This window comes from Cryptomeria japonica, chromosome 11 (assembly GCF_030272615.1).
Source record: "Cryptomeria japonica chromosome 11, Sugi_1.0, whole genome shotgun sequence".
Taxonomy (NCBI): Eukaryota; Viridiplantae; Streptophyta; class Pinopsida; order Cupressales; family Cupressaceae; genus Cryptomeria; species Cryptomeria japonica.
The window spans coordinates 613,354,658-613,498,836 of NC_081415.1; positions in this window are offsets into that span (position 1 = coordinate 613,354,658).

A 144,179-nucleotide genomic window follows, 5' to 3' on the forward strand; every position below is an offset into this window, starting at 1 on the left:
CAATTGATGAATCAATGATGAACAACTAGTACCAAACCAGTACTGAGAGGGGGGGGTGAATTAGTACAAAAAAAACTTTTCCTTGAACTAGTTTGACTGAGAACCCTGCACTTTCACTGGTAAGCAATAACACCAATCTAAACCAGATTACTACCGGTTAAGCACAGTGAAAGTCATAAACTGGTAACTCAGCTTTCCACACAATCTAACATCTTATTTCCACTTCACCCATATACATACACTTGTAATACTACAATAGAAATGTAAAGACTTACTGGTTCAACATGCTTTACCACTTAACAAAAAATAACAAAGCATCACACATAACACACATATTTTTCATGTGGAAACCTAACTGGGAAAAACCACGGTGGGGATGAATACCCACAAGCTATTCTTTGAACCTTTTTGAAGTCCGCTCTGTTAGGAGCCTAGTCTGGTTAAAGGCTATTACAATAGGTTTTGTTAGGAACCGATCCTGCTAGGGATCACTCGGTTAATGGATGGCTAAATACCCAGTTAAAGGTTCAACCCTATTAAAGGTTACCTTGTTAGAGGATTTTTAGAACTCAATGATTTTGAGTCACCCTGTTAAAGGATTTTACAGCAAGCCAGTTAAAGATACCCTATTAAGGGATTTTCCAACTATTGAAGTGGTTAGAGGTCAACAGGTATTACAATGATCTGGTAACAACACTCAATACCAATGCAGATTCGCTTTAGTTCCTTCCTTCTGCACTCACACTCTGCAAGTATCTATTCTCTTATGTGGTCAGGCAAGAATCACGTATCTTTGCACTTAGATACACACACAACATTTGCCAACAATCTCAATATGAAAAACAACATTGACCTTACAGGAAATAGATAGGTTTGTAGCATAAACCTTAAACCCTAAACATTTAGGTTAAGCAATTCAGTTGGTTCAATCCTGACCGTTGATCATATTGCATTGATTACAATAGTCTTGAATAGATCTCAAGACATTCTCCAATGTTCGTTCTTCACTGCTTCTTGGAGGCTGATAACCCATCACGCATTCTTCACCATTTATAGAGACTTCACACATTCTTGAGGTAGATAGGATCAATCTCCTTCATGTAAGATCCTTCATGCACAAAAGGCTGATGTGGAAACACAACCTATTCTTCATTACAATGCTAAGACATCACACAATGTCATCAGTTGAATCACATAGCCATAGAACACTTCAACTGGAAACCTTGAAGCTAAGACTACCAACTGGTAGTCATACCATATGAAACCTTGATACAAAACATTCCATATACTGGTTCACATTCCAATATACCGGTTCACTTGGACAAACATACTGCTTCACTTTTTCACATATATCGGTTCATTTCAACATACCGGTTCACTTGGACAGCCACACTGCTTCACTTTTTCACATATACCAGTTCTCTTGCAAGTGCTTACTTCAATATACCAGTTCACTCTTCATCATATTAACATCAATGACAACATATAATATCATCATGTCAACATACTCTGCACATATGCCAACAATCTCCCCATTTGGCATTGATGGCAATATACAAAGATATCTCTGAGCTTCACATCTTCTCCCCCAATACTGGAGATTGTTAGGAATCCCACAGATACTGAGAGGGGGGGGGGGGTGAATCAATATCTAACCGATAATTAGAATTTCTCAATTTAAAACATGTAGAACATATTACAACAGTGTACCGGTATGCAAGAAATAATGCAATGAATAAAAGCATCCACATGAAAAGCACACCATAACACAAGGATTTAACGAGGAAACCCAGTGTGGGAAAAACCTCGGTGGGATTAGTGACCCACAATATTCACTTGCTAGCCAATAAGAGAATATTACTTACAATAGGGGCCTACACATGTAGGAAGGCCAACTGCCTAGAGCTCACTGCTCAATGGGAAGTCTCACTGACTTACGATGTGGATTATACAAATCCAATAACTTGTACTTCTTTACAATAGCATCTATAATGCTTGATCCAGTACCGGTTGCTGCTCTGCTTCTTACATAAACCCTTTAACCTATATTTCGCATAATAGGTCTACCTTAATATTTTTCTTTTTTGCTTACATCACTTTCTTAACTTTCAAAATGTTTACAATGATCTCTCTTATATATAAGAGTCATTTTACAACATGCCACATCGGCTTACAAAGTTTTTACAATAAAAAACAAAATATAATATACCCAAAATCTTGTCGGCCTCTATGTCGGTATGCTTCCTTTCTCTGTGCTAGTGTTGGTGGTCTGAGTGTCGGTGTAGAGTGTGATCTGCTGATGCCAGTGCACTAACTTGTCGGTGTAATGCCTTGTTGGTATAATGTCTTACCGGTGCCATAGGATTGTAAGGTTGCCATCAATGACAAAACCTTCAATCACATACAATGTCTCATTGGAGTGTGCATATGCCAACAATCTCCCCCTTTGACATTGATGGCAACACTCATGAGAAATTTCAAAAGTGTATCCAAAAATTATCCAAAAATATGAAGTCCAAAAATGTTACCAAAAAAATGTGTGTGCTCCCCCTAAGCATATGATTTCTGTGATGTTGAATTTTCTCATCCCACTACTCCCGCTTTGGCATCAATGACAAAGGTTGTCAAGATGTCAGTAGAGTTTGTAGTTTCAACCTTGTAACTAGGTAGTTACAATTTGAAATAGATTGGCCAAAATCAAGTTTATACTCTCCATAAACTTTTTACTATCTCTTATTGTTGTCTCTATTCTTTTAGCTATACCGATGAGATGTTGCAAATGCTCTGGCGGTGTTTTCTATCCCTGTATCAGTGCCTCAGATATTTCCTTCCACAATGATGCTAGATAGTCCAATCTTGGACTCAACTTTAATCTTAGATGCTTTGCCTTATTTACTATTCTCTCCTTTTCTCTTTCCAATTTAAGTAATTCTTCTTCAAAATTTGTTATCCTTTTCTCAAAAACTGATAATGTATTAGGTGAGTTAACAAAATTATCAGCAAGTTTATTGATTTCATCCTGTACCTTGCTTATTTTCTTATCTATGTCTACAGTCAAAAACTTTGTCTTGCAGGTGTCTTTGTACAGAGTTTTGTACTCTTTCAATAAATTACATAGTTCCGGTAGAAGTGTGTCAAAATCTCTAGTACACTTCTTTATTTGCTCATCAAAGAATCTTTGCTTTTCAATTTCCAATTTATCCTTCAGTGTCTCTTCCTTTATTTTCTCAATGTTTTCTGAGATATATTTACACAAGGTATCAAGTTGTCCTAAAGAATCTTTATTGTCTATATTACAGTTAAGACCAATTACCTTCAAAATTGGTATGGTGTCATCTATTGCCTTGTAAGCTTGTGAGCTGCAATCTGTTATTTTTTTAATTGAATCTAAGAGTACTTCAGTCACATTAGTTGAATTGTAGCTTGATGATGAGGAACCTACATTCTGAATACTGCCAGTGGAAGTAACCAAGCTTGTATTGACCTCTGGTAGGTCTGTTTGTGTTTTATTTCCTTAAGTAATGGTTTGTGTACTTCACCAGTTGTCGGTGGCACTGTTTACTCATGAATATATTCTTGTTGTTTTTCCTGTTCTGGACCCTTTTGCTCTATTTGTTTCTCTATTTGTTGCACTGTCTCAGTCTAAGTCTGAGTTTCTACCTGTTGCTTTTTGTCATCTTCTGGTTTCTTTTGTGTGTTTTCAATTTGCTCATCTACCAGAGGCTCACTAGCCATGTCGGTCTTATCGGTTGTATCTTTATCTACCACAATGTTGATCTTTTGAGTATCAACATCCACTATATATAAGACTTCAGGATTAGGATTAACATCCTTTACATCCATACTTTCAACTGCTGGTTGATCTTCTGTAGTTTTTATCGGTGATGTAGAAGGAGGCAGTGGGGATAAGTTATCTTTAACTTTTATACTCAGAGGTCCACCAACCTTTCCTTTATGCTTGTCTCTTTCCTTCTGATATACCTTTATTGGTTTGGGGTTTTGGTATTCTTCCTATTTTTCTTTTTCTACTAGGAAAATGTCCCATGCATTTTCTGTCTCTTTAGTCACCTCATTAACTCTTCTAACCATTAAAACAATGTGTTGGTGTGTAGTAGAAAATACTGACCGGTTGGCTTCAACAATTAAGTCATCAATTTATTTGGGTGAATTCACTGGATATACAGCAAGTAGCTTTTCTATCTTGATTTTTTTGTCAAGTTCTATTACTGCTTGTCTCCTTGCTTCCAATCTTTTGAATAGTTCATCTAGTACTTCATCTACAACTTCCATCAAAAATTTCTTATACATGTCCATATGTAATATAACACTATTTTCTACTTGTTCTTTTTCATCTGTTGTCAGAGTGTCATATAGTTTCTCTATATTCTTCAATTTCCCTTCCTCTGTAATTTCATTCAACAGTATGTCAAGAGGGGCCAAGTCCTTATTTGTCCTCTTCTTCTTCTTGGGTGTCAGTTTCTTCTTCTTTGGTGTAGCCTTTCTTACCAGAGATCTCACTGCTTGTTGTTTTTGTCTTGTCCTCCTAGGTGAGGGTGTGGTTGCCAGTGAGGGATATCTTTTCCTTACAACTCTCTTGAAAGTTGCAGGCATGTCACTCTCCGAAGAAGTGCCTATCGGTGATAGATGAGTCTCAGGTTGTGGAGCTGCTAACTCATCCTCTGTTATACCAGTTTTCTTTAACACATCTTTTTTAATAGCCTTTGCCTGTCTAGAACCTCTTCTCACAACTACCTCAACCTTTTTCACTCTTTTATGAGATTGTATTTGGCTTTCAATAGTTTCTGCACTACCAAATACTTCTTCCTTAGGTTCTTCCAGAAATGCTTTAGCATATGTTTCAATTATATGATCATCTGTTTCGTAGCCCATCTCTGTTACCCAGATTGTCCTAGGGATGATTGCTTCCATCCAGAACTCATCCTTTTTTTATTACAAAACATATTTCATCCTTATATATGTCAACAATATTTTGTGATAATCTGATTCTTTTCTTCATTTTGGCCTTAAGTGTTTGAAAGAAATCATGGATATTGTTTTCCTTATCTTCTCCCATATTATTGAATAGTTCTGTTAGTTGTTTACCTACCGGTATATCATATCCAAGTTCTTTGTAGCCTATACCGGGAACCTATTTGGTTATATGTAGCATCAGTCATACTAGTAGATTTCCAAACCTGAAAGTTCCTTTCTTGTCCTTCTTAATCTTACCTAAGTTGTCAATTAATTCATCCTTTAACCACTCACATACATCAATCTTTGCATTATCTGTGACCATGTCATAAGCACTCTTAATGCACAGACTTGACACTGAATTGAGTCTGCCTGCATGAGTTGCCTTATATCTTAATATCATGCTGATAAATCTTACATTAGTATCTTTTACATCATTGACTCTTAAGAACCTTTTATCAGATGTGGCACCAGTTAACTGAGTAACTAGGTCATTGGAAACCTTCTTAGTTTTGTCTGGCCTTTTACCGATGATTGGTAACCCTGTGATAGCTTTCACAGCTTCCTTGGTGATTTTGTGAATTGCATCTAACCAGAAAAATTCACCATGTACCCTGCTTAAGACTATCCTAATCACATCCTTGGGGAATTCAGGAATGCTAAGGATCTCTGTAAATCCTAGGGTTTCAATGATCTTTGTTCCAGTTTCACATTTTCGGAGTTATCACATATGATAGTTTTAAACATGTTTTTAATCTCTTCATCTCCTAGTTCCTCAATGTTGCAGTGAATGTAAATTCTGGGGTCTTTAGCATAAACAATTCCTTTAGGAATTTGAGAAAAAAGCACCTAAAGTATCATCTTTCTTTGCTACTTTGGGAACTAATTGAAATATGGGCCTAGGTCTTTTTATAACTTTGACAATAGTAGGGTTTGCTATATATTCAAGTGCAGAGGTGGATGCCATGATAAAATACCTTTTACTGCCTTTAGGATGGATGATTGTTTGAAGTGTTCTTGCCTCTTGCTTGAAATGCCTTAGCTCAAAATCTTCACGCTCTTCGTAGGTTTGAAATCTCAGTGAAATGTAATGGAGCCAAAACCTCAAATTTATAGTGTTAATTTGCCATCTACCACATTAAATGCATGTTGGTTAAGTATACACTTAACATTGTCTGCCGATAATAAGTAATTTCCAACTTCTCATCTCTAACCGAGGGAATAATAGCACGTGTCATTAGATTGTCAAACCCTCAAGGAAACTATCTTTTATTCGATGAAGAACTTTCTGCCAGTGGAGCATTACTCTGTCTTGCCGGTGGAGCATCACTCTATCCTGTCGATGAAACATTGATTGGTTCTACCGGTGGAGGAGTATTCCCAATATTTAGATTAGCTTTTCTGATCCATTGTTTTGAGAATTCTTGCTTAACCTCTTCAACTTTTTCTTTACCCTTCAAGCTAGAACTTTTGTTGTTTGCTGGTGATCCTTTGCTTCTACAGAATTTTGCAATATGCCCAATCTTGTTACATGCATAACAAGTCACATTATTCTTTTGAATAGCTTTCCCATTACCTATGCCGGTTTGTGTTCTACATTGATTAGATAAATGTCCAAATCTTCCACAAACATAACATCTCACATTCATTCTACAATTCTCACAATTATGACCAACTTTGTTGCATTTAGAAAATTGACCGGTTGCTGTGTTGATATTTTGATAACTTCTAGATCTACATTCATTTGCTCTATGACAATACTTATTACAATTAAAGCATTTTCCATTGAATTTATAAGTATTAGGTTGCCTTACCGGTTTGCTGTGATCCTGTGTGTTTGCAATATCGGAGCTTTCTTCGACTTCAAAGCCAATTCCAGAAGTGTCACCTTTAGGTTTTTGATTCTTCAGCAAGGTGCCAAGTTCCTCTGAGCTTTTCTTGAATTTTTCTTTATGTTGATTTGTAGTTTCTAGTTCCCTTTCTAAGACTTCTTTCTGCCTCATCAGTTCATTGGAATCATTCTGAGTATGCATCAGATCTGTCTTCAACATGTCATTTTCATAGCTAAGTCTTGTGTTCTCATTTGCTGCATCACTTAGTCTTCTGGTCAATTTTTCTTCATTCTTCTTCCTATCTTCAATCTCTTTACAAAATCTCATAGTCATATCCTGCATCTCATTCTTTGTAGTTATGTTCTTCAGTTTCAGCTTGCTTAACATATCATTAAGTGATTCCTTTTCATCATTCTCATTTTGCATCTTTTCACAAAGTTCTCTTCTCTTGTTTCTTGCAATAGTAAGATTCTGTTGGAGTTCTTGAATGATATCCTGAGCTGCTTTTAGATCATCTTCTAGTTTGATATTTTTCAATTTCTCTGCATCATAGTCTGAAAGAGCTGCTTCAAGTTGCTTCATCAAATTTTCCATCTTTACCAGTGTCAAGATTTTCCTCAAGTTGTTAGGCTTTTGAAAATAGAGGACCAAGCTCTAATACCAATTGTTAGGAATCCCACAGATACTGAGAGGGGGGGGGGTGAATCAGTATCTAACTGGTAATTAGAATTTCTCAATTTAAAACATGTAGAACATATTACAATAGTGTACCGATATGCAAGAAATAATGCAATGAAAAGAATTAAAAGCATCCACATGAAAAGCACACCATAACACAAGGATTTAACGAGGAAACCCAGTGTGGGAAAAACCTCAGTGGGATTTGTGACCCACAATATTCACTTACTGGCCAATAAGAGAATATTACTTACAATAGGGGCCTACACATGCAGGAAGGCCAAATGCCTAGAGCTCACTGCTCAATGCAAAGTCTCACTGACTTACAATATGGATTATACAAATCCAATAACTTGTACTGCTTTACAATAGCATCTATAATGCCTGATCCAATACCAGTTGCTGCTCTGCTTCTTACATAAACCCTTTAACCTATATTTTGCATAATAGGTCTACCTTAATATTTTTCTTTTTCGCTTACATCACTTTCTTAACTTTCAAAATGTTTACAATGATATCTCTTATATGTAAGAGTAATTTTACAACATGCCAAGTCGTCTTACAAATTTTTTACAATAAAAAGCAAAATATAATATACCCAAAATCTTGTCAGCCTCTATGCCGGTATGCTTCCTTTCTTTGTGCCAGTGCTAATGGTCTGAGTGCCAGTGTAGAGTGTGATCTGCAGATGCCGGTGCACTAACTTGTCAGTGTAATGCCTTGCCGATGCCATAGGATTGTAAGGTTGCCATCAATGACAAAACCTTCAATCACATACAATGCTTCATTGGAGTGTGCATATGCCAACACAGATATCTTCTCCCCCAATACTGCAGATATCTTCTCTGCTTCACATCTTCTCCCCCTTTGACAACAATGCCAAAGTGAAGGCATAATCATCTATGTTCTACTATGTTGCTCCCCCTAAGGAGTAGCATCCTTCAACACACCAATCCTGAGAAAAATATATCAATGTAAGTCCTGATTGATGTGGAGCACACACCTTTAATTCACCTCTTGAAGGGGTAGCACCCCTAATTTACCTCTCAAATAGGTAAAGGTAGCCTTCGGTAGAGGCTTGGTGAATATGTCTACTAACTACTCCTTACTGGAAATATGTTCTAGTATAACTTCTTTGTTCTAAACCTTTTCCCTTAATAAATGATACTTAAGCTCAAAGTTCTTGGTTCTAGAATGTGAAACCGGATTCTTGGAGATGTTAATTGCACTTGTGTTGCCACAAAATATACTTACTGATTTAGATACAAGAACTTTGAAGCCATTTAATACATGCTTCATCCAAATTGTCTGGGTGCAGTTCATAAATGTTGCAACATACTCCGCTTCTGATATAGACTGAGAGATACAACTTTGTTTCTTACTCATCCATGAGACTAGTCTTCCACCAAGAAAGAATGCACTACCGGTTGTGCTCTTCCAGTCGTCCATATTACCAGCCCAGTCAACATCTGTAAACACTTTTAGGTTGAAATCATTAGTGTATGGATACCATAATCCATAGTCAATAGTTCCCTTTAGATATCTTAGAATCCGATTGACTGCTACCAAGTGGGATTCTCTTGGGCTTTTCTGAAACTATGCAGCAATGCCCACTGCATGTGCAATGTCTGGTCTGCTATGTACTACATAGTGCAATTTACCAATCATTGATCAGTATTCCTTCTCATTTACCAACCCTCAGTCATCCTCTTTGGATAATTTACAACCGGTTACCATCAGTGTACCAACCGGTTTGCTGTCTTCCATGCCAAAGGTCTTCAACACCTCTTTTACATATTTGGATTGAGTGATAAAGATTCCATCTTTCATTTGTTGAATCTATCATCCAATGAAGAACTTAAGCTCCCCTATAAGTGACATCTCAAACTCCTTTTTCATCTCATCTGCAAAATCATGACCCATCTTGTCATCTCCTCTAAAGATTATGTCATCAACAGATACCTCACAGATTAGAATCTGATCTCCTTCTGACTTCAGGTAGATATTATTATCCTCACTTTTTCTCTCAAATCCAATCTTCACAAGATGGGAGTGCAAGCATTCATATTATTCTCTAGGTGCCTGCTTTAGTCAATACAAGGCCTTATGTAGCCTACACACCATGTCACTGTCTTCTGATAGGGAAAACCCATCTGGTTGCTCTATATACACCTCCTCTTCTAGTATTCCATTCAGGAATGCACACTTTACATCCATTTGATATATTTTGAATCCCTTGAATGCTTCATATGTAAGAAGCATACAAACTCCTTCCAATCTAGCTACTAGAGAAAAGGTTTCTCCATAGTCTTCTCCTTCTTCTTGGGCATATCCTTTACACACCAATCTAGCTTTGTTTCTAACCACTGAGCCATCTTCACTCAGCTTATTTTTGAAAACCCATTTGGTGCCAATGACATTTTTCTGCTCCGGTCTGGGTACGAAAGACCATGTACCATTCTTTTCTATCTAGTCAAGTTCCTCTTCCATTGCCTTGATCCAATCTTCATCTTTATGTGCCTCTGAATATTTTAGGCTCAAATTCAGAGATCATGCAAGAGTTTTCTCTGATCTTTTTTCTTGTAAGAATTCCTCCATCCTTGTCTCCTATGATCTTCTTTGGATCATGATTCAGCTTTACATACCTAGGAATGATCTTAGTTGTTTCCTCTTGCTTTTCTTCATCATCCTCATCTCCATCAGTATCAACATCTGTTGGTGTAGGAGCATTGTTACTGGTGCTTGGCTGTTTTGCAACCGGTTCCCAGAAGGTTACTACCAGTTCATCTCCTACTTTCTCATTGTCGATTTCCTCATATTTCTCAGAGGTTTCATCAACTCTAACATTGATGCTTTCAACAATTCTCTAATTCCTATTGTTGAAACATTTGAGATCTTTGCTCTTTGTGGAATATCCTAGGAATATTCCCTCATCACATTTAGCATCAAACTTGCTCTAATGTTCACTCCTCTTGATATAACATCTACTACCAAACATTTTGAAGTAGCTTACCACTAGTGTCTTACCGGTCCAATACTCATAAGGTGTTTTGTCCTTACCCTTTTTGATGAGTACCTGGTTCATTGTGTAAACTGCAGTGCTCACTGCTTCTCTCCAAAAGGTGTGAGCAACCTTTCCTTGGATCAACATATTTCTAGTTGCTTCAACCATAGTCCAGCTGTTTCTTTCTGCTAGGCCATTCTGCTATGGAGTCTAGGGGGCAGATAATTGCCTCTTGATGCCATTCTCTTCAAAGTATTTGTTGAATTCACCAGAAGTGAATTCTCCTCCTTGATCAGTTCTTAAGCACTTAATCCTCTTACCGCTTTCTTTTTTTACAAGTTCTCTGAAGGCTTTAAACTTTCCAAAAGCTTCAGATTTGTCCTTCAAGAATGCGACCCACATCATTCTTGAGAAATCATTAGTAAGAATCATAAAATACCTATCTCCCTGCACACTCCTAGTTTCCATAAGACCACACTGTAGAGCTCCACCCCGATCAAGCTCTGGTTAACTCGGTTGACCAGGGTTGACCTTATGAATAAATGATATAATTCAATAGGATGGGCTATGATTAGATGGATAGATTGGTGAGAAAATTAATTGAACCAAGTTATAGAATCATTTTACCTTGAGGTGTACATTTTGATGTGTTAGGGATACATAACTTTATATGATTCTAGAATAGGATAACTTTGAGATGATGTATGCCATTATTGGATTTGCAGGACTTTAGTGTGATGATAGAAATAGGATGCATGTCTTAGGTATGGATCAAAATTATGAGGATTATGATAATTGCTTATGTGGATTTATTTGGATATAAGATATATCGATTTGTTTAAATGTAAATTGTATGCAGAGTGTTTCATGTGTATTCTTATTCATGAGTTTAATATTATATGAGGTTATTTGGAATTACTAATGTGTAATTGAGATGCGCAGGAAAATTATCCATGTGACCATGGCAATATTATGGAGAACCAAATCTAGACCTATGTACGTTCGTAAAGCCAGGGGTTGTCTATTTGGAGAGACAACACCCCGTATGTATCATATTTTATTTGTAATAGTGAATGATGCATGTGTGTTAAATTTTATTTATTTAAATCCAACAAGAGACAATTTCCACATGTAATTTTGAAATGTATTTTATTGTGTCACTTGACATGTGTTGATTTATGTCTTGAATTCTGACTTGTCTCTTGAAGAGAGTTGTTTAACTATAGCTTTTTCAAACATTTGATTTTGGTTCTAAATTTCCTTGGGTAAAGAGTCTTTGGAGTGGTCAACTCAGGTTTGACCCGAAAGTTAACTTCATATGGGTTTATAAGGGGTCAAATGGACTCCTAGGGGTAGTTTAGAGGTGTTTTCTAAAGCCCATAAGGTATACCTTTGGGTTAGGAGTATTTTTAGGCATGTGTCTACTCCCATGTGACTGTTTAGTCACCCCCAAAAGTGGGTTTTCTAAGATGTGCAAAAATTCAAAATTAGAAGGTGCCATCTAGGTTAGATAACCTTTCCTTTTGCTGAGAGATCCTTTTTGATATTTTTCTTACTTTTCCTTTTTTCAATTTTGGAAACCTGTGAGAACTCTCACTGAGGTCTTCTTAGGCAAGAATGAGAGATTTTGTGGGTAATCACCAACTCTCCATTTTTGGAGACTATGCATTTTGAAAAGTTTGGCTTTTGGATTCAAAATTTTGGGCTAAGTGTGGAAGGAAGATTTGTGGATCTGGCCTACTCATCCTCAAACTATTTCTAGCATACCTTTGGGTAGATTGAAGGTTGGTTCATCTCTTTGTTTTTATGTTGCATGTTTATGTTGAAAAGATTGCTTGTATGTAGAGTTTGTTTTCTTGTATTTTCCTTTGTGAAAATTATTTTGTGTTCTACCTTTTATTTCTTGTATGCATTTTCTATGTATTGGGAGTAACGAGGGCCTTCTAATCTTGGGAGAGTAGGATGGTCTTGAGGGTGGTAGAATTTTGACAGCCCTCGAGTGAGAGACTCTCTTTATGAGAGCGAACTAAAGGGGTGTATTTGTGACCCTTGTTGCATGGCCTGGTTTGTGCATTTGGGGTCATAAGGGGAGAAAGTATGGCATGAATGCCTTGGGGGGCATAAGGAATGTGGGGTTTATGATTTTATGAAATAACTTTCTTTGCCATGAGGTGGCAATATGTTCTACCATTCTTCCAGTCTCCTTAGGGTACTTGGTCCACTACCACCCATGTAAAATCATCACATGTTGTGATGAAGTGTAGCCTTGGTTGGGAAAGTGATTTTTATGTGATTTTCCCTTGCTTGTCATGTTTGCATGTCTGTAACCTGTCTAGGGCTTGGTTCTCCAAGCTCGGGGGTGGCTTCTAGTAAGCCTAGGTTGGGAGGTGAGCACTCCATGGTCATAGCCTATGATTTATTTGTAGGTTGTTGGAAGAAAAGAAAAGGACAAGTAGAAGTTGCTGGATTTATTTGTTTGCAGAAAAAGATTTGGAAATGGAATATTTTATATTTTAAGTTGCAGTAATGTAAAGAGAAACTATATGTTGTACCTATTTCAAAAGGAAATGTATCTATTATTTTTAAGGTCCTCATTTAATAGAAATGAGGGATCCATTTGTAAAGTTGATTCTAGTGTCTTTTAAATATGCTTTAGAGAAATGTAATATTTTATTATGCTATACTGCAGAAAAGAAATGAGTATTTCTGGATTTAGTTCCTATAGTTCTGAAAATAATATTTGTTGTGTATATGATATTTTGAAAAGCAAGAAATTTATTTTATCCCTTTATGCATTTGAAAAAAAAAAAAATTTGGAAAAGAATGAAATAGATTAGCATGTATGTAGTAGGCTGGAAATAAAACATTTAGATCTATTTATGGAAGTACAAATATAGTTTATTTAAATCTGTCATTTTATTTATTCACAGATAATAAATCTAAAAATCATCATGGCTATCTCTAGGATTTATTTCAATAATTTCTAGAGTTATATAGTTGTTGTTTTAAACTTATTTAATTCTGTCAATTCTAATTTTTTGTAGAAATTAAATCTAAAGATTAAATAAACTATCTCTGATTTTTAGCAGCAAGGCATTTGAAATAAAAAAAAAAAAAAAATATATATATATATATACATTGATCCAAATCTAAAGACTTTAACTAATCTGTTAAAAATGTTTCCAAATAAAATATCGACATATATTTGCATAGAAAAGTTGCCTTGGATTTTATATGCAACTAATATATATATATGTTTAATTGTATTCATATTTAAAATATACTTATTTGTATAATATATATATATATATATATATATATATATATATATATATATATATATATATATATATATATTTATTAACATAAAATAAAATTTAAAAAAAAAGAAAAAGTAAATATAAAAAAAAAAGGGGTTTCAGGGGGGGGGGGGGGGGGGGTGAACCCACTATGTGGACACATAGTGGGCGGCGCCCAGCACCGCCGCCATTGTGTGTACACACAATGGTGGCCGGGAAGAACCCACCGTTGCCTCCTCCAAAGCCACTGCTACTTCCCCATTGCCGGCGCCCTCCCTGCGAAACAAACCTCCACCATTTGCCATTTGGCACCCCTGCAAACACAAAGAAAAATATGAAACCCTAACCTGGTGGGGTTAGGGTATTCCGAAATAATAAAAAGGGAATAAAAGAGAGAGAGTTAGAAATATGAATATATAGGCCAAATTGTAGATTAAATATATTTCTCTAAAATTTGAAATGGAAATATTCTTTAAACTTGAGTTAATCTTTAGTTCAATAGGCTAGTTTGGAATTTAAGGGAAAATGTAAAGAATTATTCTATCACATTATTATTACCAAATTTGGGTAAATATATATTGGAGAAGTTTAATATTGAAAAGATAGTATGGTGATTAAAATTCAGTGTAAGAAGTATTCTTTTGAATGGCTAACATTGAATTTTATTATTTATTAAAGTTGGGAATTGTTTAGTTATAGAGAAGTAATATACTCTTGTGAGTAAAATTATTAAAGAAGTCCAATGATGGGTCTTTTGTAAAGATTAATTGATTAAATTTAAACCAAGAGGAAATGTGAATATTGCATACAAAATATTTAATATTTGATGTTTGGAAGAAGTAATATATAACAACTTGATTTAAGTTACATAATTTCATTTTAGAGATCTTAATGGTACTTATAATTCAATGGAATAATTTAATATAGTTTATTAAATAATTTCTTCGAAAGAGGATATCGTGGTGGAATTATATATATTCGAAAATAAGTCCAAGACCTTGATCTTGCAAACTAATTTAGCCTAGATGGAATCTTATACTAAATAAAGCAATTAATATTTTAACATTTGACACTTCAATTTTCATTTTCTTGATTAATTAATATTATTAAATTAAAATAATATTAATAATTAACTTATAGACGCAAGATTTAATCAAGGTATAAAGGTAGGATGTATTATCATGAATGGAGGAAACTCGTTAGGAGATATATAATTATTATTGAATCAAGTAATTATATTAATGCCTATTTAGTAGAAGTCGATCTAATTAAGAATTACAACTTGCAACTATAATAAAAGGGACATGCGATGTGAATTTATTATTGTCCTTATACAATCATATTGTTCCGTTTGATTATAGGAGTTATCGTAATTTGTTATGTCAGGAATATCCTAACTTTGTCATCTATGAGTTTTATAGAAAACTAAGGCTTCTAGATAATTTTGTTCTATTCATCGATCGAGTTAGAAAAATGTTTTATTATAGCTTAAGATTCCACTTGGAACAACTTGTTAAGCTGTCACATCTAATTAAACATGGTTTGCATATAATTAAGTGTATCAAAAAAAATTTGTTGTGTGTGTTTTTGCCCAAAAGTTTGGGCATCACACACACAAATCAGTATGCACAAGATCAAGTAAATTGTCTACAGTGAAAGGTTTACCTTTGAAGGTTGAGGAAGACATTTTCCCCAATTGACACTCTCTGCACAAAGGATTTTACGGTTTTCTCACCATAGGCAATCCTCTAACTGCCTTGATCTTACTGGCCTTCACAATATTGTCAAAGTTTATATGGCAGAGTCTCCTATGCCATATCCAACTATCCTCAAACTTAGCCATAAGACATGTACTGACATTAGCATTTAGCTGAAATAGGTTACCTTTGGTCTGCATTCTGGTAACCATTAGTTCACCATTCTTTCCCTTGATTTTGCACACTCCATTTCTGAATTCCAGAGTGAGTCCATTATCATTCAGTTGAGCAACACTCAAAAGGTTGTGCCTGAGACCTTCTACCCAATACACATTGTCAGCACTGCTTCTTCCATTTAGAGAGATGGACCCTTTGCCTTTTACCATTCATGGTGCATCATTACCAAAATGAACCACACCACTATCATATTCTTCAAGAGATAGAAACTTACTCTGGTCACTAGCCATATGGTGAGAATAGCCACTGTCAATAATCCACTCATTGGAATTATCAAAGTGGGAGACAAGAGCCTTCTTGTCTGACACATCTTCCTTGACAGCTACAAACACAATATCTTCATTTTATTCATATTTTGATTCCTCATCAGTGACACCTTCATCAACTGCTACAAAACAGTTTCTCCAATTTTATCCTTTGAACTTCTTCAACCTCTTCGGTTTATCCTTGTTGTCACCATTATGACAATATACAACAATGTGTCCTATCTGGTTACAAGAAAAGCATTTCAAAGGAAGCTTGCCTTTGTATTTACCGGTTCCCTTGGGAAGTCTCTTGGCAAGAAGAGCTTCAAATTCCATCAAGATCTCCTCATCATCCATTTCTCTAATTTGTCTTGGTTCACCACTGGTACTAGCTTCTTTGCCTTTTCTAGATGGTGCAGCAGATGCTCTAAAGGCTGATTTAGTCTTCTGAATACTACCATCATAAATATTTATCTCATAAGCTGTTAACTTTGCAATGATAGAGTCCAGGGATACCTTTGTCTTGTCTATATACCTCAACTCCTGAATAGCAGCAACCCTTATTGCATAGACTGGTAATAAGGATCTCAAAACTTTGCTAACAATAGTGGAATCTTCCATTTTACCACCTGGACTTTTGATATCTCCAACAATAGTTTTGATTATGGAATGGTCTCTCCTTCAACCATCCACATGTCTTCAAACTTTCCCCTAAGGCTTTCTTCCTTAACTTGTTTCACATGCTCATCACCGCCATAGATATTCTCAAGGGCATCACATACTTCTTTGGGATTCTCTTTTTCTTGAACATCAATAAACTCAATGTCAGATAAACTGCTAATTAGGGCTTCCATGACTTGCCCATTCTCCTAAGACTCTCTCTTTTGATCATTGGTGAGAGTATTGGTAGGGATAACATAAGCATTCTCAACATAGCTCCAATGTTGAGCACCCATTCTTCTAATGTATATCTTCATTATGTCCTTCCATATTTTAAAGTTGTCTCTATTAAACTTTGGACCTTCCCTCTTCATCATTAGAGTAGGATCTTTTACCTCAAGTGGTTAAGCTTACAACACAGAGGACCTTGAGGATGCTCTGATACCAATTGATGAATCAATGATGAACAGTTTGTACCAAACCGGTACTGAGAGGGATAGGGTGAATCAGTGCTAAATTTTTTTTTCCTTGAACCGGTTTAACTGAGAACCCTGCACTTTGACTAGCAAGCAATAACACCAGTTTAAACCATATTACTACCAGTTAAGCACAGTGAAAGACATAAACTGGTAACTCAACTTTCCACACAATCTAACATCTTATTTCCACTTCACCCATATACATACACTTGTAATACTACAAAAGAAATGTAAAGACTTATTGGTTCAACATGCTTTACTGCTTAATAGAAAATAACAAAGCATCACACATAACACACATATTTTTCATGTGGAAACCCAACTGGGAAAAACCACGGTGGGGATGAATACCAACAAGCTATTCTTTGAACCCTTTTGAAGTCCGCTCTATTAGGAGCCTAGGCTAGTTAAAGGCTATTACAATAGGTTCTGTTAGGAACCGATCCTGCTAGGGATCACTTGGTTAAGGGATGGCTAAATACCCAGTTAAATGTTAAACCCTGTTAAAGGTTACCTTGTTAGAGGATTTTTAGAACTCAATGATTTTGAGTCACCTTGTTAAAGGATTTTACAACAAGCTGGTTAAAGCTACCTTATTAAGGGATTTTCCAATTGTTGAAGTGGTTAGAGGTCAACAGGTATTAAAATGATTTGGTAACAACACTCAATACCAATGCAGATCCGCTTTAGTTCCTTCCTTCTGCACTCACACTCTATAGGTATCTATTCTCTTATCTGGTCTGGCAAGAATCACGTATCTTTGCACTTAGATACACACACAACATTTGCCAACAATGTCAATATGAAAAACAACATCGACCTTATAGGAAACAGATAGGTCGGTAGCATAAACCCTAAACCCTAAACATTTAGGTTAAGCAATTCAGTTGGTTTAATCCTAACTGTTGATCATATTGCATTGATTACAATAGTCTTGAACAGATCTCAAGATATTCTCCAATGTTCTTTCTTCACTGCTTCTTGGAGGCTGATAACCCATCACACATTCTCCACCATTTATAGAGACTTCACACATTCTTGAGGTAGATAGGATAAATCTCCTTCATGCAAGATCCTTCACGCACACAAGGCTGACATGGCAAAACAACCTATTCTTCATTACAATGCTAACACATCACACAATGTCATCAGTTGAATCACATAGGCATAGAACACTTCAACTGGAAACCCTGAAGCTAAGATTACCAAATGGTAGTCATACCATATGAAACCTTGATACAAAACATTCCATATATCAGTTCACATTCCAACATACCAGTTCACTTGGACAAACATACCGCTTCACTTTTTCACATATACCGGTTCATTTCAACATACCGGTTCACTTGGACAGCCATACCGCTTCACTTTTCACATATACCGGTTCTCTTGGAAGTGGTTACTTCAACATACCGGTTCACTCTTCATCATATTGACATCAATGACAACATACAATATCATCATGTCAACATACTCTGCACATATGCCAACAATCCAAGGATACACTGGAATATCCCCCACTATATCATGTACCCGCCAAAGCTTTCGAGCCACCTAGAATGGAGCATGGTACTCCATGATATACATGGATCTCCCAAAAATCCACATCTCGACTCCTACCCAGTGTAGCTACCAGTCATCCCTCCACCACTCAATCCCAAAAATGGTCTCCATGTAAACTGTGCTAGCTCATCCAGAATCCTCCTCCAAAACCAAACGGACGCTGTCTGTGTATAGTGCAATAGCCCCCTGTATCTGTCCACAAATGGCCATCGTGGCCACCTATCCTATACCCCCAGTTGTCAAGTCACTACAATGTGCTCCCATGCCCAAATGTGTAAGAGTGTGACCCTTGCAGGTAAACTGACATACTCTCTGTACACCACCAGATGCATATCATGATATAGCTGTGCTAGCATCGTCATGTCCCATGTATACTGCTGACAATCATGCAGCATGAAGTATAAACATCTACTCCATCCAAGAGGGAATCCATGTCCACCCAAATCCAGAATGATCTGCCCACTCAGAAATCTGCAAATCACCAAAACCTATTGAGGAATCCACCGAACACCCATCGCCCGACCCAAGTGCATCTTGCTCCTATCTAACATAGGTGGCATCTCATACTTGCACACCTCGCAGATAAAAATCAACCACATCTAACTAATACTCAGGGATAACGCCACGAATGAGGATCTTCAAGATCCTCCAAACATCTAACAGATTCACTATGGCCTCTCCAGTTGGCAAATGGAAAGTGTTATACCGACTATCCCACCTCTCCACCAGTGCCATCATTATAGTAGTATGCACTCATATCCTTGGCCACCTGCCTACATAATGTAGTCCTATCGTAGCTAACACCTCCATCTCATTGTGATCTAACTCATGATATAGGCTCATCGTAGCAGGCCAATGCTCCCTCAAAGACAACGGTCCCCTCTCTACCTGCATCCATTAGACCAAACCATTACTTTCATGCCACAACAATTCCTTCCTCCCCCCAAAATTAACCATACTCTTCCCCCTATTCCAAAATTCTAAGCCAAAATTGTATTTTCCCCTTCTCAAGCACAAGCACTGATTTACCCAATGCTCGCACCAAAACCGTGATGCTCACGCCAACAGAGTTTCCATCCCTACTCTGACCCCCCCTCCCTAGCCCATCAACACGAGTGCCCGTGTAACCCCTTGGGCGCAAGCGTTGAAACATGAGTGCCCACGTAACCCCTTGGGCACACGCGCTTAAATGCAAATGCCCATGCTGAACCCCCCATTCTCCTAAATTCCCTATTTTACCCGACCCTTTCGCGAGCACCCGTGCTAGTCGCCAGTGCTCACACTGATCTAGGGGCGTACGTGTTGAAACAGCAATCAGCACGTGCGCCTCGCCTAACCTAGACCCCCATTTCTAGCCCTAATTTTTTACCAAAAATTAAAAATTTGAAAAGTGGGATAGTCCTACTCACCGGTGGTCCATAGCTAGTCGGTCGGTTGAATCGTCAGATCCTCTCGGCGCGATGATCATGAACTAGAATACAGTCCATCTCTCCTTCTTTTCTTCTTCTCTCTAAGTGGCTCCAAGGCTTGTGTGTAACAATGACTCCTCATTGGGCCCGTTGTGGCTTATATGGGCCCCGTGAGGGCCCATTTCCTCCGTGGTCTCGCATCTTCATTTCTTCCTTCCAAATTTTTCCACAGCTGCTTCATATTTCTTCCTCACTTACCTCTTCCACCCAAATTCTTCTTCCATTGTTTTCGAGAATTTTTTGCCTTTTTCCGAAAACATTCTCGAGGGTGCATACACCTCCCACTCTTTACGCTGGGGCATCTTTTTCTTCTTCTATCTTCTACACATCGTCAAATTTGCCGCTGCATAAAAGAGGGGCAAAATGTAGACACTTAAAAATAATTATTTTTATTATTTTTAATCTCTCACATAATTAATTTTAATTAATTATACAAATTCGGATTCTTCTCATATTAATTAATTAATATTAATATTGTAATTATAGTTGCAAATTCTGATTCTCCTCAATATTAATTAATTATAATTAATATTGTCATTATAGTTGCAAATTCTAATTCTCCTCAATATTAATTAATTATAATTAATATTGTCACTATAGTATGTGATTGGTTTATTTAATAAATCAACTGCTCTATTTATTCTTCTAAAAATTAAATCTTCTCAAATCCTCCCCTTAACTAATTAATTTCAATTAATTAGTTAACCCACATGATTCCTACAAATCATTTTCCTAATTCATCATTAACCTAATAAATTCTTCTAGAAATTCCCTAAACTCACTTAACCTTATTCTTCTAATTTTTAATTCCCTCCACTCATTCTCTCTCCTAGTCAAATCCTCCTACAAATCGTATCCCACTTAATCTTTCCTCTAATCCCCCTCCTAATGAGTTGCTAGTGGCTAATCATCATGGTTAGCCACAAAGTCAACTCCTTGTCCCTTCCATCCAACCACTATCCTTAAATGCTCTTTCCCTAGGTGAATGTGAGATTTTCAAAATCTCACATTCCTCTAGGCATCTCCTCTCCCAAGGAATTTTTAATTCCTTCTTATTCCTCCAATCCCAATGATCATCCCTTTTTGGAGAATTTTAAATTCCTCCTCCCCATTCTTCATGGAATGTCCCATCCCTTGCTCTTCTCAAGGCACATTGGGAAGTCTTCCCAATGCACCTTGCTCTTCTCAAGGCGCATTGGGAAGTCTTCCCAATGCACCTTGAGGGGTGTGGAGACAAGAAATTCCTTTAAGGCATATCTCTTGGTCTCCACACCCTCTCTTGGGCCTTGTATGAGCTCACAAGAAATCCTATTCCTTCATCTTGAATCCATCTTAGCCATCCATTCTTCCTCTCCTCTTCCTATAAATTGAGGACTCCATCCCTTCATTCATCATCTCCAAGTTTAGTAATCTTATGTTGCTAGTTTGAGCCTAGAAAAGCCATTATAGAATCCTTACCATGCCAAAATCATCTCTCATCCACACTTAAACCATCTCATCCATATCATTCCTAAAAATCCATCTTAATCCATTTGTGCACAATATTTGGAGAGCCATCCACATCAAGAAACCAAAGGAGCACATCAAGTGGAGCATCATCAAGGGGCACCTTCACTTCGTCAAGCTCAATCTGAGGGAGAGGTAAAAAGATTGTGAGGTATATGCATGTCATTCATGTTTTCATGTTTTTGAGTTATGTCTTTAGTTTTATATATTTCTATGTTTGATTTGCATGCTATTAACTAATCCACCTCATTCCCTATTTTTCCCTCTTCAACTTTGTTGTCAATATTGAAGGCAAAGTGGCAAAAGAAGTTTTCCAGCTATTCCACGACTTAATGTTTCAAAGTAATTAGGCATAACAATCCATTTCTTGTCTAGAAATTTTTTTTGGGAATAGATGCATTAGATATATGTCATCATAATGAATTTCCATATAAGAGGCATAAAACTCTCTGATGTGATCTTTTGGGTCCCCATTTCCTTGGTATTTATCAAATTTAGGGATACAAAACAATTTTGGGAAAGGAGGAATGTACAAAATTTTGTCAAAAGGAGTAGGAAATAAGTCTTGCAATGTGTAAATTCTTTTGGTTCCTCTTGTTTGTAATGCTTCAACTTGCTTGAATAGTTTCTCTATTGGTTGCATCATGGCATAAGTAGGTTCATTGTTAATCCCTGTTTTGCCTTGATGTCTATATATCATTCCTTTGAGCGATTTTTGTTCATGATACTCAAGAATAGTAGATCAAGGTCTACTTGTGACTTGTGTGTCTTGGTATGGATCACCATATTGCGCTATAGTGGTGTCTTGATAGTGATTTTATTGGTGCAATTATGGAAACTTCACTGGGTTTAGAACTTGAGGTTGGAATTATTGCATTTTTTGGAGATTTTGTTGTTGAGTTTTAATTGTGAGAAATGGGTGATGTTGTTGAGTTCTTGATTGTGTCATTTATTGTTAGAATTGGGGAAATTGAGATATTTTTTATTGATATTGAGGCATGGATTGTTGGTGTTGGCCTAATCAATGTGGTTGAAAAATTGGTTGATGTGTTAATCCTGTATTTTGAAATGGAGCACCAATTTGGACAATTGGTTGTACCTGTCATTGGAAATATGTAGAAAAAATTTATTCTTGAGAAGTTGGTTGTGCATACCCTAAGTGTCCAAGCAAATTGTCAAGCATGTTTTTATTTTATTTTTGATTTTTATGAGGCCTGCATTGGGATATCATTTTTATGCTTTCTTGGGGAAGAATATTGCTCGTTCGGTTTTGTTGTATATTGGTGATAACTCATGTTGTGGGAATGTTAAATAATGCACTTGTTGTTGGTTCATGGGACTACATCTGCATTGAATTTGTTTGGAATTGAGAAACTGTTGCTTGTGTTACGGGATTAATTTGTGTAGTCTCGTATATGACTTCCTTGTTGTATATGTAACTGCTTCTTGGACCGGGGTTTTTTGAACATTTGATGTTGGAGCTCGGATAGTGTTTGCTAGGGTTTCCATAATTACTTGTGATACCTATTGAATGTTAGCTAATATGTGGAGATTGTTGATGAGGATATTGTTGGAAATTATTCTATGTATTCTAGTATTGCAGTCAAATTGATTGAGTTGGTTTAGCCTATATGTGAAGTAGTCACTGGTGAGGAGGGACCTCAAGGAGATCAGTCCAAACCGGTCAGCAAGAGTAAACTCAACATTAACACACACATGATGGAGGAAATGCAAAACAAATAATTTTATTGCATGAAATTTGATTACATCCAACCGGTAACAACCGAGTTCAAACATACTAGCACATAGGCCTGGTAGAATAGGTCACACTAGGACCTCGAATTGAAAGATGTATCTTTTAGGAATAGTCTATCTATCTTATACTCATTGATTACATTCTAAAGCATTATAAAAAGTATATATATTGATCCAAAGGATCTAGGCAGCCCAAAAAGGATCAAAACCTGAAGAACAAGACCTAACGTGCAAAATGAACAATGTCGCCCTCTGCCAATAGATTCCTCTAGAAAATCCAAAGGATGAAATGTAGAAGGTTGGACACACACTAAGAAACATTGAGATCAATGTCCAAGGCTCTGCAATGGGTTTTGGTAGATCACCAGAATAGGTCTCAGACAACTGGTAACAAAAGAACAACTAGCAGCAAGAAACTATCATGGAAACTGGTAGCAATATCTTGTTGGTAAATGATCCAAATGAGATGCAGTTTGAAAGCAATAAAGATGATCAACTCTTCAAGTAGAATCCAACTCCACAGGATCTGGTGAGCCAAAACCAGGACACACAGAAAGGAAAGATGAAACTGTAAATAGAAAACAAAACATAAAAGAAAATGTTTTTGGTTGATGCAAGATTGTTGTGAACCGATGATGCTCCTGCATCATTATGTTATAGATGAGTTGATGTGGTTTAAAGGTTTTTTGTTATGTTGTATTTATATGGTTCATTCCCATTTTTAGAGGTCTACATGATGATTTGATTGAGTTAGTTTATTCGATATTGTGGCTGGTTATTTAGATTTTTAGTATTGGCAGTTTTGTTGAATTCATATGTTGTGCTCTAGAATCCTAATATCTCTAGTTGCGGATGTGTGGGATGTGTTTTGGAAATTGATATGTGTTCTTAGTTTGAGTGGTTCATGATTTGGATATCCACAAGATAATCTTTTAGTTTGACAGTCAGTTATGTTGATGTTCTTGAGCTCTGTTAGAGAGATGATGATGATTGTAGTAATGTGAGTTATTGTAGTTATTGCAGTTGCAATTCATGTTGTGAATGGATGTTTCTAGATCATGTTATATGCATATTCATGCTCTGTATTTATTATTGTGTGCATTATTGAATATTTTCCTTGTCCAGTGATGTTCTTTGTGTTATGCGACATTATTGGTAGTTGTAGCATGTTGTAGATGATTGATGCATAATTGTTGAAGGTGTTGCATGTTTGCGGTGTTGATTTGGGTCCAAACTATGTATTAGCTGACATCATTTCGGTCTGCATGTAGTGTTGTAGTGAATGAGAATATTATTTTTTTATTTGTATTGAGGGTTTAGCCGACCTCAATTTCATGGGTTGAGGGTTTGTATAAATATATGTAATAATCATGCAAGATGTATGTCTGCTAGTATTTACATTGTATCTATGAGTTTATGATTGATTTTTATGTGCAAACAAGTGTGAAGGAGAAAATAAGTGTTGCAGAGAAGACTGTGTGCTTAACCAAAACTGTACTCAAGGATATGGAGATTTTATTTTAATAGTTCATGTGATCTGAATTGGAGTTTGAATGTATTGGTAAGTTAGTGAGACTTCATGTAAGGCAGTGAGCCTTCCCTTAAGGTTTTATCCTTTCTAGGTTTCTTATTTTGAACAATGAGCTCTAGGCAGTGTGCCTGAATACATGTGTATTCTCCATTGTAATATTCATATTTATTCCTAACGGGGTATTATCTCATTGTGGGTAGGTTTCCATTGTGGTTTTTCTATTAACCAATTTTTCAAAATAAAAAATCTTGGTGTTATGTGTGTTATTAATGTAGTGTTGTTTCATGCTTTAACTATTAATTATTAGATCTATTTGGCATTTTAAGCTGCAGTAACTTTTTGTGCAAACTGATTCACCCCCGCTCTCAATTTGTTGCATTGTTGGCAACAATACCAACACCTTATAGGGATCCATCTATTGTTTTGATGATGCGATGCTAAAAAAGGGATTATCAATCTTTTCAAAGGATGTCTTTGAAGGATTCTATTTAATGCGAGGTCTTTTGCCTAGGTCTTCCTTAGTGTGTTCTAAAGTTTGATTTATTTGTTGAGGGGGATTAGTTTGAACTCTTAGTTGAGCCTGTTGTGCATGTTATCGCATTCCAAGTTGGGATTAAAGTTCTCCTATCATGGTTTGATATTTAGATGTTGAGGCGAGTATTTCCTTGAGTTGATTGATAACTTGTAATGGGTCTATGAAGATCAGTCTGTGTAAATTTTTAATGATTTGTGGGTCACTAATGGCCTTGTTGATTTGTTTCTATGACACTTTAGTTAAAGAAAGGTGACTTTATTGTGAGGACTTTGAGTCAAATGATGCTTTTGATTGTACATTTATGTTTAGGGAAGATTCAAGTTTGATGTAACTAAAGTTTGGATATAAAATGGGTTCCATTCCTAAAAAAGTTCTTGGTTGCATATAGCCTTGGGTTGTGTTGGCAATAATGTAGCAAACTAAGAGGGGGGGGTGAGTCAGTTTGCACCAAAACTTCAGCAACTTAAACCACAAATAGATCTAAAGATTAATAATTAAAGCATGAAACAACACCACATCATTAATCATTAACACACATAACACCAAAAATTTTGATGTGGAAAATTGAGTTAAAGGATAAACCACGGTGGAGACCTACCCACAATGGGATAATACCCAATTAGGAGTAAATGTGAAAATTACAATGAGAATGCACATGCATTCAGGAACACTACCTAGAGCTCACTACTCAAAATAAGAAACCCAAAAAGGCTACAACCTTAAGGGAAGGCTCGCTACCTTACAGGAAGTCTCATTGACTTACAAAACATTCAGACTACAATATAGATCATATGAACTATGAAAATAGCATCTCCATATGCTTGAGTATAGTTTCAGTTAATCACACAGTCTGCTCTACAATACTTATCTTCTCCACCCTTACGAAAGATCAAATCACTTGTTCACACATCCAACTCGATCATCTACTCACATATGTAATGTAGACACTCATAGACATACATATTGCATGATTATTTATTATATTTATACAAACCCTTAAACCTACATTTCAAAGTCGGCTAAACCATTAATATAAATTACAAAATAATATCCTCACACACTACAACAATGCATGTCAACCAAAACAATGTCGGCTAAGACATAGTATGGACCTAAGTCAATACCGCAAATAAAAAACACCTCCAACAATCATGCCTTGATCATCTGCAACACACTACAACCACCAAGAATATCACATAACATGAAGAACACCACTAGACAAGGATAAAGTGCATAATAATCAATGCAGACCACGAATACACATAGAACATGATCAAAAGACATTCACACGTTGTTGGCATTGTGTTGTCATTGATGTCAACCAGCATGGGATGACCACCGGTAGTAGAGATGTCAACCAATATGGGATGACCACGGGTAGTAGAGATGTATTTGTAACAATGCTATGGTGAAGTACAGGATGTGATATCTTGGATATCACCTTGTGTTGCAGAACACCGGTAATGGTAAGGCAGATGACCTCAAGAGTCACCAGTCAAAAATCTAGTGCCTGACTTGTGTGATGAGATAGAAAGGTGTTTGAGCGGTTGTTTGTGATGAAGAGGTAGAATGTTATCTGAATCACATCAACACTGGAGGAGAAGAATGGACAGATAACTAGTATGTTGGCAAATGAACACTCCAATGAGAAACTGTAGGTGATTTAAGGTATTTTCATTGATGGCAACCTTACAATCCTATGGCACTGACAAACATCAGCACAGGCACAGACACCGACAGGGGCAACGACAAAAGATGTTTACTAGCACCTTGGCTGACAAGATTTTGTTTATTATATTTTGTATTTAATTGTAAAAAATTTTGTAAGCCGACAAGGCAAATTGTAATAGGACTCATATAAGTATGAGATCCTGTAGATCATTTAGGATAAGCGGATATGGTTAGATTATTGCGGAACTAATATGTGAATATTAAGGCAGAGTTTGGAATAAGGTTTATGGAAGTTGCATGAGCTTAAACCGGTACTAAACCTGGCATAGTAGATGTTGAACCAAAGTAGTACATGATATTGGATTTACTTAATCCATTTTGTAAGTTAGTGAGAATTCTCTTTTTGTATTTAAGCAGTGAGCTTTAGGCAGTTGGCCTTCCTGCATGTGCAGGCCCCTATTGTATCAGTAATATTCACTTATTGGCTAGTGAGCGAATATTGTGGGTCACAAATCCCACCAAGGTTTTTCCCACACTGGGTTTCCTTGTTAAAAATATTGTGTTATGGTGTTCTTTCTATGTTGTGGTTACTGTTCTTATTTACTACATTAATTCTTGTTTACCGGTACATTGATTTGGAATGCAATTTATTTAATTAAGTTCAGAAAATCCATAAACCGGTTAGATACTGATTCAACCCCCCCTCTCAATATCTTTGGTAATCCTAACAATTGGTATTAGAGCTTGGTCCTATATTTTCAAAAGCCTAACAGCTTGAGGGAGATTCTAACACCAGTACAGATGGATAATCTAAGAAAGCAACTGGAAACATCTCCTGCAGATTATGATGCAAAAAAATTGAAGAATTTCAAACTTGAAGATGATCTGAAGGCTACATAGGAAATCATTCAAGGACTTCAGAAGAATCTTACAATTGCTAGGAACAAAAGAAGAGAACTTCATGAGAAAATACAGAATGATGATGATGAAAAAGAGACTCTTAATGATCTTGTAAGCAAGCTGAAACAAGAGAACATGTCTTTGAGAAATGAGATGCAAGATATGACCATGAGATTTTGTAAAGACATTGAAAACAGAAAGAAGAATGAAGATGATTTGGCTAGAGGAATAAATGATGTTGCAAATGAAAATATAAGACTCAGTCGTGAGAATGATATGTTAAAAACATATATGACTCACTTGGAACATGATAAAACTAAACTCATGAGATAGAAGGATTTCTTGGAAAATGAGTTCGCTACTGCAAATAAATACAAGGAAAAATTCAAGAAAAGTTCAGAAGAACTTGATGACATGCTGAAAAATCAGAAACCTAATGGAGACATTAATGGACTTGGCTTTGAAGTTGGTGAAAGCTCTGGCACTGCAAACAATCATGATCACAGTAAACCGGTAAGACAACCTAGTTCTTATAAATTTAATGGGAAATGCTTTAATTGTAACAAGTATGGTCATAGAGAAAACTAGTGTAGATCTAGAAACTATCAAAACACTAATACACCCACCGGTCAATGTTCTAAATGCAATAAATTGGACATAATTCAGAAAATTGTAGAATGAATGTAAGATGTTATGTTTGTGGAAGATTTGGACACTTACCTAATCAATGTAGCACACAAACTGGCATAGGATATGAAAAAGTAATTTAGAAAAACAATGTGACTTGTTATGCTTGTAACAAGATTGGACATATTACAAAAAAATTTAGAAGTAAGGCATCACCGGAAAACAACAAAGGATCCAACTTGAACGGTAAAGATAAGGTTGAAGAAGTAAAGCAATAATTTTCAAAATAATGGATTAGAAAGTCAAATTAGAATGTTCATGTGAATATACCTCCACGGTAGAACATAGTACCACTCCACTGGTAGGAGATTCTTCATCTAATTGAGAAATAATCCCTTAGGGGTATGCCAACAAAATGTAAAACATGCTAGTTTACCCTCGGTTTATGGTAAGAAGATGAAATGCTTCTTTACCGGCAGATGAGGTAAGTTTTCACTTAACTGACATGCATTTAATGTGGTAGTTGAAGGAAATGGCATTATAAAGAAAGTGTTTTTCACTCTTTTTCACTCACCGAGCATTCAAATTTCCTTATAGCGCAAAAATCCTGAGCGAAGGCATCCACAGCGAAAAGTGAAACAATTCATCCAAGCATTCAAACCTAAAGGCAGATTAAGGTATTTATGCAATGGCTTCCTCCTCTACACCTGAATTCATTGCAAACCCTACTGTAATTGAAGTTGTTAAGCGCCCTAGGCCAGTATTTAAAATCATTCCTGAAATTGTGAAGAAAGATGATACCCTAGGAGCATTTTCAAAAATACCCAAAGGAGTTGCATTGGCTAAGGATCATAGAATTTACATACATTGTCATATTGAAGAACTAGGAGCTGAAGAGATAATGAACATATATAGAATAGTAATATGTGATGTTTATGGAAATGTGAAACTAGAATATAAGATAGTTGAAACCCTATGTTTTGTGGAGATTCTTAGTATCCTTGATTTTCCAAAGGATGTTATAAGGATTATGTTAAGCAGAGTACATGGGGAGTTCTTTTGGTTGGATTCCATTCACAAGATAAAAAAGGAGGCAGTTAGGGTAGTGACAGGCTTACCTTCCACCAGTAGTAGGCCTGACAAGACTAAAAAGGTTTCAAATGACACTGTAATGACACTAACCGGTGCAACCTTTGACAAGAGATCCTTGAGAGTAAACGATGTAAAGGGTATCAATGCAAGGTTCATCAGCATGATTCTTGGATACAAGGCTACACATGCCAACAGATTAAACTCTGTTTCTAGTTTATGTATCAAAAGTGCCTATGACATGGTAAACAACAATGCAAAGATTGACATATGCGAATGGTTGAAGGATGAACTGACAAACAATCTGAGGAAGATCAAAGGTGATAAGAAGGGTACATTCAGATTTGGCAACCTACTTCTATGTTTGATGTTATATATTACCAAGGAAGTACCCGGTATTGGTAGAAAGGATTTTGGTTTTGACATACCGGTAGGAAAACAACTTCTGGACATGCTAAACAACATGTGAGATGACAGAGAAAATAGCATAAAGGAACACTTTCAAGCATTAAAGGCTAGTATGAAAACTAGGATAAGGCTATCTCAATCTATAGTTGACAAATATTAAAAGGAGATATGCTTTGTGATGAGAACATAATAGAAACTTATGCAAAATCCCTCCTAGAAGCCCCTAAAGAACCAATAGAGAAAGTATTTGGAAATGCAGAAACAATTGAAAGCAACATCCAGACACAGAAAAGAATAAAGAAAATTGAACAAATAGTTAGAAAAGGAACAAGGCGGGAAAAAGCAATCAAGGAAGACATATTGAATAAAACTGGTATTAAGGAGAGTGACTTGGAAGGATTACAACCAAAAACACATCTTTCACTAGTTGTTACCTCCTCTGATAGTGAAATAGCGGCAGAATTCAAAAGGGTAGAAAGAAAAAGAAAACCCCACCAGTACCCTCTCCTGGACCCAAGAGAACCAGACAGAAACAATAGGCAGTTAGGCCTCTAGCAAAGAAGTTAACACCAAAGAAAATGAAAGAAAAACAAGTTGTTCCTCCACTTGACAACCTTTTGAATGAGATAACTAAAAATGTTAACTTATCAAACATTAGCAAGTTGTATGATACTTTTAATAGTGATGAAAAGGAAAGCATAGAAAATAGTGTTATCCTACACTTGGATATCTACAAGAAATTTTTGATTGAGGTTGTAGATGATTTACCCAATGAGTTGTATAGAAGGTTAGAAGCAAGGAGAGCAACAATTGTTGAATTGGATAAAAAGATGAAGATAGAGAAACTAATTGCAATTCACCTAGTGAATTCAATAAAAGAAATTGATGAACTGATAAGTGAGGCTAACCGAATAGTATTTTCAACTGGTCACCGACATGTAGCACTATTGACTAGCAGAGTTAATGAGATATCAGAAGAAACTACAAATAAATGGGATATATTCTTTGTTGAGAAAGAGAAACAAGAAGAGCTTAAGAGACCAAAGACTTTTAAAGTATACCAAAAGGACAAAGATAAGGGTAAAGGTAAGGTAGGTGGACCTCTGAGCATAAAGATAACAGATAAATTGCCCCCACCTTCTTCTGATACTCCATCGGTTATAAATATTGACACACCACCGATGATAGATAATGTTGAGAGTATGGAGACAACACATGAGGACACAATATTGATTCAGAGGTGTTGTATACAATTAATATTGACACACAAGAGGTCAACATTGTGGTTGATAATGAGACAATTGAGAAGAGAGATATGGTAACTGAGCCACCAGCATAAGACATTACAGTTGAGACAAATATTGAGGATACAGTTGGAAACATTGAAATTGGGGTTGAGCAACAAACTAAACAGTCAACTAACCCCCTGGACACAAGAAAGGCAGATACCACTAGTGTACATAGTGATGTATCTACTGAGCAACTGGAAACTGATAGCAATGAAAAATTTGTTGAGATACCGGTTGTAGACATTTCAGAGGTAAACATAGAGAAACCTGTAGAAAACACAGATTCACAATCAGAAAAACCGGCAGTGGAAAGCTTTGAGGAATAGACTAAGGTACACACTAAGAAATTAGAAGAGAAGAAGGATGAGTTAAAGGTTAATATAGAGACTATGCCACCGGCATCCTCTGAGAAACCTATACCCTTGCTTGTAGAAATCCAGACTCAAATTGACCTACCAGAGGTCACCATAAGCAAAGAGGTTCCTCACATCGGCAGATTAGAGATTGTTAAGATAGTTGGTCAATCATCTGGTTCTTCACTGATAGAATTCTGGCCAATCAATGTAATAGAGGTATTGCTTGATTCAATTAAGAAAATAACTGATTGCAATGCAATTGCATATAAGGCAATTGATGACACCATAACAATATTGAAGATGATTGTACCCAAGTGTAACATAGAAGACAAAGATTATTTAAACCAATTAGACACATTGTCTAAGTATATAACCAACAATCTTCTAACAATTGATCAGATCAATGAGGAGACTTTCAGAGAGAAAATGAATAAAGAGAAGGAAAAATTCCTTGAGGAGACAATAAAGAAGAGTAATGAACATATAGATACATTATTACCGGTACTAGGGAAGACAATTTTGGAATTCAAGAAATTGTATAGAGATTCATGGAAGACAAACATTTTGACAAAGGATATAGATAAAAAGAGATAAGCAAAGCACAGAAGGAAATCAATAATATTGCGGATAATTTAATAGGTTCATCAGACTCCATATCGGTCGTAGAACAAGAAATTACTGGCTATGAAGAGAAAATTGAAAAACTTGAAAAAGATAAGGAGAGATTAAAGTTTAAGGCAAAGGAACTGAAATGAAGACTATGTCCTAAACTAGATATCCTCATCTCTTTGAGAAAAGAGATTTCTGAGGCTCTTATTCTAGGACTTAAGACACCGGAAGAGAAAATGCACATACTCACCGGTACAATCCAAAGGACAGAAGCAACACTAAAGGAAAGTGAGAGGTTTAGTAATAGCCTAAATTTAGCGGATCTATATCAAATTGTAACCCACCGATTACAGGGATCCAGACAGGAACTACACTCAATCGATATTAATTGACAGCCTTTGTCATTGATGCCAAAGGGGGAGTAGTGAACATGAGAAAAATGATTAGCAGAAGACATCATCTGCTTAGGGGGAGCACACATTTTTGGAGCACACAGTTTTGGTAAGATAGTTTTGGCAGATCTTTTTGGACAACACTTTTTGGATTTTTCTCATGAGTGTTGCCATCAATGCCAAAGGGAGAGATTGTTGGCAAATGCACACTCCAATGCAAAATTGTAGTTGATTTAAGGTATTGTCATTGATGGCAAACTTACAATCCTATGGCACCGGCAGACACCAGCATAGGCACAAACACTAGTACCGACACCGACAAAAGATGTTTACCGGTACCTTGCCCAATAGGATTTTGTTTATTGTATTTTGTATTTAATTGTAGAATCTTTTTGTAAGCTGAAAATATGAATTGTAATAGGACTCATATAAGTATGAGATCCTAAAGATCATTTAGGATATGCGGATATTATTAGATTACTGCAAAAGTAATATGTGAATATTAAGGTAGAGTTTGGAATAAGGTTTATGGAAGTTGCATGAGATTAAACTGGTATAGAACCTGGCATAGCAAATACTGAACCGAAGCGGTACATGATATTGGATTTACTTAATCCATTTTCTAAGTCAATGAGACTTCTCTTTTTGTATTTAAGCAGTGAGCTTAGGCAGTTGGCCTTCCTGCATGTGCAAGCCCCTATTGTATCAGTAATATTCACTTATTGGCCAGTGAGCGAATACTGTGGGTCACAAATCCCACTGAATTTTTTCCCACACCGGGTTTCCTCATTAAAAATAATGTGTTATGGTGTTCTTTCTATGTTGTGGTTACTGTTCTTATTTACTGCATTAATTCTTGTTTACTGGTACACTGTTTTGGAATGCAATTTATTTAATAAGTTCAGAAAATCTATAAACCAGTTAGATACTGATTCACCCCCCCCTCTCAATATCTTTGGGAATCCTAACACGGTATGTTGTGAGGTTGTAGAACAACATGACTCCCACCAGATGAAGATGAAATCATCATGAGAAGCAATGACTAAGAATGAATGTGCTCACTTCAGATCACATGTACCTATTTGAAGAGATGTTATACAAATAGGGAAGTCACATGAGTATATGGCAGAAATCAAATGGTGCTACCTCACCAAGTAAGTGGATCTTATCTCCTATTATGCATTGAGTGCATCATAGTTTGGAGAGATAAGAGTGAATAGGTAAAGGCAAGTACTTGAAGGATCACACCCGACCTATCGGTAAATTGAGGGAATGTTTTAAGTGCATGAGATCAGGTTTATGCACTGGACTGACAAAGAAGGCATGTTGAGATGCCAGTATAGGGGAAGTATCAAGTGTTTGTCACCTTGACAAACCAGTAGAGGAATGAACATAATTAATTAGGAAGAAAGGCAAGGCTAAGTAGATGCAGTAAGAAGTAGAATGACCTGATTGAAGATGGAGTCTTGTGAAGGTTGATGACATGGTGTCATCAAGAGTGGTAACTGGTATGTAAGTTCATCGGTTATATAAGCAAGGTGCAAGTACAAAAGACCCCTACCTGATAAGAATGTGCATGTGCTGGATTTATCTATCTGGAGACTGGTTTGAGAGTTCCATTGATAGTTCAAGATGACGACATATATGATGAGGTAATAGGTACAGTGAGTGAGACCGGTTGGGTTAGCAAACCAAAAGAGAAGAGGAACCGGTAGGGTGGTTGATCAGTGATCCTATCTGGACTAACTAAAAATGTCAAGTTAACAGATGGTTGATGTGGATGCCACATGGGATCAAGGTGGCAATCTCACAGAGGTTGGTGAAGTGCCATGTGGAGGTAGGTATCTCGATAGGTGTGCACTGAAAGTGGATCTTGTAATTTGTGGATCAGGTCAGAAGCATGTGGCTCAAGGAAGAATGAACAAATAGAGAAGAATCAAGGAGTGGCTGGCATGTGGATCGAAGAAAGAAGATCAAGTTGTTAGAAGACCTCTAGAAGGAAATAGCAGAGGCATTAATGGTGATTGAACAAGACGTATGTCGACGGATTATTTACAGGTTGCTGAAGATGGAAGGCATGTTTTGGAATGCGCGTTGATGGTGGACTTGTGCAGATGGATGTCAAGAAGTTTAGATCGAGCAAGATCTGATTGGATTTGGTTTGCCTTGAGGATGTTGAGGAAACCCTAACCACCTAGATTTTGAATTAGTTTTTGGTGGGAAGTCTAGGCTATAAGTATGAAGGCCAAAGAGATTGTTTGCAGCTGCTGGATAGAAGATCATTGTGCTACTACGAAGTGGGATACTTCTGCAAGTAAGAGAAAATCAGCCAAGTGCTCAACAAGCATCTAAGATAAGTGTGAGAGAGGGAGAGGGAGACCCTGGTTGAAGCATTCAACTAGTTGGAGAGAAGAACCAGTAGTGTTCATACCGATTGAGAAGAAGTGGAGGAGGCTACAAATAAGATAGACATTGAAGTGACAGAGTTTTAGTATCGATAAAGAGAAGAGCGGTAAGGAGGAGATTCAGTGAGAGTAGAACAGAAGAGAGATGAACCTGTAAGGCTTACTGATAGAGAAGCAGTAGGTGAAGAGTAGCAAGAGAAGTGAGTTGGTGTAGAAGAGAAAGTATCTCACCAATAGAGTAAGATATATGACAAGGTTGCAAGATTCACTTGTAACAAGACAAATACTTTTGTAATTGAAGTTATCTGAGTGTTCACTGAGTTGTAGCTCAGTGCAGGGGTTGTAACCTTTGGGTTATAGCCCATAAAGTCAGGGGTTGGTGCTCCTTGGGTTGGTGCCCTAAAGTCAAGGGTTGTAGCTCCTTGGGTTGGTGGCCTAAATTCAGGGGTTGGTGCTCATTGGGTCGGTGTCGTAAACTTTGTAACAATGTTTTCATTGTGAGTCAAGATTGGAGTAGTAGACTCCAGCAGCATTGCTCACCGAGGTTTTTTCTCGTATATGCTAGTGCTATGAGATGTCCCTTGTGTGATTGAATTTGTGTTAGTCTCCCCACTAACCGATAAGTCAGCATTGAGTTAGATCTATCAATCGGTATGCTCACATAGGATTGCTAAAGGGAAAAAGAGTTTTGATAACCACTAATTCACCCCCTCCCCCTCTCAGTGGTGCATTGTGTCTAACACACACAATGTGAATTGCATCACAACAACTGCAACAATTTAGATTACCAGAATCATCTTCATCTCTCAATAACATCAACATAACTGACTGTCAAAATAAAAGATTCACTTGTCGATATCCAAATCAAGAACCAAGCTAACTGAGGACATACACCAATGTCCAAAACACATCCCACACATATACAATGAAAATATATAGCAATCCTAGAGCAATACAAAGCATAAACTATAATACCAGATAACACAAATAATCGCATTACATCCTCAATAATATGATGAAAGAATAAGTATCCGGTAGAATAATAAGAGGGAGGGGGGGTGAATCAATATATTGAAAAACTGATACAAAGTTCCCAAAGTCAAACTCAGTCAAACATATCTCAGTCAAGATCAATATTCATAAGAATACTTGACATCAATTGGTTTAACTATTATGACAACTTAACAGTAAACAACCTCAATCTTGTAAACATAAACAATGCTTAATCATAACTCAACATATTCATCTCTCAATGCTTCTACTTAACATGCCTTATCAGAAGTTAAACAAATCAACAAATAAAATTACAACCACAAAAGCATTCACCACTTGACACAAATTTTTATATGTGGAAAACCCAAATAGGTAAAAACCATGGTGAGATGGGACTCACAAGGATAGCTATCTGAACTCTTCTGAAGTTCACCTTGTTAGGAGCCAAGCTTGTTAAAGCTTTACAATAAGTCTTGTTAAGAACTAATTCTGGTTAGGAATCTCCCCATTAAGGGATTTACAAATATGCCTTGATAAAAAGAACAATACCCTATTAGGAGTAACCTCGCTAGAGTATTTAAGAATCCAAGCTAATGGACCACCTTGTTAGAGGACTTAATGAGTAACCAAGCTTGTTAGAGCTTACCTAGTTAAGGGATTTAACTTCTGCTGTAATTGTTAGAAACTAACAATTTTTGTTGGTCTGTCTGAGTAGCACTACATTTTCTTGATCAGATCCTTCTAAGCTTTAATCTGCCTTCACTCAAAGTGCAGATCCATTCACTGGTTGGGCAACTACACACTCAATAGGTTTTCTACCAATCTTGGCAACAACCTTTACAAACAACTTCATCGACCTTAAATAAAAATCAATTAGGTCAGTAACACAACAAAAATTTAATTCTCATCATCGATATTACAAACAAGTCGGTACAATCTTGACCATTAGAAATCATGACAGTCTCTTCACATTCTTGAAGAAAATTCCAACTGCTCCATGATTACCACTCCATTGGACTTTGTAACTCATCATGCGATGTGCATTAAATGCAATCCACTTTTCTCCTTCCCTAGACAATAAGCAAACACGCCAAAACAATTTGAATTTACCCTCATACAATGATCACACATGTCTCCATCATTATCACTAATCAGATAATAAACCAACAAACTTGATCAGTTAGGGTTTAACAACTGATAGGGTTTACTGGTTACATTACATAGAAAGGTTTGACCCTTTACACCGGTTCACCGGTTCAACTCACAAACTTTACATACCGATTTACAACATTTTCCACACAACTCTTCTTACCGGTTACTAGCCAATATCAAAAACAACAATATTAGCAATAACATGAATACCATTACCGGTTCAATTGACATCAATGACAACATATCATTAATGCAATCTCTATGCCAAATGCCAACAAACTCAAAATGCCAATAATCTCCCCCTTTGGCATTGATGACAATATAAATATCAACACCTCTGATTGCTGCTGAGATTGGTAAATAGGAATCCTGGTTTACATTACCAAGTATTCACCTTTCTCTGTGTGTCTTCAACATGCCGCCAGTTCACCTAATGAGACACATAATTCATCTCCTCAATCACATAATTATTGTCCCCCTTTGACAACAATGCCAAAGTAAAAGTAAAACATGTAATTCTTCTCTCACTGTGCATCAACATTATTCTGCAACTTGATACTCCCCCTGTGGAATACATCAACTTCTTCATCAATCTATGTAAAATTCTGCAAGTGGTTCATAGAGTGATGCAATCAGCATCATGCTCAACTAACTTCATGAAGAGGGACAACCCCCAATTGACTTCTAAGATACTCGAAAGTGGTCTTAGGTAGAGGTTTGGTAAAGATATCTGGAAGATGCTCCTTGGTAGAAACATGCTCCAAGATAACATCTTTACTATGAACTTTTTCCCTCAAGAAGTGATAATTCAATTCAATGTGCTTAGCCCTTGCATGAAAAACAAGATTTTTAGAAATGTTTATTGCACTTGTATTATCACACAAAATATTTATTGGTTCTAAGATTTCCATCTTCAAACATTCCAAAATGTGCCTCATCCACATAGCTTGTGTGCAATTCATATAAGCTGCTACATACTCAACTTCAACAGTAGATTGTGAAATACAACTTTTCTTTTTACTACTCCATGAAACTAGCCTTCCTCCTAGAAATAATGCTCCACCAGTAGTACTCTTGTGGTCATCAATATTTCCTGCCAAATCAACATTTGTGTATGCCTACTGGTAGTACTCTTGTGGTCATCAATATTTCCTGCCCAATCAGCATCTGTGTATGCCTTCAAGTCAAAATTTCCACCATATGGATACCATAATCCATAGTCAACAGTGCCTTTCAGATATCTAAAACTTCTCTTGGTTGCTATTAGATCTGCCTCCTTTAGACTCTTTTGAAATCTAGCAATAATACCAACTACATGGGCAATATCCAGTCGACTATGAACAACATAGTGTAATTTGCCAATCATTGACCTGTATTCCTTTTCATATACAAACTTAGATGCATCTTCGTTGGACAATTTATGACCTGTAACCTTTGGAGTTCCAACTGGTTTACAATCACTCATGTCTAAAGTCTTCAAAACCTATTTCACATACTTGGATTGAGTAATGAAAATACCATTCTTCATCTATTGTATCTGTAAGCCTATGAAATCATTTATTTCCCCTACTAATGACATCTCAAATTCATTCTTTATTTTGTCTACAAAATAATTACTCATGTCAGCATTACCTCCAAATATAATGTCATCTACAAATAATTCACTGACTAGTATATCATCTCCTTCAGACTTGAGACAAATGTTGTTGTCATCACTAGTTCTATCAAAGCATATCTTTATTAGATGAGTATGAAGTCATTCATACCATGCTCTGAGTGTTTTCTTTAATCCATACAAAGCTTTATACAATTTGCATACCATGTCTTCCTTATCTATCAATGCATGACCATCACGCTGCTCTATATAAACCTCTTCTTCCAGTATCCCATTCAAGAATGCAGACTTGACATCCATCTGGTATACCTTGAACTTCTTATTAGCTACAAATGCAAGTAATGTTCAGACACCTTCTAGTCTTGCTACTGGTGCAAAAGTTTCTCCATAGTCTTCTCCTTCTTCTTGTGCATAATCTTTGCATACTAATCTTTCCTTGTTATGAACTACAACACCATCTTCATTTCATTTGATTTTGAACACCCATTTAGTACCAATAACATTCTTGTTTATCGGTCGGGGTACCAAGGTCCAAGTGTTGTTCTTCTCAATTTGTTTCAGTTCCTCCTCCATAGCTTTCACCCAATGATCATCACCAAATGACTCCTTAGAATTTATAGGTTCAAAGGTGGATATCATGCAAGAGTTCTCTCTTATTCTCCTTCTATTTAGTTGATGTAGAGGTATGGTTCCAACAACTTGAAAATGCTCCAAGTTGCTCACTTGCTCAACTGGCAACCCAATCCCTTTCAAAAGAGATTTTCCCAACCAGACCTCACACCTTAACAAGAAAAAAATCAATGTATCATTTCAATTATTTTCATCCCCATAGCCCCCCACTGAGACATTTTACAAAGACTATCAACTTTGGTTTGTCAACCCCACAGGAAAAGTGCTCAAAAGTTGCTCAAATGGCTCACACCCCTCCAAAATGGTTGTACAAGTCCACAAAGACTCAAATAAAGTTTGTTAGGATCCAACAACCTCAAATGATGGTAAAAAACCCTCATATTGGGTTGGTCAAGTCTCAAAGGGGTCAAAGTGCAAAATGGCTATTCTGGCCAACTAGCCCTCAAAAGTGACTTTTTGGTTCCTCTCCCAAAAACTACAAAGAACCAAGAAATTTTATTTTATATTCACCATTAAAAAATTAGGACAGCACTTTTTCCAAAAGGGTTTGATCTGGAACCTTCTACAAATACCATTTCTAGTAAACCCTCAACTAGGCTAAATAGGGCTAAATGAGCACTTTAACAAACGAACTACCCTTCCAATTGGAAATTTCTTAAGGTTAGAAATTGGAACACCTTGGGTAACTCAAAAAATCACCAAATCCAAAGTTACAAGTCTTGTTTTGGATCTGATAAAAAATTATGGGGAAATGTCAAAGTCTTCTTCACCACCGTATGTCAGTCACATGGGGATGCCTGGCTTCAAACTTGAAGAAAATATTATCCAAACACATTCTCCTGGTCTGAAAACTCTTTAATATCATAATAAATTCCCAAATATTCCATCCAACCAAGTATTAGACTTTTTCCATGATTAAGTTGGAAGAAAAGGGAAAGAAAAGGTGAAACCCTTGGTTTATGCCCTTTCACGGGCTGTTTTGGATTGTTACACAATAACTCACTCAAAAATCCACATCAGAAGCTCTAGTTAGACTCAAAAGAAATTTATTTCACCCCTCTAGCTCACCATGAATTAATTTTTCAGTTTGAAGGTCGTGAAATTCTGTACCAATCGAAAGAACAACAAATTTGCAGGAAAATGCAGTATATTTTATTGCTTCAAAATGTCAAATTACAAATATCCACACCAACAACTTCAAAATATTTTTTTGAGGAATTATATAGCCATCTCACCATGTTCCAATAGAAACAAAGTGGTTTTGAACATTGGGAACTGATTTTAAGAACTTTTCAAAAAGTTGTTCACCAAGTTGGCAACATTTTGGCAATTTTTGACAATTTTGCAATTTGCCAACAATTTAACTTCAAACAGAGACCTAGGAGCCTAAACATATTATATTGGACCTAAATAGGCAAAAATACACATAACTCACTAAATCTACCCATCCCAAGTCCCTTTGACCATAGTTGACCATAGGGTTTATAATGCACTCTAGGCCACTAGGTCTTACAAAATGGACTATTAGGACTTTATTTTCAAAACAAAACATGAACATAGGATTCTAAGATCCTTTAAAACACATTGAAACCAAAAAATGAAATAATGAAAGAGGAAATGATGAATTCTTAGGCTTTTTCCCCTGCACCATTAGTACTCCAGCATCCTTATCCCCAATAATTTTTTCAGGACTATGATTCAGTCTCACATACCTAGGAATAACATGATCATTCTCTTCAGGTTCAGCTTCTTCATTGTCATCTTCCTCTGAATTTATTTATTCTGGTTGAACAAGTACATGAGGATTTTCTTTACCGATTTCTGATTTAACAGTTTCAGGTTCCAAAATAAAAATGCAAGGATCATCATCCTTCTTCTCTGAACTGGTTCCTTCTGAAATTTTAGGACATTCATCTACAGGAACATCAACACTTTCAACAATTCTTTGTGTCCAGTTGTTGAAGCATTTATAGGCCTTACTCTTGGTGGAATAGCCAAGAAATATGCCTTCATCACTCTTATCTTTAAAATCGCTTATGTAATCACCTCTTTTAATGAAACATTTGCTACCAAATATCTTAGAATAACTAACATCAGGTGATCTTCCATACTAGTACTCATATGGGGTCTTGTCCTTACCTCTTTTTACTAGAAGTCGGTTCATTGTGTAGACAGTTGTACTTACAACTTCTTTCCAAAATGTGTTTGCTACACCTTCTTGTATCAACATAGTCCTAGCATCTTCAACCACTGACTGGTTGTTTCTCTCTGCTATACCATTCTGCTATGGTGTCCTTGGTGCAGAAAGTTGTCGCTTGATACCATTATCATCAAAAAATTTAATGAATTTTGTAGAAGTGAATTCACCACCTTGATCTATTCTTAGATATTTTATCTTTTTGCCACTCTCTTTCTCAACTAAGGCTTTTAATGCCTTGAATTTACCAAATGCTTCATTCTTATCCTTCAAGAATGTAACCCACATCATTATTCAACAATCATCAGTGAATATCATGAAGTATCTATCACCTTGAATTCTTCTTGTTCTTATTGGTCCACATAGATCTGTATGAGCCAAATCTAACAAGTGCTTTGTTGAGAAGGACTTGCTCTTGAAAGTTGAAGAAGTCATCTTTCCTAGCTGACATTCTTTACAAAGAGAATTAACCAGTTTGTCTAGCTGAGGCAAAACTCTTACTGTCTTAGACTTGCTTACTTTAACAATATTGTTAAAACTTATATGACAAAATCTCCTGTTGCAAAGCCAACTATCATCTATTTTTGCTATCAAACAATTGCTAACCTTAGGATTGAGATGAAATAGATTACCTCTGGTTTGTTTCTCGGTTGTAATCAATTCACCTTTGTTGTCAAAGATTTTGCACATTACATTTCTAAACTTCAGTAGGTATCCTTTGTCATTAAGTTGTGCCACACTTAAAATATTGTGCTTTAGGCCTTCAACCCAATAGACATCGTCAGCACTGCTCTTCCCATTAAGAGAAATAACTCCCTTACCTTTAACCATACAGGGTGATTCATTGCCGAATCTGACAACACCACCATCAAATTCCTTCAGGAAAATAAATTTGCTTTGATCACCGGTCATGTGATATGAACAACCACTATCAATGATCCAATCATCAAAGTTATCCATTCTGGATACTAGTGCCTTCTGATATGATATTTCTTCTGTTAGGACCTGAAGGCAACTGAGAGGGGGGGGTGAATCAGTTGTCTAATAATTTCAACACAAATATAACTTAACCAAACTTAATGCATAATACCGGTAAACCAAAATTTATGCCGGTTGACAATTCAATAGTTAATTACAGTACCAGTAAAGCTTAAAGCATGAAACAGAAAGATAAAATAACATCCACAACACATAACACAAATATTTGTACGTGGAAACCCTGTAAGGGGAAAAACCACCGTGGGAAACCTTACCCACAATCAGATGATACTATTGCAGATAGTATCTATGTACAATATGGGGTCTACATATGCAGAAAGGCCAACTGCCTAGAGCTCACTGCTCAATCACAAGATGGGAGTCACACTGACTACAATTGGATGGTTAAATCCAATGATAATGTACTACTCAAAATTGCATCTTCATATGTTGGATTCAGTATTAGTTAAGCTCTGATTGACTTCTCCAAAACCTTCCTTCAATCTTGAAATGATGTCTATGTGTATAGCTCTACTTATATTTGCATATATTGAATATCAAAACCTTACAGAACCTTTTCTCAATCCTATATAAATATCACAAATGAGATCTTACATATATACCAAAACCTAAGACCAAATTTGTAGGTCAGCTCACTAAGAATAGTACAATAAAATCAATTACAAGTGAATCAATATGTGATGCATCATGTTGGCTCAATGCATTTACAATAATAACAAATCATCTTCATAACATGTCATGCTGATCTGGAATAGATAATGCTTGTCGGTCTATATCCTAGACCTATTTGTCGGTAACAACAAATATGCAAACCCGATTAGACCAATAACCAAATCACCAAAACCAAGTGTCCAAACAATGTCTTCACCATAACCAAGTAGTCTCCAAGTCATCGTTAATGTTGGTGAACAATATAGCCTGCCGGTGAACCAAATATCAGTGATTGTGCATAAGTCACTGAACATGTCAGTGAACATAACCAAAGATCTCCAAGTGCTGATAGGTGTTGACAAGTGTTAAGAAGTGTTGACATCAATGACAAAACCAGTGCAACACATCCAAAATACTAGCAATCTCCCCCTTTGGCATTGATGGCAACACAAGATGGAAAAACCATTTAAGTGCCAAAGTAGAAATGCCAAAAACCAAAAACCAACAATCTCCCAAAGAGATCATTAACCAGAAAAGAAAATATAGATGTAGAGAGTAACAATCTCTCCTCCAATGAATAATCTCTCCCCAAGGAATGATGATTTTATGTGTTTTTCCATAGGTATCTCTCCCCCTTTGACATCAAATGCCAAAGCAATACAAAAACCAGATAAAACAGTTCATAGAACTTATTTACAAAATACCAACTACTTCCCCTGACAAGTAGCTCTCGTCATCAAAGCCGGAAAAAAGTTTTTCTGCTCAAATCTATCGGTCTGATGCTAATCTCCAACTGTCTAAGTCTCTACCAGTGAGGGTATTACCCCAAGTTGTTCTTTGAGATATTCAAAAGTTTCCTTAGCCAAAGGTTTAGTAAAGATGTATGCTATCTGCTCTTTAGTATTCACATAAACCAATTTCACTTCCTTTGCTTCAACATTCTCTTTCAAAAAATTGAATTTGATAGAAACATGTTTAGTTTTAGAGTGAAATACCGGATTCTTAGATATATCAATTGCTGCCATATTATCATAGTAAATGATTATAGATTTTTTGCATTTTACCTTTATGTCCTTCAACATTTGCTTAATCCATAATACCTGGGTACAATTAGTTGCCACTGCAACATATTTTGATTCTGTTGTTGATAAAGATGTGCAACTGTGTTTCTTGCTCAACTATGAAATCAATCTGTTACTAAGAGAGAATGCACCGCCAGTGGTGCTCTTTCTGTCATCTATATCTCCTGCCCAATTTGCATATGTGTATGTACATAAATCAAAATTATCATCTTTAGGATACCATAAACGAAGATTTGTTGTGCCTTGTAGATACCAGAAAATCCTTTTCACTGCTGATTCATGATTTTCTTTAGGATTACTCTGAAATCTTGAAAAAATACATACTGCATTCATAATATCAGATTCTATTTATGTCAAATACAGTAAACCTCCAATCATACATTTGTATCTTATTGGATTAACAAGTGTTGATTCATCCCTCAATGATAGTTTATCAGTTGTAGTCATAGGTGTACTTACCGGTTTAGAGTTTTTCATACCAAATTTCTTTAGTAACTCCTTCAAGTACTTTGATTGATTTATGAATATACCTTTATCAGTCTATGAAATTTGTAATCCTAAAAAGAATTTTATCTCCCCAATCATAGACATTTCAAATTCTTCCTGCATCTTATTAGAAAAGTCTTTACACAATCCATTTTCTCCTCCAAAAATGATATCATCAACAAAAACTTCAATAACCAAGATGTCATCATTAGTTACTTTGTAATATAAGTTGTTGTTGGCATTACCTTTAGTGTAACCAAGCTTCAAAAGATATTTGTCCAATCTAGCATACCAAGCTCTAGGAGCTTTCTTTAATCCATATAAATCTTTCCTTAACCTGCAAACCATATCTTTGTCATTTGTCCAAGAAAATCCATCATGTTGTTCAATATAAACTTCCTCTTCAAGATCACCATTCAGAAATGCACATTTAATATCCATTTGATATAGTTTAAAGTTCTAGTGTGCTGCAAAAGCCAAGAATGGTCTGATTGCCTCAATTCTAGCTACCGGTGCAAAGGTTTCATTATAATCAATTCCTTCATTCTGTGAATATCTCTTACACACTAATCTTGCTTTGTTTCTGATTACCTTACCATCTTCATTAAGTTTATTTTTAAAAACCCATTTAATTCCAATTACATTTTTGTTTTTAGGTCGGGGAACCAATGTCCATGTGTTATTCTTTTCAATTTGTTCCAATTCATCTTCCATAGCTTTAACCCAATGTTTATCTTAACATGTCTCAATAATTGATGCTGGTTCAATTTGAGAAATTAGACATACCTCTTCATTTTCCAGTCTTCTCTAGTCATAACTCCTTGATACTTGTTCCCAATTATCTGACTTTTAGAGTGATTCAATCTTACATACCTGGGTGTGTTCACTTGCTGCAGTTCTTCAGTCACTGTGGAATTCTCAGATGATGTTGGTGTGACTGGATCAACATTGTATACTAGTGTACTCAATGTAGGTTCATTTGTGATTATCTCTATTGCTGGTTTAGATTCCATAGACCTTGAATTACCTCTAAACTATTCATCAATCTTCACATTTGGACTCTCAACAATTTTCTGCAATCTTTTATTAAAACATCTATATGCCTTGCTCTTAGATAAATAACCAAGAAATATTCCTTCATCATTTCTAGGATCAAATTTACCAATATACTCATCTCTCCTAATATAACATTTGCTTCCAAATATTCTAAAATATTTAAGAGTAGGAGTATTACCAAACCAAAGTTCATGAGGGGTCTTACTGGTTTCACCTTTGATGTGAACTCTGTTGAATGTGTAAACCGTTGTATTCACTACTTCTCTCCAATACCAATGAGGTAGGTTTTCTTCTGATATCATGCTTCTAGCTACATCTAGAATAGTTCTGTTCTTCCTTTCCACAACTAAATTCTACTCGGGTGTTTGAGGTGCTGATAACTGTCTTCTAATTCCATTCACTTCACAAAATGTATTAAATTCCTTAGATGCGAATTCACCTCCTTGATCTAATCTTAAGCATTTGATTTTCTTATCAGTTTCATTCTCTACCATTACCTTGAATAATTTGAATTTCCCAAAAGCTTCTGATTTCTCCCTGAGAAAAGTAGCCCAACACATTATAGAATAGTCATCAATGATTAGCATATAATATCTATCTCCCTATAGACTTCTAGTTCTTGCCAGACCACATAAATCAGTATGAATTAAATCAAGAACATTGCTAGATTTCTCTAAAACACTCTTAAAATTTGTTCTAACTTGCTTTCCAAATTGACATTCCTTACATACCGGATTGTGAGGTTTAACAATTTTAGGTAAATCCCTTACTGCCTTAGTAGTACTGATCTTCACAATGCAATCAAAGTTTACATGACAAAGTCTCTTATGCCATAACCAACTTTCATCAATATGTAAAATCAAGCATGCCTTCTCATCGTTATTCAAATGAAAGATATTACCTCTAGTCTGATTACTGGTTGCAATTTCCAAACCAGTTCTGTTTAAGATTTTGCATTTACCATTCTTGAATTGTAACTGAAATCCTTTTTCAACTAATTGACCAATACTCAAAATATTATGTTTCAAACCTTCAACATAGTAAACATTATCAGTATTGTGCTTACCATCAAAAGTTATAGTTCCTTTTCCTCTAATCAAACAAGCTTTTTCATCTCCAAATCTTACTAAACCTCCATTGTATTCCTAAAAAGTTAAGAATTTACTTTTATCACCAGTCATATGATATGAACATCTGGAATCAATGATCCATTCATCCTTATCTTTAATTTTCGCTGCCAAGGCCTGCTCTACCGGTTGTATAGTAGGTACCAGTTGATCTTCTGCTATAGCAACAAAACCCCATCCATTGTCTATCGGTTCCTCATCAAAATCATCATTAACTCCTTCATCAGCATAGTAACATGATTTGTCTCTATTCTTCTTAAATTTGTATCTCTAATATTCAGGGTTAGGCTTATATGTTCTTTTAGCTTCTTCTCTTAATTTTGCATTTCTATCAAGATACCTAGATGCCATATGACCAATTTTATTATAGTTAAAACATTTAAATAGTCCTTTACCTTCATACTTACTTCCAACTGGACCTTTAGGCATTTTTCTTGCAAATAGTGCTTCAAGGTCTTCTAGTTCTTCATTCTCCCTTCTGATGTCTTCAAGTTCTCTAGCATAGAGTGCTTTCCAATTAGATTTCTCAGATAATGATGATGATGTTGCAGATGATGATCATGCTTTAAAAGATAAATCTATCTTAATAGTAGCAACAAGACCAAATTCCTCAAGTCCAAAAGCTAAAAGTTTTTCAACCAAAGTATCTCTAGATACTGATGCATTAGGCATTGTTATCAATTCATTATTAGTAGTTACTTTTATTTTATATGCTGGTGGCAATGCTCTTAAAAATTTAGAAATATTCTCATCTTCACTTTAGGATCCTCCACAACATTGTATACCCAAAACAATTTCATTAACTCTTTCCATAAAAGCAGAAATCCTTTCATCTTCTTCCATTTTCAGATTTTCATACCTGACTCGGAAGCATTCCAGTTTCACAATTTTGACTATGGTATCACCTTCATTCAATGTTTCCAATTTGTCTGAAATAGCTTTAGTAGTAGATAGGTCTGATAATCCCATGATTTGCTGATCTGATAATGCGCTCAAAAGTGCTTCTCTTGCTTTGCAATCATTCTCTTGATCTTTAGTTAAGGTTGGTGGATTAGGTTGACTTTGAGTAGGACCAACATAGCCATTCTTTGTAACATCCCACATGTCTTTTCCAATGAAATTCAGATGTGTCTCCATCTCGATCTTCCATATACCATAGTTAGTTCCATCAAGCTTCAAATTGTCCTTCCTGAAATAGTTAGTTGCCATAGAATCTCCTCAAGTTTTTAAACTTTTAGAAAAGGAGGACTTAGCTCTGATGCCAATTGTTAGGAATCAGAGGCAACTAAGAGGGGGGGGAGTGAATTAGTTGTCTAATAATTTCAACCCAAATATAACTTAACCAAACTTAATGCATAATACCGATAAACCAAACTTTATGTTGGTTGACAGTTTAATAGTTAATTAAAGTACCGGGAAAGTTTAATGCATGAAATAGAAAGACAAATTACATCCACAACACATAACACAGATATTTGTATGTGGAAACCCTATAAGGGGAAACCCATGGTGGGAAACCTTACCCATAATTAGATGATACTACTACAGATAGTATACGTGTACAATATGGGGTCTACACATGCAGAAAGGCCAACGCTCACTACTCAATCACAAGATGGGAGTCACACTGACTACAATTGGATGCTCAAATCCAATGATAATGTACTGCTCAAAATAGCATCTTCATATGTTGGATTCAGTACTGGTTAAGCTCTGATTGTCTTCTCCAAAACCTTTCTTCAATCTTCAAATGATGTCTGCATGTATAGCTCTGCTTATATTCACATATACCAAATATCACAACCTTACAGAACCTTTTCTCAATCCTATATAAATCTAACAAATGAGATCTTACATATATACCAAAACCTAAGACCAAATGTGTAGGTCGGCTCACTAAGAATATTACAATAAAATCAATTACAAATGAATCAATATGCGATGCATCATGTCAGCTTAATACATTTACAATAATAGCAAATTATCTCCATAACGTGTAGTGCTGATCTGGAATAGATAATGCTTGCTGGTCCATAACCTAGACCTATTTGTCGGTAACAACAAATATGCAAACCTGATTAGACTAATAATCAAATCACCAAAACCAAGTGTCCAAACAATGTCTTTGCCATAACCAAGTAGTCTCCAGGTCACCCTCAGTGCCGGTGAACAATATAACTTGTCGGTGAACCAGATACCGGTGATTGTGCATAAGTCACTAAACATGCCGATGAGCATAACCAAAGGTCTCCATGTGCTGATAGGTGTTGACAAGTGTTAACAAGTGTTGACATCAATGAAAAAATAAGTGCAACACATCCAAAATACCAACATCTTCCTTAATAGCTACAAACACAATATCTTCATTAGCATCATCATCAAATTCATCATCAGTAATACCATTGTCAATAGCTACAAGACAATTTCTCTTGCCTTTACCCTTGTACTTCTTAAATTTGCCTCTCTTGTATTCATTTTCACCATTAGGGAAATTTGCTTCTATATGACCAATCTTGTTGCATGGAAAACATTTTAAAGGTAGCTTACCTCTATATTTACCAGTGCCTCTAGGCAGTCGTTTTGCCAAAAATGCTTCAAGTTCCACTAAGTTGTCATCATCATCATCATCATCTCTGCTGGATCTAGATTCATAGCTATGGTCGATATCTCTACTTCTTCTCACAGATGAGTTAGAGATAGAAGCTCTGAATACAGATTCTAATTTTTGTACACTATCATCATAGCCATTTAGTTCAAAAGCAGTAAGTTTGCCAGTAATAGAGTTAAGAGTTACCTTTGTCTTGTCAATGGATTTTAGCTCCTAAATAGCTGCAATTCAGATAGCATAGACCAGTAGCAGGGCTCTCAGTACCTTACTAATTACTGTGGCATCTTCCACTTTCCCTCCTGCACTCTTTATCTCACCAACTATCTCTTTAATCCTTTGACCATACTCCTAGATGTTCTCACCTTCAGACATTCTCATCTTGTCAAACTTTCCTCTTAAACTCTCCTCTTTGGCAATCTTAACATTTTCATCATCGCTATAAATCTCTTCAAGTTTTTTCCATACTTCAAATGCAGTTTCAAGACCATGAACATCTACATATTTAGCATCAGATAGAGAATTGATAATAGCCTCTAATGCTTCATGATTTTCTTGTTTCTCTTTCTTCTGATCATCAGTCATGATTCTAGTAGGTTCAATATACCTAGTTCCTATATGATCCCAATACCGACTACCAAGACTCTTAATGTAAATCTTGATTCTGTCACTCCATATTCTATAGTTATCTTTGTTGAACTTCAGACCTTCTTTCTTCATCATGATCTACAAGATCTTTTCCTGAAGTTGTTAAGGTTTTAGATTAAAGAGGACCTGAGATGCTCTGATACCAATTGATGGTATGATGAAAGAATAAGTATCTAGTAGAATACTGAGGGGGTGAATTAGTATATTGAAAAACTGATACAAAGTTCCCAAACTCAAACTCAGTTAAACAAAGTAAAGATATCTCAGTCAAGATCAATATTCATAAGAATACTTGACATCAACCGGTTTCACTGTTATGACAACTTAACAATAAACAACTTCAATATTGTGAACATCAACAATGTTTAATCATAACTCAATATATTCATCTCTCAATGCTTCTACTTAACATGCCTTATTAGAAGTTAACCAAATCAACAAATAAGATCACAACCACAAAAGCATTCACCACTTGACACAAATGTTTATACGTGGAAAACCCAAATAGGTAAAAACCATGGTGAGATGGGACTCACAAGTATAGCTATCTAAACTCTTCTGAAGTTTGCCCTATTAGGAGCCAAGCCTATTAAAGCTTTACAATAAGTCTTGTTAAGAACTAATTCTAGTTAGGAATCAGCTGGTTAAGGGATTTACAAATATGCCTTGATAAAAAGAACAATACCCTGTTAGTAGTAACCTCACTGGAGGATTTAAGAATCTAAGCTAATGGACCACCTTGCTAGAGGATTTAATGATTAACCAAGCTTGTTAGAGCTTACCCGGTTAAGGGATTTAACTTCTACTATAATTGTTAGAAAACAACATGTTTTCTTGATCTATCTCAGTAGCACTACATTTGCTTGATCAGATCCTTCTAATTTTCAATCTCCCTTCACTCAAAGTGCGGATTGATTCACTGGTTGGGAAACTACACACTCAATAGGTTTTCGACCAATCTTGGCAACAACCTTTACACAAAACTTCATCGACCTTAAATACAAATCAATTAGGTTGGTAACACAACAAAAACCTAATTCTCATCATCAAGATTGCAAACAAGTCAGTACAATCTTGACAGTTATAAATCATGACAATCTCTTCACATTCTTCAAGAAAATTCCAACTACTCCATTGGACTTTGTAACTCATCATGCACTATGCATTAAATGCAATCCACTTTTCTCCTTCCCTAGACAATAATCAAACCCACCAAAACAATTTGAATTTATCCTCATACAATGATCACACGTGTCTCCATCATTACTGGTTATCAGATAATAAACCAACAAACTTGATCGGTTAGGGTTTAACAGTTGTTAGGCTTTACTGGTTACATTACATAAAAATCTTTAACCCTTTAGATCGGTTCACTGGTTCAACTCACAAACTTTACATACCAGTTTACAACATTTGCCACAAAGCTCTTCTTACCAGTTACTAGCCAATATCAAAAACAACAATATCAACAATAACATGAATACCATTATTGGTTCAATTGATATCAATGACAACATATCATTAATGCAATCTCTATGCCAAATGCCAACAAACTCAAAATGCCAACAATATCCAACAATCTCCCCCTTTGGAATTGATGGAAACATATGAATGAGAAAAGCAATCAATACAAAAAAAGAAATCAACACATAGCAATTTCCCTCAAAATCACAAGGTTCAGCTCTCAAAATACTTTAGGGTTTTTCACATGTTTCTCTCTCCATTTGACATCAATGACAAAGGCTTAGGAATTGGACTTCTCTTCCCAAAAATCTAAACATATGAACCACCAACACTAACACTAACTATGATCACAGAGTAGGTGTCACACTCATCAATCCGTAGCATAAAATACATGTGTGAAGTTCACCAAACTGATCCAAATCCATGCACCTTAGTTCTCATTAGGAGGGGGGATTACCCCTAACTTCTCTTTGAGATACTAAAAAAGTATCTTTAGGTAAAGGCTTCATAAAGATATATGCAATGTGTTCCTTTGTATATATATACTCCAATTTGCCTTCTTTGTCCTTCACCTTCTCTCTCAAGAAATGAAACTTTATTGATATATGCTTTGTCTTGGAATGCAACACTAGATTATTTGAAATATTAATAGCACATGAATTGTCACAATATATAGAAATAGGCTCATCATAAATAACTTCTATATCCTTCAACATATGCTTCATCCAAATTATCTTACAAATGATGGACTTGAAAAGCACTGAGAGGGGGGGGGGTGAATCAGTGATAGCAAAACAAACACTACTTTAAACACTAATCGGTAGATGACCTTAACCAAGCATTTAGATAGAATACATGCTATTCAAAATGATATAACAAAGTCCACAAAAAGTAAAGCATACACCATAACACAAGTGTTTATACGTGGAAAACCCAAATAGGTAAAAACCATGGTGAGATGGAACTCACAAGTTAACTATCTGCAATAATAGATAACTGACCGGTTAAGGTCTTACAAAGAGCTCTGCTATGAGCGAATCTTGTTAGAGATCCCAAGCTTGATTAGAAGCTTATACCCTATTAAGAGTACTACCCTATTAGGAGTAACCTCATTGGAGGATTTGAGAATCCAAACTAATGGATCACCTTGTTAGAGGATTTGTACAATGAAGCTTGTTAGAGCTTACCCGGTTAAGGGATTTGGTTCTGTTGTAATGGTTAGAGAACAACAAGAATGGTTTGATATGTTCTGAGTAGCACAAAACTTGCTTGATCAGATCCTTCTAAGTATATTCAACACTTCTCTTCATCTTAACATTTGTCGCTCTTCAACAAAAACCTTTTTCTCAGTTTCCACATAACACCTCTCTCTATTATCAGTTTCAAATGATTCATTGAGATGCCTTTAAATAGACAAAAAAATCTTATGTCGGCCTAAGGAAATCATAACACAATTTACTAGGTGCAGTGTATCTAGACATAACTGTTCACACAAATGACCATCATCAAAACGGTGCTGGTAACTCATCATAAAAATGATCGCCAAGAAAATGGTACTGGTAACTCATCACAAAAATGCCTGCCAAGAAAACGATGTTGGTAACTCATCACAAAAATGACTGCCAAGAAAATGGTGTTGGTAACTCATCACAAAATCAGATACCGGTTAGAACAGTCAATACCGATTGGAATAAAACTAGTGAACCATTTTCATGGAATCTTCCACTTCATTTCCATCTTCATCTTCATTTTCATTTTGATGTCAACTTAGTGTAGTCATAGGTTATCTCTTATGCACATATCGGTTGACACAAAGTATCAGTTAGAGATAGACCTTAAACATATCAGTTGGTAGTGTAAACCAATTGAAGTTACACCAGTAGTCAATGTAATCAAATATGTGTGTGAGAGTGTTTCATTAATGACAGCAAGTGATGAATACATTACAATCATCATCAAGCCAACAATCTCCCCCTTTGGCATTGATGGCAACACTTAGAAAATTTTAGAGTAGTACAATACCACTAAGTGTGCATACACAACATATTTACATATATACTCATACTCCTTTTGAATGTAATACTCCCCCTTAATGCATGCACAAATACAAAATTTTCAAGATAAACACATACATATTATTACTCCGCCTTTGAAAACAATGCCAAAATAAAAGAATAAAATATATACTTATAAATAGAAAATCTGTAACAAAGTGTGCATCATATGTGGCAATTTTAAACAAGTTCATGCATTGGCTATTCTCATGAAAATATTATTGAAATTCTTCTTCATCTGGGATAGAGCATTGTTCCATGATTCTAGTATGTTATCCATATACTCAGAGGTAGACAGCGACTAGGAATAGAATTCTTCCATTGAGTCAAGTGTGCAGGTTTCAAGAGTAGAAAGAATAGCTTCAGCACTAGAGTAGGCTCTCTGAAGAATGTCAACCTGTGACGTGAGCTGACTCTTGATCTCTCTTAGAGATTGGAATCTCTTAGCTCTCTAATTATCATTCATGTTCAGTCTATCATGCAGTTCATCTATAGACTGGTTGAAGGCATGAATGGAGTCCTGGAGTGGGACATATGCCTTGCATAGCCTTTCTATTTCCTTCTCAGTTTCAACTTCATTCTTAGAAATATCAGAATAAAAGAAAGTAATATTGGAGGTAGAGGCAAGATACTTTCCTCTAGATTCAATAGCTTTCTTTAACAGAATTCCATTATGAGATAACGTCATTTTTTTATTTTCAATGTGCTTAGCCAGTTTATCTTCATATGCCTTCTTGTGGCTCTTCTCATCAAATATTTGAGCAACATCTTCAAGAAAATTTATTTGATCAAATGCATCTGCAACTAACTGACCAAGTTTGCTTATAGGAGTGGGAAGATGTGTGACAGAGATTTTCAGTAGTAAAACAGACAAAATTTCCACAGCATTCTGGATTGTCTCTAACTCAATTCTTTGTTCTTCCAATCACTTCTTATGTGCACGAGATTTCATAATATTAGCAATCTTCATCATTTCTGATGCACTCAAGGTATTCATGTCAATAGGTCTTGAAATACTTAAAGAATCTTCATCATCATCATCAAGTAGTTCTTCCTTTTCCGGTTTAGGGGTTATACTCTTGATAGTGGCTCTTTCTATGTTTTTCTCTATTGTATCTTCTGTTTGCTGAGTAATAGCTTCCTCAGTAGGATCCTTTTGAGTAATCTCTATGACCAGTGGAGATTGGGGTTTCTCTAGTTGTTTAGCTACCAGTTCACTGACAACTTTTAGTTGATTACTCGGTTGATCACCTAATGTAACCTGTACTTCTATGATTATCGGAGGATCCATATCTGGTGCAGTGATGTCTCTAGATAGGTCTACTATGCCCTGAATATCTTATCAACAAGAATAATGGAATCATCCTTCTTCTTGGTTAGATAGACTATATCAACTTGAACAATTTTCTCTTCATCCATTTTTGGTAGAGAAACATCTTCTGTAGTATCATCCTATTTGCTAGAGTGGACAGCTTCTTCCCTCCATTTGATTAAACAGGCTAGCTGATGTGTCTCAGACTCAACAACTAACCTTTTTGCATTAAGAAGCTTCAATACTCTCACTTTAAAATCAAAATATACTTTGTATTGCTCCACTAAAGCACTAATTCCATCCGATGATAATGTGGGAAATATTGCACAAATACTTCATCCATAATCTTCTTTTCCAATTGAATGTCTTCTTCCCATTTATCTAACAAAGTATTATACAAAGAGATTGAAATATATTTTTCTAGGTCATGCGGAAATCTATTGTAGTGATTCAACATAGTTATTACCTGTTGAATTACTTGCTTTTGCTCATCTTCAGTAAAAGAATCAAAATGTTCTTTGACATTATCAAACCCGTTTCTCCCTAATCACTTCATTGTTCTTTCAAAAATAGTGTCAAGTTTGTAGGTAGCAATATCAATGGGTGTAGTTACCTTTGACACTACCTTTACCTTTCTAGGAGTTCTGTCGGTTGCATTTTCTTTCTTTGGTTCTTCTTCAGAATCTGTACCCTCAGACTCTGGTTGCAAAATCAGTTTCGTATTCCTCTTCTTTGGTGTGCTCTCCTTCTTCTCAGATATTTTAGGTGCAGGTTCCTTCTTGGTTAGGACATTCTTAGTCACCCTTTTAGTCTTCTTCACGGGAGATTTTTCATCACATTTCTTTTGCTTTCCTTTCTCTTTGGCTACAGGTGGAGTACCAGTTTCAGTTGGTGCAACTTGGATTGCCACAATGTCCAATCTTGCCTTCTTTTTATCTTTAGGAGATGCTAACAGAGTATTAGCATAGCTAACTAGCAAGTCATGATTAACCTCATAGCTCATATCATCCATCTCTTCCTCTCTTGGTTCAATCGCTTTCATCAAGCAAAAGTCAGTGGTAGCCATGAAGATTATGTCTTTTTCAAAGTATTTTATCACATCTTTAGGTAACCTCATTCTGAAGCTCACCTTCTTCTAGAATTCATTGAAGTACCTGTTCATGGTAGCTGAAAAAGTATTCTTCATAGCCTTAATGTAGTTTTTGATTTGTGCAATGACCAATTGTTCTTTGGACCATTCAATGTCACCTATACCTGGTAGAAAGTTTTGAAAATAGAAAAATAACCTGACTAATAGTTGACCATATTTGAACTTCTGAGTGTTGTCCTTCTTGATGGATTTCAAATTTTGAAAGAATTGGACTCTGATAGCTTCACAAATATCATAGTCTACGTTATCAACAATCATTCTATGTGTTGTATGAATTGCTGTAGATGGAACATTGTTAAGTCTACTGGAGTAAAATACCCAATAGCCTATCACCATTGCTGCAAGTTTCACCGCAGGGTCTCTAATATTGTTGATAGGAAAAGAACGCCCATCGCATGTGGAACTGGTTAACTTGTTGACAATATCTTTTGAAATTCTCCTCAACATAGGAATTTCACTGATTGAGAAATGACCCATTACAACCCTAACAGGTTCCTTGGTTATTGTGTGAGTCCTTTCCAGATACATATTCTCTCTGTGGACTTGACTAAAAATTATTCTTATGTGATCATCCTCAAAATATTCAAGAAAGTGGATGGCATTATGAAACCCTTTTTAAAAAACCCTAGCATATTTAGTTTCAATCTTTCCGTCCTTATTAGAGAGTGATTTCAGCTGAGTATAGATGTGAAGAGTTCCCAAATATTCAATTTTGCAATTTATATAGCTGGACAAATCACCTTTGACCACAACACCGCTCGGGACTTGTGACAATGCGTTATAAGACATAATTTCATCTACCTTTAGAGCTTCCTCAGGCTCAGGAGTTATCAACAACCTCTCTACAGGTTTCAACTTAGAAGTAGATGCCATTCTAGATAAACAAGTTTCAAAGCGGTATACAAAGAAATACCTTGTATCTTGCATGTCACTTTGTTTCCTGGTTGAACTGTTTGAATGCACACCCGTTTGCTTCCCTACAACTTCCAATTCAACTTGATTTCTCTAATCACAAGGCAATTCACTAATTTACAGAAAGACAATCTTGTGCTGCTCTGCAATCGCTTCAATTTTCCTTCTTCAAAAGAGTTAGGGTAAAAAATGATAAGGTAAAACTTGTTTTTATCCTATTTACCAAGCACAATAAATGCTCATAATTTTACATTACAAACCATAATTTCATCACTTAAGTGAAATACCGGTTGATAACACGTCAACAAAAAGTCGCTAAAATTCAAAATTCAAAAATTCTTTCCCACTCAATTTACAAAAGGGGTTCGGAGATGTTTTACTATTACGCTCCCCTTAGCCATGCTAGACAGGCTTAAGTCACCAATGCTGGATTCTCTTCACTGGGTGAAGGCATGGTTTCTTCTACAGGAAATTCTTTGCCTTTCTTCTTCCAAGTCCGGTTCATATCTTCTCTTATTTCCTCGACATCAACTTTCTGCTTGCCTTTCTAATCCTTGAAGGAGTTGACTGGTTTGTTGTTTCTTGCTTTGCAGAACTTTGCCAAGTGCCCCGGTTTGTTGCAATGATAACAGACCATACCAGATGATCTCCAAGGTCCTACATTCCCTATTCTTGTTCTTCTTCTGCAGTTCATTGCCACATGACCAAAGTTATTGCAAAAGGTACAACCAACATTTGTTACCTTTTTCATTTCGAATGGACTAAACCGGTTGTCATAGAATCTTCACCAGTTCTTGTTCACCTAATTATCAAAATTCCTTTTCCAATCACCATTTGGTCTAGGATGCATGTGTAGTACAAGATTGTTTGCACCATATCTGCACTCAATATATCTATGCCCATACATTCCACAAGTGTAGCAATGAGCTTCAAACTTTCTAGGCACATACCAAACATTAGTATTGTAACTTGCATTTCTATTAGGTTTGTTTCTATAGACATTTCCGGTATGACTAGGCTGATGGCAAGCAAAGAAGACAGGTTTAAAACCCTTCTTACCGATAGTCTTATTGACTTTAGAAGTAGTTTTCGTCTTTGAGTAGTTTCTCTTTGTACCAGAGGATTCACCTTTTTCAGTTGTATGAAAACCAAGTCTAGAGATATCACCCTTCATTCTCTGTGATTGAATTTTTTCTTCCAGCATGGTAGAAATTTTGATGAACTTCTCCAATTTCTCATTGGCTTTAGTAAGCTTTTTGACAAGATCTTCATTATGCTTAGACAGGTTCTCTTTCAGAGATGATGCCAACTCAAGAACTAGCTTTAGGTTTTCCTTTTCTTCTATTTCAACAATTAAGTCCTCATGCATTGTGTCTCTTCCTGTTTGATCTTTAAAATCTCTTGATCTCTTTCCTTGATAAGATCTTCAGCAACTCTTCTGGTTTCTAGTTCCTGACTCATGTAGATAGTGAGACCTTCTAGCTCTCTCCTTAGGTTCAGTTTCTCACCCTGCAACTTTTCAACTTCTTTTGCTAAAGCATCAATATTAGCTTCGTTTGAAGAACTATTGTTATATATTTCTAACAGTTTTTCAAATAGCTCTCTCCTCTTGACTTAAGAAGCTTTCAGTTTGCCCCTAAGGGATTCAACTTCATTTCTACTAGCTTCTAGCTCTCTAGCCATCTCCAAGTAGCTTTTGTCCCCCATGGTAGATTCAATATTCCCTTCTAAGCGGGTAGGATTCAAAGAAGTTAGGCTCTGATACCAATTAATGGACTTGAAAAGCACTGAGAGGGGGGTGAATCAGTGACACCAAAACAAACACTAATTTAAACACTAACTGGTAGATGAACTTAACCAAGCACTTAGATAGAATACATGCTATTCAAAATGATATAACAAAGTCCACAAAAAGTAAAGCATCCACCATAACAAAAGTGTTTATACATGGAAAACCCAAATAGGTAAAAACCACGGTGAGATGGAACTCACAAGTTAACTATTTGCAGTAATAGATAACTGACCGGTTAAGATCTTACAAAGAGCTCTACTAGGAGGGAATCTTGTTAGAGATCCCAAGCTTGATTAGAATATTATACCCTGTTAAGAGTACTACCCTATTAGGAGTACCCTCGTTGGAGGATTTGAGAATCCAAACTAATGGATCACCTTGTTAAAGGATTTATATAATGAAGCTTGTTAGAGCTTACCTAGTTAAGGGATTTGATTCTATTGTAATGGTTAGAGAACAACAAGAATGGTTTGATCTGTTCTGAGTAGCACAAAACTTGCTTGATCAGATCCTTCTAAGTACATTCAACACTTCTCTTCATCTTAACATTTGTCACTCTTCAATAAAAACCTTTTTCTCAGTTTCCACATAACACCTCTCTCTGTTATCAGTTTCAAATGATTCACTAAGATGTCTTTAATGCAATTTTCATCTTTGCAAGCTTCATCAACATTCTTAGGCTCAATCTTAGAAATCAAACAAATTTCTTTGGCAATTCTTATTCTAGTCATCACACCTTTATTATTATCACCAATAATCTTATTTTTTGAATGATTCAACCTTACATACCTAGGAGTTTTAGGATTTTCTTGAATTTTGGGATCTTGAACTCTTTCTTTTGCATTCACATCTGCAATTTCTCCTTGATTCTTCATCTTTTTCGGATCAACTTGAACTTGATCCTGTACTAACTTCCCTTTATTTGAAAAGGTATCCTGATCATTATAATCATATCCAAAAGATCTAATTCATCTTATATTTCCTTCATCAACCTTCACACTAGCAATTTCAACCATTTTTCTCAATCTTTTATTGTAACACTGATAGCCCTTACTTTTAGTAAAATAACCAAGAAAGATTCCTTTATCACATCTAGCATCAAACTTTCCAAGATCTTCATGTCTTTTGATATATAATTCACTACCAAAAATTCTAAAATATCTAATATTAGGAGCATGACCAAACCATAACTCATTAGGAGTCTTACTAGTATCACTTTTGATATTTACCTAGTTAAGAGTGTATACAATAGTACTAACAGCTTCTCTCCAAAATATATGTGGAACATTTCCTTCAATAATCATGGTTATAGAAACTTCTTGAACTTTTCTATTCTTCCTCTCCATAACACCATTTTGATATAGTGTCCTAGGAGCACACAATTGTCTCTTAATTCCATGCTCTTCGTATTATGCATCAAACTCACTTGAAGTGAAATCTCCACCTCTATCAGATCTCAGACACTTTAGCTTCATTCCAGTCTTAGTTTCAACTCTAACTTTAAAAATCTTGAACTTCTCCATTGCTTCAAACTTCCCCTTAATAAAGTAACCCACATCATTCTTGAATAGTCATTAGTCAACAACATGCAATACCTATCACCCTGCAAGATTCTGACTCTATAAGGACTACACAAATTATAATGCATGAGATCCAATAATCCATTAGAATTATATTGTTTTCTCTTCTAAGTAACTCTTGTATGCTTCCCTAATTGACATTCCTTACATACCAGATTAGAAGGATTTATTAACTTTGGTATATATCTTATAGCCTAAGTAGAACTTATCTTAACCATGGAATTAAATTTTAAATGACAGATTGATGCAAGAGCATCATCGTTCTTTGAGCAATCTTGCATCAACCAAAAATATTTGTGTTCTTTGAGCAATCATCGTTCTTTGAGCAATCATCGTTCTTTGAGCAATCTATTCAAGTTTAGTGTTTAAGTATTTGTGTTCTTCTAGTAGCTAGTTGCTTTTCATTGCGGGTCTGATTTTTGGTTTTTAGGAGTGTTCTTCTGCTTAATTCTAGATTCTTAGTCCGTTTGGGTTCTTTACCAGTGAGATGTTTCCGGTTTGACTGTTTTGGTTCTCAGAGCAGTTTTTTACCTTAATGGCTAATTGTTGATTTCTTCTCATGCACAATGATCTCTTGGTGTGTGGATCTATTTGGGGTATTGCTTGATTATCCTTAGTCCTTGTTCAACCTTCCTATTGATCTGTGCTCCCGGGTTGCTCATTTCCGGAGGGATTTCCTTTCATTCTTGGGGCTGACCTATTTACGTGTTTTATTTTCTTGTCTTGTTAAATGTAATCTTTTTTGGTCGACCTAGATATGTTTTGGAATATATAAATATTCTTATGTGAGATCCTTAGCAGGTAGTTAGACTTTTATGAGTTCCTAGTTATGAGATTTATAATTTGGAGGTCTGTCAGAGATCCAGATGGATTGTACTATGGCTTGCATGTAACCGGTTAGTTATCGGTTGTATTCTAGCTTGTTAGCCTGCATGTAACCAGTTAATTACTAGATGATCTATGATGAATATATGATGGTGTGCAAATCTAATTATTTTATTTCTCAATGTATTGTTGTCACTTTTGTCATGTTACTCTTGCTACATGATCTAGTTTGTTATCTTTGAGGACTCACCGGATAATGGCTGCACCAAGTGGTATCAAAGCAGGTTATGAACTAGTTGGTGGAAGATCTAGTTGCAAACCTTGAGACATTCCTTTGGGTGAACAGATCTCTGAGTGGAGGTAGGCTGCAAGTGTATTCAATAGATCACCAAGTGTGAGGAAATTGAAACCATCAGTCAGATCATCGATTTGAGGCAGTTCACCAAATAAAAGGAGGAGATGCTTCCTAGGAGGCTGAAGTACCAAAGGGTAGAGTATATGATGGAGGATTTCAAGAATGAAGTGAGGAACAAGATCCAAAATGCATTGGTTGGTTTGTGGAGGAATTCGAAATCTAAAGATGAATATGAAGAATCTAGAGAAGAGCTTGAGGTGGAAGAGCGTAAAGGACCAAAAACTGGAAGAGAAGAAATATTTCTTAGAGTAGTGAAACAAGCAAGTAAAATACATAAAGTGGATATTTCAAACTTTTCGGGGACACTAAATCTGGAGGACTTGATTGATTAGATCAGAGAGTTAGAGGACTACTTTGAATTTGAAGACATTAAGGATCCACAAAGGGTTAGGTTAGCACAACCTAAATTGGAAGGGCATGTTTCCTTGTGGTGGAAAGAGTTGTAGAGAGACAGAGTGGATAATGGTGAAATGAAGATCACCCAGTGGAGACAGATGGTAGCGAGATTGAAGACTAAGTTCATTCTGGGTGACTATGAGTTCGATCTATTCAAGAAGTTGTAGAAATTGAAGAAGAGAAACATGACTGTGAAAGAGTATACCAAGGAGTTATACAAAGTAATGATTAGATCTAAACATAGAGCGATGGATAGAGGAAAGGTGGGGAGGTATATAAATGGACTTGCATTTAACATTTAGGATGAAATGAGTATGTTGAATATTTCCACAGTTGAGGAAGCTTACCAGTATGATTTGAAGGTTGAGGAGAAGGTGAGAAGAAGACAATAGAATAACCCTAGAGGGAAGGAGAGACTCAAGGAGTAGATGAGTATAGAGAAGAAGGGTGTTGAAAAAGAATCAAAACCTAAGTGGAATAAAGAACCAGATCAAAAAACATAGAGGAAACGGAGTGGTAGTAGCAACAGATAATTTCTGGGAGATGTTTCAAGTGTGGAGAGACCAGACATATATTTTATGAATGTAAGCAAAGAATGGCAAGAAGTTTTGTGGAAAATGAGGACCAAGAAGATGAATTTACTGGAACTGAATGTGCACCAGAGCAAGGAGAGTCCCTTATGTTCAAAAGAGTCATGATGGAGCAGAGCAGTGAAGACACCAAACCTACTTAGAGGAGTCTTTTTTAGACTATGTGCACATCAGGTGGCAAGTGTTGCAAGGCTATTATGGATAGTGGGAGTACTGATAATTTGGTGTATGAGGAGATGGTAGTGAATCTTGGATTGAAGAGGCTTAAGAACCCTTGTCCTTACAAGGAAAGTTGGTTACAAGATGATCAAAAGTTAGAAGTAAAGGAACACTATTTCATGAATTTCAATATTGGACCTTTTAGGGATGAGGTCTTGTGTAATGTTGTATCTATGAGTGCTTGTCAAGTCTTGTTTGGAAGACCTTGGTAGTTTGATAGAGGAGCTATGATTATAGAAGAAACTTGATCACTATTGAGAAGGATGGGCAAAAGTTCAAATTGGCTTCTTTGAATGAGAAAGAGAAGAAAGTGAGGAATCTGAGTCTTGAAAAGAGTTGCAGTAAGGAGACACCAGTTGTTGAGGTTATACTAGAGGGTGGCATGGAATTGTAGAGGGGTCTGATAGATAAGTCTGATAGTAAGAAGAAACTGGGTGGTAGTAAGGTTATGGTGGCAAACTAGATGAATTCTAGTGGTGGAAATAAATAAAAGTTGTAAAAGAAAGGGAGTACCAATCAGAGATAGTGTGTAGGTCTGAAATAGGGAAAAAGAAATAAAGAGGCTTAGGAGTTACAAAATTCGGTTGAGGTTACAGATGATCTAAGAAAGAGGTTTGTAGATAAAGAAGATGTTTGGATCAGAAATGAGCATGGAGTCGGTGCCTGATGCAGGAGTATTCTTGGTCTTTGAGCCATCTTGCATCAACCAAAAATATTTCCTTTCAATTTTGTTCTATTCAAGTTTAGTGTTTTAGTTTCTGTGCTCTTTTGGTAGCTGATTGCTTTTCATTATAGATCATATTTTCAATTTCCAAACATTGTTCTTCTTCTTAATTCTAGATTCTCATTCCATTTGGGTTCTTCACCTATGAGATGTTCCTTCCAGTTTGACTGTTGAGGCTAATTGTTGATTTCTTCTCATGCAGAGTGATCTCTTGGCATGTGGATCTATTTGGGGTCTTTCTCAATGATCCTTAGTCCTTGGCCAACCTTCCTAGTGATTTGTGCTCCTTGGTTGTTCTTTTTTGGAGGGATTTCATTTCATTCTTGGGGATGACTTGTTTACACTTTTCATTTTCCTGTCTTGGTAAATGTAATCTTTTTTGGTCAGCCCAAATATGTTCCAGAGGGTATAAATATTGTTATATGAGATCCTTAGTAGGAATTTAGAGGTTTATGAGTTCCTAGTTATGGGAATGATAATTCAAAGGTCTCTCAGATATTCGGATGGATTACATTCTAGCTTACATGTAACTGCTTGGTTACCGGTTGTATTCTAGCTTGTTAGCTTGCATGTAACCGGTTGATTACCGAACGATCTATGATGAATATACGTGTAGCTAGGAAATTGGAAATCATCAAAGCAATGTAAATTATACTAGCTCAATTATGAAAACTCAATTGCAATGACAAGAATCCTAATTACACTCAATAAAGACATGAAAACAAGACATCAATTCAAACACAAACCATTGCAAACTTGAATGTCTCCTTCATGTGACTCCACTGTCCTTCTTTCTCCTTCAAATAGCTTTGTTTGTGGATCTCACCTACTAGTGCATAAGCATGATGTGAAAGCAAGTAGACAAGACGATAGCGCAAGAATACTTGAAGCATGATTGATTCGACCAGGGATCAGGGACCAAGGCCTTGATTGAAGAAATTCATCCAATTTATAGACAAATTGGAGAAAAGACAAGATTAGCATGAATGTGATTTGAATGGAAATTGCCAATCAAGAATGACAAACATGACAAATTATGACAAATTTGCACTTTCTATGCAAAATTGATTGATTGATAATTTTGGCACAATTATGACAAATTTCTATGTCAAAATTGATTGATTGTCAATTATGACAAATTATGACAAATTGAAATGTCATTCCCATGAAATTAGGAGAAATATAGAAAATTAGATGAATTAGAAATTAGGAAAAATTAGTAAATTGGAAAATTAGGTAAATTAATTAATAATTTTTCATTCATTAATTAATTCACAAAAAGGGAGGAATTAGTTAGCCAATTAAATAAACATTTAATTGTGACAAGAAGACCTAGGATAAATAAATAAATTATTTAACCTAAAGGGAAAATGACAAACAAGATTAAATGAATAAATCATAAAACCCTAGAAGATGAATTAGAAATACAAGGACGACAATTAGGTCTTGACAAAATATAATTGATGTAGGGTCAATGTGATCATGATTCTGACTTGATAAATGATTTGATTGATAAATGATTGAGATTGGTTGACAAATTGACCAAGATTGTTAAAGAGATCAAATTGAAAAGCACCAATTGACATGATTAAAGAAGGCAAGGATCGATGACGAATCGATCGCAAAATGACGAGATTGACAAGGACAAGGATCAATGACAAATCGATCACAAAATGACAAGATTGACAAGAGGACAAAACCCTAATTCTATCATCGATTAGGATTGATGATGTCCAAAATGATGATAAATGAGCATGCACCATGATGCGACAAGATAAGATCGACCAAAATCATGACTGAAGATTGCTATCGACAAGACCTAATTCAAAAGTGAGAAAAATGAGGAATGCAGAAGAAGGACTCGATGCTCGCAAATGATAAAGACCAAGTGTGCAACATAGAAGAAATGTTAATGCGATGCAAGAACCCTAAAATAAGGCAATGCGCAAATGTTAAAGTATGACTCCACAAGCATTGACCATTTCTAGATGTCTACATTTTGCCCCTCTTTGAGACAATGCGATTTTAAGCATTGTTTCAAAGAACAATAATGAAAATGCACCAGACAATAACAATGACATATGCATGCCCCCTCGAGGAATTGGCCAGAAAAATCCAGAAAAGAGGCCAAGTGATCGATAAGAATGACAGAAGATGATAGGTTCAGATGGATAAAACGGACTACCAAGATTGATGGAAGAAATGTTAGTAAGAAGAAATTAGACAGAGGACAGTTAGAGATGAAGGAAAACTTGCTTTCACAAATGCACATAAGTAGGTGAGAACCTTTATTTAATGTAGCAAAGTGGATGCAGAGCATCATGGCATTGAAGGCCAGAGCTGGAACGCAACCCCTTTTGCAAAACATAGACACATCGCACACAAAGAATGAGTGAAGCATCCTAGGGTGCATACATCAAGGGTCGAGGTATGTGCGGTGTTCACAAAGCGAACATACTTATCATAGACACCCAATGATATAGTTTCCCTAGTTTGTGACAAACATTCCACAAACAGAAAACACAACAAAAAACAAAAGGGACCATGAACCATCCCGGTCACTCTAAATCACTCAGTGACATCCTCAAGAAACATAGGAACATGATCGAAGCCAAAGATAAATCAGTAAAAAGACAAGACTCACAAATTCGACCAAGTCAAACAAATAGTCTGATTGTCATTGTCAAAAGTGGAAAATAGGAATGATCATGCTGTCTGGTTTCAGGACATGCGGTACCCTATCTAAGATAGGACACAGTCTGGTTTCAAGTATACCACACCCTGTATAAGACCCATGATAATATTGACAAGGACCAATGGTAATGTTGATGCTTTTTTGATTGATGTGACAACTATGATCAGGTTGAATGCCTAGTTTGATTGAAAAAGTTCATCTGTGAATACATGATTGCATTAAAGCACAATGTGTGATTGCGTGTCGTTGGAGGTATGCTCAGCGATTTGTCTATGCGCAAAGGGGATTTTTTTTGTTTTGCGTTTTTGAGTTTTTACAATTTTTTTGTGTTCATTTTTTTAGGACTGTATTTGACTTTTTAGGGATTTTTTCAAGACATTATATGATTTTTAGGGATTTTTTCAAGACATTTTTCAAGTTTTTTGGATTATTTTAGGACATTTTTCAATTTTTTTGGATTATTTCAGGACATTTTTCAATTTTTTTGGATTATTTCAGGACATTTTTCAATTTTTTTGGATTATTTCAGGACATTTTTCAATTTTTTTTGGATTATTTCAAGACATTTTTCAATTTTTTTGGATTATTTCAAGACATTTTTCAATTTTTTTTGGATTATTTCAGGACATTTTTCAAATTTTTTTGGATTATTTCAGGACATTTTTCAATTTTTTTGGATTATTTTAGGACAATTTTCAATTTTTTTAGATTATTTCAAGACATTATTCAATTTTTTTTAATTTTTCAAGACATTTTTCAATTTTTATGATTTTGCCCCCAGTGTCTAGCAAGGCAAGGAATATGACAGGTGAATAAATAGGCTTTCTGAAATGTTGGTGGATAGAGGGAACATAAAGGCCTTTTATTATGGAGACAATACAGATGCAATTTCCAAGGGCTATTGCATGATGGGACAAGAGACTGGATATGACAATGTAAAGCAGTGACATGGCATGAGGGACATGTCAAGAGGTTTTTGAAACTATGTTTTGCATTTCACGTCCTTATGTCAGATCAAGATCAAGGGACAGAAAGAGTGTATGGATAGTGATAAGATAAGCAAGACCAAGAATGGATAAGGGAAATGGACTGAAGGTCGGGATTGGCTAAGGGATAGTGGCAGAAAGTTGCAATAAGCTAGGGAATATGGATGAAAGGTTATAATAAGCAAATGGATAAATACCAAAAGCTATGATAGACTAAAAGCTGCAGACAAGATGCATGATGCTCATGATGATCCTCAGCCTTGTCAAGATCAAAGGTGGAAAGAGGAAATGTACATGAGGGACAATAGGATAATGGAGGAGTATGACATGATGTGATAGGATAATGAAGGGCAATAGGATATGAAGGAGGAAACCTGCCCCCAAGTGTGGTGTGCAAGAAGTTCATAGATTGCACATGATGCCTGTTTGCCAGATTTTCATCACAGTACTTTCCCAAGGCACCTATTTGCTAGGTTTTCACCAGTGGACGAATGATTTTTGCTTTACTTTTTTTTCTTTTGTCTTTTTTTTTTTCACTTTTTTTTTTGCATTTTGACTTTTTCAATAGAAGATGGACACATGATAGGGGATGGAAGAAGGACTCAAGCGTCTTTTGTTTTTGGATAGTAGCCTTGAAAAAAATGGACCATGACCTTTAAAAGTATGCTCCAAGGTGTTGGTAGGATAAGGACATGGAAAAAGAGATGAAATTAAGGCAAGGATTTATGCAAAGGATGGACCGAAGGGATGGAAGGATGGAAAATATGCATTGGATAATAGATAGGGTATTGGAAGAATTGTGCTTGAGTAGATAGAAATGTTGGGAAGATTGACATTGGCACACACCTTGAGGGGTGATGGACTGATGGAGGAAAAATGGATCTCAGATTGTGAGATTTGGATGGAGGAATAGCTTGGGATTTTGGGACATAAGGGCCCAAAATGGATGAAGAAGGTGATGAAGGAATAGACTTGGAAGGTTTGGATGGAGGAATAGCAACTTTGGATGCCAATTTTGATGTTTCTTTAGGCTTTTGTGCTTCAAGGAGCCGCTTAGGGATCCACATGGTTTTTGATTTTTCATGCTTTTGTGGTTCCTTGGAGTGCATTGCTTGCACAAGGGATTTAGGAACCCATACATATTTTGACTTTTCTTTATTTTGCTCAGTGGGCCTTTGTGGCCTTTTGGATATTTCTTTTTCTTTATAGATCATATTGTTATTTGTTTTGACATGTCGATTATATTGGACATGTTGATCCTTGAATACATGTGGATTTCTAGACATGTGACTTTTATACTTGGCATCCAAATTGCTTGGAGGGAGAAAGGAGTGCATGGATGGATAGGAATGAAGTGGAGGTCTTTTGGATTGATTAAATATACTCAAGGATGTGTGCCTTTGCTGACCTTGCATAGAGGATGAAGGGATATAAGGACCTAAGATGGATGGAAAGTATGATGGGGAAGGGATATGTTTGGATCTTGATGGAGGGATACCAACGTCTTGAGAGTAAGTTGTGTAGACATGACCCTTAAGATCTTATTTGATATGGAGGAATTATTTCTCATGAATGTCTACCCCTTTGCCTTTATGAATATCTTGACTTGTAGGATACTCTTTTCTTTGGGAAGAAGACGCAAGTCCATTATGAGGTGGATATGATATGAGAGAAATAATGAGATCTTGAAGTGGATCGGATTGCACCAAAGTGGAAGAACCCATTATGCATGTTGAGGGTTCATGAACATCTTGCACTGACACATTAGAATCATGGGGGGATTAGGATCATTAGAGGGACTAGGATTTTGTAGTGGACATGGTTCAATGACAGGCTCTTCAAGAGATGGAATGGGAGAAATAATGGGATCATCAAAAGAAATGCAATCTTGGAGTGTATATGGAGCATTAAGACAAGGAGATGGAGGAACAAAAGTATCTTGTGGAGGATTTAAAGGAATAATTTGATCTTGACAAGGAGGAAGATCATTGGAATCCTCTTTAAAGGTGCTTTGCTCTTGACTTTTAATGGGATCATCGAAAAGGATGGAAGGGATATCTTGATATTTCTTAGGAAGTGGAATGTCAATGGGATTTGAAAGGACATTTTTTTCATGAAATGTAAGGGGATCATTTGGGATTGGATGGACTGGGATATCTTGATCTTTCTTGGGGAAGGGAGTGTAAATAGGGCTTTGGATAGGATGGACAAGAATAGGGGAATCGTCATGAGTTTCTGGGAAGATGGGATCTTGGTCAATAATTGGATGGGATGATAAGGTTTCAAGATCTTGATCTTCATCTATTTCAAGACACATTTCTTCATGCTCTAAATTATCCTCTTGACATGGGGTTGGGCTTTGGATATGCATGGGGGATTCTGACAAGGGATCAATGTTTTGGCATGAAGGAAATGCACTTTGAACCTTTGTGATGGATTCTAGCAAGGAATCAATGCTTGAACATGAGGAAGAAGGACTTCGAATGGGGTCCTCTAAAACAGGTAATGGAAATAAAGTGCATGGTTGCATTGGGTCTTGTATTTCTGAAAGATGATAAGGATGTGCATCATGAATTGGATTATCTTGGCAATCAATTAGGGATAGCCCTTGGATAATTTCATCCTTGGGTGTATTGTTTGATGAGAACAATATGGAAGGTTCTTGTGAAACTTCTAAAGGTGTAGGGATAGATGCCACTGGAGAGTCAATTTGTTTGCGGGGAGATGAGGCATTGCTAGACATAATTGTATTATCTTGATCTTCTTCAAAGAACTCACTTGGTAGGTTCCTTAAGAGAATTGCAATAAAGCCACCTTTCTTTCGAGGTTTTGACATGGTTGTATCTGGAATTTGAACGTGTTTTTGGTTTGATGTCATGTTTTTATATTGGACTTGGTTCAATTGTTCCGACATGTTTGAAACTTGGCTTGGTGCATGTTGCAAGTTTTGTTTTTGAATGTTTGGTTGTGGTTGTTGACATTGATAGTCTACCATTGGTTGAACTATTTGTTGACATTGTATAGTTGGTTGGACATATTGTTGAAATTGGACCATTGGTTGTGTTGGTTGAAAATCTGATTGATAGTAAACACCTTCTTGTTCTTGTTGTGGAGGCACATAATGTTGAAATTGATGTTGTCTATTTTCTTGAAATTGTTTCATCATCTCTATTTGTGAGAGGAGAGCTGGTATGTTTGATTGTTCAAGAAGAGATCTTACATCAATTGGCTCAATCTTTGGATTTCGACCTGGAAATTTTCAAAACATTTTGGACATTTGTGATCTATTCTTCTCAATGTTTTTCACTCTTTGTTCCAATATCTCCTCTTCTTGAGCTAGTTTCTCCTCTAGTTTTTGTATTTGGACATTTACATCATCATGATAAGTTTGATCCAAGTTCTGAGACATGTAGAGATTGGATTGACATGATTGATTTCTCAATTGTGATGACATGGCTTCGTAAGAAGGTTGAGACCTTATTTCAACAAACATGTCACTATGCAATGCAACTAATGGGATTGACAAATGCAACCTAAAGGATGACAATGAAACTTAATGTTTTTGTTGTTTTTCAAGATTTTGACAAACTCATGAATGCAATTCTAAAAATGAGACCCTTAGGAAATTGAAATGATGTCTAGACCTCAAAGGACAAAAGGACCAAGTGACAAAAGGACAAAATGACCATGTCTCCCCTATATGCTTGGATACTAAGCTAGGTTTGACCAAATGACAATAATGACAAAAGGAGAAAAGATTTGATAAGGTCTAGACTTCTTAACAATGACTTAGGGTTTATCAAAGATTTGGATTACTCAAGTATAACAAAACCTAGTTTTGAGACTATATGCAAAGGGACAATTACTATGCAAATGACCCTAATATGATATGATAATGACCTAAACTTAATGAAGAGACCTAGGGTATGCAAATGCAAATGTATGACAATGTCAACCTAAGTTTGAATTATGAAATTGTATTACTCTAATGCAAGAGGACATATGCAAATGGATGACCCTTATTGATATGCAAAGGAGTATGACCTAGGTGAAACTTAACCTTGGTAATTGACAATGAATTTACAAAATGCAAACCTAGGATGAACCTAAATCTAAGTGACATGAATGTTGAGACAAGATTTTGAAAAATGTTTGACAACCATGTTTGAAGGTGTTTTGAACTTTGTTGAATGAAATGCTCTTGTGTTTAACCTTGTTTTGAATCAATTTGTCTTGTTTTGGAAATGAGACACAACTCAACTTTTGACAAATAAAGAAGACAAGATATTTCAACTTGGACTCAAGAGAATCATGCTCATTCACACATTTCTTATGGTAGGCAAGGACAGTAGGTACTTGAGAGGTAGACTTGTTATGAGATTTAAGGAGAATACATAGATGCTTGACCCCACGGGCTCCCCTCCATGGCACTCACTTCTTAGGGCAGCCAAGCATTAGTCCCCATGTAAATCTCCCCATGGCGAACTTAGTATCTCTTCCAAGTATCTGAACTTGTCCTTCTCAAGCAACTAGAAGGATTTTTGGCCTCTAAATACAGGGTGTTTAGTCAGGATTTTTGTTAAGCGTTACTCCTTGGTGTCACGCAAGCGTGATTGAGACATTAAGCCCACCAAGATATCAAACAAATGTAGTCGTGCAAGCATGATTTAGACCTTGAGGCCCTACTTAGATGTTGATATGAGAAAGAGTCCAAGGGTCATCACTTCCCAAGTAACTACAATTCCCACGTAACCCTTCCTTCAAAGCTTTCACCCATCAGGTATTTATTTATAGTGAGTTAGAATGCCAAGGTATTCTAGCTGTACTCACTTTGGGTCATTCCCTTCTCATGATTATCACTTGCTTGCAAAAGAAAGAAAATGGTCGGGAAGGCAGACCCTCTAAAGGTAACAAACAATCTGAGCCCTGAGAATGGTATCAAAGATCTAGATTTCTGATCACCCTAAGAAGGATGAGAGCATACTCTCCTACTCCAATGTCAAACTCAAAAATCAAAGCAAACACACGTTCATTCAATCCTATTTAGCAATCATACTAGGTGCCTAATTATGAATTACAAACACCAAGTTTAGTTGGAGTATAAGGCAACCTGCAAAATCACCAAGTCAGAAGTTTAATTTTCTTAGTCTTTGTCTAGCGAACCTGTATAAAATGTGTTAGTAGTTTCATTTGTTGTCTTTGTCATGCATAATACCAAGGTGCTGCATAGAGAATTAGTACCAAAGCAAAACCAACAATGCAAAAATAGAATGCAAAACAAAATACTTTGCAAGTAAAAACATTGCCTTTTACCTCTGTTTCTAGCCTTACATAGGCGCAGAATGCCTTACATAGGCATAGGATGTCTTTCTTACACAGGCGTAGGATTACTCACACAGGCAGATTTATTACACAAGCACAGGATTACTCACACAGGTGCATGATTACTGACACAGGCACAGGATTACTTACATAGGCGCAGGATTACTCACACAGGTGTAGGATTACTCACACAGGCACAGGATTGATCACACAGGCGCAGGATTACTCACACAGGCGCAGGATTGCTTATAGAGGCTTAGGATTACTCACATAGGCGCAGAAGTTCTCAGAAAGCTCTGAGGCACCCTGTTTTTTGATTTTTCACCTGCAAATCAGCTCAAAAGAACTCAAAACATGATTAAGGGGTTAGTTCACATCAGGTTCACCAATTAATGTAGATAGGAAATGTGGAAATCATCAAAGAAATGTTAACATTAGCCTAGTTCAATCACGAAAACTCAATTGCAATGACAAGAATCCTAATTACACTCAATAAAGACATGAAAACAAGACATCAATTCAAATACAAACCATTGCAAACTTGAATGTCTCCTTCATGTGGCTCCATTGTCCTTCTTTCTCCTTCAAATAGCTTTGTTTGTGGATCTCACCTACTAGTGCATAAGCATGATGTGAAAGCAAGTAGACAAGATGATAGCACAAGAATACTCGAAGCATGATTGATTCGAACATGGATCAGGGACCAGGGCCTTGATTGAAGAAATTCATCCAATTTATAGACAAATTGGAGAAAAGACAAGATTAGCATGAATGTGATTCAAATGGAAATTGCCAATCAAGAATGACAAACATGACAAATTATGACAAATTTGCACTTTCTATGCAAAATTGATTGATTGATAATTTTGGCACAATTATGACAAATTTCTATGTCAAAATTGATTGATTGTCAATTATGACAAATTATGACAAATTGAAATGTCATTCCCATGAAATTAGGAGAAATATAGAAAATTAGATGAATTAGAAATTAGGAAAAATTAGTAAATTGGAAAATTAGGTAAATTAATTAATAATTTTTCATTCATTAATTAATTCACAAAAAGGGAGGAATTAGTTAGCCAATTAAATAAACATTTAATTGTGACAAGAAGACTTAGGATAAATAAATAAATTATTCAAGGGAAAATGACAAACAAGATTAAATGAATAAATCATAAAACCCTAGAAGATGAATTAGAAATACAAGGACGACAATTAGGTCTTGACAAAAGATAATTGATGGAGGGTCAATGTGATCATGATTCTGACTTGATAAATGATTTGATTGATAAACGATTGAGATTGGTTGACAAATTGACCAAGATTGATAAAGAGATCAAATTGAAAAGCGCCAATTGACATGATTAAAGAAGACAAGGATCGATGACGAATCGATCGCAAAATGACGAGATTGACAAGGACAAGGATCAATGACAAATCGATCGCAAAATGACAAGATTGACAAGAGGACAAAACCCTAATTCTATCATCGATTAGGATTGACAATGTCCAAAATGATGATAAATGAGCATGCACCATGATGCGACAAGATAAGATCGACCAAAATCATGATTGAAGATTGCTATCGACAAGACCTAATTCAAAAGCGAGAAAAATGAGGAACGCAGAAGAAGGACTCGATGCTCGCAAATGATAAAGACCAAGTGCACAACATAGAAGAAATGTTAATGCGACACAAGAACCCTAAAATAAGGCAATGCGCAAATGTTAAAGTATGACTCCACAAGTGTTGACCATTTTTAGATGTCTACAATACGATGGTGTGGAAATCTAATTCTTTTATTTTTTAATGTGTTGTTGTTGTTTTTTTGTTACTCTTGTTGCATGATCTAGTCTGTAATCTTTGAGGACTCACCGAATTATGGTTGCACCACAGATCTTTTTATGCCAAAACCAACTTTTGTCAATCTAAGAAATCAAACAAATTTTACCACCAACATTCAAGTGAAAGATATTACCTTTAGTCTTTGTCCTTGATGCAATCTCAGTTCCAGATCTACTCAAGATCTCACATTTACCATTATTGAATTGCAAGTTATATCCCTTATCAACCATTTGACCAACACTCAAAATATTATGCTTTAAACCTTCATCATACAACACATCATCAGTATTATGCTTACCATCAAGAGAAATAGAACCTCTACCACAAATTACACAAACTTTGTTATGTCCAAATCTTATTATACCACCATCATACCTCTCGAGGTTTACAAATTTACTCTTATCACCTATCATATGATGAGAGAAGTCACTTTTAATTACCCATTCATATTTCTCCTTAACTTTAGCAGCTAAAGATTTCTCTTCATTATTGTAGCTTGAAGAATCTATAGTTACAAGATCATATTCCTTGATAGAAATGAACACAACTCCATCTCCTGAATTACCCTTATCTAACTCATCATCTATCACACATTCATTAGCAGCATAATAACACTTCTTTAGATATTTAGGCTTATATGTCTTAAATAACTTCTTAGGATTTCTATATCTTTTGGGACACTTTGATGTAAAATGTCCTATCTTATTACATGAAAAAAATTTAAGAGGTAACTTCCCTTCATACTTACCAGTACCTTTAGGCAATATTCTGTCGATAAGTGCTTGAAGCTCCTCAAACTCTCTTTCTTCATCTTCCATCTCTTTCTCATATCTATATAATATTGTAGAACTTTCTCCTGGATCATATCTCCACTTCCAGTAAACAGTATCTTTGAATGTAGATTTAGTCTTAGGAAGAGAGTCTCCAAACTCACTCATCTCAAAAGCAACAAGCTTACCAACCAACATATCTCTTGTAACATTTGTCACAGTCTAAATCTCATCAATAATAGTATCTTTATGCTTGTAAGAAGGAGGCAAGGATCTCAACACCTTAGAAAAAATCTCAAACTCTTTAAGGACTCCATCAACACATTTGATTCTGCACACAAGCTCATTCACTTTCTGCATAAAATAAGTAATATTCTCATCATCACCCATCTTTAGGTTCTCATACTTTTCTTTCAATCGTTGCAACTTAGCAACTCTTACATGACTATCAGCTTCATGCAAGGTCGCCAGCTTTACCCAAATCTCATGAGCGGTTTCAAGATCCATCACATGTTAGTCATTTCAAAATCTAACAAGGCACTTATCAATGCTTCTTTGCCTCTAATATTGAATTCTTCTTCCTTTAGGTCATCTGGAGTAGAAGTACCATTGCGAGGGACATTATAGACATTCTTAGTGATCTTCCAATATTATTCTCCAATGCATCTCAAATGTACATGCATTCGGCTCTTCCAGAGTGTGTATTTTGTTTCATCGAATCTCCGACTATCCTTCTTGAAAGAAAAGGTTGCCATCTTGGACCTCCTCAAGAAATCAAGCTTCTTCAGGAGGATCTAGATTTGATATCAATTATTGGCAACAATGAAGAAAACTAAGAGGGGGTGACTCAGTTTGCACCAAAACTTCAACAACTTAAACTACAAAACGGATCTAATGATTAACAATTAAAGCATGAAACAACACCACATCAATAACACACATAACGCCAAGAATTTTGACGTGGAAAACCTGATCAAGGGAAAAACAATGATGGGGACCTACCCACAATGAGATAATACCCTATTAGGAGTAAATGTAAAAATTACAATGGGAATGCACATGCATTCAAGCACACTTCCTACAACTCACTGCTGAAAATAAGAAACCTAGAAAGGCTACAACCTTAAGGGAAGGCTAAATGCCTTACATTAAATCTCACTTACTTACAAACAAATTCAGACTACAATCCAGATCATATGAACTATTAAAATAACATCTCCATATGCTTGAGTATAGTTTTAGTTAAGGACATAGTCTACTCTGCAACACTTCTCCATAATTTTAAAAGATTAAATCACTTGTTCTCATATCCAACTTGATCATCTACTCGCATATACAATGCAGAGACTCGCAGATATACATCTTACATGATTATTACATATATTTATACAAACCCTTCAATGTATATTTCAAGGCTAGCTAAACCCTCAATACAAATTACAAAATAATATTCTCGCATGCTATAAAAATACATGAAAACCAAAATAATATTGGCTAAGACATAGTCTAGACCCAAATCAATGCTAGCAATAAGAAACACCTCCAACAATCACACCTCGATCGTCTACAACACACTACAACCACCAAGAATATCCCATAATATGAAGAACATCACTGGACAAGGAAAATATTCAATTACATGCACAATAATCAATGCAGACCACCAATACACATAGAGCATGACCAAAAGACATTCACAAGAAACATGAATTGCATCACAACAACCGCAACAACTCGAATTACCAGAATCATCATCATCTCTCAAGAACATCAACATAACTCACTGTCAAACTAAAAGATTCGCTTGTGGATATCTAAATCATTAACCAATCTAACTAAGGACACGCATCAGCATCCATAACACATTCCACACATTTGAAACCAAAAGATATAGAAATCCTTGAGCAATTCAAAGCATAAAGGAAAATACCAGATTACATGAACATCTACATAACATACCAGATCTCATAACTCAATCAAATCATCATGCAGACCTCTGCAAATGGGAATGAACCATCTACAAACACCATACTAGAAACCCTTTAAACTACAATAGCTTATTTGCAATACATGGCCTAAACCAACCCATACAATCAAACGGCAACACTAGAGTACACAAAAATCTTTCTATCAATCTCTTCATCAATAGTCTCCACATATGTTGTTGCCGAGGGTTTGGCTAGAAAATCCTCTGTCATTGTGGATGACCCTTCTATTGTCAGGGCTAGTGTTATTTGTGCAAAAATCCCTATTGCTAGTGATCTTGTTCATCCCTAACCTCCTCCATTTTCTCCTGGTCGTAGCTTTTCTAACATGGCCAAAGTTGTTGCTCATCCCCACAAGCCATTTCATCCTCTTCCCTATGCCAAGACTTCCCTTGTTGTTGTCTGTGGCCATGAGGTTGTAGAAACTGTTGATTTTTATCAACGCAGTGCTTTGGTTTGCAAATTTTCTAGGCTCTAGCCTTCTGTTTTGGACCTTCATTATTGGGTAAGTGACTCATTGAAACCTTTAGTTGCTCATGGATTTGAGCTTTTTCCTTGTGCTAAAGGTTTTTTCATTGCTTCTTTTAATTCTACTTTTGTTCAAGAATTGGTTTTGAGGAAGTTGTGGGCTTGGGGAGATCACTCTCTTTCTATTTAGCCCTAGACAACTTCCTTCAACCCCCTTACCGAATCTCTTATTGTACGTCTAGTTTGGGTTCACCTCCCTAATGTTCCCCTTCATTTCTAGGAGAATTATTATTTTGAGGCCATCGGTAACTTTGTTGGTAGGTTCTTGAAAGTTGATAATGGCATATCCTCCATGGGTCATTCAACCTTTGCCCGTCTATTAATCGATATTGGCATATCTCTACCCCTCCCTAGGGATGTGGTTCTAATGGTTGGGGATAGGCCTTGGACTCAATCTATGGATTATGAGGGCCTCCCATTTCACTGTCGAAGATGCTTCTCAACGCATCACTTAGCTTTGAATTGTTCTCTCTCACATCGTAGAGGTTTTGCAACTTGGTGGAAGGATGTTGTTGAAGATCATTTGATGGTTTATGCTTTTGAATCTACTTATGTTGACTCCTCCCTCGAGGATGTTGTCTCCTCTGAGATGAGGTTCCCCTTACTGCTGATGTTGTGGACTCTTTTTCTCCTTTGGCTCCATCTTTTGTTTCTCCTGCTCCTTTGTCTCATTCTTCTCTTGGTGTTTCTACTCTTGTTGTTGTTCCACAATAACACTCTATTGTTTTTCTACAACAGCAATCTGGCAGTGTTTCTATGAGGTCCCCCCCACTTGATTTTTCTTTGAATGTTCCTAAAGATAGTGTTTCCTAGATGGTTGTTTGTCATACGCGGAAGAGAAAATTTGTCTCCCTTTCCCAACCACCCCTTTGTTAATTTTTGGGTGTTTCTCCCCACTCTTGAGTTGGGGTGGGCTATTGCAGGCTCGACAAGTGTTTGGATGTCTGAATTGTTAGTTTGGGTTTGTACCCCTGCTTGGTCTGTGGCCACCTTTGAGCTATTTTTAAATTTGTTAGTCTTTTGGCTATGCAAAGGATCGGTGCCCTAGTTAACATTTCTTTTTTAATCAAAAACAATCTCCACATATGTCACATATGTTGACATCAATGAAAACACATGAATTACAACATATCAGCCAATATCCAATAGGTTTATGGGTTTAAATTTTGAATCAATGATAAGTGGATTGATGTTGTTAAAGGGCTATTTCCTTCTTGTGGTCTCATTATTGGAAAATCAAGTCCCACCCCTATTTGTGTTGTGTTAAATTGAGGTTGTGGGTTTAGATCTATTTTTGGATTGAAGACTGGTTGCATGATGTTTTCTGATTGTGTTGATTGTGATTGTGATCTTTTCAATGGTGTCTCTTCCATCATGTTGTGTTATCTCCTAGAGATTTGGGATCATGTCTCAATCATATGCACTATGATCTATGCCAATTTTTTTGGGGGATGCAAATGAAATGATATGGCCTATGTTTTTGGTTGTTTTCCTCATTGAATTCCAAGGTTTTTGACTTTGAGATCTAAATGCAAAATAGAATATGGGACTAGGAGAATGAGGGAATCTATGGAAAAATTGAAAGGTAAGCCTATGGGTATGTGCAGGATCATGAGGGGCCAAAAAGTGGCAATATTATGACTAAAGTCCTAATTGATAGGTTGATTGAATAATATCTATAACATTCAATTAGTATCACATTTTTTGAATTCAAAACATGTGTCACATTCTATGCTTCACATACTATATGATTAAACAAAAAAAATGAATTTCATAAAGTTTTGACCAAGTTATCATGGTCAGACATAAGCGTTTTTATACTTTTACAAAGTTATAGTAAAAGATTCATAATTAATTGTTTATTTGGATAACAAATAAAAAAAATGTGTCACATCCGGACATGAGTCTTCTGCTTATATCTAAAATCTAGTAAAAAGATGTTATGATTTGATTGTGGCTAGGGTGGTCAGACAAACACCCTCTTCTTATCTTTTTCCTGAAATTTTAGTACTTCTACATCAAAAAAAATAAAATTGTCAAATAGATTTATTGTTTTTCAAAAAAATATAGTAGCTTAGAAACTAAATTCAATTTGCTAAAAATCCTATTCTTACATATTTTTGAAATAATGTTGGTAACTTACTCAAATTTTTATGTCAAGTTGCCTAGCTCTAATTTATGAATTTACATTGCCACTTAAGGACTTGTTTGACCCACCATGATCCTACACATACCCCTTTGACAATACAAAGATAATCTAAGTTAATGATCGATAATGAATGAAAATATGATATGAAGGAAAGATAAATCTATCCTAGGGAATTTTATGAAATTTAAGGATCTACAACTATTATGCGAATGCAAACTATTTGGAATGACTTTTGGAGAGATAACAATGAAGCTAAAGATCTAGGCAGATTTATGCAAACTAGACAAAGAAAGATGAGTAAAATGGATCTAAGATTTATGAAATCTATCATGAAAGCATTAATTGGATTGATTTATGCAATAAACTATGGCTTATGTGAAATCTATTTTTGAAGGATGATGTATTCTATTATGAAAATCTAAAATGAGATCTATATGTTGGTTGAAACAACTTTGTTTGATGTTCGAGACTATTCTGAAGGATTGCAATATTCTAGTTTTATCAATTGGACAAGTTTATTTGTTCAAGGGACAATGTTTAAAAACTCTTCGATGAATTTCATAACTTTGAAGATGTTTAACTTTATTTTCAAAGACATCAACAATCACAAAATACAATATTGTTGTTTTACTTTTGAACTTAAAATAGGAGCACATTCAAATACAACTCCTACGTTGGTAGAGACAATATTTGTTGAGTTCCCACTATAGATAAATCCTAGCTGCACTTATTCAAAGAGGATAACTTAGAATCTTGGTAGCACTAGCTCCCCTCTATGACACTCACTTCTCGAGCATACCAAGATTTGAATTTATAAAGATCTTGAAGATCTCAAGAAATTTGTTATCTCAACTTTGAATTGCAGGTATGTGGTATGGCTTTAAAGTTCCAAACTCCTGTGCTAGCAAATAGAAGGATTTTTGGCTGGTAACACAATTTGGTTTGTAGTGGAGGAACTTTCGTAGAACCTAGTGTCTACCCATGTAGCGGTGACTCACTTAAGAGCTTGTCCAAAAGAAACCATCGATGTAGATATACATCACAAGGAAGTCACAAATTTTGTCTAGCTTATTAACTTATATAGCGGACTAAACAAAGTATCGCTTGGGTCGTTCCCTCCCACTGAATCTAATGGCTTCTTAGGAGGCAAGACCATCTAAAAAAATAAAAATTTGAGTGTCACTAGCACTTTTCTCTTGCATCCAGGACCATGAAAGACAGGGGAGGGGATAGTGTGTGTTAGCAGTAGGTCCACTCACATGCACAAGCGTTCCAATCACATAACATAGAGGTTCATTCCCTCTAAATATAGCAATTGTGAGATAATCTAATCAGAAGGGAATACATTTCCATTCTGTTAAGAAAATTGAAGTGTGAGTTATACTATCAAAAGATCAATTGTACAAGTTTGTTTAAGTTTCAACCTTTGATAATTGTCTTGTATCAAACAAATTAGTAGTTTTTTTAACTTCAATATTTGTCCCACGAATGTCACAATGCTAATAAAAATTGATTAGTAACCCAAGAAACTAAAATGAAACCCTATCTAACTGATTGACAAAAGAAATTGAGAAATCCAAGTATAACTACCAAGTGTGCAGGAAAGAGAACCACCTACTCAACAAGTATGACCAACTGCTCAGATAACTCAACCAACTACACAAAATGCATGACCACTTATGTAACGAGTATGACCACCTACAAAACAAGTATGACCACCTATGCAAGAGATAAACATAGCTTCAATTTGATGAATTAATGAGATAAAAAACCTAATTTAAGCATGAAAAGATAGAAAGAGACTAAATGAAAGTTAAATTCTATTATAGAGGTGCAATATCTATCTAATTTTGTCATTGTTTGTGTTGTTATTAAAGTCTCCTCTCCTGTTCTCATTCTTGTTCTCTTAGTAAGGTTTATTCAATGTGTCATGTTTTCCTTCTTTGTTCAAGGCGATGGTGGTTTTTCAGAATTTGGCCCAAGTAGTGTGTGTTCTCCAAGATAAAACATGAAATTTAGATATTATGTCTTCCTACTTATCATGAAACCATAAATCAGGTTGTAATACAGGTGCCTCTTTTTCTTCTTCACCGGGGAGCACCATATCAATTTATTGGATTTGTCCAAAGATTTGGGTAGATAGAATTAGATACATATGATACTTTAGAGTATAAAAAAAGATATGGGTTTTATACAAGATAAGAGTGATGGATATGTTCGGTTTGGTGAATAGTATCTTAGCTAGTTAGATTCTTTGAAAGTTCTTGGTTGATCTATTATGTTTTTCTCTCCCATGGTTCCGTGAAATCCTAAAGTTCACTCTATAGGACATTGAGTTTTTTGCTTCATTTTCCAAGGATGCAAGAAAAATTATTACGCTAAAGATATGAGACACTCTCTAGGTTAAAGATGCAAGACACTTAAGACTACTACAACAGGATCCCTAACATGGTTTAGGAGGAGGTGGAGCTTCTATTGTCTCTACTTCCCATAATTTTTATTGTTCTCTCTCCTGTTCAATTTCTTTCTTTAAATATTTCTCAAGACACTCAACTTTGGCTTCCTCTTCTTCTATGATAAAGGTTAATCTCATGTAATGAGCATAGCTAGTTTTAGCTTCCCAACCTAGGTCACCTATTTCTATAATAATATTTTCTTGGTGGTTATCATAAGCTATATTGGGTTGAAGAAAGGGGGTAACATTAGTTTTGGGAAGAACCATATTGAATCATGACTTTGGATTGAACACTTTAAGCTATAAATGATTACAATGAAATGCGAAGAGAATCAATTAACTTCTTGTTAAACTTTGATGAGATTATTGATTGAATTGAAAGATTCATTTACCACCTAATTAGGATCTAAAAGTGTTTTTTTGTTGAAACCAAAGATCAATACAACACCTAATTAAGATCTAAATGCAATTTGTAACATAAATGAAAGATTAATCCAAGCCTAATTAGGATCTAGGTGAAAGTTGTAGCATGAAATGAAAGATTAATCCAAGCCTAATTAGGATCTAAGTCAAGTTGTTGCGTAAATGAAAGAATAATCCAATACTAATTAGAGTTTAGGTGCAATTTGTTGTTCAACTTTAAGCCTTCGATCGATCGAACCCTACAATCATGCACATCAAACCTTCAAATCAACTTGTTAGACCAATCAATACCCTGCAAATGACAAACTTGTCAAACAAAATCCTGCATGTGATATTAGATAAGTTGATTAGGGAATCTTGCTTCCCAACTATGTGACATAGAGAGCCAACTATGTATTACAAAGCACCAACTATGCAATAAAATTCACCAAGGGTGAAAAAACCTTCACCAAGTGTAGATAAATCCTAGCCAACTTCATAGTAATGGGTGCCTCCTACGTAGGACCAGTGTCAAGCACAAAAATAAAGATGTATTGACCTTTTGTAACCTGTAATTGATAAAAAATTTCACAAGAAGAATCAAATTGGATGTGTGTTCATGGAGGGTTCACTAGATGTAGATGCAGGAAAGGGTGCCATTAGTTAGTTCAAAAACCAAAATACACGTGCAACTTATCTAAGGTAATCACAAAACTAGAATTGCATGCTAAAACCTTCCTAATCTAACCAACAAGACAATTGAAATGAACACCCAAACACAAACCTCAAATCTTAAATGAAGCCCCATTATTCTTCCTTTCATCTCAAAAAATGCTATGTTTCTCTCATTATGCCAAGTGCATGAAATAGATGAAAGCAAGGAACTAATGTGCAAGATTTACTAGGAATGTGTGATTAAAATGATTGCTAATTAATAAATTCTAAAGTTGATTTAACATAATGACATTATCTAGAAAAAATGATTACTTGAAAATGCAGCAGCATGAAATTGCTTGAAAACTAAATGATTTTTGGGGATGAAAAAGAAAAAATCATATTTTTGGGTATGCATGCCTCATTTTTCGAATTAAAATTGTAAAATAATGAGATATTTCCAAAATATCAGGATTTTCTAAAACCAAAGAGGTATCTTGAGATAATGTTGTCGTTTTCAAAAATCAAGAAGATATTTTCAATTAAAATTTGAAAGAGTAGATATTAGCCTCATGTGAGAAGATAATTAATTAATTAATTAAAGATATTTATTTAATTTCGAAGACATAATTAGATAATTGAATAATTTAAATAAATTATTCAACTATAGGTTAGAAATGAACCTTTAATTAATTAATTAAAATTATTTAATTAAAGGGAATAAATTAAAATTAATCAAATAGATTAACATTATTTAATTAATACTAAAAGGAGAATGGTTTGATGAGATAATTAAAGAAAAATAATTAGTAAAAAGGGGAGTTTAGTTAATTAAAGGATTAATTAAACCTAAGAGGGAACGTTAGTCAAGCTCACATAAAAAGACCTAATAAGTCAATTTGGGTCAAAATAGGTGAAATTGGAAAGAATCGGAAGGTTTAGACAGAAAATGAGGAGATTCGAATGAAGATAAAAAATTAGGGTAAACTAGGTGAAAGTGGGTCAACAAGTGAAGGAGAGATGAATATGATGCCATTGGATTAAATAAGAGGTCAAATTGCAACCTCAAAATAGGGATAGATAGGAAAGAGGATCCAACAGAATTGAAAATGGAAATTAGGAAATGACAGAACCACAAAAGTAGGCAAAAACCCCTAAAATCGTGACAGGGATTTTGTTTGAAAATAGGCATCTCCTGAATGAGAAGGGAACAATCCAATGCAAGGGGGATAATTTATAAAGGTAAAAAATAAACCTTAGAACCTAAAGTGGGAGGAAAAGGAAATGATCTAGGCAGAAAATGGAAAAGGTGACATGGGAGGATGAAATTGGGAGCAAAAAACCCTAATCGGGATGTAATTGGGCAAAATGTTACTGCAAAAGTGACAAGGGAAAAATATTTTGTGCAAGGGATGAATTTAAGGGTAAAATGAAACCTTAAACATGAAATGGGAAGAAAATGGAAATTTCTATACCAAAAATGGTAAAGGGGAAAACAAGGAAAAGATCAAACGAATAATGAAGATCATACACGCAATTAGGTTAAAAATGGAGGACAAAGGTGAGGCAAATTTTTAGTGTCTACAAACACACACACACATACACACACACATGTATGTATGTATGTATACATACATACATACATACATATATATATGCATATACATATATGTACATATACATATGTATATATGTATGTATACATATGTATATATGTGTGTATAGATATATATATATATATATATATGTGTGTGTGTGTATATATGTATGTATGTATGTATATATGTATACATACATACATACATACATATATATATATATGTATGTATATACATATACATATATATTTATATATATGTATATATGTATGTATATACATATACATATATATATATATGTATATGTATATACATACATATATACATATACATATATATATATATGTATATGTATATACATACATATATACATATATATAAATATATATGTATATGTATATACATACATATATATATATATGTATGTATGTATGTATGTATGTATGTATGTATGTATGTATGTACATATATGTGTGTGTATGTATGTATATATGTATGTATACATATACCTATGTGTGCATACATATGTACATATATATATGTGTGTACATGTACATATATACATTAGTTTATCACATATAATCATTATAGTAGGACTTTACCTAACTCCTCTCAGTTTTTTATGTATGATTGAATCAAATTATAGATAAGTTCATAGATATGTATATTTGGAATGGTGATTTGATTCTTGAATTTAATCAGAGATTTATAAAGACCTTGAAAACGATTCCTGAGAATATCAGACCTGATGATACTTTGACCTTATTTATTTATTTGGGTGCATTTGATAGAAAAATGAGTTACAGGGTTAGAATTGAAAACACAGAGATTTTACTTTAGGCCTTTTGGATTTCAATGAATATTGAAAAGGTTTCCAAGTTTTGGATAATTAGAAGGCTCATGCCCAAGATCAAAACTTCATATGCAAGAGAAATATGTGGCTCAAACATTATAAATAATTTTCAGAATTTTCATCTTCTTGTTCCAATATTTGATACCTTTCAAAGTGTTCATAATATTTACTCTAGTATTATTATTGAGTTAATGTATAGTGTAATATGTATGAATGCTTCAAGTGAGCTTTAGAATATATCTATATCCCTTGCACCAATGCCAAATGTATACACCCATCAAATGAGAAATATGTATGTACCTCAAGGAAGTGCGTCAAGTGAGTGTGTGCAGACTATCCCTTATAAAATGACATTCATTGTGATGTAGGAGCATCCACGGTCTTTGAGAAATCTTGCATCAACCAAAAATATTTCCTTTTAGTTTAGTTCTTGTTCAGTTAAATGTGTAGTTTTATGTGTTCCTATCGATAGGTACTGATAGTTGCTTGCTTTTCATTGCAAATCGTATTTTCAGTTTCCAGGCTAGTTCATGTGCTTAAATTTAGATTTTTCACTCCATTTGGATTCTTTTTCAGATAATTATCACTCTCGATTGACTATTTCTGGGTTTTGGGATAGTTCTTGTACTTATTGGTTAACTTTCCTTCATTACCAGAGCTGTTCTTGGAGTGTGGATATTTTTGGGATCTTGTTCGATGTTCGTTGGCATTTGGCCAACCTTCCTACTGATCAACACTTCTTGGTTGTTATTTTCTCAAATAATTTATTTCATTCTTAGGGCCGACCTAGTTACAAATTTCATTTTCCAGCATTGGTAAATGTACTATTTTGTGGTTGACTCGGATATGTTGTAGAGGGTATATATGTGGTATTATGTAATAATTTGTAAGGGGGAGGAAGTAGAAATCAGAATAAGGATTGAGATTGGTGTTTAGTGATCTGGTTGATTTTGAGAGTCCTGGTTGGATTTTAACTGGATTATAGCCTGCATGTAATCAGTTAAATATCAAATGTTCTATGATGATTGTATGTTGATAACCTGTTGGTTGCTGGAAATTTTAAGACAATAATATGATCTATTTCTGTGATCTTGCTATGTTATCTTGTTGCTTTTGTTTTGTTACTCTTGCTACATAAGTTGGTTAATTATCTTTTGAGGGTTTTACCAGTTATAGATTGCATCACATTGGTAGAAATAGGGTAGAGTTTAAGGCCATTGATCAACAGTGTGCAAACATCCTTGAATCACTGACACATATCCAAGAATTGATAGATATTGAAATAAAAGGGGTTGCCTAGAGTGATGAAGTTACTTCAGCAGTGTTTTAGTTGCAACCTTTTGATAGTGATGATTGGAATGAAGGGGGAAAGGATGTTGGTACAAATGAGGTGGTGCATCATTTGACAAAAGGGAAACAATTTATTAATAAGGATTTTTTCCATGCTAAAGGTGAAGACGTTGAATGTGGTACTATTAATTCACCTTGTGAGTCTATGCCAAATGATATGAATCAAATTATTTGCTATGAATCTAAAAAAAAGTAACTTTTAACCTCTAAATATGATGGTGATGCTAAAAGTTTTATTGATGACATGAGTCAAGGCGTGGAATTTCTTCATATTCTTTCTACTTGTGTGGAAAATTATGTTGATTGTGAATTGGATTTTCAAAATCATGGCATCATACGAACTGAAGATGTACATTTGTTTCAAGAGGGGATTGTACCTGCAACATATGAAGCTATTTTTTATGATCAAGAGATAAGAGAGGAATGTCCATCTGAAAGTAATTTCCAAGAATTATTAAACCTATTGTATGAAGAGAGAATTGAGGAGGATAATTTGATAGATTGCCAAAGTGAATCTGAAAATAATTTACAATTGTTTCTAAATCAATTTTATGATTAAACAGTAGTAGAAGATAGTCATGCAATGTTTTTCGTGGAGCATTTGAGGAAGGTTTTCATCATTTTATAAATTCATTGTATGAAAATGAGACACTTTCAAATAATGAATGACCTTGCATTTAGATGTCATGATAAATCTGATAGAGACCAACATAATGCATCTTAACTAGAGCAAGGTTTTGTACAGTGATGAAGGATACCTTGATGCTAATCAGGAAGTTATATACAACTCGGTTCAAGAGAGCCTACATAAATCAAATGTGGTTGATATTAATATTTCTCATGAGATGAAGATGAAAGATAGTTCAAGGGACAAACCAAAGATGAAATAAGAAATTTGATTTTATGAGAATTCAATCAAATGCTTGCATGAAGTATGTCAGAGTGAGTATGTTACATTTCTATTTGGTATGGAAGTTTGTGCTGAATTAAGACTTGATGATCCTAGCTATACTATTGAATTTGAATTCTTCAATTCCTAGTACAATGGATAGAGATTTGTGTTGATCATGGCAATAGTATTGATAGTGAAAGGTGTCACATTATGTGCAAGTATGTATCATTTTGTGAATGTAAAAATTATATTTTGAATTATGATGCATTTTAGTGTGTGCATGATTTCACGATACCATTGGGTGTAAAATGTGATTATGACACCATGAATTATGAAAGGATGAATATATCTATGTGTGTATACATATGCATATATATATACGTGTACATGTACATATATACATTAGTTTTTCACATATAATCATTATTAGTTGTAGTTTGCCTAACTCCCCTCAGTTTTTTATACATGATTGAATGAAATTATAGATGAGTTCATAGATATCCATATTAGAAATGGTGATTTGAATCTTCAATTTAATCAGAGATTTATAAAGACCTTGAAAAGGATTCCTAAGAATATTAGACCTCATGATACTTTGACCTTGGTTATTTATTTGGGTGCTTTGATACCAAAATGAGTTATAGGGTTAGAATTGAAAACCTAGAGAGTTTACCTCAGGTCTTTTGGATTTCAATGAATATTGAAAAGGTTTCCAAGTTTTGGATAATTAGAAGGCTCATGCGAAAGATCAAAACTTCATATGCAAGTGAAATATGTGGCTCAAAGTTAATAAAAAAATTTAATAATGTTCATCGTCTTGTTCCAAGATTTGATACCTTTAAAAGTGTTCATAATATTTACTTTAGTATTATTCATGAGTTATAATATAGAGTGATATGTATGAATTCTTCAAGTGAGATTTAGATTGTATCTATATCCCCTACACTAATGAGCAATATGTATGTACCTCAAGAAAACAAGTAAAGTGAGTGTGTCTAGACTATCCCTTATCAAATGGAATTCATTGGTAGAGATTAGGTAGAGTTTAATACCATTGATCAACATTGTACAAACATCCTTGAATCATTGACACATATCCAAGTAATGATAGACATGGAAACAAAAAGTGTTGCCTAGAGTGAAGAATTTACATCAGTGGTGGTTTAGTTGTAGCTTTTTGATAGTGATGATTTGAATAAAGGGAGCAGCGATGTTGGTCATATCAGGTGGTGCATCATTTGAGAAAAGGGAAATATTTCATTAATAAGAATTTTGTCCATGATAAAGGTGAAGACCTTGAATGTGGTACTATTAATTCACCTTGTGAGTCTTTTCCAAATGATATGAATTAAATTATTTGCTATGAATCTAAAAAAGGAGTAACTTATAACTTATAAATATGACGGTGATGCTAAAAGTTTTATTGATGACATGAGTGAAAGCATAAAATTTCTTCATGTTCTTTCTACCCATGTAGAAGATTATATTGATTATGAATTAGATTTTCAAAATCATGACAACATACGAACTAAAGATATAGATTTGTTTCAAGAGGGGATTGTACCTGCAATACATGTAGGTAATTTTTATGATCAGTGGATAAGAGAGGAATGTGTTGGATATTGTTGGTCATTGCTGCTACTAGGATATGTTGTTGTCATTGATGCCAACATATTACTGTATATTTCTCTGGTGATTGCAAATTGGGAATATCTTATGATCTAGTTTGTAATATTGTTTTGTTGATCACTATATTTTGCAGAGTTTTGTATATCCTCTGGTATATTCTAGTGTGATTAGATCTCGTGTTGATGTTTTGGATATTTTTTCAGATGGTCTTGTGTATCTTCATTTCAGATGGATCATAATTTGGTGCTCTACAAGTTATATTTCTTCGTAATAGTTGTTGATTGGTTATGTTCTTGAGCTTTCAGACGTTGACCAATGAAGATTTGAAAAGTGGTGTTACAACTGTTCCTGATGTTTCCAACGTTCTTGCTGGTTTTTCCTAGTTGTGTCATATTTTTTTTAGTGATCTTCATTCATCGTTGTGCAAGTTTTTGAGGTTTTTCATCAACTGGTGATGATCTTCATGTTATGATATTTTTGTGGTGGTGTAGCATGTTTCGATTGATCTTGTCATGAGATCCAGTAGAGTTGTGCATTTTGGGAATTTGATTTAGGTCCATTCTATACTATGTAAATCACTATATTGGTCTGGTGGTCGACCTTTGTATCGTGTGATGTAATTTTGTAATTGAGGGTTGAGGGTTTAGCTAACCTTTCTATCAAGGTTCATGATTTGTATATATAGGTGATATTGTTTGATGAATACTAAGAGTGGGGGGGTGAATTAGTATGCCAAAACTCTTTGCACTTAAACACTTTGCTAGACTAACAGTAAAGCGGTAAAATAGTTTAGCAAACAAACCGATTAGCAAACATGCAAACCAAATAGCAAATAATGCATTCACCCACAGAAGCACAAACACCATAACACAAGAGATTTTGATGTGGAAACCCAAATGGGAAAAACCACGGTGAGATGGAACTCACAAGTAACTATCTGCAGAATAGGAACCAGACCAGTTAAGGTCATACAATGTTCTTTACCAGAACAGATCCTGTTAGGAATCCCAATCTTTGTTAGGAGATAAGTCCAATTAAAGACTACCTTGCTAGAGGATTTTAGAACCACAGATGTGAACCACCTTGTTAGAGGATTTACAAAAGGCTTTTTGGGCCTACCCTATTAAGGGCTACAGACTTGTTGAAGATGTGAGTAATCAACAAGTGAGTGATCTAGCTAATAGCACAGATTGCTTGGTTTGATCCTTGATAGCTCGTTCCTAATGCATTCCAATATTACTTCAGTCTTCTACACATTCATACTCTCTCTAACTCATCAACCACCTTAAACCCTAGCAACAACATCAACAGCCTAAAACCCTGGACATGATGTCCTTATAAAGGAATTTGATTTCATGTCGGTCCAGTAGGATTACAATACAATTTCCTAGGTTCAATGCATCTAGACATATTTTGTAACACGACACAAAAAGCACCATTAAAGTGTCGGCACTATCAAACAATCGGTGGATGGTAACTCATCACAAAATGTTGGTTGGTAACTCATCATAGAGTATTACCAGTTCATACAAAATACCGGTTCAAGCAAAATACCGATTGCTGGTTTGACAAAATGAAGACTTAGAAATATGCGTTCTGCCACTTTGATCCTTCATACCACTTGTGATCCTCGAACTGCTTGAGGTCAACATACTGCTTCAAATCGATAATCACTTTCTACAAAACACCAATAGTTTAAGGACTATAAAGAATCATACCGGTGGAACAATTGTCAGTTGAGCGTAACTCATACATATAAAAGTAATCTCAATGCAAGAGTGTCTCCATCAATGACAATCACAACATAATCATCAAAAATGCCAATAATTGTCATGTAATTTAGATGTCAATGTTATGTCCACATTATTAGAGAGAGGTTTATGTGCGAATAAGAGATTTATGATTCAATTTTATGCTCGAGGAAGGATTGGTCTTGCAGAGAAGACATATGTGCTTAACCAAAACTATAATCAAGAATTTGGATATGCTATTATTTTAGTACATTTCTTTTGGATTGTAGTATGAATCTTATTGTAAGTCAGTGAGACTTCCCTAAGGGTTGTAGCCTTTCAGGTCATTATATTTGAGCATTGAGCTCCAACTAGTGTGCCTAAATGCATGTGCATTCCTCATTGTAATATTTTCACATACTACTACAAATTATCATCTTATTGTGGGTAGGTTCTCATTGTGGTTTTTCCCTTAATTGGGTTTTCCACATCAAAATCTTGGTGTTGCATGTTGTTCTTTCCATTTTCTTATCTGTCTTATTACTATAGTTTATCAAATCTATGTTTTGTGATTAAGTTTTATATTCTGGTGAAGACTAATTCACCCCCTATTATTCTTCCCTCTTGGCTACTGCTAACAATTGGTATCAGAGCTAGATCCTCCAGTAGAAGCTTAATCACTTGACGAGATCCAGGATGGCATATCAAGGTGTTATCTTTAAGAAGGATAGTCTGAGGTTTGATAGAAGTAACTATGAGATATATGGAAGAACCAGATGGAAGTGCACTTGAAATGTCTTGGAGAAGATTACTGGAAGATTACAAAGAATGCCTACACCGTTTCTCATAATGGACTGACTACTCCTAATGAGATTAAGGAAGCTGAATATAATATTAGAGTGAAGGAAGCATTGTTTAGTGCCTTGACTAATTCTGAGATGATAAATGTTATGGGACTTTAGATCCCACATGAGATCCTGTATGATGGTGATAAATAGGTGAAAGTTGCCAAGTTGTAGAGTTTGAAAGGAAAATATGAGATATTGAAGATGGATATGATGAGAATATATACTCTTTCATTTCTAAGGTGAATGACCTTTCCCTAGGTATCAAATATGTTGGTGGAATCATTGAAGAGGATGAAATTATTACTAAGGTGTTAATATCCTTTCCTCCTACTTATAAACATAAGGTTGTTGCTATTGATGAGATCCGAAGTGTGACTACAATGACAAGAGATGTGTTGGTTGCAAAGATTGTTAAGAGGCATGTTACTACTGTTAAGAGGATATTTAGATATTGGAAGGGAATTGTGGATTATGGTTTATGGTATCTGAGGAATGATGATTTCATGTTATGTGCTTACATTGATGTTGATTGTGTTGGTGATGTTGATGGCCAGAAGAGAACTATTGGTGGAGCAATCTTTTTGGGTAAGAAATTAGTTTCATCAGCTAGTAAGAAATAAGATTCATTGTCCTTAACTACTAATGAAGCTGAGTACACTATTGTTGCTAGTAATTTCACTCAAGTAGTTTGGATGAAACAAATGTTGAAGGATATCAAAGTTATCTATGTTGAGCCTACCATCATTTCTAGTGATAATTCCAGTGCTATTAACATGTCAAAGAATCTAGTGCAACATTCAAGGACTAAACATGTGTCAATCAAATATCACTACTTAAGAGAGCAAGTCAGTGAAGAGAAGATGAATATGGAATATGTATCTACAAAGGAGAAAATGGTTGATATTGTCATGAAGGCTTTGTCTACAAATACATTTGTCTGCTTGAGAGATGAGTTAGGGGTATCCACCCCCCTAACAAGAACTATATGCACTGAATTGCATCACTCTAGTGGATTTTAGAGCCATATCCTTTTATCCAAATTGATAAGTTGTTGTTGCTCCTCTTCTGGAGTAGTCTATTGAGTTGGTTGTGTGTCTTGGGGGGAGAAAGATTTAAAGTTCTATTTTGGGAAAAGAGATGCATGGTTCTATTTTGGAGAGTTTGGTTTCTATTTTGAGATCTCAGGCATTATTGTCAAAGGGGGAGAGAGATCATGTGAAAAACTATTTTATATATCTTTATCTTAGGGGGCATTCCCTGGAGTTTGTTGGAGATATCTTCTTTCTTTCCATTGACTATTTTTCACATTCATATATTGCCATCAATGCCAAAGGGGGAGATTGTTAGATATTGTTGGTCATTGTTGTTGATAGGATATGTTGTTGTCATTGATGTCAATATATTCTTGTTTATTGCTCTCATGATTGTAAATTGGAAAGATCTTATGATCCGGTTTGTAGTATTGTTTTGTTGATCACTATTTTGCAGAGTTTGGTATATCCTCCGATATATTTCGGTGTGATCAGACCTTGTACTAATTGTAGTCACATAAATTTGTCCATTTAATTAAATGAATATTTACTATTTATTTGATTAATTTAACCATCAATAATTAGTTAATTAAATTAATATTTAATTAATTCATCCTCAAACCCTTCTCTTATTAATTCAATAAATTATCCAATTAATTGAAATTAATTCGTTAAACCAAATTCATATTTAAATTAAATGAATAAATCATATTTATTTAATTTAATCACTTTCTTCTTTTAAATAAATAAAAAAATATTTATTTAAATCACTAAACAAATCCCCCCCACTTGCATTTTCCTACAAATGCAAGTTGCAACCACAATTGAAATAAATTAATTTTATTTTAATTAAAATCCTATTTTCCCTCACCCACCAAACTCACTTGCAATCCTAAATCCCCTTCAAGACCATTCTAACCACTTTCTAATCATTTCTAATTAGCCTAATCCCATTTCTTAAATATTGTCACATTCCTAAGCAACTTGAAGTCACTTCTCAAAGACTCCAAAGTCTTTGAAAAACATTTAATTCTTTCCGTGTTCAACAACCTAACCCCTAAAGTCTTCCAAACCACTAATGGCTCTTACATGACCATTAATGACTCTTACATAACCATTTATGGTTAACTCAACTCACCCACATGGTTAGAGACTTTCCCTCTAACTCAACCCTCATTTGACTCATGGGTCTCTTCAAGCATTTATTGCTTTGACCATAGTTATCCTCACTAACTCTTGCATAAGATTTTATCCATTGGATAAAGGCATTATTTATTGGATAATGGTTTTATTCATTCAACTCAACATTAACCTTACCTCCCAAGTTAACCCTCAAGTCATGTCAAGCATTTAATACTTATTCCCTCCCCTCTCAACCCATCTCTTGTTGACATTTGTCATCCTGGGATTGGATTGAAAGTTCTCACATGGATCATAAACCCATGAATCTTGGCCCTTGTTGAGATTACTCAATCTCAATCATCCATTGCTCCATTTTACCTATAAATAGAGCTCATTTCTTCATAATCTAGATCTTGAAATCTTGTATGCATCTAATTTATAGTAAATTCTAGAGAGCATTTTAGCATAATAATATACATTTGTCTTTTTGGCTAAAATTAACATTAGATAAATAAATAACATCTCATTTTAGCTTTTTCCAATTTGCATTCTCATAAGTTTTCATTCTACAATCTTGAATCTCCAAAAGATATCCAGAATAGTGCAAAAAGCTACTGAGAGCTACACTCATTAGCAACTTGGAGAGGAGAGGAACAAGAGAGGAGTAGTTACAAACATGGTGGAGGGCATTTGGAGATGTCTTATTACATTTCTTAGTTTTGTTAAGCTTTATATTTTGTGTTTTGTGTCTCTCTTGATATGCTTGTTTAGAATAGCATTTGATTTGTGATTTCTAACACTGACACTTGGATTGTTTCTTTTGTGTTTGTATTTGTTTTCCCAATATCCTAACATGTTGTAGAGCATCATTTGGTGAACCCGACATGAATCAAACACGCAATCTTTTGGATATGATTTTTGAAACTACTAACTTTTTTTGTTCTAATTGACACACAGGTCACGCTTTAGCGCCATTGTTCACGCTATAGCACCTTTGAAAGTTGGTGATTTAGCACTATTATTCACAATTAGTAGTGCTATTGTCTCCCAACTGATGCTATTTTCCTTCTTATAGTGCTATTGACCATTAAATAGTGCTATTGTGTCTAGTTTTAGTGCCTTTAGCTCTTTGTTTGACATAAATGATTATGTTTGACAGAGTGTTTTAGCACTTATGTCCCTTTTTATAGTGTTGTTGTACTTCTTTTAGCGCGTTTGTCTATTATTTAGCACTTTCATGTTAAATAGTGCTTCTGTTTTCACACAGAGTAGCGCTATTGTAATAGAGAGTTGTGAAAAAAAAACTTTTTGTAATCGAAAAATCACAATCTAGGCTTGTAGAAGCCCACCAGAACTTCATTTTTCATTTTTTTACTAACTGTTTATCTTTTGTGCAGGTTTTTTAATTAGATTAGGAAGTAAATTTATCTTTTTACTAACTTTTCAAAGTTGGCTTAAAATGAATTCATTTTCTATTTTAGCTTAAATAAACTTCACATTTCCTTTTGGGTTTTAAAATTAATCACACTTTTCAGTTTGGAGCTCTAAAAAATACATCATTTTGCAAACTAAAAAGAACCACAAAAACTCAATCAAACATATTTATTTTTGCAAGTTAGGGATCATTGTATTCTGGGCTTAAAATAAAACCATTTGTCCCTTCAAGTTTCAAAGCGATTTACTTCAAGGAAAACGTGTTTCAAATTCAGTTGACCAGGATTTCAAGTTCCTAGATTACATAACATTTTGCCTTGACGTTAAAATGAACACCATTATTTTTGGAGCAACATCTCCAAATAGTTAGATCACATTGCTATAACTTGGTTAAAAAGAACAAGGTTTTTTGGTGATTGGCACTCTTGTGAAAAGTTTGTCGAGTGGTCCTACTTCTAACACACACTATCCTCTCCCTTGGCTTTCGTGGTCCTAGGTGCAAGAGAAAAGTGTTAGTAACACTCAAAAAAATTTCTTTTTAAGAGAGGGCCTGCCAAGAGACACATCACTCTTGCGAACGATCTCACATAGTAAATCCTTTGAGCCACTATAGAAATCAGGTGTGAGCAAAAAGTTGTAGCCTTGGGTATAGTTGTTCCTACAGTGTAACTTGCCTAAAGGACATATGGGCCCCACCACAAGTTACAAGGCTCTTAAGTGAGTCACTACAAAATGACCTTATGTCCAAAATCATTGAACATTACTAGACACCTTTTTATATAGAAACCCACCCGTTCTATTGATTGAGGATATTTGTGAGAAGTTCAGTGCAAGAGCATAGATGGTTTTACTCCCAAGATACTCACCATACATATTTCCTTAAGTATAAACAGGTAATTTTGAAAGGCTACTTGTAGCTTGATAAAAGTGGTGACTCCCCCATCATAGGGATCATCTATTTGTTATGCTCATGCAAGACTTATTATATCACATCATTACTTGCTATAGTGGGATTCATAAGGTATGTAGTACCAAAGTTGAAGAAATATCAAGTTGTGGTCTGAAATTATCGCAACTACCCATTTGACCTTAGGGATAAAGTGTGTTTGAAGTGTCTTCATTTTGTATCAAACCAGTGATAAATTAAGCCAACTTCAGCCTTCTAGAAAAGCATACAAAAAAATTTGAAAAGAGGTCAAAAAGTTCAAAGATTGGGCTGATTTAGACCCACACCTATTTGTGCCTTTTTAGGAAACATTATTGTGTTTGTGTTCTTGCTTTGTTTTCTTGTCAAGAAATTCAAAACCAATTCAAAACAAGTATTGATCCAACATGATTTTCCATCAAACATTTGACAAACAAACAAACAACAAAACAAGGTACAAACAAGGTATCAAATTATATGACCATCCTTCAAATCTTGAGAAAGAGGAATCTTCATCAACATATCAATTTGAAGAAAACACCATTAAGTTCAAAGGCTTTCATTAAAAGAAGGAAATTTCTCTATCTTAATAGATAAATTTTTATCTCACACAGAACCTTCTTGCATCATATGTGTCTATATCTTCGAGGAAAATTCAATGAGTTCGATAAAGAGCCTTTAAACAACAAATCTTTTACTCAGTATAGAGCTTTGAGTTATCATAAAAATAAAGGAGGCAAAATCAACCCTGCTTTCTTTCCAAACATCTGCATTACATATAACATATCTCAAGAAGAACCACCAACCCGTGAGCAAGAAGAGGAAGAATTTGTCCCATTTGTAACACAATTTTTTTATTGAATTTAACATTCTATCCACTCTCACATTCATATATCATCAATCCATTTCAAACTCTCGAAACATAAAAGGGTCTTGTCCTAAGTTCTTTTTAGATATTTTTTAAATCAAAACAACACATCACTTTTTAGAGTGTCTCTACATCTAGGATAAGCACATCCTAAGAGGCATTTCTATGTAGGTTAAAACTAGTCTATGAGTGCATCCTCTCATTACTAGGTAGCTTGGTTTGTAACACATCTCAAACCTTACTATACCTTATCATATCAACATAGTTGACAACACAAAAATCAATTCGTAAAAGGACTTTGGTAACATCAAAACTTCAGTGTTAGAGATCCATCTTCTAAAAACACTTCACAAAACATTTATCTCTCATTTCATCATCACTTTCACAAACAAACTTCAAAAACAACTTTCAAACAAAATGGCTCACACTAGATCGAGAACTAGACAACTAGAGATTGAAGAGGAGGAAGAAAACCTCAATGATTACCATGAGGCCATTAGAGGAGGTAGAAATGATGAAGATCCTAGTACCCCAGCTCCTGAAGCAATAGAAAGATCATAACACAACCCCAGATTCAATCGACTTTTTGTTGAAATCCTCAAAAACAATGCAAATGCTCACTTTTTGAGACTTGTTCAAGAGGGAGCTAAACTACCCTCTGATTTTGATACCATGCAAATATGGAAAGCATTGGAGAACCATAGCCATAACGAGGGTGGAAGAGGTAAATATCACTTCATATATGACCTTAATCAAGGAAACCCCCCACCTCCTCCTCCTAACGACATAGACATGTTGAGGCAACAAGTCAAGAATCTAGCCCAACAACTCCATAGTGGTGTGAAAACTACTTGGTTTTCAATTAATGATATGTGTCCCTATCCCTTTGATAGGAATCTACCTATGCCACCTTTTCCATGAGGGTTTGAAACACCTAAGTTCAAAAAGTATCAGGGAAAAGGAGACCCTAGAGATCATGTCAGGGAATTTCACTTATCTTTCCTAGAAGTGGCATATAAAGACACATATGTAATGCGCCTTTTTCCTTAGAGTTTGGGGGGAACAACCACACAATGGTTTTCCCGATTACCAAGTGGCATTAGAACATTCAAAGAAATAGTCCAAAAGTTCATCGCACATTATTCACACAACATAGAACATGATGTTACCATGGTAGATCTATGCAATACCAAACAAAAACCAGGGGAGTTATTCTCAACTTTCCTACAACAATGGAGGCAACTGTCTAGCAAACGTTCTCTTCATCTACCTGAATGAGAAATAGTGGAAATATTTATTTCCAACTTGAATGATGAAATAGAATTCCACCTAGACATGAAGAGCACAGAGTCTTTGTTGACATGATCACCCGAGGATTAAAATGTGAGCGGGCCCTTATCAAAAAGGGACTTATCAAGATATACAATGAACCAAAAGATGGCCCTCACCCACATTTTAACAGTGATAAACCCAACTTCTGGAATAAGAACAAAAACATCATCAATGATGGGGTTGTAGATGCAAGGACCATAAAGAGTGCACAACTTGTGGTCAGATTTGTAGGGCAAAATTCCCCTCCTCAAAACAACACTGTGACTCCTCCATACAATTCAAGTCACAATGCACTGCAAGAGGAACCAATGCAATGACAACAAAATTATAAACCAAAATGTACATACACACCCTTAGGGGAACCTATCGAAATGGTGTTACGTCAATTGGTCTCTTCAAATCTGGTGACCTTACCAAAAAAATATAACTACAAACCTCAGGTCAAACCTCCATCGTGGAGAGATAATGAACATTGTGAATTCCACCAAGGGAAAGCGCATAAAACAAGTAACTGCCATAGACTGAAAGATCTTGTTCAAGATCTTATTGATCGAGGAGAAATTAAAATTGAAGGACACGACCCAAAAACCTCAAATAATGATCATCTCATGTTCAAGAATCTGCTTCCATCACAAGATCAAAGGGGTCCTTCCACCTCAAGGTGAAACACAAATACAACTGATTATATGCGAGCAACCTATAATTATATTGTGAGTCACTTATATGATGCCAATGAACAAATTGAAAGAATCACCATCAAAGATTTGAACCCTACCTGCAATGTTGTCACTCGTCATAGCAAGATCACCATTAAAGCAGCTCCACAAGACACAACCTCCATCCCAAAGTAGTATAACCTTGTAGAGAAGTTAGATAAGACACCCACACTTATATCCATCTTAGAGCTTTTATGCCTATCCCCATCTCATAAAACAATCTTTGATCAAGCTCTCCAAGAAGCGTTAGTCCTTGCCAACCTTAATACAGAACAATTTCAAGCTATGGTTGGTAATCTGAGGTCATCACCATGTCTCACTTTCTCTGAAAGTGACAATACATCCTTCCAACAACCTCATAATACCTCACTCCATATTGAAGGATTTATCAACCAACATAGGATCAATTGAGTCTTGATTGACAATGGTGTTAGTCTAAATATATGTACATTACAATTCATCATAGCATTGGGATATGCAATAGAATCAGTGGACCCCCGCAAAAAGATAACCATAAAATCCTATGATGATGCAGAGCGTTCTTCAAAAGGAGCAGTTTTGTTACCAATCTAAGTGGGCCCAGTGGTGAAGCACATCATTTGTCAAGTTCTAGACCTACCTCTGCCATATAATCTCTTGTTAGGAAGACCTTGGATAAATGTCATGCAAGCCATTCCATCCACCTATCATCAGTGTATCAAGTTTCCCCATTACAGTGTAGAAATCACAATCCTAGGCGATGCAAATCCATTTGCATATTGTAACAATATTCACCATCAACCAGAGATCACCGTTCCTAACAATAGAGAAGCCATCCCACCCACATCATATGTAAGTCCAACCTCTCTTTCTATTTCAATCACCCCTATAACAAAGAAAGAGAAGTTGAAAATAAAAATGGCCGAGGAAAGTCCTGGGGAATATAATCTAAGCCAACTCTTTTGTGTTGGGCAATTACCCACTTCTACTAGAACTTATGGCAAGCCTCAAAGGTTACTTCAACCACCACTAGTCAAGCAAACATGCACTTTGGCACAATTCATCCCTAGAAAAATTCAGGAAGAGGAAACTAGAGATGAGGACCTAGCAAAATGGATCTAAAAAGACCCTATCAAAGACATCGCACGGGCTAAACTACCCATTGATAAATATGGCAAAAGTCTTATTATCAAGCAGAGAATGGGATATGATGGCCAGAGTGCTTTGGGCCCTTGCAAACAAGGATGACATGAGCCATTACAGCCTGAGTTGAAACCTAAAGATAACACTGGATTAGGTTTTCAAAAGGAGGTTCTTCCTAAGCTTAGATTCAAAGGGAAACCTAGCAAACCTCTATATCAGCCTAATACTCTAAAGAGGCCACCCTTGATTATATCAGAAGCACCAAGAACAACACCAACTACCCCAACAAGGCTGAGAATTCCATCAGTAGCATCCACAACACCACTCACACAACTAAAAATACCGGCAAAACCCATAATCCCACTAACAACACCAATAATCCTACTTGCAGCACCAATCATCCCACCAATCTGTTAGGATTCCCACAGATACTAAGGGGGGGGGGTGAATCAGTATCTAACTGGTCGTATGATTTTCTTAACTTAAAACATGTAGAGCATATTAATACTATGTAATGGTAAGCAAGAAGTAATGCAATAAACAGAGATAAAAACAACCACATGAAAAACACACCATAACACAAGGATTTAACGAGGAAACCCGGTGTGGGAAAAACCTCAGTGGGATTTGTGACCCACAATATTCACTTACTGGCCAGTAAGAGAATATTATTGCTACAAGAGGGGCCTGCACATGCAGGAAGGCCAAGTGTGTAGAGCTCACTGCTCAAATACAAAATAGGAAGTCTCACTAACTTACAAAATGGATTATATAAATCTAGTGTCTTGTACTGCTTCAAAGTAGCATCTATAATGCCAGATCCAGTACCCGTTTCTGCTCTACTTCTTACATAAACCCTTAACCTATAATTTGCATAATAGGTCTACTTTATTTCACCTAATTGCATTCCTCTTACTTACACAAAATGTTCTATAATGATCTCTCTTATATAAGAGTCATTTTACAACTTGCCAAGTCAGCTTACAATGATTTTACAATAATAAACAAAATATATTACAACAAAAATCCTGTCGGCCTCTGTGTCGGTATGCTTCCTTTCACTGTCGGTGCCGGTGATCTGAGTGCTGGTGTAGAGTCTAATCTTGCTAGTGTCGGTAGAATGCCTTGCCGATGTCATAGGATTGTAAGGTTGCCATCAAAGACAAAACCTTCAATCACCTACAATGTCTCATTGGAGTGCGCATATGCCAACAATCTCCCCCTTTGGCATTGATGGCAACACTCATGAGAAAATTCAAAAAATGTATCCAAAACTTGTAATCCAAAAATTGTGTACCAAAAATATGTGAGCTCCCCCTAAGAAGATAAGTCTTTTGCTGATTATTTTCTCATACTACTACTCCCCCTTTGGCATCAATGACAAAGGTTGTCAAAGTGTCAATAGAGTTGTAGTTTTCTGTCTCAACCTTGTAACTAGGTGGTTACAATTTGAAAAAGATCCGCCAAAACCAAATTTATGCTTTCCAAAAACTTCTTACTGTCTTTTATTGCTACCTCGGTTCTTTGAACTGTACCGGTGAGGTGCTGCATATGCTTTGCCAGTGTTTTCTGTCCTTGTACTAGTGCCTCAGATATTTCCTTCCTCAGGGATGCTAGATAGTCTAGTCTTGGACTTAGTCTTAATCTCATATTCTTAGACTTGTTTATTATTCTCTCCTTTTGTCACTCTAGCTTCAGTAACTTTTCCTCAAAACTAGTTATCTTTTGCTCAAAAACTGATAATGTATCAGGTGAATTAACAAAATTGTCAGCAAGTTTATTTATTTCTTCCTGTGCCTTGCTCATTTCCTTATCTATGTCAACTATTAAAAAGTTAGTCTTGCAAATATCTTTGTACAGAGTTTTAAATTCCTTCAATGTATTACATAGTTCCGGTAGAAGTGTGTCAAATTCCCTAGTACACTTCTTTACTTGATCCTCAAGGAATTTTTGTTTTTCAATTTCCAACCTGTCTTTGAATGCCTCTTCCTTTATTTGTTCAATTGTCACTGTGTTGTCAGTAATATACTTAGACAAAGTGTCAAGTTGACTCAAAGAATCCTTATTATCTACATTGCATTTTGGAGCTATCATCTTCAAAATTGGAATTGTGTCATCTATAGCTTTATATGGCTATGAACTACAATTAGTTATTTTCTTTAAATAATCTAAAAGAACTTCAGTTACATTTGTTGACTTAGATCCTGCAGTTGAAGAGTCAACTCTTTGAATTCCATCAGTGGGAGAAATAGCCTTGCTTGTAGTGACCTCTGGTAGGTCAGTCTATGTTTCCATTTCCTTAAGCAAAGGTTTTTGTTGTTCTCCTATTGTCGGTGGCACTGTTTCGACATGAACCTATTGCTGTTCCGGAGCCTGTTGCTCTGCTTGTCTCTCTGTTTGTTGATGTGCTATCTATTGGCATTACAATAGAAAGGAGATTGTTGGCGTTTTCAATAAGGATATTGAGAAGGTTGTTGGAGATTATTAATATAACTGAAGAAGGATAATTACTGTCTTAATAATATTGTTTTGTCATTGATGTCAAGAAATTGATTTTCTGATTTAGTATGATGTTGCTATATCTTGAGAAGTGTGTGTTGATGAGTATTAGGAGGTCGGTAAGTGACATAGAAAGAATGTGATAATAAAGGGGAGAAATAAGTTATTCAATGGGCAACTATTACCGAGTTAGACAATGATGAGATCATGTTGTTTTGATTGTTTTGATATCCTACACATGCTATTGATTATAATTTTAATACTATATTATGTCATCGAGCAAGCAACCTAGTCGGTAAACCCTAAGGTACCTAGTCGGTAAACCCTAAGGTTATCGATATCGGTTAAGGAAGGCAGAAAGTCTACTGAGTGAAGTTTAGTATTAACCGAGTAACAACCGAGTTACAATAGATCACATTGGATGGATAAAAACATTATTTAATGAAGGATGCTGATGAGTTGGAGATGAATAAATGATTGGTATGTTGCACAAGAAGTTTTTGTTAAGGATCTACGGCAACAAAAAATCAAGAGGAAAATCTACAGCACAGATTGAACCGCAATAACCTAGAACAAGTTCCTAGGAAGGAATGCAAGTTCCAAGGTGAGGTAAAACATTTTTAGATCAAAGGATTCATTGAAGCTAGTCTAGTTTAATGATCTGATGGCTAATATTGATCATGGGAAATGTGATCAAGGAGATTAAGTGATTAGAAATTGTTTATAAATAAGGAATTGTTGATAAACAATGCATGCGGGAAAATGTATGCACTATGATACTACAGGATTGTTTACCGAGCTCAGAAGCTTGAAGATCTTATTGAAGAATAGATTGAGAAGTCCAGCAAACCCAACAAGGGACTAGATGTGTCTTATGAAAAGATTGTTTTGAGCAAATAGAATCCACTTTAGCATTTTAAATGTGAAGTTGCAGATATAATTTATTACTATTATTTGTTTTGTAAGTGACAGGAAATCTCTTAACCGAGTGGACCTAACAGTCCTATTTGTAAACCCTCTAGCAAGGTAACATTCTAAATGAATGTTTGAAATCCTTTAACAAGGTCACCTCTAATAAAGTGCAAGACTCTAACAAGTCTGAGCGAAATCCCTTAACCGGGTCACATCTAGCAATATGTTTGTAATCTTTAATAGGATTTTCTTTTAACTGAGCATACTCTAGAAGAGTATATTTCTTAGTGGGTCCAAAATCCCATAGTGGTTTTTCCCTATTTGAGGTTCCATGTTAAATCTGGTGTTATATGTGTTGTGATGTTATATGTTCATAAGTTTGAATGTTTTACAATTTTGGTTACATATTATGAAGTATAAGCTACCGAGGTTGAATCAGTTGAATATATTGAACAAGTAAAGTTTGTATGATTCACCCCCCCTCTCATCTTTCTAACTATTGGCATCCAAACTTTACAGTATCATCTGCCTCTTTTCCTTCGGTGTTATCAATGTTGTCAGCTACCGGTGGCTCACTAGCCATATCTGTCTTACCAGTTGTGTCCTTGTCTATCATAATGTTGACATTTTGAGTATCAACATCAACTATGTATAAGACCTCATGATTAGGATTTGTATCCTCTTGTGATACATCCATACTCTTATTAGCCAGTTGATTTTCAGTTGTTGTTACTGGTGGAGTAATCAGAGGCGGTGGGGATAAGTTATCTCTTATTTTGATGCTTGGAGGACCACCAACCTTTCCTTTACCCTTATCCTTGTCTTTCTGATGGGATAAGTTATCTCTTATTTTGATGCTTGGAGGACCACCAACCTTTCCTTTACCCTTATCCTTGTCTTTCTGATATACCTTGATTGGTTTAGGGTTTCTATACTCTTCCTATTTTTCCTTCTCAACAAGGAATACATCCCATGCATTTTCAGTTTCTTCTACAACTTCATTTACTCTTCCAACCATTAGTGCAATATTCTGATGTGCAGTAGAGAATACTGACCAGTTGGCTTCTGCAATTAGATCATCTATTTCCTTTGGAGAGTTAACTGGGTAAACAACAAGTAGTTTTTCAATTTTTATTTTCTTGTCAAGTTCTACAATAGATTGTCTTCTTGCTTCTAGTCTCTTGAATAGTTCATCTGGTAGTTCATCTACAACTTGCATCAAGAACTTCTTGTAGATATCCAAGTGTAAAATAACACTGTTTTCAACCTTTTCTTCATCATCAACTGATAGTGAGTCATATAGTTTGTTGATGTTTTTAAGTTTTCCTTCTTATGTGATTTCATCCAACAGTCTATCAATTAGAGAAATGTTTTGTTGAGTCCTTTTCTTTAGTGTCAACTTTTTCTTCTTAGGAGTAGATTTCTTGACCGGGGGCCTCACTGCCTATTGTTTTTGCTTGGTTCTTCTAGGTGAAGGTGTGGATACTGGTGAAGGTTGTCTTTTCCTTACAACTCTTTTAAATTTAGCTAGCATGTCACTCTCTGAAGAAGTTGCTACCGGTGACAGGTGAGTTTCTAGTTGTTGTGCCTGTAACTCATCTTCAGTGATACTGGTTTGTTTCAGTACATCTTCTTTTATATCCTTAGCCTACCCTAAACCTCTCCTTATTGTTGCTTCTACTTTCTTTACTCTCTTCTTAGATTGAATTTGGCTTTCAATGGTCTCAGCACTACCAAATACCTCTTCCTTAGGTTCATTGGGTGCTTCCAGAAGGGCTTTTGCATATGTTTCAATGATGTGATCATTGGTCTCATAACCCATCTCAGTAACCCAAATTGTTCTTCGGATAACTGCTTCCATCCAGATCTCATCCTTTTTAATCACAAAATATATATCATCTTTGTATTTGTTAACAATTTCCTTTGACAGTCTGACTCTTTTGTTCATTTTGGCCTTTAGTGCTTGAAAATACTCATCAATATTCTTTTGTTTGCTTTCACCCATGTTGTTGAACAAGTCTGATAACTATTTCCCTACTGGTATGTCAAATCCAAGGTTCTTGATACCTATACTGGGCACCTGTTTGGTTATATGTAGCATTAAGCATACAAGTAAGTTGCCAAATCTAAATGTTCCTTTCTTATCCTTCTCGATCTTCCCTAAATTGTCAATCAATTCATCCTTTAACCATTCACATACATAAATTTTCACATTCTCTTTTACCATATCATGTGCAGTTTTTATGCATCAACTAGAAACTGAGTTAAGTCGGTTTGCATGTGTTATTTTGTAACCTAGAATCATGCTAATGAATCTTACATTTATGTCAGTTACATCATTAACCCTTAAGGACCTTTTGTCGGATGTTGCACCTATTAGGTTCATTACCAAGTCATTTGAGACCTTCTTTGTTTTGTCTGGTCTGTTACCGGTGGAAGGTAACCCTGTTATAGCTTTCATAGCTTCCTTGGTAATTTTATGAATTGAATCTAGCCAAAAGAATTCACCATGAACCCTGCTCAATACTATCCTTATCACTTCCTTGGGGAATTCTAGAATGCAGAGGATCTCAGTGAGTCCTAGGGTTTCAACAATTTTGTGTTCAGGTTTTACATTTCCGGAGTCATCACATATGACATTCTTGTACATATTTTTGATTTCTTCATCTACTAATTCTTCTATATGGCAATGGATATAAATTCTAGGGTCTTCTATAAAAACAACTTGTTTTGGGATTTGGGAAAATGCACCTACATTATCATCCTTCTTGGCTATCTCGGGAACTAACTGAAATACGGGCCTAGGACATTTGATTACCTTGACTACAATAGGGTTTGCTATGAATTCAGGTACAGAGGAGGATGCCATGATTATAAATACCTTTTTCTGCCTTTGGAAAGATTGATTGCTGAAATGCTTTGCCTCTTTTCTCGAAATGCCTTAGCTCTTGAAATTTCGCACTCTTCGAATGTTTGAATGCTCGGTGAAGTGAAATGGAGCCAAAAATATTAATTTATAATGTCGAACCGTCAACAACCACATTTAATGCATGCCAGTTAAGTAATCACTTAACATATCTACCGGTATAGAAGTAATTTCAACTTCTTACCATTAATCGAGGCAATAATAGCATATGTCTCATTCATTGCCAAGCCCTCAAGGAAATTTCTTCAATTTGATGAAGAGACTTCTGCCGGTGGAGTGCTACTCTATTCTGTCAGTGGAGTGTTGCTTGGTTCTACCGGTGGAGGAGTATTCCTATCCACATTCAGTTCTAATTTCCTGATCCACTATTTTGAAAATTCTTGCTTAACCTCTTCAACTTTTTCTTTACCTTTCAAACTAGAACCTTTGTTGTCTACCGGTGGTGCCTTACTTCTGTAGAATTTTGCAATATGTCCAATCTTGTTACAAGCATAACAAGTCACATTATTTTTCTGAATAGCCTTTCCATAACCTATGCTGGTTTGTGTTTTGCATTGATTAGATAAGTGTCCAAATCTTCCACAAACATAGCATATTACATTCATTATGCAATTCTCAGAATTATGACCAATTTTGTTGCATTTTGAACATTGACCGATGGGTGCATTGGTATTCTAATAATTTCTAGATCTACATTGATTTGCTCTATGACCATACTTGTTACAGTTAAAGCATTTGCCACTGAATTTATAAGCAGTAGGTTTTCTTACCGGTTTGCTATGATCTTGTGTGTTTGCAGTACTAGAGTTTTCACCAACTTCAAAGACAATTCCACAAGTGTCATCTTTAGGTTTTCAAATTTTTAGTAAGTTGCCAAGTTCTTCTAAGCTTTTCTTGAATTTCTTTTTATTTTGATTTGCAGTATCTAGTTCTCTTTCTAAGACTTCTTTCTACCTCATCAGTTCATTTGAGTCATTCTGAGTGTGCATCAGATCTGTCTTCAACAAATCATTTTCATAGCTAAGTCTTGTGTTCTCATTTGCAGCATCACTTAGTCTTCTAGTCAAATCTTCTTCATTCTTCTTTCTATCTTCAATTTCTTTCCAAAATCTCATAGTCATATCCTGCATCTCATTCTTTGTTGTCATGTTCTCTTGTTTCAGCTTGTTTATCATATCATTAAGAGTTTCTTTTTCATCATTCTCATTTTGCATCTTTTCACAAAGTTCTCTTCTCTTGTTTCTTGAAATAGTAAGATTTTTTTGAAGTGCTTGAATGATATCCTGAGCAGCCTTTAGATCATCTTCAAGTTTGATATTTTTCAATTTTTTTGCATCATAGTCTGAGAGAGCTCCTTCAAGTTGCTTCATCAAGTTTTTCATCTCTATCGGTGTCAAGATCTTCCTCAAGCTATTAGGCTTCTAAAAATAGAGGACCAAGATCTGATACCAATTGTTAGGATTCCCACAGATACTAAGAGGGGGGGGGGGGTGAATCAGTATCTAACCGTTAATATGATTTTCTTAACTTAAAACATGTAGAGCATATTAATATTGTGTACCGGTAAGCAAGAAGTAATGAAATAAACAGAGATAAAAACAACCACATGAAAAATACACCATAACACAAGGATTTAACGAGGAAACCCGGTGTGGGAAAAACCTCAGTGGGATTTGTGACCCACAATATTCACTTACTGGCCAATAAGAGAATATTACTGCTACAAGAGGGGCCTGCACATGCAGGAAGGCCAAGTGCCTAGAGCTCACTACTCAAATACAAAATAGGAAGTCTCACTGACTTACAAAATGGATTATATAAATCCAATGTCTTGTACTACTTCAAAGTAGCATCTATAATGCCAGATCCAATACCGGTTTTTGCTCTGCTTCTTACATAAACCCTTAATTTGCATTATAGGTTTGCCTTATTTTGCCTAATTACATTCCTCTTACTTACACAAAATGTTCTATAATGATCTCTCTTATATAAGAGTCATTTTACAACTTGCCAAGTCGGCTTACAATGATTTTACAATGATAAACAAAATATATTACAACAAAATCCTGTCGGCCTCTGTGCCGGTATACTTCCTTTCACTGCCGGTGCTAGTGATCTGAGTGCCGGTGTAGAGTCTGATCTTGCTAGTGCCGGTGGAATGCCTTGCCAGTGTCATAGGATTATAAGGTTTCCATCAAAGACAAAACCTTCAATCACCTACAATGTCTCATTGGAGTGTACATATGCCAACACAATCAAACCCACAACCCTATCAGTAGCAGCAACCGCATCAACAACACCATTAGCAGCATCTATACCATTGGCAGCATCAACAACACTGATAATTCCATCAAAAATAGTAGATTCAACAACACCAATACTCCCAGTATCAGATTCAATGATATTGATAATCCTCCCCGCAACACCAACCATTCCATCTCCATAAGTACATAAGTCAATCACAACTGCAGTGTTCAACTCAAAGGATATCTCAGTTTGGTATAGTAATCAGATACTAGAAAGCGACTCAAAGACTGACTCACATGAGTGGGAATTTGATTTCATATATCTCAACACTTCAGATGAGGAAGATGCATCACCACCTCCACCTCACAAAGAAATCCCTATTTACGGAGAGGCACAAATTTAAGCCTCTTGGGTTCCTAAACTGGAAACACCTTCCACAGACCCTATGTCAAATCCTACGCCTGATTCTGATAGGTAGAGTACCATAAATGACCTTCACCACAATGTCTTAACCCTCACTGACACATCCCATGAACTTAACCTGATCAATGAGATAGTGCCCATTGTCCATCCTAAACTCATCGAATGGAACCAACCTAATCCCCCATGCCTTGACCAATTCCAAAATGATGAGGAGATGATTGAATTTTTGGAATTATGAGATAACATACTAAGGGGGGGTCACAAAGCTGGATTCACCATTGAACTTAATAGCACAACATACTTTGAGGCGGATGCCAAACCTTTCAGCTGCAAAAATATCATGATAAAACATGGATCTTCCAGTGAAACCACACTATGGCACTGTTTGATCCCAAAAAAGTAAAAAAGAAAGAGCGTATCCAATGGTGAAAACCTCTCTGAGGCGCCTGAGGATGAAAGGTTTGACATCCTCCCCTCTAGTACAAATCAGGAATGATCAATGATCCTCATCAAGGAAACAAAAGAATTAAATGTGGGGTCCCCTGAGGCTCCTCACCAAATACATTTGGCATCTCTACTAACTCCAGAGGAACAACCAAAATTTGTGGAATTGTTCCAGCAGCATCAAATCAACTTCACATGGTCTTATGCAGACATGCCTGTCTGAGATCCCGATTTGGTCATGCATCACCTAAATGTGGCAGAAGGAGCTAAACCAGTAAAACAAAATCTTAGAAAGATGGACCCACGAATTGTTGTTCTAGTCAAAGAAAAACTCAAAAAGCTCTTGGATGTTGGTTTCATCAGACCAATTGATTATGTAGATTGGATCTCCAACATTGTACCTGTCGGCAAACCTAATGGGGACATCTGTATCTATACAGACTTTAGAGATTTAAAGAAGGCATGCCCAAAAGATGACTTCCCCTTACCAAACATCGACATGATTGTCGATCTAACAATGGCTCATGCAATGATTTCTCTAATGGATGGTTTTTCAGGGTACAACTAGATTAAGATTTCTCTAGAGGATCAACATAAAGTTGCTTTCACATGCCCATGGGGTACCTATTGTTGGAATGTGATGCCATTTGGTCTGAAGAATGCATGGGAAACCTATCAAAGAGCTATGACTACCATCTTTCATGACATAATGCACACCATAATGGAAGATTATGTCGATGATTTACTAGCTAAATCATTAACAAGAGAGGGTCATCTGGAAATACTGGGTCAAATCTTTGACAGATTAGAGAAATATCATGTCTGTCTCAATCCAAAGAAATGTGTCTTTGGAGTCACCTCCCGGAAGCTCCTAGGATACATTGTCTCAAGCGAAGGAATTGAAGTAGATCTAGAGAAAGTCAAAGCAATCATGGACATGCCACCTCCAAAGAACATCAGTCAATTAAGGACACTATAAGGGCAACTACAATTAATTCACAGATTCATTGCACAACTGGCTGATAAGTGTCATCCTTTCATGCATCTGTTACACAAGAATATCCGCTTTCAATGGGATACAAAGTGCAAGCAATAATTTCAAATGCTTAAGGACTACCTAATGCATACACCCTTGCTAATACCACCAGATCCAAGTAGACCTCTATTGCTATATATTTCAGCTAAAAATACAACATTAGGAGTACTGATGGCACAACACAATGCAGAAGGCAAAGAATGTGTTGTATACTATATCTCTCACACATTGGTAGGCTATAAACTCAGTTACACACCTATTGAGTGAGCTTTCCTAGAACTTATCTTAGCAGCTACCAAATTGAGGCACTACATGTTAACACACAAGGTACAACTCATTGCCAAAATCAATCCACTCAAATAACTACTTAGCAAGGCAGCATTAACAGACTGCTTGGCCAAATGGTTATGATCTTGAGTGAATTTTATATAGAGTATGTGGACCGTAAGGCTATCAAGGGGCAAGCTATTGCAGATTAGTTGGTCGATACAACCCTCGCAGGTGACTATCCTCTTGTTTCAAACTTTCCAGATGAAGAGCTCTTCATGATCACAACAACACAATCATGGCAGCTCTATTTTGATGTCTCATATACTAGACATGGCTTGGGGGCAAGCATTCTTTTTATCACACCTCAAGGTGATAGGATCCCAAAATCATACAGGGTCACTTTTCCATGCACCAATAATATAGAAGAATATGAGGCCTTGATCACAGGGCTTAGATTGGCTATACAATGGCATCTCAAAGAGCTACAGGTATATGGAAATTCCCAGCTAGTCATCCGACAAGTCACCAATGAATATCAAACTAAGGATGATAAGCTCATGCCATATAAAAGGATGGTGGATAGTTACAAAGAATCATTTACAACTATCACATTTGAGCAAGTACCTAGAGATCAAAATCGAGTTGCCGACGCAATGGCTACAATTGCATCTCTCCTGGATCTTCCGCAAAATTCAACACGCTACGAGTTCTTGGTAGAACAACTTTGCATCCTTGCGTATGATATCCCCAAAACTGAAATGATATGTCACCTTGTCGGTTCCGAATCCCCATGGTATGGTGAGTTCTTCACTTAGCTCCATGATCACACACTTCCTCCCAACCAATCCAGTAACCAATGAAAAACATTCATCTGCCAAACCGCTCGATACACCATCATTGTTGAAACCCTATACCGGCAAAGTCTTGATGGTACTCTCCTTCGATGTTTGGAACAAGATGAGATAACAAAGGCCTTGGAAGAGGTACATGAAGGAATTTAGGGGGCTCACTCAAGTGGTCCTTCACTAGCAAATTAAATCATGTGCGTTGAATACTACTGGCCCACCATGGAAAAAGACTCCTACTATTTTGTCAGAAAATATAAAAAATGCCAAGTTCACGGAGACCTGATACATACACCAGCACATGAATTGCAACCAATCATAATACCATGGCCCTTTTGTCCATGGGGACTTGACCTTGTGGGTAAAATCGATCCATCTTCATCCAACGACCACAAATTTATCATTACCACCACCGAATACTTCACAAAGTGGATAGAAGCCGTTCCACTTACCCAAGTTACTGGAAAACAGATCACCTCATTTATCCTTAATTACATCATCTTCCAGTATGGTGTACCCATGTCCATCATCATAGACAACGGACTTCCTTTCAACAATCAAGATGTTCGTGAGCTTTGTGAGAAGTTTCATATCCAACGCCGCTTTTCCACTCCCTATTACCCACAAGGCAATGGTTAGGACGAAGCATCAAACAAGAACATATTTATAATCCTCAAGAAGACAGTCAACAATGTTGGTCATGATTAGCATGTTCAATTAAATCTAGCACTATGGGCATATCAAACTAGCATTCGAACCCCTGTAGGTGCAACTCCCTATTCATTGGTCTATGGCGCATAATCCATTTTTCCTATTGAGGTTGAGATACCATCTCTATGGGTTTCCTTGCACAATCTGATAGATGATGAAGCATACCAAGTCTCCCATCTTCAAGACTTGGAACTACTTGACGAAAGGTGACAAGTTGCATACAACCACCTCAAGGTCTATCGGCAATGCATGAGTAGAAGCTATAATCATTGGGTTAAACCTTGTACATTTGAGGTATGTGATCTTGTTCTTAGAGAGAACCCTCATAACCAACCAAACAGAGAACACCAAGGAAATTTTGAATCAAACTGGCTAGGTCCATATGTTATCACTGTTGTATTTGGATCTGGAGCATATCAATTGGCTACTTCAAAAGAGGAACCACTAGAAGATCTGATCAACAACATGCACCTCAAACAGTTTCATACAAAAGTTGTATAGAGCATCAGGATCCAATACATACCAGAAAAATACCAAAAACAATCAGATAAAAGTCCTGAAGAAAATACAAAAAAAAAAGCAGAAAATAGTAAAGAAAAATCATACATCCAAATGGTGAACAACCACTCCGATGGCACCTTGGGTAAGTGTGATGGTGAAAACCTAGCAAATAGGTGCCACTCGTAAAGGATATGGCTCCATTGTCTTTCAGACTTGTTGCTATCACATCCATTGCATCCATTCATCCCTCATTCAAACCATGGATTGTTATTGATCTGCAATAAGAGATGGTACTTCATGCATCTGGTATCCTTGATTTTCATACTCATATCTAAACTGGGGGAAATTCTCTTAATCTATTGATGGAAGTGGATTCTACATTACTTGTGATTCATTGAGTTCTTCATTCAAAACTCTCTCACAAAATCCAAACACATTAAAAAACACTCACAAAAATCCAAAAAGATCATTCAAAAATCAATCAAAACATGGCAACACATAATACCCATTGTACATACACATTGCAAACAGACATCAAAAAAATATTTTGACCTACTCAAATGATGATCACTTATCAAATCAACACAGGTGCACATGATAGTATTAACAAATATGCATCCTTCCTTACCAACACAAAGACATGATAACATTTTCTTTGACAAGAAAATTATGTTTAAGCTATCAAGTACTTGGTCAATTTGTTAAGTTCTTTGCTTGTTTATATTAGGTTCTTATGCTACTCTGAGATATCCATAAGTGATTAGAGTATCCGGGACAGTTCCTAAGTATCATTTTGTTTATTGTCTGCGCATTGTTCCAATGAAGTTTTGGGGCATGTATTAATGGTGTCTACGTGGGAAGTTCACTAGGATACGTGATCATATGCAAAAATATAGTCATGAATCACTATGGCTTACTGACTACAGCATATACCTCGACCGTCTCCACATGAACCAAAATGGAGGGTCCATATTCTTTTATTTATGTTGTTTTCTTACAGGTACAATGCTCCAAAATTGGTTCCTACTACCTCGTCCAAGATTGATACTACCATGCTTGATGATGAAAATAAATCACTATGGATTGTCATTTCATCTCAATTGTATATATTGCATTCTATTGCATTCCATTCATCCATACATCCATATCATGCATACATAGTAATGACATTGGATGCATAGTCTATTTTTTAGATCTTTTTCCATAGGAATGAGTCCTAGGTCCTCCATATCTTCTATCTTACATTGAATACCCCCTCACCCTCCCTATCTTGTTCATTTGCATCACATATCCCTTCATCCTTTCCCATCAACCCAATCAAGCCACGTTCATCACCATCCATCTCTAACAGGAGGGGTTGTGTTTCCCATCCTAAGTCATCCTATAAGAAAAGCAAGTTACTTTGTCTACACAAGCACATTGACTCACACACACCTAGACTATCAACATATACTTTTTGATCAAGTATCTTCAGGTCTCAATAGGTAATCGATCATGGAAAACCTAGAGTACAATGGGAATTTATCACAATGACCTGGTCTCAATGGGGCTTCTACGATTCACCACATACAACCTACAACGCAAACACTATCAATTGATCAAACCAATCAAATACAATCCAACGGACAATTACTTCAATTGTTTAAGTCTCAACAAGTATTTTGCTTCAGATACCTTGACTTCATTGGGCAATTACATCAATTGTCTAAGTCACAACCGATCACTTTGATTCACTTACTCAGACTTTATCATGTCCAAGCGAACAACTAACATCAACTATCATGCTTTAACTAGACCAGGGCAAATCAAATGATTTCACCAGATTGTCCAACCAATTTTGATCAATTGTATAGCATCAATCAAAAGCACACACTACATTTGCACTATATCTCTTGCATGACCTAAGGGTACTCACCAGCTTGCCCTTTCTCCATCTTAACTCCGTTTTCTCCCATTCTTTCACCATTATTTCCAATTTCTTCTATTCTACCTCCCATCAACTTCTTTCTCTTTTTCAAGAGATCGCCCAATTTTTTGAAAAAAAATTGGCCCATCTCTCGAGGGGGCATACCACCCACTAAATTAACATTTATGGGGCATTTTCTTCACGCCTATTTTTCTTTCTTTGAAACAACACGATAAACTGCACCATCTCAAAGAGGGGCAAATGTAGTCACATAAATCTGTCCATTTAATTAAATGAATATTTACTATTTATTTGATTAATTTAACCATCAATAATCAGTTACTTAAATTAATATTTAATTAATTCATCCTCAAACCCTTCTCCTATTAATTAAATAAATTATCCAATTTATTGAAATTAATTCATTAAACCAAATTCATAATTAAAGTAAATTAATAAATCATATTTATTTAATTTAACCACTTTCTTCTTTGAAATAAATAAATAGATATTTATTTAAATCACTAAACAAATCCCCCCCGCTTGCATTTTCCTACGAATGCAAGTTTCAACCATAATTGAAATAAATAAATTATATTTTAATTAAAATCCCATTTTCCCTCGGCCACTAAACCCACTTGCAATCCTAAATCCCCGTCTAGACCATTCTAACCACTTTCTAATCATTCCTAATTAGCCTAATCCCATTTCCTAAATATTGTCACATTCCTAAGTAACTTGAAGTCACTTCTCAAAGACTCCAAAGTCTTTGAAAAGAATTTAATGCTTTATGTATTCAACAAGGTAACCCCTAAAGTCTTCCAAACCTCTAATGGCTCTTACATGACCATTAATGGCTCTTACATAACCATTTATGGTTAACTCAACTCACCCACATGGTTAGAGACTTTCCCTCTAACTCAACCCTGATTTGACTCATGGGTCTCTTCAAACATTTATTGCTTTGACCATGGTTATCCTCACTAACTCTTGCATAAGATTTTATCCATTGGATAAAGCCATCATTTATTGGATAATGGTTTTATTCATTCAACTCAACATTAACCTTACCTCTCAAGTTAACCCTCAAGTCATGTCAAGTATTCAATTCTTATTCCCTCCCCTCTCAACACATCTCTTGTTGACATTTGTCATCCTAGGATTGGATTGAAAGTTCGCACATGGATCATAAACCCATGAATCTTGGCCCTTGTTGAGATTACTCAATCTCAACCATCCATTTCTCCATTTTACCTATAAATAGAGCTCATTTCTTCATAATCCAGATCCTGAAATCTTGTATGCATCTAATTTATAGTAAATTCTAGAGAGCATTTTAGCATAATAATATACATTTGTCTTTTTGGCTAAAATTAACATTAGATAAATAAATAACTTCTCATTTTAGCTTTTTCCAATTTGCATTCTCATAACTTTTCATTCTACAATCTTGAATCTCCATAAGATATCCAGAATAGTGTAAAAAGCTACTAAGAGCTACACTCATTTGGAACTTGGAGAGGAGAGGAACAAGGGAGGAGTAGCTACAAACATGGTGGAGGGCATTTGGAGATGTCTTATTGCACTTCTTAGTTTTGTTAAGATTTCTATCTTGTGTTTTGTGTCTCTCTTTATATGCTTGTTTAGGATAGTATTTGATTTGTGATTTCTAACACTAACACTTGGATTGTTTCTTTTGTGTTTGTATTTGTTTTGCCAATATCCTAACATCCTTTTTGCAGAGCATCACTAATATTTTATGATATTATTTTAGATGGTCTTGTGTATCTTTAGTTTAGATGTAGCATGATTTGGTGCTCTGCAAGTTATCTTTCTTCATGAGAGTTGTTGACTGGTTGTGTTCTTGAGCTTTTAGATGTTGACACATGAATACTTGAAAAGTGGTGTTGGTACAGTTGTTCCCGATGTTTCCAACATTCTTGATGGTGTTTCCTAGTTGTCTCCTATTTTTTTGGCAATCTAGATTGATCATTGTGCGATTTTTTTATGGTTTTCATCAACTGGTGATGATCTTCATGTTATGTGGTTTTTTGGTGGTGTAGCATGTTGTGGTTGACCTTGAGGTGATTCTGGTGGAGTTGTGTGTTTTGGGAATTTGATTTAGGTCCATGCTACAATATGTAAATCACTATATTGGTCTGGTGGGAAATCTTTGTATCATGTGATGTAATTTTATAATTGAGGGTTAAGGGTTTAACCGACCTTGTTATCAAGGTTGATGATTTGTATATATAGGTGATATTGTCATGTAATTTAGATTTCGATATTATGTTTGCATTATCAAAGAGTGGTTTATGTATGAACAAGAGATTTATCTTTCGATGTTATGATTGAAGAGATTTTAGTGTTGTAGAGAAGATGTCTTTGCTTAACCGAAACTTTAATCAGGCATTTGGAGATGTTATTGTTTCAGTTGATTTCTCCTGGATTGTACTATGGATCTTATTGTAAGTCAATGAGGCTTCCCTGAGGGTTGTAGCGTTTCAGACCATTATATTTGAGCAATGAGCTCTAGGCATTGTGCCTGAATGCATGTGCATTCCCGATTGTAATATTTTCACATACTACTGCAGAGTATCATCTCACTGTGGGTAGGTTCCCACCATGGTTTTTTCCTTAATTGGGTTTTCCATGTTAAAATATCGGTGTTGTGTTGTACTTTCAATTTTCTTATCTATCTTATTACTCCAGTTTATTAAATCTATGTTTTGTGATTAAGATTTATATTTTGGTGAAGACTTATTCACCCCCCCCCCCCTCTCAATCTTCCCTCCTGGCTCCTACTAACAAAATGTACATCTGAAAGTAATTTCCAAGAATTCTTAAACCCATTGTATGAAGAGACAATTGAGGATGATCATTGGATAGATTTCTAAAATGAATATGAAAATAATTTTCAAATTCTTCTAAATCAATTTTATGATTAAACAGTTGAAGATGATAATCATGCAATATTTTTTCATGGATCATTTGAGGTAGGTTTTCAAAACTTTACAAATTCATTATATGAGGAAGAGACACTTACAAACAATGAATGACTTTGCATTTGGATGTGATGATAAATATGATAAAGACCAACATAATGCATCTGAACTAGAGCAAAGTTTTTATAATGATGAAGGATACCTTGATACTAATTAGGAAGTTGTATCCAACCCCGTTCAAGAGAGCTTGCATAAATTAAATGTGGTTGATATTGAGATTTATTGTGAGATGAAGATGATACATAGATCAAGGGAAAAACCAAAGATGAAATAAGAAATTTGAGTTTATGAGAATTCAATCAAATTCTTGCATGAAGTATGTGAGAGTGAGTATGCTACATTTCTATTTGGTATGGAAGTTTGTCTTGAATTAAGACTTGATGATCCAAGATATACTATTGAATTTGAATGGTTCAATTCCTAGTATAGTTGATAGAGCTTTGTGTTGGTCATGGGAATATTAAATTGATAGTGAAAGGTGTAATGTTGTGTGCAGGTATGTATCATTTTGTGAATGTGAAAATTATATTTTGACCTATTATGCATTTCAGTGTGTGCACGATTTCATAAAAGGATCAATATATATGTGTGTGTATACATATGTATATATATGTGTACATGTAGATATATTAGTTTTTTACATATAATTATTATTAGTAGCAGTTTACCTAACTCCTCTCAGTTTTTTATGCATGATTGAATCAAATTATAGATAAGTTCATAAATATCCATATTGGAAATGGTGAGTTGATTCCTGAATTTAATCAGAGATTTATAAAGACCTTGAAAAGGATTCATGAGAATATAAGACCTGATGATACTTTGACCTTGTTTATTTATTTGGGTGCATTTGATAGCAAAATGAGTTTCAAGGTTAGAATTAAAAAACCAGAGAGTTTACCTTGGGCCTTTTGGATTTCAATGAATATTGAAAAGGTTTTCAAGTTTCGGATAATTAGAAGCCTCATGCCCAAGATCAAAACTTCATATATAAGTAAAATATGTGGCTTATAAATAATTTTCAGAGTGTTCATTGTCTTGTTCCAAGCTTTAATACCTTTCAAAGTGTTCATAATATTTACTCTAGTATTATTCTTGAGTTACAGTATAGCGGGATATGTATGAATGCTACAAATGAGCTTTAGAATATATCTATATTCCCTGCACCAATGTCAAATGCATACACCCATCCAGTGAGCAATATGTATGTACCTCAAAAAAGTACATCAAGTGAGTGTGTGAAGACTATCCCTTATCAAATGACCTTCATTCGTAGAGATCAAGTAGAGTTTAAGACCATTGATCAATAGCATGCAAACATCCTTGACTCACTGACACATATCCAGGCATTTCAATAGACATTGAAACAAAAAGGGTTTCCTAGAGTGAAGAAGTTACATCAGCATTGGTTATGTCGTAGCCTTTTGACAGTGATGATTTGAATGATGGGGGCAAGGATGTTGGTACAAATGAGGTGGTGCATCATTTGAAAAAAGTGCACCAATTCATTAATAAGGATTTTTTACATGCTAAAGGTGAAGACATTGAATGTGGTACTATTAATTCACCTTGTGAGCATTTGCCAAATGATATGAATCAAATTATTTTCTATGAATCTGAAAGGAAGTCACTTGTAACCTCTGAATATGATGGTGATGCTAAAATTTTTATTGATGACATGTGAAAGCCTGGAATTTATTCATGTTCTTTCTACCCATTTGGAAGATTATGTTGATTATGAATTAGATTTTTAAAATCATGACAACATACAAACTAAACACATAGATTTGTTTCAAGAGGGGATTGTACCTGTAGCATATGAAGATATTTCTTATGATCAACAAATAAGAGAGGAATGTCCATCTGAAAGTAATTTCCAAGAATCCTTAAACCCATTGTATGAAGAGACGATGGAGGGGGATCATGTGATAGATTGCCAAAGTGAATCTGAAAATAATTTTCAAATTCTTCTGGATCAATTTTATGATGAAACAGTGGAAGAAGATAGTCATGCAATGTTTTTTCATGGAGAATTTTAGGAAGGTTTTCATCATTTTACAAATTCATTGTATGAGGATAACACACCTGCAGACAATGAATGACCTTACATTTAGATGTGATGATAAATCTGATAAAGACCAACAAAATGCATTTGAACTAGAGAAAGTTTTTTACAGTGATGAAGGATACCTTGATGCTAATCAAGAAGTTGTATCTAACCCTGTTCAAGAGAGCCTAGATAAATAGAATGTCATTGGTACTGAGCTTTCTCATGAGATGAAGATGAAAGATAGTTCAAGGGACAAACCAAAGATGAAATAATAATTTCAGTTTATGAGAATTAAATCAAATGCTTGCATGAAGTATGTGAGAGTTAGTATGCTACATTTCTCTTTGGTATGGAAGTTGGTGTTGAATTAAGACTTGATGATCCTATCTATACTATTGAATTTTAATTCTTCAATTCCTAGAATAACTGATAGAGATTTGTGTTTATCATGGCAATAGTATTGACACTGAAAAGTGTCACATTGTGTGCAAGTATGTATCATTTTGTGAATGTGAAAATTTTATTTTTAATTATGATGCATTTCAATGTGCGCATTATTTCACAATACCATTGGGTGTCAAATGTGCTTATGAAACCATGAATTGTGAAAGGATGAATGATGTTAGAATTGGTATGTATGATCAGATATTTTGCAGTGAGATTGCCAGATTGATCATGCTATGGTATGATGAAAATCAGATATATGAGAAAGGAATACATTAGTTTTACATCTTTGGTGGCTCAAGGCCACCAATTAAAGAGTTTTTTTGTTTATCATTTAGTTGAATAAGGAGTTTAATGGAGGGGTACTTGGTTTTCTCCACCAGCCATCTCAATCTTGTATATGCCCAGAAGGGGAATCCATCCCCAACTAGACCCATTGTTGGCACCTTCAAAATTCTACTAAATATGAAGGTGTATATGTGAAAATCTATCTAAGGCACATAGATATACCCCTGCAAAATCTTCTGGAAATCCCTTATGGTTTTAAAAGTTCTTTCAAATTTACCTTTAGCGGGTTTTATTTTTTCTTCGTGACTTGCTCACCCAGTTGGCCTTTTAAGTTGCTTTCTTTAAGTGTCATGTGTCATCATGTTAACTAGCCCCATGTTTGAAATCTTTCCTTAGTCGATCGGCTTCCCCTATTTTCCAAGTATGAATGTCTTCCCCTAGGTTTCTTTTTTGTAATTATTTTCGAGGATTGATGACCCCCCTTGCGAATTTTAAAACCTCTAGATAAATCACATGTTAAATTTTGGCACCAGTGTCTATATACGCACCCCATAAAATTTTATCTCTACCTTAGATGTAATGTGGGCACATGGGAGGAGAGTCTTTTCCTGAATGATATTTGTGACCCTGCACGAAAAGTTCAAAATTTTTAAAGGCCCTGCGAGTTTGAAGGGAATGAAGTATTTTCTCCCACATCCCCATGATGTATTTTCGTGGTACTCAAAAGTATTGCGGGCATGCGAAATTTCCCAACAAAGAGTATTACTTTCACTTGCACACCTGCAGAATAATCAACAAGATAGAATGCACAAATGAAGAAGCCAGGTTTTCATATAAGGAAAGATGGCTTGATTTTATTAGAGTAAACATGTTGTAGAGGATTTGTGAAAGATCGTATGTGAAGCATACATATAACTTATCTTGTAGCCAGAGGGATATCAAAATTACAAAAGGTAGCCAAAGGGATATCAAAAGGTTTTAGTTCAACTACAGGCTAAGTTGTAGTTGCAAATGGTTTCTCCATGGCCACCAACCATCATCTCCCTCTTACGAAGGTTGGAGGGTGAAGATATTGATAGAATGGAATACAAAGAATGTGAATTTTGAGCCAGACATGTCTGCCTAATCACATCTCTCAAAGTTCTCCCCTACTTAAGGATGCAATGAGAATATTGCATCGTGGAGGTTTTTTGCACCCAATGCCACAAATGTGCAATAGTGACATGGATCAAAGGTTGGTTTGCTTGTCCAATCACATTTTGGTTACTACAAAAATTTCATGTTCTTTCCTTCATGGTCAAGTTGTTTTTCTCTAGGATAAAATTTATGCTATGGGTTTTGATTGAGGGAATATTCTTTTTGAAGGTGGATGAATGGCAAATGAAAAAATGCCCCTTGTAAATGGTCAGTAGCTTTTTGTCTTGTTATTATAAAAGGAATACCATGGCCAAGAATTGAGGATTCTGAAAAATGTTTTTTTATGCTAGGAAGGCTAGGTTTTAAGTAGTAGAGAAAATTTAAATTGTTTTACTAGAAGGATTGCGTGATCTTATTTTAGTACAATAATGAAATACAACATTCCAGGTTGTCTCCTAGTAATTATATTATTATAACATGAATTTATCTATTTAGGATGGATGAATTTGTCTCAGTAAATGAATTCAAGTCAGTCTTTTATGGAGTAATTTGGTGAAAGAATTCTTGAGAGTTAGATTATAGATCAGTTCATAGATATCCATATTAGAAATGGTGAGTTGATTCCTAAATTTAATTTGAGATTTATAAAGACCTTGAAAAGGATTCCCGCAAATATTAAACCTGATGATACATTGACCTTGTTTATTTATTTGGGTGCATTTGATAGAAAAAATGACTTACAAGGTACAAGGTAAAAAGTGAAAACATAGAGAGCTTACCTGAGGCCTTTCATATTGCAATAAATATTGAAAAGGTTTCCAATTTTGGGATGATTAGAAGGCTCAAGACTAGGAGAAAAACCTTGTATGCAAGTGAAATATGTGGCTTGGAGGTTATAAATAGTTTTTAGAATGTTCATTGGCTTGTTGTCCAAGTTTTGATACCTTTCAAAGTGGTGATAATATTTATTCTGGTATTGTTCTTGAGTCACAGTATAACAGGATATGTATGAATGATTCAAGTGAGCTTCAAAATTTATCTATATCCCTATACCAATGCCAAATGCATACACTTAGCCAATGAGAAGTATATATGTACCTCAGGAGAGCATGTCAAGTGACTATGTGTAGACTGTCCATTATCAAATGACATATATTGGTAGAGATTAGTAAGAGTTTTTGACCATTGATCAACATCGAGAAAACATCCTTGACTCAATGACACATATCCAAGAATTGATAAATATTGAAACAAAAAGGTTTGCCCAAAGTGAAGAAACATTAGTATTCACTTGCAACCTTTTGATAGTGATGATTTGAATGAAGGGGGCAAGGATGTTGGTACAAATTAGGTGGTGCATCACTTGACGAAAGGGCGTCGGTTCATTAATAAGAATTTTGTGCATGTTAAAGGTGAAGACATTGAATGCGATACTATTAATTCACCTTGTGAGTCTTTTCCAAATGATATAAATCAAATTATTTTCTATGAATCTAAAAAGGAGTCACTAGCAACCTCTAAATATGATGGTGATGTTGAAATTTTTATTGATGAAGTGAGTGAAAGCATGGAATTCCTTCATGTTCTATCTACACATGTGGTAGATTATGTTGATTATGTTCATCAGATTTTCAAAATCATGACAACATACGAACTAAAAATATAGATTTGTTTCAAGGGGGATTGTACTTGCAGTATACAAATATATTTTTTATGATCATCAGATAATAGAGGAATGTCCTTTTGAAAGTAATTTATAGGAATTCTTAAACCATTGTATAAAGAGAAAATGAAGGAGGATCATGAGATAAATTGCCAAAGTGAATCTAAAAATAATATTCAGATTCTTATAAATCAATTTTATGATGAAATAGTTTAAGAAGATAGTCGTGCAATATTATTTCATGGAGCATTCAAAGAAGGTTTTCATCATTTTGAAAATTCAATGTATGAGAATGAGACACTTATAGACAATGAGGATACTATGTCATCTTGTGGAATATAAAAAAATGATAATGAAATTTTTGTTTTTGGTTTGTAAATTTATGATGACCTTGCATTCAAGTGTGATGATGAATCTCATAAAGACCAACATAATGCATCTGAAATAGAGAAAGGTTTTTACAATGACATGAAGGATAGCTTGATGCTAATCAGGAAGTTGTATCTAGCCTTGTTCAAAAGGGTGATGCAGAGGTATCTAGTCCTAAACACTTCCTTGGGTAACAATCTTAATAGGTTTACTCAAAACTTTAAATTCCCTTGTCTTTTACTCCTTATAAGCATGACAACCCACTCAAACTTGGATTTTGGTTCTCAAAAATCTCTCAACCCTTCTAAGTTACTTAACACACTTATTATATCTCAACTCAACACCCCAAACTTTCCTTTTGTGGAGTTTTGACTACTAACACCAAACTACCCTTTCTAGGCTTCAATCCTACTAGCCCTACCAATCGGGTAATTGACACTTAACTCAAAAACTTTCTAAAAAAAATAACATAAAAATAGCATTTCCTGATACCCTTTTGGAATTAAAATAACATATGTCAAACTCAGGTATGACTCCTTTGGACAAACTATACGGACCAGTACACTGCTACTACATATTTAGGCCTAATTAGGCCACTTTTACAAAGCAAGTACCAACCTATTTGCTGGCTTGATGATGATTGTAATGGATGACTTCATCTATTTTCATTGATGGAACATGTATACACACACATATCTTCACATTGTCATAGTCATCTTAGTTAAGACAAATTGGTATTACGTCTAAAAGTTACTTGTATTGCAATCGGTACATGATGTTTAGTTTAAGATAGTTTAGAGGGTGTCTAACCGGTATATGTAGACAACTGGTATATGCAGGAATGGCTTGACACCAACTTGGAGATTTAGTAGAAACCATCAAATGAAGGACAATCAGTTTATTTGTTGAATGTGGTTAACTCCTAACCAGTAATCATTGATTATGTGGTGTGTTATCACTGGTTGTGATGAGTTATCCCTAACCGATAGATTTGGCGACAATATATGATGAGTTATGTTAGATTGTCTAGATACACTGCACCTAGGAAATTGTGATATGATTCCTAAGCTAACATGAAATCTAATGTCTATATAATGACACTATGATGAACTATTTTGATATATGAAAAAGGATGCAAGATAGAAGTGTTAAGTTATTGAAGGCATTATACAATATTTCAGTGATGAATTTAGTGATGTAGTTTTGAGTGAGCGGAAGAGGATCTATTCAAGCAGGTTGTGCTACTTATAGATCACACCACCTATTGTTTTCTAATCACTACAATAGTCAAATCCCCTAATCTGGTAATCTCTAACAAGCTTCAATGGACAAATCCTCTAACAAGGTGATCCATTAGTTTGGATTCAGAAATCCTCTACCGAGGTTACTCCTAATAGGTTACTACCTTTAAAAGGGTATAGGTCCTAATATAGCTTTGGGATCTTTAACAGGATTTGCTCCTAGTAGAGCATTTTTGTAGACCTTAACTGGTCAGTTATCTATTACTGCAGATAGTTAACCTGTGAGTTCCATCTCACCATGGTTTTTCCCATTTGGGGTTTCCATGTATAAACACTTTTCTTATGGTGGATGTTTTAATATCATTTAAGATTGCATGCATAGTGTTTAGTAAAATTGTTAAGTATCTCTACCGATCAGTGTTTAAAGCAGTATTGTTTTTGTTGTCACTGATTCTCCCTCCCTTTGAATGCTTTATAAGTCTATCAATTGGTATCAGAGCCTAACTTTGTTAAGGCTTAATCACTTGGAAGGAAACTCTAAAGCCACCATGGGGGATATGAGCTAATTAGAGATGGCTAGAGTGCTTGATGCTACCAAGGAAGAGCTTGAAACCCTAAAGGTCAGATTTAAAGCTTTGCAAGTCAAAAGGAGAGACTTGACTGAACAAATATTAGAGATATCTGATAATAGTTCTTCAGATGAAGCTAACATTGATGCATTAGCTGAAGAAGTTGAAAAGCTAAATAATTAGAAGCTAAATCTAAGAAGAGAGTTAGAAGCCCTAACTATCTACATTAGCCAAGAGTTGGAAGCTAGGAGGGTAGGTGAAGACCTAATCAAAGAAAGAGATCATGAGATTGCTAAGATCAAACAAGAGAATGCAACTTTGCATGAGCATTGGCATGAAGAAAAAGAAGAAAAGTAGGCTTTGCAGCTAGATCTTGAAATGACAACATCTCTAAGAGAGACTCTTGCAAAACACAATGAAGATCTTACTAAAGATCTCTCTAAGGCTAATAGAAAACTTGAAAAGTTCAATAAGAGTTCTTCTATGCTGGATGAGAAGATCCAATCTCAGAGGATGAAAGGTGACACATCTGGATTAGGCTTTAATACATTTGAGAAAGAAGAGTCGTCTAGTACAAAGAGCAACATTCACAAGGACAAAACTTCTCCTAAGGCTAACAAGCCTACCAGTAAGAAAGTCTTTAAACCTGTTTGCTTTGTTTGTCTTAAACATGGACATACTGCAAATGTGTGTAGAAACATACCCAATGAGAATACAGACTATAATGCAAATGCTAGGTATGTATCAGGGATATTTGAAGATCATTGTTTTAAATGCAACATGTATGGACATAGATCAGTTAAATGCAGATATGGAGCAAATAATCCAGCACCTCACATGAATCCAAGACCTAATGGTAACATAAGGAAAACCTATGACAACCGGGGAAACATGAATTGGCAGAAACCCTATGTCAACTAGTTTAATCCATTTCAAATGGATAAGGTAACTAAAGTTATTTGCACCATTTGTAACAATTATGGTCATTTGGCTATGAATTGAAAAAGGAGAACTGGAAGAGGAAATACAGAACCCTGGAGATCATCTTGAATGGCCTGTTATCATTGTCACAAACTAGGACACACAAAAACGTTTTGTAGAACCAAAAAGAACAAACCGGTTAATCATTCTATAGATCAGAAAGGTAAGTAGAAGGTAAATGTTGAGGATACTGGAGAGGAGATTAATCGAATCTAAAAGAAGAAGAGTGAAGATAAGCTTGCAGAAGAACCTAATCCTTCACCTAGTGTGGATAATCCAGCATCAGTGAATTAAGCCTTTCAACGGGGCTAAGGGGAGCATAGCGGTAAATCTACTTCCGGATGGGCCTTGAAAAATGTGTGGTAAGAAAGTTTAAATTTTTGAGTTGTTCTGTGAGAAATCTTGATATCATTGTCTATTAGTTTTTTAAAAGATTGTCAATAGGTTTTACACCTATTAGTATTGAAAGTATCGTTAAGCAGTGTATTAGGGTTTGTAACCCTATCGATCGAGCAATTAATGCAGTAGGTAAAGATGATAAAAGCGAGTTTTACTATGTTATTTTTACCCTAAATGCATTCAAAATAAGATTATTGAGCACTTGCAGAGAGAAAAGAGAATTGCTAGCTAGTTGTAGACAGATTTGTGTCGCGGATCAAAAGATTGAAGATGATTCAAAGATAAATGAAGGTGGAACTGGTGTACATTTAACAAATCAACTGGAACCTGTGTAAGCAAAGAAGAATTAAGGTATTCCTTTGTGAATCCCTTTCAAATCAAGTTTATCTGGAATGGCATCATCATCTAAGAAGAGAGACTTATCATCACATCAGAACTTGTGGAGACTATAGAATTTGAACAAATAGTATCTTATAATGCTTTGTCTCAAGTTCTTGATGGTCTTATCATAAAAGGTGATGTATCTATTTACATTAACTACAAAATCAAAGATTTAGGATCATTATCAATTTAGTCTCAACTAAAATCCTTGTGTGATAAAAGCGGCAAGATCAAACCTGAGTATATTAGGGTTTATGAAAAGGGTTTTCACAATGCAACATATTTTCTTGAAGACTTTTTAGAGGAACATATTAGAATAATTCTTAGTCAAGTACATGGTGAAAATATGTATCTTGAAAGGTCACACATGATCACTAAGGAATCTATCCATGCTATGATTGGTTTTTGACAAATCGGTGAAGTTCTAAAGATGAGGAGGATTTCAAAAGAGACTTTAATGACATTAACTCAAACCACCTCTGATGGACATGCATTTTAAGTTAACAACATTAAGGACCCATTGGTTAGAGTGGCTAATATGGTTATTGGCTATAGGATATTTTATTCTGGTAGAATGAACATTGTGTCATATGCAGTTGTGCATACAACTCATATAATGATTACTGAGAACACAAATTATGACCTATGCAAGGCCATAAGGAGTCAATTGATGGTGAATCTGCAATCAATAAAGAAGGAAAATAGTCAAAAGTTCAAATATGGTCAATTATTGATTGGTTTATTCTTTTACTTTGAAAATTTCCTACCAAGAATTGGTGACATTCAATGGTCAAAGGACCTACCGTAACTGCTCAAATAAAGAACAACATTAAGGATGTTAAGAACACATTCTCTACTGCAATGAATAGATACTTTAATGAATTCCAAAAGAAGATGAGTATGAGGGTGATACTACCTGAAGATGTGGTAAAAAACTTTGCAAAAGACATCATTTTCACAGTCACCACTGATGTTTGTCTCATGGAAGCCATCAAAACTAGGGAGGATGAAATGGAAGATATGAGTTATGAAGTCAATAATGACTTGTTAATTGGTAATGCTATAATTTTTTAGACCTGCAGTAGACAAGAGGAAGAAAAGATTGTGAATATTTGAGGAGCAAACTACAGAGGCTGAAACTAGTATTGCTCAACCTAGTAGTGGTAAAGGAAAGAAGAAGGTTAAGAAAGAACCTTCAGTGCCAACTAGTACAAGAGTGACATGAAGTGTCCAAGTCAAGAAGGAACCGACACAAAAAGTATATATAAAAAATTAGATTGCAACGAAGAAGAGAGGAAGACAATTGATTCTTGAAGAAGAATCTGATGATACTGACATTGAGGAGAAGCCAAAGAAAATAAAGGTGACTAGTAAGAAAGCCAAACTAGTAGAAGACACCTCACAACGGGGTATTCCTATTAATGCTTTATCTTACAAACCTATGACTAATTTTGAGATAAATATAAAAACATTAGGGAGGAATATGTCTGATAATGTGAAAGAATGTTTTGATTCATTTGATGAAGATCAGAAGGAACAAATTATTCAAAAGGTAATCAACTATTTGTGTCAATACAACCGATTACCTCAAGATATTAAAGACGAAATTTATGATTATTTGTATTCTATTTTTTTAAATAAGTGGGAAGAGGTTGTGGAAAAAGATCAAGAGATCATTGATAGTGTATTCATTCAATATTTTCCTGAATTATCTAGAGATGAATTAGTTGCATTGACTGATAATTTCAATGGACAATTTCATTTTAAAGCAAGAAGATTAATGTTAATGAATGGAAAGGTGCAATCTATTGAAGTTAAGACATAGCAAGAAATATTCAACATATGCATAAGTAGATAAAGTCTCATCGGACTGACCAACCAGAGACTGAAGAACGATTGGAATTGGACGAAGAAGAAATTGTGTCACCCGATATTGTGTATCCTATCAAGCATAAGGATGACACTACTTCCCAACCGGTTATTTTTGTTGTTGATATTTAGGACACCATTGATCTATCTGGCAATATTATTGAACCAGATAAGCAACAATGACAACCACCAGTTATTACTGTTACATAGGTTAAAGCAGTTGAAGTACCAGCAATTCAACCAAGTGTGGATATTCCACCTCCGCCGGTAAAAGATCAACAAGTGAAAACTCAACTACCACCGGTTACAATGGCTACTCAAGAAAAATCTAAGAAAACAATTGAATATAAGCCATCTGAATAGGAAAAGGAACAAGAGAAAGAGAAAATTGAGGAGAAGAGACCTGGTGAAAAAGAAAAGGCAATAGTCAAGCAACAAACTAATGATGAAGATGACTCAATAGGAATCAAAGGGCCTATAGATGTAGACAATATGAGTGCATTTGAACTAATGGAGATTACAATAGTGATGCAATCTAGGGCTCAAAAGAAGAGATTAAAGGAACAAAGGAAGGAAGCAGAAACAATCCAAACTATTGTTGAAATTATGTCCAGTCTTCTACCGAAGACTGATATTAGAAACTTGTCAACTCCTATTGGGAAGCTTGGCCAGTTGGTTGCTGATGATTCTGACCAACTAAAGCCCCTTGAAGAAGTTGCTCAGACTTTAGCTTAGAAAAACTATAGGAAGAAAAGAGGAGAACACATAATGAAAGATATTGATACAGGGAAGATTGATTTATCCCTGAATAAATATCTTTTGAGAAAAGATATTAAAACAAGAGGTAAAATACTAGCCTATACATCTAATGTTTCATTTTTCTATGTTGATTTAATTTAGAGGCAAACAAAGACATAATAGGAACTAGAAAAGATATGTATTGCATACATACCTTTACAGGATTCAACCTTAGCTTTTGGAAAATTGGTTGATGATTTGCAAAATCAGTTAGACATATATGATTTTGAACAAGCAAAAAGACTTTGATCCCTGAAAGAGCTAAAGAAATTATTGAGACCTAAAGTGGACATCCTACAATGGGCATATAAGGATGCAGAAGCAGCTTTGGCTACTCCATAAATGAGTACAATCGATGAAATGGAATAATTCACTGCACAGGTTATGACAACCATAGAGATCACTGAAACTTTACTAGAAACATGGCAAAATGATTTTTCTCAGATGAAGATCACTTTCAGTGACATTTTCTTGAAAATTGCAATGAACACTCCTTGATAAAGTCTCTTACATTTTTGTATATGTAAACTTTTGATACAAATTTAACTGTATATATATATATATATATATATATATATATATATATATATATATATATATATATATATATATATTACTTTTCAATTTGGCATTGTTGTCAAAGGGGGAGTAGAAAATATGTATGCGCTGTGAAAATTTTGTATTGTTAAGGGGAGTAGAAATATGTTTGTACATTTTTTTTTGTAAGCACACTTAGTTATAATCTTGGAAAATTTTCTAGGTGTTTCCATCAATGCCAAAGGGGGAGATTATTGGCTTGATGATGATTGTAATGGATGACTTCATGTGTTGTCATTGATGAAACATGTATACACACACATATGTTCACATTGTCATAGTCATCTTAGTTAAGATAAACCGATATTGGATGTTTAGTTTAAGATGGTTTATAGGGTGTCTAACCGGTATATGTAGACAATGTTGGCATTATAGATGAATTGATTATGTGTGGCATTGACATTTTGTCATTGATGTCAACACTAGCTGTTACTGGTAGATAGGTTTACACTAGGTGATATGGATGGCTATCGGTAGACAGGCTACCGGTATAAGATCTAGTGCTACTGGCAGAAGAGATTATCTGATTGGCACTTTCAACATGTTTGGATCAATGAAGTATATTGGATTTCATATGTTATATGCTCCATGAGAATGTTTTGGTCAGTTGGTATTGGCTTGGTAATTGGATGTTATTATACACACTGGTAAACCCTTACTGGTAATGGTTTAAGGCTTTACCAGCAGGGCTTTCAATGAGGAGTTATGACAGGACGCATAAGTGGTGTTGGTGCAGCTTCTTGATGATGCTGAAGATGTTTGTTGATCATGTTTCAATTGCTTGAAGATGTTGCTTTGGTGTAGTGGACCTAGAATAGGTCTGATACCTATCTAGGTTATGGACTGGTATCATACTAACATGTACTCTACACATTACCTAGATGTTTCGAGATATTTTATGGATTTGTTTTTATTGTTTTGGTCTTAAGCCAACATGGCATATCATTGTAATAAGGAATTATGTAATGGTCTTATTATAATATCTTTAGGTGGCTGACCTAATTGGTTTAGGCCTTAGGGTTTGTATAAACAAGAGGTAAAATTCTTTGTAAAGGATCATGGTTATTGGAAAGGTCATGGTCAAGGAATGTAATATGTGAATATTGTAATATCACTCAGGCAAAGGAGTTGATCAATCATTGGTGATCGGATTGGATTTAGAAGAGGATTTAGTCCTCCGACATAGAGCTTAACCAAGACTATAATCAAGCATGGTAGATGTTATTTCTAGTAGTTCACTCTATTGGATTTTTGTCCATTTATCTTGAGAATTTTGTAGCCTCTCTGTAATCAATGAGACTCTTTTTGTAATGAGCAGTACACTCTAGGCAGTGTGCCTTCCTGCAAGTGCAGGCCCCTTCCTACACATAATTTTTGCAGAAGTATCATCTGACTGTGGGTACATTTCCCATTGTGATTTTTGCCTTTTCGGTTTTTCCACGTACAAATAATGGTGTTATGTGGTATGGTTGCTTTACATTGATTATCTAGTTAATTGTAAAGTTGTATTATCGACATTTGTTTGTGCTTTACTAGTACTAGATTTGTTTAAAGTTATATTGTGGATTAAAAGTTATAATCTCCTAACAACTAATTCACCCCCTCCCCCCTCTTTGTTGTTCACTGGTTATCCTAATAGACAACTGATATATGCAGGAATGGATTGACACCAGCTTGGAGATTCAGCGGAAACCATCAAATCAAGGACAATTGGTTTATTTGTTGAATGTGGTTAACTCCTAACTGGTATCAGTGCTCCAATCGGTAATCATTGATTGTGTGATGTGTTATCACTAATCTTGATGAGTAATCCTTAACCGACAAATTTGGTGGGAATTTGTGATGAGTTATGTTAGATTGTCTAGATACACCACACCTAGGAAATTGTGATATGATTCCTAAGCCGACATGAAATCTAATGTCTATATAATGACACTATGATGAACTATTTTGATATATGAAAAAGGATGCAATATAGAAGTGTTAAGTTATTGAACGCATTGCAGAATATGTCGATGATGAAGTTGGTGATGCAGTTTTGAGTGAGTAGAAGAAGATCTATTCAAGAAAGCTGTGCTACTCCTAGATCACACCACCTGTTGTATTCTAGTCACTACAACAGTCAAATCCCCTAACTAGGTAAGCTCTAACAAGCTTCAATGTACAAATCCTCTAACAAGGTGATCCATTAGTTTGGATTCAGAAATCCTCTATCGAGGTTACTCCTAATAGGGTACTACATTTAATAGGGTATAGCTCCTAACAGAGCTTTGGGATCTTTAACAGGATTTGCTCCTAGCAGAGCATTTTTGTAGAACTTAAACAGTTAGTTATCTATTACTGTAGATAGTTAACTTGTGAATCCCATCTCACCGTGGTTTTCCCATTTGGGTTTTTCACGTATAAACACTTGTGTTATGGTGGATGTTTTACTTATTATGGATGCTTTAATATCATTTTGGATTGCATGCATAGTGTTTAGTAAACTTGTTAAGTATCTCAAACCTTAAAAAAGTCTTGCATTAGGTCACGAATCAAAGGATTTTCACATTTTTTTGGGAAGGAACTCTCATTTGATAGGTCAAATCCCAAACCCTCTGATTTAGGCCTTCAAAACTAGGGCCTTGTCAAATCCACTCTTCCAATCACTTCTTGGACTAACCAATTGTTTACTCACCATGGATTTTGTAGATGTATAAAAATGACCATATTCCTAAATGAATATTTAATGTTCATCTTATTCTCATTCCTCCATTTAGTTAAATTTAATTTAACTAAATCACCCACATTCTTCTATTTTATTAAATAAATTATTCAATTTATTTAGTTAAATTCACTATAGCCCTTTACATCATTTAATTAAATAAATCATTTTATTTAATTAAATCCCTTCTTCTTACTTTTAATTAAATTTACATTTAATTAATAATTTATCCCAAATTGCAACCAAATTGAAATAAAGCAATTTATTTTAATTAATTCTACTTTCCCTCAACCACTTGCATTTTCCTACATCTCCCACTTGCATCCTAAACCATATTCCTAAATTCTTCTAGAATCCATCTAATCCTAATCAATTAACCCAAATGCATCCATTATCCCTTTTCCCTAAATTTGAGGAGGTCACTTCTCAAATTTGGAGTAAAGTCTTCAAAAGGCATTAAAGCCTTTATCCATTCAACAAGATAACTTGCTGAATACCCCCAAATTTGGAAGGACTCTTACAAATTTGTCCCCAAAGTCTTCAAACCATTAATGGTTAACTAACCCTTAGTTGCATGGTTAGAGACTTTTTGAATAACTCAACCTCCATCTAACCCAGGGGTCTCATCAAGCATTCATTGCTTTGACCAAGTTTATCCCATTAACCTTTGCACAAGAGTTTACCCTTTGGGTAAAAGCTTTATCCATTGGATAACCCTAACCTAAACTTAACCCTCACCTCCTAAGGTAACCATAAGGTCTTATCAAGAATTTAATGCTTCTTACATCTCCTCTCAAGAAGTCTTATGTTGACAATTGTCACCATTTCATTGGTGAAAATTGTAAACATGGATTGATAACTTTCAATCCTGACCCTTGATTAACTCCTTCAATCTTGACCATCCATTGCCCTATTCTCACTATAAATAGAGCTCTCATTCCTCCATTTTAAAGATCCATGCAAGCTTTTAGAATCTCATTTATGCTCAAATTTATCAATACATCTAGCTTCTCTTTGCAATAGGAATTAATCTAATAAGCATTTTAGACTATTTCCTTTATCAATTAGCTTAAATCATTAACTAGTATATCATGTTAGGATAGTATTGATATTAATCTTGTCATCTTATAATCTAGTTTATTACATTTGTATAATCATGCATAGATGGGATGCATTTCATATGCACATCAATCCAAAGCATCCCTCGTTCTTGCATTCGTCATCCCTAAGCCACTTTGCTCAATGATCTGAGAGCAAAGGTATTTGCTTGAGGACCTTGTGAGATAGAGAACCATGGAACCAACCTTGGGAAGTTGAGTCATTCTTCATGACTCCATAACTTGCACCAAGAAGTCTCATGGGTGTGTGAACTTTGAAACTACATTTTCACTTTTTGAGTTTCATCACCCCGCTTTTCCCATGCACATTTCTGCCGCCCACCATGGGGCACTACCCCATTAATCAAATCGGTTTTTAAAAACAAACACTTTTGCAGGTACGTGGCAAACAAGAATCAGCGCGTAGGGAACATCCCTTAGCGTATCTGGTTGATCTTTTAGCGCATCCGGCTCACTGTTTGGTGCGTGGGACTCATTCCCCAGCGTGTGCAAACCATACCTTAGTGCATCATCCTCACTAACATTTTCCTATAGGTCTCAACACGGGAGAATAACAGAGTAGCGCATTTGGAAAACAGTTCACCGCATCGGGTCTGTCTGATAGCGCATCCTGATTATATCATAGTGCGTACAATCTTTTCTGTAGTGCATCACAGATAGAAAAAAAATTAAAAATTGTAACCGAATTTGAAATTAGACTTGTTGAAGTCCACCAAACCCACAGATTTTTCTAAAGATTTTACTTGGCATCTTGCAGGGTTTTTAACAGTTTCTTGTAGATGGGAGCTTAATTTTACTTCTAGGATCATAAATAGTTTAGAATTTTACTAACTTAGTTAAATTAGTTAAAATATAAATCTTTTTGATTCTTGTTGTATAAAATTGAACTCACTTTGTTTGGGCTTTAAAAAGAACCACAAAACAAAACAATTTTTCTTTGCTTTTCTAGGAGAGAAATTTTCAGATTGGATCCTAAAAAGAACAAATCAATTTTTTAAAGTTTTACAAACAAATGGCTTAAAAAGAAATTCACCATCCTTTGGTGCATAAAAGGATCCATTTTATGTTTTTGCAAGGTAAATAATCACACAAAGTCCAAAGGTCATTTGTAACTAAAGAGGGAAGATCTTCCCCTTTGAAATCAATTTCTTTTGTTGATGAAACATCGCATTTATTTTGTTGACGAAGTTCCTTTTTAATAGATCAGAAAATCATTGCTATGAAAGGTTAAAGGAACACCATGTTTTTGTGGAGCAACATCTCCATATAGAGTTAGAAAATTATTTCTTTAAAAGGTTAAAAGGAACTTGTGTGCTTTGTCTCGAAAGTGGAAGGTATATGCTCTCCCATTAACTAGGTGATCAAAAAGCCAAACCATTCTTAAAGCTTTCTTTACTTCAAGAAATAAATCCTTTAGCAGGCCTACCTTCCTGAGGGGTTGAAAAAATTTTAAAGCCATTTTTGGTTGGTGTGAAGGGAATGACCTAAGTGGGAAACAACTTTGAAGCCAAGTGTTCCAACCCACCTTAATCAAATGTGGAAAGTGATGAAAGTCCTTTTCAACAGTTGCATGCAACGATTAGACTTCCCCCATTATCTTTGAGATACGTAAAGCCTTTGTTCTAAAGGTTGGGAAGCCTCCTGAGGGATTTTATCATTGACAGTCGAATGGGAAGCTTGATTACAAACCTTAGCATAGAAACTTTGAGCCGAATCAGTATTTAGACATTTGCAATATCATAGTGCAAGGGTGGGGAAGAATCTGCCCCCGAGATTGCTCACCATATATCTCCCAAGATAACTACTCAATTGTGAAGCAATTCACTTTGGGTTAAATTCTGGCAAAAGGAAAAAAAATGGGTGCCCCCTAGGGGGTGACACGACTGTTTGAGCTTACAGAGTATCGAGACTAGTGGGCTATAATATTGCTTATAACCCTTGAATAAAGAGTCTAACTGAAGTGCATGTTGTATCTAAACCTGTCAAAACATTGAAGATTTGAATACATCCTTGCAGAACATACACTTATTATTTAGATTAAGCAAAATGGTTGTCTCTTTGGTGTCGTGCTTTCACTTGTTACTTCAGAAAATCATCTAGCAACACTAAAAAATCAAAGCAAAATTCCAAAAATCATAGAAAAACAACCAAGTCAAAACTATCAGGGCAGTTTAGCGCGTAAGAGAAACTTCTTAGCGCATGGAAACCATCTTTTAGCGCATTAGACTTTCACCTTAGTGCATCAAGTGTAAACATTAGCGCTTCAGTAGAAACCAAAACTAGCAGTTTCAGGTAGCGCATTTTGAGAACAGTTTAGCGCGTTGAAGTATCAGCTTAGTGTGTGGAAACCAAACTTTAGCACGTAGGGTTTAACAGTTAGCGCATAGGCGGCCCATATTAGTGCATAACCTTTTGAACCAAGGCAAAAACAAAACAATCCAGTTAGCACGTAGTAGGGGGCAGCTCAGTGCGTGGAGTCTTTTTGCTAGCGCGTTGAGAACTTTCTATAGTGCATTGCATCTCTGCTTTAGTGCATAGCCAAAACCATAAAAACAGGGGGCAAAACAGAGGTCATTTAAAAAAATTTGAAAACAATTTCAGAAGCTTTCCTTCATCAGCCTGAACTTCATCAAACAAAAAACCAAAAATAGAGTATCAAAAGCTATTTCTAAAGAAAGTTTTCCATCAAACAAAGTTGTCTAAAATCTGAAACTAGTCGTAGGATAAACATATCTCTCCTATCAAAATCAGGAAACATCATCACAAGTATCAAACAGGTCCTTTAATCAAACGGATTTCTATCCCAAAACACACTTGTTTTAAAACTCCAAATTGTCAAATCGAGTTTCCATATCGAGAAAGCTCGTATTCCATATCATTTAACACACTTTGTCATGAGGGGGCATCTAAACCTTCACTTTGATAAAGTAAAACTTGAGTTTCCCAAAACAAGCTAAACTAAATCCAAAACAAATCAAAGGAAACCATTGATCACTTGTGCATGACTAATCCTCATATTCTGAGAAGAAAGAATATTTATCATAACACTAAGTTGAAGAAACAGCAACCGAGTTCTTCAAAACTTGTCAAAAGAAATAATTTTTTATACATCAATTGCCAACTCTTCAAATCTCATCACACATTCCTTCGTCATATACGCTTGTATCTTCAAAAAAAAACAAATGAATTTGACAAGGAACCCTTGAGGAGTAGAGCACTCTGTCAAAAGTCCACATTCAGTCAACACCTGAATAAAGGAGGGAAGATCAATCCGACCTTTTTTCCCAAAGACTGCATCACTTATAACATACCCCAATTTGAACCACCAACCCCTGAGCAAAACATTGAAGAAGAGTTTTTTCCTTTTGTCATAGAAAGAATCTACTAGATGCTCGTTGTTACTCACTCTCAACGAAACAAACAAAGTGAAATGCAACCAGAATCCAGCATGAATCGGAGATTATCAAATCCTTTCGAGGGTCTGCATCTGAAGGACACTGAAATTACTGAGGAACTCCTTCCGTAGTGTCAAGAAAATGCTTCATTTCAAAAGCTTGTGGAAAGACTCATGGAAAATGATAAAGAAAAATATATGCTCATGCTCACAAGCAAAGGAGTTAAAATTCCTGAAGATTTGGACACTGACATTTTTAAAACAGAATCTTGACATTATGACTATCAAGAGCGACATAGAGAAGAAGAAACACATGACCCTGAGAAACATATCCCTGAGAAAAACATTATTGAGAAAAACATACCATTCCACACACCATTTCATCCTAGAACTAATGCAAGGGAAGAACTCTTCCCTCAGCAAAATAATGCACCTTTGATTGCTCTCACTCAACAAATGCAAATGTTACAAAGACAAATGCAAGACATGCAACAAGGGACAACAGTATGGTACTCCTTAACTGAAATTTGTCCTTATCCTTTTGACAGACAGTTAAACATGGTAGCTTTTCCCCCAAACTTAGACATTCCCAAATTTGACAAATATGATGGGAAAAGCAATCCCCATGATCATGTTCGAGAATTATGTACAATGAGTCTTGAATTCGCCCATGATGACACTTATTTGATGAGGTTATTCCCAAGAAGCTTGGGAGGGAAAACAATGGAATGGTTATCCAAAATCACACCTCCCATCAGATCATTCGATGAACTAGTCAACAAATTCATAACACAATATTCTGATAACATTCAACATGTTATCACTATGCTAGATCTCTGTAATAACAAGCAGAAAAACAATGAAACATTCATGGTATTCCTTCAACGTTGGCGTCGTATGGTTTCAAGATATCCTCGTGATGTGCCCAAAAAGGAAAAGATGGAAATTTTCATCGACAACTTGAATATTGAGATGAGTTATAGACACAAACTCCAATGCATACCATCTTTTACCAAGTTGATTGAGAATGGCATCCAAGTAGAAGAGGCATGTGTCAAGAAAGGAACATTAAAATTCTTCAAAGAAGGAACAGGTTCATCCAATTACAACAACAACTTAGACAAATCTCGCTTCTCGACTAGAAACAAAAACAATGGAAATAAAGGAGGAAATAAATCAAATGATCCAAAATCCAAGCAGCCAGTGCTAGCATTATCAGGAAATCCTCAAGCTACAAAAAATCCCAAAGGTGCTAACCAAGGCACTAACACTTATGCACTGAATACCAATCAAGATCAACTCAACACAAACAACACCAACAATACCCAAAACAATAACACCAATCGAGGACCTAATCCAAACTCACAGGGTAATGCAAACAACTTTCCAAAACACATTTACACACCATTAGGGAAATCTTTGGAGTCAGCATTCAGAGAACTCTTGGCAAACAAAATTATCTCTTTACCAACAATCAGCAACTTTGAACCATAAATCAAACCACCCTGGTGGAATGAATCTCACTTTTGTGATTTTCATCGTAACAAAGGTCATCAAACCAATGATTGCATGAGACTCGAAAACATTGTTCAAGACATGATTGATAGAGGTGATTTAACAGTCGATGGTCTCAAGATAAATGGTGACCATGGAGCCTTTAAAAATCCTCTTCCAAACTACAACAAGGATGGAGCTTCAACCTCTAATGATACACGTGGAGCTTGTATCAATCACATATACAATAACACCATCAATCATATATCAACTGAAGACAATCAAGTAAACGTCACAATCAAAGATAAGCATGAACATGAATTTGTCAACATAACAAAAAGAGCTCAAAAATATGTCTTGAAAGGGCATATGTCAACAGCAAACACCATACCCAAAATTCAATATGATCTAGTAAATCAACTGCACAAAACTCCTACTCAAATATCTATACTAGAGTTGCTGAAACTTTCACCAAAATAGAAAGACATATTGGAACAAGTGTTACTAGAAACAAATGTACCTCAAGATCTGGATGCTGACAAATTCCAAGCCATGGTAGCTCATATGACAGGGCCTCATAACCTCACTTTTTCTGAGCATGATAATATCTCATTGAGCCATCCACACAATACTCCACTCCACATTGAAGTCTTAGTCTACAAGCATCAAGTCAAAAGAGTATTAATAGATGGGGGAGCTGGACTCAATATCTGTACCTTAAAACTTATCCGTGCATTAGGCTTCTCTGAGCAATCTATTGATCCATGCAAAAAGATCACTATCAAAGCATATGATGATGAAGAAAGATCATCCAAAGGGACAGTAATGCTGCCAATACAAGTGGGATCAATACAAAAGGACACTACGTGCCAAGTCTTAGACATACACCTCACATACAATATCTTATTGGGTCAACCCTGGATACATGAAATGCAAGCAGTACCTTCTACTTATCATCAATGTGTTAAGTTCCCCTACAATGGGTAGGAGATTTCTATATCAGCAGATCATAACCCTTTTCAACATTGTAATGCTATGGGGGCAGCCCAAGATAGCTTGGTTCCACATAATAGCGAAAAACAAACTTACTCAGCACCAGATCGTCAGCAAGAAAAGTCTACATCACTATCTATGGATTTCAAGAAGAAAATGAAAATCAAAGAGCAAGGCATGGGAGAATACTCTTTGGAGCCGTTATGTTTGGCCAACTTACCAACATCACCTAAATCTCATGGATTACCTACAACATCAACACGTCAAGCAACCCAGCCCATCACCAAGTTTGATGGCACATTTATCCAAATAGGCACTTTAGCACATGAATCAGAGGAAAAGGGCATCCTTAGTTGGCTATACAAGGATGAGGAAGAAGACAGAGCAGCTACTATGGAGGTGGCTATACCAACACACCTATATAGAAAAGGCTACTTAATCATGCAACAAATGGGATACAAGGGCAAAGGACCTATTGGTAAGTGTCAGGAAGGCATCACAAAACCATTGGATCCTCCTTCACAATTCAATAAAGACAAAAAGGGATTGGGCTTTGAACTCATTCTACCATTAAGGAAGACACCACGCAAATATAAAAAAACCTTAATGGAAAGCAAAGAAGAAATACACTGAAGATTCCTATAAGGAGGCACTATTTGAGTCAGCTGAGACAATACGTAAGGAACGTGAAAATCAAGAACAAAAGCAATATAAAAGGAAACCTATCAATCAAAAGAAAGAAACATCTACTGTAGAAGTACATCATATTCAAGAACCAATATCCAACAAAGAAGAATCACCTCCTGATAACATCATTACTCCTTGAGGAGAGACAATATATGAACAAATGCAAAGATTGGAAGTAGGATCTGACACAGAATCAGAGAAAACTATCAAACTTGTATCAATCATCAAAGACCTATTCTCACCCTAGATACATGAAATGCAAGCAGTACCTTCTACTTATCATCAATGTGTTAAGTTCCCCTACAATGGGCAGGAGATTTCTATATCAGCAGATCATAACCCTTTTCAACATTGTAATGCTATGGGGGCAGCCCAAGATAGCTTGGTTCCACATAATAGCGAAAAACAAACTTACTCAGCACCAGATCGTCAGCAAGAAAAGTCTACATCACTATCTATGGATTTCAAGAAGAAAATGAAAATCAAAGAGCAAGGCATGGGAGAATACTCTTTGGAGCCGTTATGTTTGGCCAACTTACCAACATCACCTAAATCTCATGGATTACCTACAACATCAACACGTCAAGCAACCCAGCCCATCACCAAGTTTGATGGCACATTTATCCAAATAGGCACTTTAGCACATGAATCAGAGGAAAAGGGCATCCTTAGTTGGCTATACAAGGATGAGGAAGAAGACAGAGCAGCTACTGTGGAGGTGGCTATACCAACACACCTATATAGAAAAGGCTACTTAATCATGCAACAAATGGGATACAAGGGCAAAGGACCTATTGGTAAGTGTCAGGAAGGCATCACAGAACCATTGGATCCTCCTTCACAATTCAGTAAAGACAAAAAGGGATTGGGCTTTGAACTCATTCTACCATCAAGGAAGTCACCACGCAAATATAAAAAAACCTTAATGGAAAGCAAAGAAGAAATACACTGAAGATTCCTATAAGGAGGCACTATTTGAGTCAGCTGAGACAATACATAAGGAATGTGAAAATCAAGAACAAAAGCAATATCAAAGGAAACCTATCAATCAAAAGAAAGAAACATCTACTGTAGAAGTACATCATATTCAAGAACCAATATCCAACAAAGAAGAATCACCTCCTGATAACATCATTACTCCTTGAGGAGAGACAATATATGAACAAATGCAAAGATTGGAAGTAGGATCTGACACAGAATCAGAGAAAACTATCAAACTTGTATCAATCATCAAAGACCTATTCTCACCCTACAACATACTAGTCCACAGGACTGCCAGAATCTGGGATACTACCTCTGAGACTTATTTCAATGAATATGAATGGGGTAGTTGCTCTAATGTTACTGAAGATATTTGTGCAAATGATAGTAATACACTCATCTCTTAAGAAGAGCACAACATAGAATCTAGACCACTTGAATTTGGTCCACAAAATATCTATGATGCCAAGGAAAACAAGCAGTGACATTATGAGAAAGTCTATATGGAAGATGATACCATCGAAGACCTTGACGAAATACTTAACTTCTTTAACACCCAGGCCAATCACGATGATACCTCCATCCTAACACTTACAGCAGCATAAATTGATCCACCAAATGACTCCTTACCACTTGTCTTTCCTGACCTCATAGACTGGGATGAACCTGAAACTCATGATATACCAATTTTTCCCAGATGACGAATCCATTATCCATTACTTATGTACCGTTAACCTAGAGACAGACTCTACCAGTGAACAAAGTAATGACATTTGCAATCAGGGGAGTACCAAGTCTCTCAGTCGCAAAAATGAACAAAATAAAAGATCTATTGCTGAAAACCAGTCAATGGCAGCAATAGATCACAAAAGAGTAAAAATAAAGGATGAATCTGAGGATGAAAACCTTTTTAAGGCACCTAAGGATTGGAGACTTGACACTCTTCTTGAGCATTATCACGAGCAATCATCCATATTGATTGAGCCTACTCAATCAATCAACATTGGTACTACAGAAGCAACCAAAAATATACACCTTGCAGAATCTTTGATAGAGGAAGAAAAATCAGAGTTTATCAACTTTTTTAGAGAAAAGAAAATCAACTTTGCTTGGTCATATGCAGATATGCCTGGGATTGATCCACAATTGATCATGCATCACCTATCCATTA